Raw genomic sequence first — 144,179 nt, 5'->3', positions numbered from 1 at the left:
TCACAACCACCTAACGTTCGAATCTGCCACGTCACGCCCACGTCACTTTCGAATCTCCCACGTCACACCCAAGGCACGTTCGAATCTCCCACGTCACACCCACGTCACGTTCGAATCTCCCACGTCACGTTCGAATCTCCCACTTCACACTCACGTCACGTTCGAATATCCTACGTCACGCCCACGTCACGCGCACGTCACGTTCGAATCTCCCACGTCACGCGCACGTCACGTTCGAATCTCCCACGTCACACCCACCTCGCCTTCGAAGCACATATCGAACAACCATGCTCCTCCCTTGCAACAGCCTCACACTGCTAGTGCCAAGGAGTGAGGACAGCTGGTGTAGGCTTGCGGAGGGGAGGCAAGGGAGCCGGGCACTCGTGCTGGGGGCTGTCCTAGGCATGCGGAGGCAACCTCTGCCTTCCCAGTGCTCTTGCCTCTGAGCCCTGCTTGGTGGGGGAGCCTTGAAGCAGGGTGGCACACCCTCGCCAATTTCGAACCACCCAGGTCACGTTCGAATCTGCCACGCCACACCCAGGTCACGTTCGAATCTCCCACGTCACACCCACGTCACGTTCGAAACTCCCACGTCACACCCACGTCACGTTCGAATATTCACGTCACACCCACGTCACGTTCGAATCTCCCACGTCACACCCCCGTCACGTTCGAATCACACACGTCACACCCACGTTACGCCCACGTCACGGTCGAATCACCCACGTCACGCCCACGTCACGTTCCAAACACCCACGTAACACCCACGACACGTTCGAATCACCCATGTCACACCCACGTCACGTTCGAATCACCACGTCACACCCACGACATGTTCGAATCACCCACGTCACACCCACGTCACGTTCGAATCTCCCACGTCATACCCACGTCACACCCACGTCACGTTCCAAACACCCACGTCACGCGCACGTCACATTCGAATCTCCCACGTCACACCCACGTCACGTTCGAATCTCCCACGTCACGTTCTAAACTCCCACGTCACACCCACGTCACGTTCGAATCTGCCACGTCACACCCACGTCACGTTCGAAACTCCCACGTCACACCCACGTCACGTTCGAATCTCCCACGTCACACCCACGTCACGTTCGAAACTCCCACGTCACACCCACGTCACGTTCGAATCTCCCACGTCACACCCACGTCACGTTCGAATTACACACGTCACGCCCACGTCACTTTCGAATCTCCCACGTCACACCCACGTCACGTTCGAAACTCCCACGTCACACCCACGTCACGTTCGAATCTCCCACGTCACACCCACGTCACGTTCGAATTACCCACGTCACGCCCACGTCACATTCGAATCACCCACGTCACGCCCACGTCACGTTCGAATCTCCTACGTCACATCCACGTCACTTTCGAATCTCCCACGTCACACCCACGTCACGTTCGAATTACAAACGTCACACCCACTTCACGTTCGAATCTCCCACGTCACACCCACGTCACGTTCGAATTACACACCTCACGCCCACGTCACATTCGAATCTCCCACGTCACACCCACGTCACGTTCGAAAATCCCACGTCACACCCACGTCACGTTCGAATCTCCCACGTCACGCCCACGTCACATTCGAATCTCCCACGTCACACCCACGTCACGTTCGAATCTCCCACGTCACACCCACGTCACGTTCTAATCTCCCACGTCACGCCCACGTCACGTTCGAATCTCCCACGTCACACCCACGTCACGTTCGAATTTCCCACGTCACGCCCACGTCACATTCGAATCTCCCACGTCACACCCACGTCACGTTCGAATCTCCCACGTCACACCCAGGTCACGTTCGAAACTCCCACGTCACACCCACGTCACGTTCGAATCTCCCACGTCACACCCACGTCACGTTCGAATCTCCCACGTCACACCCAGGTCACGTTCGAAACTCCCACGTCACACCCACGTCACGTTCGAATCTCCCACGTCACGCCCACCTCACGTTCGAACCTCCCACGTCAAACCCACGTCACTTTCGAATCTCCCACGTCACGCCCACGTCACATTCGAATCTCCCACGTCACACCCACGTCACGTTCGAATCTCCCACGTCACGTTCGAATCACCCACGTCACGCCCACCTCACGTTCGAACCTCCCACGTCACACCCACGTCACTTTCGAATCTCCCACGTCACACCCACGTCACATTCGAAACTCCCACGTCACACCCACGTCACGTTCTAATCTCCCACGTCACGCCCACGTCACGTTCGAACCTCCCACGTCACGCTCACGTCACGTTCGAATCTCCGACTTCACACCCACGTCACGTTCGAATTACCCACGTCACGCCCACGTCACATTCGAATCTCCCACGTCACACCCACGTCACGTTCGAATCTCCCACGTCACGTTCGAATCACCCACGTCACGCCCACGTCACGTTCGAATCTCCCACGTCAAACCCACCTCAAGTTCGAAACACCCACGTCACACCCACGTCACGTTCGAAACTCCCACGTCACACCCACGTCACGTTCGAATCTCCCACGTCACACCCACGTCACGTTCGAATTACCCACGTCACGCCCACGTCACATTCGAATCTCCCACGTCACACCCACGTCACGTTCGAATCACCCCCGTCACACCCACCTCGCCTTCGAAGCACATATCGAGCAACCATGCTCCTCCCTTGCAACAGCCTCACACTGCTAGTGCCAAGGTGTGAGGACAGCTGGTGTAGGCTTGCGGAGGGGAGGCAAGGGAGCCGGGCACTCGTGCTGGGGGCTGTCCTAGGCATGCGGAGGCAACCTCTGCCTTCCCAGTGCTCTTCCTCTGAGCCCTGCTTGGTGGGGGAGCCTTGAAGCTGGGTGGCACACCCTCGCCAATTTCGAACCACCCAGGTCACGTTCGAATCTGCCACGTCACACCCACCTCACGTTCGAATCTCCCACGTCACACCCACGTCACGTTCGAATCACCCACGTCACGTCCACGTCACGTTCGAATCTCCTACGTCACACCCACGTCACGTTCGAATCACCCCCGTCACACCCACCTCGCCTTCGAAGCACATATCGAGCAACCATGCTCCTCCCTTGCAACAGCCTCACACTGCTAGTGCCAAGGTGTGAGGACAGCTGGTGTAGGCTTGCGGAGGGGAGGCAAGGGAGCCGGGCACTCGTGCTGGGGGCTGTCCTAGGCATGCGGAGGCAACCTCTGCATTCCCAGTGCTCTTGCCTCTGAGCCCTGCTTGGTGGGGGAGCCTTGAAGCAGGGTGGCACACCCTCGCCAATTTCGAACCACCCAGGTCACGTTCGAATCTCCCAGGTCACACCCACGTCACGTTCGAATCTCCCACGTCACACCCACGTCACGTTCGAATTACACACGTCACGCCCACGTCACATTCGAATCTCCCACGTCACACCCACGCCACGTTCGAATCTCCCACGTCACACCCACGTCACGTTCGAATTACACACGTCACACCCACGTCATGTTCGAATCTCCCACGTCACACCCACGTCACGTTCGAATTACACACGTCACGCCCACGTCACATTCGAATCTCCAACGTCACACCCACGTCACTTTCGAATCTGCCACGTCACACCCACGTCACGTTCGAATTACACACGTCACGCCCACGTCACATTCGAATCTCCCACGTCACACCCACGTCACGTTCGAATCTCCCACGTCACGCCCACGTCACATTCGAATCTCCCACGTCACACCCACGTCACGTTCGAATCTCCCACGTCACGTTCGAATCACCCACGTCACGCCAACGTCACGTTCGAATCTCCCACGTCACACCCACCTCACGTTCGAAACACCCACGTCACACCCACGCCACGTTCGAATCTCCCACGTCACACCCACGTCACGTTCGAATCTCCCACGTCACACCCACGTCACTTTCGAATCTCCCACGTCACACCCACGTCACGTTCGAATCTCCCACGTCACACCCACGTCACTTTCGAATCTCCCACGTCACACCCACCTCGCCTTCGAAGCACATATCGAACAACCATGCTCCTCCCTTGCAACAGCCTCACACTGCTAGTGCCAAGGTGTGAGGACAGCTGGTGTAGGCTTGCGGAGGGGAGGCAAGGGAGCCGGGCACTCGTGCTGGGGGCTGTCCTAGGCATGCGGAGGCAACCTCTGCCTTCCCAGTGCTCTTGCCTCTGAGCCCTGCTTGGTGGGGGAGCCTTGAAGCAGGGTGGCACACCCTCGCCAATTTCGAACCACCCAGGTCACGTTCGAATCTCCCAGGTCACACCCACGTCACGTTCGAATCTCCCACGTCACACCCACGTCACGTTCGAATTACACACGTCACGCCCAGGTCACGTTCGAATTACACACGTCACGCCCACGTCACATTCGAATCTCCCACGTCACACCCACCTCACGTTCGAAAATCCCACGTCACACCCACGTCAAGTTCTAATCTCCCACGTCACGCCCACGTCACGTTCGAATTACACACCTCACGCCCACATCACGTTCGAATTACACACGTCACGCCCACATCACATTCGAATCTCCCACGTCACACCCACGTCACGTTCGAATCTCCCAGGTCACGTTCGAATCACCCACGTCACGCCCACGTCACGTTCGAATCTCCCACGTCACACCCACGTCACGTTCGAATTACACACGTCACGCCCACGTCACATTCGAATTTCCCACGTCACACCCACGTCACGTTCGAAACTCCCACGTCACACCCACGTCACGTTCGAAACTCCCACGTCACACCCACGTCACGTTCTAATCTCCCACGTCACGCCCACGTCACGTTCGAACCTCCCACGTCACGCCCACGTCACATTCGAATCTCCCACGTCACACCCACGTCCCGTTCGAATCTCCCACGTCACGTTCGAATCACCCACGTCACGCCCACGTCACGTTCGAATCTCCCACGTCACACCCAGGTCACGTTCGAAACTCCCACGTCACACCCACGTCACGTTCGAAACTCCCACGTCACGCCCACGTCACGTTCGAACCTCCCACGTCACGCTCACGTCACGTTCGAATCTCCCACGTCACGTTCGAATCACCCACGTCACGTCCACGTCACGTTCGAATCTCCCACGTCACACCCACCTCACGTTCGAAACACCCACATCACACCCACGCCACGTTCGAAACTCCCACGTCACACCCACGTCACGTTCGAATCTCCCACGTCACACCCACGTCACGTTCGAATATCTTACGTCACGCCCACGTCACGCTCACGTCACGTTCGAATCTCCCACGTCACACCCACGTCACGTTGGAATATTCACGTCACACCCACGTCACGTTCGAATTTCCCACGTCACACAAACGTCACGTTCGAATCTCCCACGTCACAACCACGTCACGTTCGAATCTCCCACGTCACACCCAAGGCACGTTCGAATCTCCCGCGTCACACCCACGTCACGTTCGAATATTCACGTCACACCCACGTCACGTTCGAATCTCCCACGTCACGCGCACGTCACGTTCGAATCTCCCACGTCACACCCACGTCACGTTCGAATTACACACGTCACGCCCACGTCACGTTCGAATCACCCACGTCACGCCCACGTCACGTTCGAATCTCCCACGTCACACCCACGTCACGTTCGAATATTCACGTCACACCCACGTCACGTTCGAATTTCCCACGTCACACCCACGTCACGTTCGAATCTCCCACGTCACAACCACGTCACGTTCGAATCTCCCACGTCACACCCAAGGCACGTTCGAATCTCCCGCGTCACACCCACGTCACGTTCGAATATTCACGTCACACCCACGTCACGTTCGAATCTCCCACGTCACGCGCACGTCACGTTCGAATCTCCCACGTCACACCCACCTCGCCTTCGAAGCACATATCGAACAACCATGCTCCTCCCTTGCAACAGCCTCACACTGCTAGTGCCAAGGAGTGAGGACAGCTGCTGTAGGCTTGCGGAGGGGAGGCAAGGGAGCCGGGCACTCGTGCTGGGGGCTGTCCTAGGCATGCGGAGGCAACCTCTGCCTTCCCAGTGCTCTTGCCTCTGAGCCCTGCTTGGTGGGGGAGCCTTGAAGCAGGGTGGCACACCCACGCCAATTTCGAACCACCCAGGTCACGTTCGAATCTGCCACGCCACACCCAGGTCACGTTCGAATCTCCCACGTCACACCCAGGTCACGTTCGAAACTCCCACGTCACACCCACGTCACGTTCGAATATTCACGTCACACCCACGTCACGTTCGAATCTCCCACGTCACACCCCCGTCACGTTCGAATCACACACGTCACACCCACGTTACGCCTACGTCAAGGTCGAATCACCCACGTCACGCCCACGTCACGTTCCAAACACCCACGTAACACCCACGACACGTTCGAATCACCCATGTCACACCCACGTCACGTTCGAATATTCACGTCACACCCACGTCACGTTCGAATCTCCCACGTCACACCCCCGTCACGTTCGAATCACACACGTCACACCCACGTTACGCCCACGTCACGGTCGAATCACCCACGTCACGCCCACGTCACGTTCCAAACACCCACGTAACACCCACGACACGTTCGAATCACCCATGTCACACCCACGTCACGTTCGAATCACCACGTCACACCCACGACATGTTCGAATCACCCACGTCACACCCACGTCACGTTCGAAACTCCCACGTCACACCCACGTCACGTTCGAATATTCACGTCACACCCACGTCACGTTCGAATCTCCCACGTCACACCCCCGTCACGTTCGAATCACACACGTCACACCCACGTTACGCCCACGTCACGGTCGAATCACCCACGTCACGCCCACGTCACGTTCCAAACACCCACGTAACACCCACGACACGTTCGAATCACCCATGTCACACCCACGTCACGTTCGAATCACCACGTCACACCCACGACATGTTCGAATCACCCACGTCACACCCACGTCACGTTCGAATCTCCCACGTCATACCCACGTCACACCCACGTCACGTTCCAATCACCCACGTCACGCCCACGTCACATTCGAATCTCCCACGTCACACCCACGTCACGTTCGAATCTCCCACGTCACGTTGGAACCTCCCACGTCACACCCACGTCACGTTCGAATATCCTACGTCACGCCCACGTCACGCCCACGTCACGTTCGAATCTCCCACGTCACACCCACGTCACGTTCTAAGCACCCACGTCACACCCACGTCACGTTCGAATCTCCCACGTCACACCCACTTCACGTTCGAATCTCCCACGTCACAACCACCTCACGTTCGAATCTGCCACGTCACACCCAAGGCACGTTCGAATCTCCCACGTCACACCCACGTCACGTTCGAATATTCACGTCACACCCACGTCACGTTCGAATCTCCTACGTCACGCGCACGTCACGTTCGAATATCCTACGTCACGCCCACGTCACGTTCGAATCTCCTACGTCACAACCACCTCACGTTCGAATCTGCCACGTCACACCCACGTCACGTTCGAATCTCCCACGTCACGTTCGAATCACCCACGTCACGCCCACGTCACGTTCGAAACTCCCACGTCACGCCCACGTCACACCCACGCCACGTTCGAATTTCCCACGTCACACCCACGTCACGTTCGAATCTCCCACGTCACACCCACGTCACTTTCGAATCTCCCACGTCACACCCACCTCGCCTTCGAAGCACATATCGAACAACCATGCTCCTGCTTTGCAACAGCCTCACACTGCTAGTGCCAAGGTGTGAGGACAGCTGGTGTAGGCTTGCGGAGGGGAGGCAAGGGAGCCGGGCACTCGTGCTGGGGGCTGTCCTAGGCATGCGGAGGCAACCTCTGCCTTCCCAGTGCTCTTGCCTCTGAGCCCTGCTTGGTGGGGGAGCCTTGAAGCAGGGTGGCACACCCACGCCAACTTCGAACCACCCAGGTCAAGTTCGAATCTGCCACGTCACACCCAGGTCACGTTCGAATCTCCCACGTCACGCCCACGTCACGTTCGAATCTCCAACTTCACACCCACGTCACTTTCGAATCTCCCACGTCACACCCACGTCACACCCACGTCAAGTTCGAATCTCCCACGTCACGCCCACGTCACGTTCGAATATTCACGTCACACCCACGTCACGTTCGAATTTCCCACGTCACACCCACGTCACGTTCGAATCTCCCACGTCACACCCACGTCACGTTCGAATCACCCACGTCACGCCCACGTCACGTTCGAATCTCCCACGTCACACCCACCTCACGTTCGAATCACCCACGTCACACCCACGCCACATTCGAATCTCCCACGTCACACCCACGTCACACCCACGTCACGTTCGAATCACCCACGTCACAACCACCTCACGTTCGAATTGCCACGTCACACCCAAGGCACGTTCGAATCTCCCACGTCACACCCACGTCACGTTCGAATCTCCCACGTCACGCCCACGTCACGTTCGAATCTCCAACGTCACACCCACGTCACTTTCGAATCTCCCACGTCACACCCACGTCACACCCACGTCAAGTTCGAATCTCCCACGTCACGCCCACGTCACGTTCGAATCTCCCACGTCACACCCACGTCACGTTCGAATATTCACGTCACACCCACGTCACGTTCGAATTTCCCACGTCACACCCACGTCACGTTCGAATCTCCCACGTCACGCCCACGTCACGTTCGGATCTCCCACGTCACACCCACGTCACACCCACGTCACGTTCCAATCACCCAACTCACGCCCACGCCACATTCGAATCTCCCACGTCACACCCACGTCACGTTCGAATCACCCACGTCACGCCCACGTCACGTTCGAATCTCCCACGTCACACCCACGTCACTTTCGAATATTCTACATCACGCCCACGTCACGTTCGGATCTCCCACGTCACGCCCACGTCACGCCCACGTCACGCCCACGTCACGTTAGAATCTCCCACGTCACACCCACGTCACGTTCGAAACACACACGTCACACCCACGTCACGTTGGAATCACCCACGTCACAACCACGTCACGTTCGAATATCTTACGTCACGCCCACGTCACGCTCACGTCACGTTCGAATCTCCCACGTCACACCCACGTCACGTTCGAATATTCACGTCACACCCACGTCACGTTCGAATTTCCCACGTCACACCCACGTCACGTTCGAATCTCCCACGTCACAACCACGTCACGTTCGAATCTCCCACGTCACACCCAAGGCACGTTCGAATCTCCCGCGTCACACCCACGTCACGTTCGAATATTCACGTCACACCCACGTCACGTTCGAATCTCCCACGTCACGCGCACGTCACGTTCGAATCTCCCACGTCACACCCACCTCGCCTTCGAAGCACATATCGAACAACCATGCTCCTCCCTTGCAACAGCCTCACACTGCTAGTGCCAAGGAGTGAGGACAGCTGCTGTAGGCTTGCGGAGGGGAGGCAAGGGAGCCGGGCACTCGTGCTGGGGGCTGTCCTAGGCATGCGGAGGCAACCTCTGCCTTCCCAGTGCTCTTGCCTCTGAGCCCTGCTTGGTGGGGGAGCCTTGAAGCAGGGTGGCACACCCACGCCAATTTCGAACCACCCAGGTCACGTTCGAATCTGCCACGCCACACCCAGGTCACGTTCGAATCTCCCACGTCACACCCAGGTCACGTTCGAAACTCCCACGTCACACCCACGTCACGTTCGAATATTCACGTCACACCCACGTCACGTTCGAATCTCCCACGTCACACCCCCGTCACGTTCGAATCACACACGTCACACCCACGTTACGCCCACGTCACGGTCGAATCACCCACGTCACGCCCACGTCACGTTCCAAACACCCACGTAACACCCACGACACGTTCGAATCACCCATGTCACACCCACGTCACGTTCGAATCACCACGTCACACCCACGACATGTTCGAATCACCCACGTCACACCCACGTCACGTTCGAATCTCCCACGTCATACCCACGTCACACCCACGTCACGTTCCAATCACCCACGTCACGCCCACGTCACATTCGAATCTCCCACGTCACACCCACGTCACGTTCGAATCTCCCACGTCACGTTCGAACCTCCCACGTCACACCCACGTCACGTTCGAATTACACACGTCACGCCCACGTCACGCCCACGTCACGTTCGAATCTCCCACGTCACACCCACGTCACGTTCTAAGCACCCACGTCACACCCACGTCACGTTCGAATCTCCCACGTCACACCCACGTCACACCCACGTCACGTTCGAATCACCCACGTCACAACCACCTCACGTTCGAATCTGCCACGTCACACCCAAGGCACGTTCGAATCTCCCACGTCACACCCACGTCACGTTCGAATATTCACGTCACACCCACGTCACGTTCGAATCTCCTACGTCACGCGCACGTCACGTTCGAATATCCTACGTCACGCCCACGTCACGTTCGAATCTCCCACGTCACAACCACCTCACGTTCGAATCTGCCACGTCACACCCACGTCACGTTCGAATCTCCCACGTCACGTTCGAATCACCCACGTCACGCCCACGTCACGTTCGAAACTCCCACGTCACGCCCACGTCACACCCACGCCACGTTCGAATTTCCCACGTCACACCCACGTCACGTTCGAATCTCCCACGTCACACCCACGTCACGTTCGAATCTCCCACGTCACACCCACGTCACTTTCGAATATTCACGTCACACCCACGTCACGTTCGAATCTCCCACGTCACACCCCCGTCACGTTCGAATCACACACGTCACACCCACGTTACGCCCACGTCACGGTCGAATCACCCACGTCACGCCCACGTCACGTTCCAAACACCCACGTCACACCCACGACACGTTCGAATCACCCATGTCACACCCACGTCACGTTCGAATCACCACGTCACACCCACGACATGTTCGAATCACCCACGTCACACCCACGTCACGTTCGAATCTCCCACGTCATACCCACGTCACACCCACGTCACGTTCCAATCACCCACGTCACGCCCACGTCACATTCGAATCTCCCACGTCACACCCACGTCACGTTCGAATCTCCCACGTCACGTTCCAAACTCCCACGTCACACCCACGTCACGTTCGAATCTCCCACGTCACACCCACGTCACGTTCGAATTACACACGTCACGCCCACGTCACTTTCGAATCTCCCACGTCACACCCACGTCACGTTCGAAACTCCCACGTCACACCCACGTCACGTTCGAATCTCCCACGTCACACCCACGTCACGTTCGAATTACCCACGTCACGCCCACGTCACATTCGAATCACCCACGTCACGCCCACGTCACGTTCGAATCTCCCACGTAACGCCCACGTCACATTCGAATCACCCACGTCACGCCCACGTCACATTCGAATCTCCCACGTCACACCCACGTCACGTTCGAAAATCCCACGTCACACCCACGTCACGTTCGAATCTCCCACGTCACGACCACCTCACGTTCGAATCTCCCACGTCACACCCACGTCACGTTCGAATCTCCCACGTCACACCCACGTCACGTTCTAATCTCCCACGTCACGCCCACGTCACGTTCGAATCTCCCACGTCACACCCACGTCACGTTCGAATTACACACGTCACGCCCACGTCACATTCGAATCTCCCACGTCACACCCACGTACCGTTCGAATCTCCCACGTCACACCCAGGTCACGTTCGAAACTCCCACGTCACACCCACGTCACGTTCGAATCTCCCACGTCACACCCACGTCACATTCGAATCTCCCACGTCACACCCACGTCACGTTCTAATCTCCCACGTCACACCCAGGTCACGTTCGAAACTCCCACGTCACGTTCGAATCACCCACGTCACACCCACCTCGCCTTCGAAGCACATATCGAGCAACCATGCTCCTCCCTTGCAACAGCCTCACACTGCTAGTGCCAAGGTGTGAGGACAGCTGGTGTAGGCTTGCGGAGGGGAGGCAAGGGAGCCGGGCACTCGTGCTGGGGGCTGTCCTAGGCATGCGGAGGCAACCTCTGCCTTCCCAGTGCTCTTGCCTCTGAGCCCTGCTTGGTGGGGGAGCCTTGAAGCAGGGTAGCACACCCTCGCCAATTTCGAACCACCCAGGTCACGTTCGAATCTGCCACGTCACACCCACGTCACGTTCGAATCTCCCACGTCACACCCACGTCACGTTCGAATTACACACGTCACGCCCACGTCACATTCGAATCTCCCACGTCACACCCACGTCACGTTCGAATCTGCCACGTCACACCCACGTCACGTTCGAATCTCCCACGTCACACCCACGTCACGTTCGAATTACACACGTCACGCCCACGTCACATTCGAATCTCCCACGTCACACCCACCTCACGTTCGAAAATCCCACGTCACACCCACGTCAAGTTCTAATCTCCCACGTCACGCCCACGTCACGTTCGAATTACACACGTCACGCCCACATCACGTTCGAATTACACACGTCACGCCCACATCACATTCGAATCTCCCACGTCACACCCACGTCACGTTCGAATCTCCCAGGTCACGTTCGAATCACCCACGTCACGCCCACGTCACGTTCGAATCTCCCACGTCACACCCACGTCACGTTCGAATTACACACGTCACGCCCACGTCACATTCGAATTTCCCACGTCACACCCACGTCACGTTCGAAACTCCCACGTCACACCCACGTCACGTTCGAAACTCCCACGTCACACCCACGTCACGTTCTAATCTCCCACGTCACGCCCACGTCACGTTCGAACCTCCCACGTCACGCCCACGTCACATTCGAATCTCCCACGTCACACCCACGTCCCGTTCGAATCTCCCACGTCACGTTCGAATCACCCACGTCACGCCCACGTCACGTTCGAATCTCCCACGTCACACCCAGGTCACGTTCGAAACTCCCACGTCACACCCACGTCACGTTCGAAACTCCCACGTCACGCCCACGTCACGTTCGAACCTCCCACGTCACGCTCACGTCACGTTCGAATCTCCCACGTCACGTTCGAATCACCCACATCACGTCCACGTCACGTTCGAATCTCCTACGTCACACCCACGTCACACCCACGTCACGTTCGAATCTCCCACGTCACGCCCACGTCACGTTCGAAACTCCCAAGTCACACCCACGTCACGTTCGAATATTCACGTCACACCCACGTCACATTCGAAGCACCCACGTCACAACCACCTCACGTTCGAAACACCCACGTCACGCCCACGTCACATTCGAATCTCCCACGTCACACCCACGTCACACCCACGTCACGTTCGAATATTCACGTCACACCCACGTCACGTTCGAATTTCCCACGTCACAACCAGCTAACGTTCGAATCTGCCACTTCACGCCCACGTCACTTTCGAATCTCCCACGTCACACCCACGTCACGTTCGAATCTCCCACGTCACACCCACGTCACGTTCGAATCTCCCACGTCACGTTCGAATCTCCCACTTCACACTCACGTCACGTTCGAATATCCTACGTCACGCCCACGTCACACCCAGGTCACGTTCGAATCTCCCACGTCACACCCACGTCACTTTCGAATCTCCCACGTCACACCCACCTCGCCTTCGAAGCACATATCGAACAACCATGCTCCTCCCTTGCAACAGCCTCACAGTGCTAGTGCCAAGGTGTGAGGACAGCTGGTGTAGGCTTGCGGAGGGGAGGCAAGGGAGCCGGGCACTCGTGCTGGGGGCTGTCCTAGGCATGCGGAGGCAACCTCTGCCTTCCCAGTGCTCTTCCTCTGAGCCCTGCTTGGTGGGGGAGCCTTGAAGCTGGGTGGCACACCCTCGCCAATTTCGAACCACCCAGGTCACGTTGGAATCTCCCAGGTCACACCCACGTCACGTTCGAAACTCCCACGTCACACCCACGTCACGTTCTAATCTCCCACGTCACACCCACGTCACTTTCGAATCTCCCACGTCACACCCACGTCACATTCGAATCTCCCACGTCACACCCACGTCACATTCGAATTACCCACGTCACGCGCACGTCACATTCGAATCTCCCACGTCACACCCACGTCACGTTCGAATCTCCCACGTCACACCCACGTCACGTTCGAAACTCCCACGTCACACCCACGTCACGTTCGAATCTCCCACGTCACACCCATGTCACGTTCGAATCTCCCACGTCACGTTCGAATATCCTACGTCACGCCCAGGTCACGTTCGAAACACCCACGTCACACCCACGCCACGTTCGAATCTCCCACGTCACACCCACGTCACACCCACGTCACGTTCGAATATTCACGTCACACCCACGTCACGTTCGAATTTCCCACGTCACAACCACCTAACGTTCGAATCTGCCACGTCACGCCCACGTCACTTTCGAATCTCCCACGTCACACCCACGTCACGTTCGAATCTCCCACGTCACACCCACGTCACGTTCGAATCTCCCACGTCACGTTCGAATCTCCCACTTCACACTCACGTCACGTTCGAATATCCTACGTCACGCCCACGTCACGCGCACGTCACGTTCGAATCTCCCACGTCACACCCACGTCACTTTCGAATCTCCCACGTCACACCCACCTCGCCTTCGAAGCACATATCGAACAACCATGCTCCTGCTTTGCAACAGCCTCACACTGCTAGTGCCAAGGAGTGAGGACAGCTGGTGTAGGCTTGCGGAGGGGAGGCAAGGGAGCCGGGCACTCGTGCTGGGGGCTGTCCTAGGCATGCGGAGGCAACCTCTGCCTTCCCAGTGCTCTTGCCTCTGAGCCCTGCTTGGTGGGGGAGCCTTGAAGCAGGGTGGCACACCCACGCCAACTTCGAACCACCCAGGTCAAGTTCGAATCTGCCACGTCACACCCAGGTCACGTTCGAATCTCCCACGTCACGCCCACGTCACGTTCGAATCTCCAACTTCACACCCACGTCACTTTCGAATCTCCCACGTCACACCCACGTCACACCCACGTCAAGTTCGAATCTCCCACGTCACGCCCACGTCACGTTCGAATATTCACGTCACACCCACGTCACGTTCGAATTTCCCACGTCACACACACGTCACGTTCGAATCTCCCAGGTCACGTTCGAATCACCCACGTCACGCCCACGTCACGTTCGAATCTCCCACGTCACACCCACGTCACACCCACGTCACGTTCGAATCTCCCACGTCACGCCCACGTCACGTTCGAAACTCCCAAGTCACACCCACGTCACGTTCGAATATTCACGTCACACCCACGTCACATTCGAAGCACCCACGTCACAACCACCTCACGTTCGAAACACCCACGTCACACCCACGCCACGTTCGAATCTCCCACGTCACACCCACGTCACACCCACGTCACGTTCGAATATTCACGTCACACCCACGTCACGTTTGAATTTCCCACGTCACAACCAGCTAACGTTCGAATCTGCCACTTCACGCCCACGTCACTTTCGAATCTCCCACGTCACACCCACGTCACGTTCGAATCTCCCACGTCACACCCACGTCACGTTCGAATCTCCCACGTCACGTTCGAATCTCCCACTTCACACTCACGTCACGTTCGAATATCCTACGTCACGCCCACGTCACACCCAGGTCACGTTCGAATCTCCCACGTCACACCCACGTCACTTTCGAATCTCCCACGTCACACCCACCTCGCCTTCGAAGCACATATCGAACAACCATGCTCCTGCTTTGCAACAGCCTCACACTGCTAGTGCCAAGGTGTGAGGACAGCTGGTGTAGGCTTGCGGAGGGGAGGCAAGGGAGCCGGGCACTCGTGCTGGGGGCTGTCCTAGGCATGCGGAGGCAACCTCTGCCTTCCCAGTGCTCTTCCTCTGAGCCCTGCTTGGTGGGGGAGCCTTGAAGCTGGGTGGCACACCCTCGCCAATTTCGAACCACCCAGGTCACGTTCGAATCTCCCAGGTCACACCCACGTCACGTTCGAAACTCCCACGTCACACCCACGTCACGTTCTAATCTCCCACGTCACACCCACGTCACTTTCGAATCTCCCACGTCACACCCACGTCACATTCGAATCTCCCACGTCACACCCACGTCACATTCGAATTACCCACGTCACGCGCACGTCACATTCGAATCTCCCACGTCACACCCACGTCACGTTCGAATCTCCCACGTCACACCCACGTCACGTTCGAAACTCCCACGTCACACCCACGTCACGTTCGAATCTCCCACGTCACACCCATGTCACGTTCGAATCTCCCACGTCACGTTCGAATATCCTACGTCACGCCCAGGTCACGTTCGAAACACCCACGTCACACCCACGCCACGTTCGAATCTCCCACGTCACACCCACGTCACACCCACGTCACGTTCGAATATTCACGTCACACCCACGTCACGTTCGAATTTCCCACGTCACAACCACCTAACGTTCGAATCTGCCACGTCACGCCCACGTCACTTTCGAATCTCCCACGTCACACCCACGTCACGTTCGAATCTCCCACGTCACACCCACGTCACGTTCGAATCTCCCACGTCACGTTCGAATCTCCCACTTCACACTCACGTCACGTTCGAATATCCTACGTCACGCCCACGTCACGCGCACGTCACGTTCGAATCTCCCACGTCACACCCACGTCACTTTCGAATCTCCCACGTCACACCCACCTCGCCTTCGAAGCACATATCGAACAACCATGCTCCTGCTTTGCAACAGCCTCACACTGCTAGTGCCAAGGAGTGAGGACAGCTGGTGTAGGCTTGCGGAGGGGAGGCAAGGGAGCCGGGCACTCGTGCTGGGGGCTGTCCTAGGCATGCGGAGGCAACCTCTGCCTTCCCAGTGCTCTTGCCTCTGAGCCCTGCTTGGTGGGGGAGCCTTGAAGCAGGGTGGCACACCCACGCCAACTTCGAACCACCCAGGTCAAGTTCGAATCTGCCACGTCACACCCAGGTCACGTTCGAATCTCCCACGTCACGCCCACGTCACGTTCGAATCTCCAACTTCACACCCACGTCACTTTCGAATCTCCCACGTCACACCCACGTCACACCCACGTCAAGTTCGAATCTCCCACGTCACGCCCACGTCACGTTCGAATATTCACGTCACACCCACGTCACGTTCGAATTTCCCACGTCACACACACGTCACGTTCGAATCTCCCACGTCACACCCACGTCACGTTCGAATCACCCACGTCACGCCCACGTCACGTTCGAATCTCCCACGTCACACCCACCTCACGTTCGAATCACCCACGTCACACCCACGCCACGTTCGAATCTCCCACGTCACACCCACGTCACACCCACGTCACGTTCGAATCACCCACGTCACAACCACCTCACGTTCGAATTGCCACGTCACACCCAAGGCACGTTCGAATCTCCCACGTCACACCCACGTCACGTTCGAATCTCCCACGTCACGCCCACGTCACGTTCGAATCTCCAACGTCACACCCACGTCACTTTCGAATCTCCCACGTCACACCCACGTCACACCCACGTCAAGTTCGAATCTCCCACGTCACGCCCACGTCACGTTCGAATCTCCCACGTCACACCCACGTCACGTTCGAATATTCACGTCACACCCACGTCACGTTCGAATTTCCCACGTCACACCCACGTCACGTTCGAATCTCCCACGTCACGCCCACGTCACGTTCGGATCTCCCACGTCACACCCACGTCACACCCACGTCACGTTCGAATCACCCAACTCACGCCCACGCCACATTCGAATCTCCCACGTCACACCCACGTCACGTTCGAATCACCCACGTCACACCCACGTCACGTTCGAATCTCCCACGTCACACCCACGTCACTTTCGAATATTCTACATCACGCCCACGTCACGTTCGGATTTCCCACGTCACGCCCACGTCACGCCCACGTCACGCCCACGTCACGTTAGAATCTCCCACGTCACACCCACGTCACGTTCGAATATCTTACGTCACGCCCACGTCACACCCACGCCACGTTCGAATCTCCCACGTCACACCCACGTCACGTTGGAATATTCACGTCACACCCACGTCACGTTCGAATTTCCCACGTCACACCCACGTCACGTTCGAATCTCCCACGTCACAACCACGTCACGTTCGAATCTCCCACGTCACACCCAAGGCACGTTCGAATCTCCCGCGTCACACCCACGTCACGTTCGAATATTCACGTCACACCCACGTCACGTTCGAATCTCCCACGTCACGCGCACGTCACGTTCGAATCTCCCACGTCACACCCACCTCGCCTTCGAAGCACATATCGAACAACCATGCTCCTCCCTTGCAACAGCCTCACACTGCTAGTGCCAAGGAGTGAGGACAGCTGGTGTAGGCTTGCGGAGGGGAGGCAAGGGAGCCGGGCACTCGTGCTGGGGGCTGTCCTAGGCATGCGGAGGCAACCTCTGCCTTCCCAGTGCTCTTGCCTCTGAGCCCTGCTTGGTGGGGGAGCCTTGAAGCAGGGTGGCACACCCTCGCCAATTTCGAACCACCCAGGTCACGTTCGAATCTGCCACGCCACACCCAGGTCACGTTCGAATCTCCCACGTCACACCCACGTCACGTTCGAAACTCCCACGTCACACCCACGTCACGTTCGAATATTCACGTCACACCCACGTCACGTTCGAATCTCCCACGTCACACCCCCGTCACGTTCGAATCACACACGTCACACCCACGTTACGCCCACGTCACGGTCGAATCACCCACGTCACGCCCACGTCACGTTCCAAACACCCACGTAACACCCACGACACGTTCGAATCACCCATGTCACACCCACGTCACGTTCGAATCACCACGTCACACCCACGACATGTTCGAATCACCCACGTCACACCCACGTCACGTTCGAATCTCCCACGTCATACCCACGTCACACCCACGTCACGTTCCAAACACCCACGTCACGCGCACGTCACATTCGAATCTCCCACGTCACACCCACGTCACGTTCGAATCTCCCACGTCACGTTCTAAACTCCCACGTCACACCCACGTCACGTTCGAATCTGCCACGTCACACCCACGTCACGTTCGAAACTCCCACGTCACACCCACGTCACGTTCGAATCTCCCACGTCACACCCACGTCACGTTCGAAACTCCCACGTCACACCCACGTCACGTTCGAATCTCCCACGTCACACCCACGTCACGTTCGAATTACCCACGTCACGCCCACGTCACATTCGAATCACCCACGTCACGCCCACGTCACGTTCGAATCTCCTACGTCACATCCACGTCACTTTCGAATCTCCCACGTCACACCCACGTCACGTTCGAATTACAAACGTCACACCCACTTCACGTTCGAATCTCCCACGTCACACCCACGTCACGTTCGAATTACACACCTCACGCCCACGTCACATTCGAATCTCCCACGTCACACCCACGTCACGTTCGAAAATCCCACGTCACACCCACGTCACGTTCGAATCTCCCACGTCACGCCCACGTCACATTCGAATCGCCCACGTCACACCCACGTCACGTTCGAATCTCCCACGTCACACCCACGTCACGTTCTAATCTCCCACGTCACGCCCACGTCACGTTCGAATCTCCCACGTCACACCCACGTCACGTTCGAATTTCCCACGTCACGCCCACGTCACATTCGAATCTCCCACGTCACACCCACGTCACGTTCTAATCTCCCACGTCACACCCAGGTCACGTTCGAAACTCCCACGTCACACCCACGTCACGTTCGAATCTCCCACGTCACGCCCACGTCACGTTCGAATCTCCCACGTCACGCCCACCTCACGTTCGAACCTCCCACGTCAAACCCACGTCACTTTCGAATCTCCCACGTCACACCCACGTCACATTCGAAACTCCCACGTCACACCCACGTCACGTTCTAATCTCCCACGTCACGCCCACGTCACGTTCGAACCTCCCACGTCACGCTCACGTCACGTTCGAATCTCCGACTTCACACCCACGTCACGTTCGAATTACCCACGTCACGCCCACGTCACATTCGAATCTCCCACGTCACACCCACGTCACGTTCGAATCTCCCACGTCACGTTCGAATCACCCACGTCACGCCCACGTCACGTTCGAATCTCCCACGTCAAACCCACCTCACGTTCGAAACACCCACGTCACACCCACGTCACGTTCGAAACTCCCACGTCACACCCACGTCACGTTCGAATCTCCCACGTCACACCCACGTCACGTTCGAATTACCCACGTCACGCCCACGTCACATTCGAATCTCCCACGTCACACCCACGTCACGTTCGAATCTCCCACGTCACGTTCGAATCACCCACGTCACGTCCACGTCACGTTCGAATCTCCTACGTCACACCCACGTCACGTTCGAATCACCCCCGTCACACCCACCTCGCCTTCGAAGCACATATCGAGCAACCATGCTCCTCCCTTGCAACAGCCTCACACTGCTAGTGCCAAGGTGTGAGGACAGCTGGTGTAGGCTTGCGGAGGGGAGGCAAGGGAGCCGGGCACTCGTGCTGGGGGCTGTCCTAGGCATGCGGAGGCAACCTCTGCATTCCCAGTGCTCTTGCCTCTGAGCCCTGCTTGGTGGGGGAGCCTTGAAGCAGGGTGGCACACCCTCGCCAATTTCGAACCACCCAGGTCACGTTCGAATCTCCCAGGTCACACCCACGTCACGTTCGAATCTCCCACGTCACACCGACGTCACGTTCGAATTACACACGTCACGCCCACGTCACATTCGAATCTCCCACGTCACACCCACGCCACGTTCGAATCTCCCACGTCACACCCACGTCACGTTCGAATTACACACGTCACACCCACGTCATGTTCGAATCTCCCACGTCACACCCACGTCACGTTCGAATTACACACGTCACGCCCACGTCACATTCGAATCTCCAACGTCACACCCACGTCACTTTCGAATCTGCCACGTCACACCCACGTCACGTTCGAATTACACACGTCACGCCCACGTCACATTCGAATCTCCCACGTCACACCCACGTCACGTTCGAATCTCCCACGTCACGCCCACGTCACATTCGAATCTCCCACGTCACACCCACGTCACGTTCGAATCTCCCACGTCACGTTCGAATCACCCACGTCACGCCAACGTCACGTTCGAATCTCCCACGTCACACCCACCTCACGTTCGAAACACCCACGTCACACCCACGCCACGTTCGAATCTCCCACGTCACACCCACGTCACGTTCGAATCTCCCACGTCACACCCACGTCACTTTCGAATCTCCCACGTCACACCCACGTCACGTTCGAATCTCCCACGTCACACCCACGTCACTTTCGAATCTCCCACGTCACACCCACCTCGCCTTCGAAGCACATATCGAACAACCATGCTCCTCCCTTGCAACAGCCTCACACTGCTAGTGCCAAGGTGTGAGGACAGCTGGTGTAGGCTTGCGGAGGGGAGGCAAGGGAGCCGGGCACTCGTGCTGGGGGCTGTCCTAGGCATGCGGAGGCAACCTCTGCCTTCCCAGTGCTCTTGCCTCTGAGCCCTGCTTGGTGGGGGAGCCTTGAAGCAGGGTGGCACACCCTCGCCAATTTCGAACCACCCAGGTCACGTTCGAATCTCCCAGGTCACACCCACGTCACGTTCGAATCTCCCACGTCACACCCACGTCACGTTCGAATTACACACGTCACGCCCAGGTCACGTTCGAATTACACACGTCACGCCCACGTCACATTCGAATCTCCCACGTCACGCCCACCTCACGTTCGAAAATCCCACGTCACACCCACGTCAAGTTCTAATCTCCCACGTCACGCCCACGTCACGTTCGAATTACACACCTCACGCCCACATCACGTTCGAATTACACACGTCACGCCCACATCACATTCGAATCTCCCACGTCACGTTCGAATCACCCACGTCACGCCCACGTCACGTTCGAATCTCCCACGTCACACCCACGTCACGTTCGAATTACACACGTCACGCCCACGTCACATTCGAATTTCCCACGTCACACCCACGTCACGTTCGAAACTCCCACGTCACACCCACGTCACGTTCGAAACTCCCACGTCACACCCACGTCACGTTCTAATCTCCCACGTCACGCCCACGTCACGTTCGAACCTCCCACGTCACGCCCACGTCACATTCGAATCTCCCACGTCACACCCACGTCCCGTTCGAAACTCCCACGTCACGTTCGAATCACCCACGTCACGCCCACGTCACGTTCGAATCTCCCACGTCACACCCAGGTCACGTTCGAAACTCCCACGTCACACCCACGTCACGTTCGAAACTCCCACGTCACGCCCACGTCACGTTCGAACCTCCCACGTCACGCTCACGTCACGTTCGAATCTCCCACGTCACGTTCGAATCACCCACGTCACGTCCACGTCACGTTCGAATCTCCCACGTCACACCCACCTCACGTTCGAAACACCCACATCACACCCACGCCACGTTCGAAACTCCCACGTCACACCCACGTCACGTTCGAATCTCCCACGTCACACCCACGTCACGTTCGAATATCTTACGTCACGCCCACGTCACGCTCACGTCACGTTCGAATCTCCCACGTCACACCCACGTCACGTTGGAATATTCACGTCACACCCACGTCACGTTCGAATTTCCCACGTCACACAAACGTCACGTTCGAATCTCCCACGTCACAACCACGTCACGTTCGAATCTCCCACGTCACACCCAAGGCACGTTCGAATCTCCCGCGTCACACCCACGTCACGTTCGAATATTCACGTCACACCCACGTCACGTTCGAATCTCCCACGTCACGCGCACGTCACGTTCGAATCTCCCACGTCACACCCACGTCACGTTCGAATTACACACGTCACGCCCACGTCACGTTCGAATCTCCCACGTCACACCCAAGGCACGTTCGAATCTCCCGCGTCACACCCACGTCACGTTCGAATATTCACGTCACACCCACGTCACGTTCGAATCTCCCACGTCACGCGCACGTCACGTTCGAATCTCCCACGTCACACCCACCTCGCCTTCGAAGCACATATCGAACAACCATGCTCCTCCCTTGCAACAGCCTCACACTGCTAGTGCCAAGGAGTGAGGACAGCTGGTGTAGGCTTGCGGAGGGGAGGCAAGGGAGCCGGGCACTCGTGCTGGGGGCTGTCCTAGGCATGCGGAGGCAACCTCTGCCTTCCCAGTGCTCTTGCCTCTGAGCCCTGCTTGGTGGGGGAGCCTTGAAGCAGGGTGGCACACCCACGCCAATTTCGAACCACCCAGGTCACGTTCGAATCTGCCACGCCACACCCAGGTCACGTTCGAATCTCCCACGTCACACCCAGGTCACGTTCGAAACTCCCACGTCACACCCACGTCACGTTCGAATATTCACGTCACACCCACGTCACGTTCGAATCTCCCACGTCACACCCCCGTCACGTTCGAATCACACACGTCACACCCACGTTACGCCTACGTCAAGGTCGAATCACCCACGTCACGCCCACGTCACGTTCCAAACACCCACGTAACACCCACGACACGTTCGAATCACCCATGTCACACCCACGTCCCGTTCGAATATTCACGTCACACCCACGTCACGTTCGAATCTCCCACGTCACACCCCCGTCACGTTCGAATCACACACGTCACACCCACGTTACGCCCACGTCACGGTCGAATCACCCACGTCACGCCCACGTCACGTTCCAAACACCCACGTAACACCCACGACACGTTCGAATCACCCATGTCACACCCACGTCACGTTCGAATCACCACGTCACACCCACGACATGTTCGAATCACCCACGTCACACCCACGTCACGTTCGAAACTCCCACGTCACACCCACGTCACGTTCGAATATTCACGTCACACCCACGTCACGTTCGAATCTCCCACGTCACACCCCCGTCACGTTCGAATCACACACGTCACACCCACGTTACGCCCACGTCACGGTCGAATCACCCACGTCACGCCCACGTCACGTTCCAAACACCCACGTAACACCCACGACGCGTTCGAATCACCCATGTCACACCCACGTCACGTTCGAATCACCACGTCACACCCACGACATGTTCGAATCACCCACGTCACACCCACGTCACGTTCGAATCTCCCACGTCATACCCACGTCACACCCACGTCACGTTCCAATCACCCACGTCACGCCCACGTCACATTCGAATCTCCCACGTCACACCCACGTCACGTTCGAATCTCCCACGTCACGTTGGAACCTCCCACGTCACACCCACGTCACGTTCGAATATCCTACGTCACGCCCACGTCACGCCCACGTCACGTTCGAATCTCCCACGTCACACCCACGTCACGTTCTAAGCACCCACGTCACACCCACGTCACGTTCGAATCTCCCACGTCACACCCACTTCACGTTCGAATCTCCCACGTCACAACCACCTCACGTTCGAATCTGCCACGTCACACCCAAGGCACGTTCGAATCTCCCACGTCACACCCACGTCACGTTCGAATATTCACGTCACACCCACGTCACGTTCGAATCTCCTACGTCACGCGCACGTCACGTTCGAATATCCTACGTCACGCCCACGTCACGTTCGAATCTCCTACGTCACAACCACCTCACGTTCGAATCTGCCACGTCACGCTCACGTCACATTCGAATCTCCCACGTCACACCCACGTCACGTTCGAATCTCCCACGTCACGTTCGAATCACCCACGTCACGCCCACGTCACGTTCGAAACTCCCACGTCACGCCCACGTCACACCCACGCCACGTTCGAATTTCCCACGTCACACCCACGTCACGTTCGAATCTCCCACGTCACACCCACGTCACTTTCGAATCTCCCACGTCACACCCACCTCGCCTTCGAAGCACATATCGAACAACCATGCTCCTGCTTTGCAACAGCCTCACACTGCTAGTGCCAAGGTGTGAGGACAGCTGGTGTAGGCTTGCGGAGGGGAGGCAAGGGAGCCGGGCACTCGTGCTGGGGGCTGTCCTAGGCATGCGGAGGCAACCTCTGCCTTCCCAGTGCTCTTGCCTCTGAGCCCTGCTTGGTGGGGGAGCCTTGAAGCAGGGTGGCACACCCACGCCAACTTCGAACCACCCAGGTCAAGTTCGAATCTGCCACGTCACACCCAGGTCACGTTCGAATCTCCCACGTCACGCCCACGTCACGTTCGAATCTCCAACTTCACACCCACGTCACTTTCGAATCTCCCACGTCACACCCACGTCACACCCACGTCAAGTTCGAATCTCCCACGTCACGCCCACGTCACGTTCGAATATTCACGTCACACCCACGTCACGTTCGAATTTCCCACGTCACACCCACGTCACGTTCGAATCTCCCACGTCACACCCACGTCACGTTCGAATCACCCACGTCACGCCCACGTCACGTTCGAATCTCCCACGTCACACCCACCTCACGTTCGAATCACCCACGTCACACCCACGCCACGTTCGAATCTCCCACGTCACACCCACGTCACACCCACGTCACGTTCGAATCACCCACGTCACAACCACCTCACGTTCGAATTGCCACGTCACACCCAAGGCACGTTCGAATCTCCCACGTCACACCCACGTCACGTTCGAATCTCCCACGTCACGCCCACGTCACGTTCGAATCTCCAACGTCACACCCACGTCACTTTCGAATCTCCCACGTCACACCCACGTCACACCCACGTCAAGTTCGAATCTCCCACGTCACGCCCACGTCACGTTCGAATCTCCCACGTCACACCCACGTCACGTTCGAATATTCACGTCACACCCACGTCACGTTCGAATTTCCCACGTCACACCCACGTCACGTTCGAATCTCCCACGTCACGCCCACGTCACGTTCGGATCTCCCACGTCACACCCACGTCACACCCACGTCACGTTCCAATCACCCAACTCACGCCCACGCCACATTCGAATCTCCCACGTCACACCCACGTCACGTTCGAATCACCCACGTCACGCCCACGTCACGTTCGAATCTCCCACGTCACACCCACGTCACTTTCGAATATTCTACATCACGCCCACGTCACGTTCGGATCTCCCACGTCACGCCCACGTCACGCCCACGTCACGCCCACGTCACGTTAGAATCTCCCACGTCACACCCACGTCACGTTCGAAACACACACGTCACACCCACGTCACGTTCGAATCACCCACGTCACAACCACGTCACGTTCGAATATCTTACGTCACGCCCACGTCACGCCCACGTCACGTTCGAAACTCCCACGTCACACCCACGTCACGTTCGAATCACCCACGTCACGCCCACGTCACGTTCGAATCTCCCACGTCACACCCACGTCACGTTCGAATCTCCCACGTCACAACCACGTCACGTTCGAATCTCCCACGTCACACCCAAGGCACGTTCGAATCTCCCGCGTCACACCCACGTCACGTTCGAATATTCACGTCACACCCACGTCACGTTCGAATCTCCCACGTCACGCGCACGTCACGTTCGAATCTCCCACGTCACACCCACCTCGCCTTCGAAGCACATATCGAACAACCATGCTCCTCCCTTGCAACAGCCTCACACTGCTAGTGCCAAGGAGTGAGGACAGCTGCTGTAGGCTTGCGGAGGGGAGGCAAGGGAGCCGGGCACTCGTGCTGGGGGCTGTCCTAGGCATGCGGAGGCAACCTCTGCCTTCCCAGTGCTCTTGCCTCTGAGCCCTGCTTGGTGGGGGAGCCTTGAAGCAGGGTGGCACACCCACGCCAATTTCGAACCACCCAGGTCACGTTCGAATCTGCCACGCCACACCCAGGTCACGTTCGAATCTCCCACGTCACACCCAGGTCACGTTCGAAACTCCCACGTCACACCCACGTCACGTTCGAATATTCACGTCACACCCACGTCACGTTCGAATCTCCCACGTCACACCCCCGTCACGTTCGAATCACCCACGTCACACCCACGTTACGCCCACGTCACGGTCGAATCACCCACGTCACGCCCACGTCACGTTCCAAACACCCACGTAACACCCACGACACGTTCGAATCACCCATGTCACACCCACGTCACGTTCGAATCACCACGTCACACCCACGACATGTTCGAATCACCCACGTCACACCCACGTCACGTTCGAATCTCCCACGTCACACCCACGTCACGTTCGAATCTCCCAGGTCACGTTCGAATCACCCACGTCACGCCCACGTCACGTTCGAATCTCCCACGTCACGTTCCAATCACCCACGTCACGCCCACGTCACATTCGAATATCCTACGTCACGCCCACGTCACGCCCACGTCACGTTCGAATCTCCCACGTCACACCCACGTCACGTTCTAAGCACCCACGTCACACCCACGTCACGTTCGAATCTCCCACGTCACACCCACGTCACACCCACGTCACGTTCGAATCACCCACGTCACAACCACCTCACGTTCGAATCTGCCACGTCACACCCAAGGCACGTTCGAATCTCCCACGTCACACCCACGTCACGTTCGAATATTCACGTCACACCCACGTCACGTTCGAATCTCCTACGTCACGCGCACGTCACGTTCGAATATCCTACGTCACGCCCACGTCACGTTCGAATCTCCCACGTCACAACCACCTCACGTTCGAATCTGCCACGTCACACCCACGTCACGTTCGAATCTCCCACGTCACGTTCGAATCACCCACGTCACGCCCACGTCACGTTCGAAACTCCCACGTCACGCCCACGTCACACCCACGCCACGTTCGAATTTCCCACGTCACACCCACGTCACGTTAGAATCTCCCACGTCAAACCCACCTCACGTTCGAATTACCCATGTCACACCCACGTCACTTTCGAATATTCTACATCACGCCCACGTCACGTTCGGATCTCCCACGTCACGCCCACGTCACGCCCACGTCACGCCCACGTCACGTTCGAATCTCCCACGTCACACCCACGTCACGTTCGAAACACACACGTCACAACCACGTCACGTTCGAATATCTTACGTCACGCCCACGTCACGCTCACGTCACGTTCGAATCTCCCACGTCACAACCACGTCACGTTCGAATCTCCTACGTCACATCCACGTCACTTTCGAATCTCCCGCGTCACACCCACGTCACGTTCGAATTACAAACGTCACACCCACTTCACGTTCGAATCTCCCACGTCACACCCACGTCACGTTCGAATCTCCCACGTCACACCCACGTCACGTTCGAATTACACACGTCACGCCCACGTCACATTCGAATCTCCCACGTCACACCCACGTCACGTTCGAATCTCCCACGTCACACCCACGTCACGTTCGAATCTCCCACGTCACACCCACGTCACGTTCGAATTACACACGTCACGCCCACGTCACATTCGAATCTCCCACGTCACACCCACCTCACGTTCGAAAATCCCACGTCACACCCACGTCAAGTTCTAATCTCCCACGTCACGCCCACGTCACGTTCGAATTACACACCTCACGCCCACATCACGTTCGAATTACACACGTCACGCCCACATCACATTCGAATCTCCCACGTCACACCCACGTCACGTTCGAATCTCCCAGGTCACGTTCGAATCACCCACGTCACGCCCACGTCACGTTCGAATCTCCCACGTCACACCCACGTCACGTTCGAAACACCCACGTCACACCCACGTCACGTCCGAATTACCCACGTCACGCGCACGTCACATTCGAATCTCCCACGTCACACCCACGTCACGTTCGAATCTCCCACGTCACACCCACGTCACGTTCGAAACTCCCACGTCACACCCACGTCACGTTCGAATCTCCCACGTCACACCCATGTCACGTTCGAATCTCCCACGTCACGTTCGAATATCCTACGTCACGCCCAGGTCACGTTCGAATCACCCACGTCACACCCACGCCACGTTCGAATCTCCCACGTCACACACACGTCACACCCACGTCACGATCGAACCTCCCACGTCACGCCAAAGTCACGTTCGAATTTCCCACGTCACACACACGTCACTTTCGAATCTCCCACGTCACGCCCACGTCACGTTCGAAGCTCCCACGTCACACCCACGTCACGTTCTAATCTCCCACGTCACGCCCACGTCACGTTCGAACCTCCCACGTCACGCTCACGTCACGTTCGAATCTCCGACTTCACACCCACGTCACGTTCGAATTACCCACGTCACGCCCACGTCACATTCGAATCTCCCACGTCACACCCACGTCACGTTCGAATCTCCCACGTCACGTTCGAATCACCCACGTCACGCCCACGTCACGTTCGAATCTCCCACGTCAAACCCACCTCACGTTCGAAACACCCACGTCACACCCACGTCACGTTCGAAACTCCCACGTCACACCCACGTCACGTTCGAATCTCCCACGTCACACCCACGTCACGTTCGAATTACCCACGTCACGCCCACGTCACATTCGAATCTCCCACGTCACACCCACGTCACGTTCGAATCTCCCACGTCACGTTCGAATCACCCACGTCACGTCCACGTCACGTTCGAATCTCCTACGTCACACCCACGTCACGTTCGAATCACCCCCGTCACACCCACCTCGCCTTCGAAGCACATATCGAGCAACCATGCTCCTCCCTTGCAACAGCCTCACACTGCTAGTGCCAAGGTGTGAGGACAGCTGGTGTAGGCTTGCGGAGGGGAGGCAAGGGAGCCGGGCACTCGTGCTGGGGGCTGTCCTAGGCATGCGGAGGCAACCTCTGCATTCCCAGTGCTCTTGCCTCTGAGCCCTGCTTGGTGGGGGAGCCTTGAAGCAGGGTGGCACACCCTCGCCAATTTCGAACCACCCAGGTCACGTTCGAATCTCCCAGGTCACACCCACGTCACGTTCGAATCTCCCACGTCACACCGACGTCACGTTCGAATTACACACGTCACGCCCACGTCACATTCGAATCTCCCACGTCACACCCACGCCACGTTCGAATCTCCCACGTCACACCCACGTCACGTTCGAATTACACACGTCACACCCACGTCATGTTCGAATCTCCCACGTCACACCCACGTCACGTTCGAATTACACACGTCACGCCCACGTCACATTCGAATCTCCAACGTCACACCCACGTCACTTTCGAATCTGCCACGTCACACCCACGTCACGTTCGAATTACACACGTCACGCCCACGTCACATTCGAATCTCCCACGTCACACCCACGTCACGTTCGAATCTCCCACGTCACGCCCACGTCACATTCGAATCTCCCACGTCACACCCACGTCACGTTCGAATCTCCCACGTCACGTTCGAATCACCCACGTCACGCCAACGTCACGTTCGAATCTCCCACGTCACACCCACCTCACGTTCGAAACACCCACGTCACACCCACGCCACGTTCGAATCTCCCACGTCACACCCACGTCACGTTCGAATCTCCCACGTCACACCCACGTCACTTTCGAATCTCCCACGTCACATCCACGTCACGTTCGAATCTCCCACGTCACACCCACGTCACTTTCGAATCTCCCACGTCACACCCACCTCGCCTTCGAAGCACATATCGAACAACCATGCTCCTCCCTTGCAACAGCCTCACACTGCTAGTGCCAAGGTGTGAGGACAGCTGGTGTAGGCTTGCGGAGGGGAGGCAAGGGAGCCGGGCACTCGTGCTGGGGGCTGTCCTAGGCATGCGGAGGCAACCTCTGCCTTCCCAGTGCTCTTGCCTCTGAGCCCTGCTTGGTGGGGGAGCCTTGAAGCAGGGTGGCACACCCTCGCCAATTTCGAACCACCCAGGTCACGTTCGAATCTCCCAGGTCACACCCACGTCACGTTCGAATCTCCCACGTCACACCCACGTCACGTTCGAATTACACACGTCACGCCCAGGTCACGTTCGAATTACACACGTCACGCCCACGTCACATTCGAATCTCCCACGTCACGCCCACCTCACGTTCGAAAATCCCACGTCACACCCACGTCAAGTTCTAATCTCCCACGTCACGCCCACGTCACGTTCGAATTACACACCTCACGCCCACATCACGTTCGAATTACACACGTCACGCCCACATCACATTCGAATCTCCCACGTCACACCCACGTCACGTTCGAATCTCCCAGGTCACGTTCGAATCACCCACGTCACGCCCACGTCACGTTCGAATCTCCCACGTCACACCCACGTCACGTTCGAATTACACACGTCACGCCCACGTCACATTCGAATTTCCCACGTCACACCCACGTCACGTTCGAAACTCCCACGTCACACCCACGTCACGTTCGAAACTCCCACGTCACACCCACGTCACGTTCTAATCTCCCACGTCACGCCCACGTCACGTTCGAACCTCCCACGTCACGCCCACGTCACATTCGAATCTCCCACGTCACACCCACGTCCCGTTCGAAACTCCCACGTCACGTTCGAATCACCCACGTCACGCCCACGTCACGTTCGAATCTCCCACGTCACACCCAGGTCACGTTCGAAACTCCCACGTCACACCCACGTCACGTTCGAAACTCCCACGTCACGCCCACGTCACGTTCGAACCTCCCACGTCACGCTCACGTCACGTTCGAATCTCCCACGTCACGTTCGAATCACCCACGTCACGTCCACGTCACGTTCGAATCTCCCACGTCACACCCACCTCACGTTCGAAACACCCACATCACACCCACGCCACGTTCGAAACTCCCACGTCACACCCACGTCACGTTCGAATCTCCCACGTCACACCCACGTCACGTTCGAATATCTTACGTCACGCCCACGTCACGCTCACGTCACGTTCGAATCTCCCACGTCACACCCACGTCACGTTGGAATATTCACGTCACACCCACGTCACGTTCGAATTTCCCACGTCACACAAACGTCACGTTCGAATCTCCCACGTCACAACCACGTCACGTTCGAATCTCCCACGTCACACCCAAGGCACGTTCGAATCTCCCGCGTCACACCCACGTCACGTTCGAATATTCACGTCACACCCACGTCACGTTCGAATCTCCCACGTCACGCGCACGTCACGTTCGAATCTCCCACGTCACACCCACGTCACGTTCGAATTACACACGTCACGCCCACGTCACGTTCGAATCTCCCACGTCACACCCAAGGCACGTTCGAATCTCCCGCGTCACACCCACGTCACGTTCGAATATTCACGTCACACCCACGTCACGTTCGAATCTCCCACGTCACGCGCACGTCACGTTCGAATCTCCCACGTCACACCCACCTCGCCTTCGAAGCACATATCGAACAACCATGCTCCTCCCTTGCAACAGCCTCACACTGCTAGTGCCAAGGAGTGAGGACAGCTGGTGTAGGCTTGCGGAGGGGAGGCAAGGGAGCCGGGCACTCGTGCTGGGGGCTGTCCTAGGCATGCGGAGGCAACCTCTGCCTTCCCAGTGCTCTTGCCTCTGAGCCCTGCTTGGTGGGGGAGCCTTGAAGCAGGGTGGCACACCCACGCCAATTTCGAACCACCCAGGTCACGTTCGAATCTGCCACGCCACACCCAGGTCACGTTCGAATCTCCCACGTCACACCCAGGTCACGTTCGAAACTCCCACGTCACACCCACGTCACGTTCGAATATTCACGTCACACCCACGTCACGTTCGAATCTCCCACGTCACACCCCCGTCACGTTCGAATCACACACGTCACACCCACGTTACGCCTACGTCAAGGTCGAATCACCCACGTCACGCCCACGTCACGTTCCAAACACCCACGTAACACCCACGACACGTTCGAATCACCCATGTCACACCCACGTCCCGTTCGAATATTCACGTCACACCCACGTCACGTTCGAATCTCCCACGTCACACCCCCGTCACGTTCGAATCACACACGTCACACCCACGTTACGCCCACGTCACGGTCGAATCACCCACGTCACGCCCACGTCACGTTCCAAACACCCACGTAACACCCACGACACGTTCGAATCACCCATGTCACACCCACGTCACGTTCGAATCACCACGTCACACCCACGACATGTTCGAATCACCCACGTCACACCCACGTCACGTTCGAAACTCCCACGTCACACCCACGTCACGTTCGAATATTCACGTCACACCCACGTCACGTTCGAATCTCCCACGTCACACCCCCGTCACGTTCGAATCACACACGTCACACCCACGTTACGCCCACGTCACGGTCGAATCACCCACGTCACGCCCACGTCACGTTCCAAACACCCACGTAACACCCACGACGCGTTCGAATCACCCATGTCACACCCACGTCACGTTCGAATCACCACGTCACACCCACGACATGTTCGAATCACCCACGTCACACCCACGTCACGTTCGAATCTCCCACGTCATACCCACGTCACACCCACGTCACGTTCCAATCACCCACGTCACGCCCACGTCACATTCGAATCTCCCACGTCACACCCACGTCACGTTCGAATCTCCCACGTCACGTTGGAACCTCCCACGTCACACCCACGTCACGTTCGAATATCCTACGTCACGCCCACGTCACGCCCACGTCACGTTCGAATCTCCCACGTCACACCCACGTCACGTTCTAAGCACCCACGTCACACCCACGTCACGTTCGAATCTCCCACGTCACACCCACTTCACGTTCGAATCTCCCACGTCACAACCACCTCACGTTCGAATCTGCCACGTCACACCCAAGGCACGTTCGAATCTCCCACGTCACACCCACGTCACGTTCGAATCTCCCACGTCACGTTCGAATCACCCACGTCACGCCCACGTCACGTTCGAATCTCCTACGTCACAACCACCTCACGTTCGAATCTGCCACGTCACGCTCACGTCACATTCGAATCTCCCACGTCACACCCACGTCACGTTCGAATCTCCCACGTCACGTTCGAATCACCCACGTCACGCCCACGTCACGTTCGAAACTCCCACGTCACGCCCACGTCACACCCACGCCACGTTCGAATTTCCCACGTCACACCCACGTCACGTTCGAATCTCCCACGTCACACCCACGTCACTTTCGAATCTCCCACGTCACACCCACCTCGCCTTCGAAGCACATATCGAACAACCATGCTCCTGCTTTGCAACAGCCTCACACTGCTAGTGCCAAGGTGTGAGGACAGCTGGTGTAGGCTTGCGGAGGGGAGGCAAGGGAGCCGGGCACTCGTGCTGGGGGCTGTCCTAGGCATGCGGAGGCAACCTCTGCCTTCCCAGTGCTCTTGCCTCTGAGCCCTGCTTGGTGGGGGAGCCTTGAAGCAGGGTGGCACACCCACGCCAACTTCGAACCACCCAGGTCAAGTTCGAATCTGCCACGTCACACCCAGGTCACGTTCGAATCTCCCACGTCACGCCCACGTCACGTTCGAATCTCCAACTTCACACCCACGTCACTTTCGAATCTCCCACGTCACACCCACGTCACACCCACGTCAAGTTCGAATCTCCCACGTCACGCCCACGTCACGTTCGAATATTCACGTCACACCCACGTCACGTTCGAATTTCCCACGTCACACCCACGTCACGTTCGAATCTCCCACGTCACACCCACGTCACGTTCGAATCACCCACGTCACGCCCACGTCACGTTCGAATCTCCCACGTCACACCCACCTCACGTTCGAATCACCCACGTCACACCCACGCCACGTTCGAATCTCCCACGTCACACCCACGTCACACCCACGTCACGTTCGAATCACCCACGTCACAACCACCTCACGTTCGAATTGCCACGTCACACCCAAGGCACGTTCGAATCTCCCACGTCACACCCACGTCACGTTCGAATCTCCCACGTCACGCCCACGTCACGTTCGAATCTCCAACGTCACACCCACGTCACTTTCGAATCTCCCACGTCACACCCACGTCACACCCACGTCAAGTTCGAATCTCCCACGTCACGCCCACGTCACGTTCGAATCTCCCACGTCACACCCACGTCACGTTCGAATATTCACGTCACACCCACGTCACGTTCGAATTTCCCACGTCACACCCACGTCACGTTCGAATCTCCCACGTCACGCCCACGTCACGTTCGGATCTCCCACGTCACACCCACGTCACACCCACGTCACGTTCCAATCACCCAACTCACGCCCACGCCACATTCGAATCTCCCACGTCACACCCACGTCACGTTCGAATCACCCACGTCACGCCCACGTCACGTTCGAATCTCCCACGTCACACCCACGTCACTTTCGAATATTCTACATCACGCCCACGTCACGTTCGGATCTCCCACGTCACGCCCACGTCACGCCCACGTCACGCCCACGTCACGTTAGAATCTCCCACGTCACACCCACGTCACGTTCGAAACACACACGTCACACCCACGTCACGTTCGAATCACCCACGTCACAACCACGTCACGTTCGAATATCTTACGTCACGCCCACGTCACGCTCACGTCACGTTCGAATCTCCCACGTCACACCCACGTCACGTTCGAATATTCACGTCACACCCACGTCACGTTCGAATTTCCCACGTCACACCCACGTCACGTTCGAATCTCCCACGTCACAACCACGTCACGTTCGAATCTCCCACGTCACACCCAAGGCACGTTCGAATCTCCCGCGTCACACCCACGTCACGTTCGAATATTCACGTCACACCCACGTCACGTTCGAATCTCCCACGTCACGCGCACGTCACGTTCGAATCTCCCACGTCACACCCACCTCGCCTTCGAAGCACATATCGAACAACCATGCTCCTCCCTTGCAACAGCCTCACACTGCTAGTGCCAAGGAGTGAGGACAGCTGCTGTAGGCTTGCGGAGGGGAGGCAAGGGAGCCGGGCACTCGTGCTGGGGGCTGTCCTAGGCATGCGGAGGCAACCTCTGCCTTCCCAGTGCTCTTGCCTCTGAGCCCTGCTTGGTGGGGGAGCCTTGAAGCAGGGTGGCACACCCACGCCAATTTCGAACCACCCAGGTCACGTTCGAATCTGCCACGCCACACCCAGGTCACGTTCGAATCTCCCACGTCACACCCAGGTCACGTTCGAAACTCCCACGTCACACCCACGTCACGTTCGAATATTCACGTCACACCCACGTCACGTTCGAATCTCCCACGTCACACCCCCGTCACGTTCGAATCACCCACGTCACACCCACGTTACGCCCACGTCACGGTCGAATCACCCACGTCACGCCCACGTCACGTTCCAAACACCCACGTAACACCCACGACACGTTCGAATCACCCATGTCACACCCACGTCACGTTCGAATCACCACGTCACACCCACGACATGTTCGAATCACCCACGTCACACCCACGTCACGTTCGAATCTCCCACGTCACACCCACGTCACGTTCGAATCTCCCAGGTCACGTTCGAATCACCCACGTCACGCCCACGTCACGTTCGAATCTCCCACGTCACGTTCCAATCACCCACGTCACGCCCACGTCACGTTCGAATTACACACGTCACGCCCACGTCACGCCCACGTCACGTTCGAATCTCCCACGTCACACCCACGTCACGTTCTAAGCACCCACGTCACACCCACGTCACGTTCGAATCTCCCACGTCACACCCACGTCACACCCACGTCACGTTCGAATCACCCACGTCACAACCACCTCACGTTCGAATCTGCCACGTCACACCCAAGGCACGTTCGAATCTCCCACGTCACACCCACGTCACGTTCGAATATTCACGTCACACCCACGTCACGTTCGAATCTCCTACGTCACGCGCACGTCACGTTCGAATATCCTACGTCACGCCCACGTCACGTTCGAATCTCCCACGTCACAACCACCTCACGTTCGAATCTGCCACGTCACACCCACGTCACGTTCGAATCTCCCACGTCACGTTCGAATCACCCACGTCACGCCCACGTCACGTTCGAAACTCCCACGTCACGCCCACGTCACACCCACGCCACGTTCGAATTTCCCACGTCACACCCACGTCACGTTAGAATCTCCCACGTCAAACCCACCTCACGTTCGAATTACCCATGTCACACCCACGTCACTTTCGAATATTCTACATCACGCCCACGTCACGTTCGGATCTCCCACGTCACGCCCACGTCACGCCCACGTCACGCCCACGTCACGTTCGAATCTCCCACGTCACACCCACGTCACGTTCGAAACACACACGTCACAACCACGTCACGTTCGAATATCTTACGTCACGCCCACGTCACGCTCACGTCACGTTCGAATCTCCCACGTCACAACCACGTCACGTTCGAATCTCCTACGTCACATCCACGTCACTTTCGAATCTCCCGCGTCACACCCACGTCACGTTCGAATTACAAACGTCACACCCACTTCACGTTCGAATCTCCCACGTCACACCCACGTCACGTTCGAATCTCCCACGTCACACCCACGTCACGTTCGAATTACACACGTCACGCCCACGTCACATTCGAATCTCCCACGTCACACCCACGTCACGTTCGAATCTCCCACGTCACACCCACGTCACGTTCGAATCTCCCACGTCACACCCACGTCACGTTCGAATTACACACGTCACGCCCACGTCACATTCGAATCTCCCACGTCACACCCACCTCACGTTCGAAAATCCCACGTCACACCCACGTCAAGTTCTAATCTCCCACGTCACGCCCACGTCACGTTCGAATTACACACCTCACGCCCACATCACGTTCGAATTACACACGTCACGCCCACATCACATTCGAATCTCCCACGTCACACCCACGTCACGTTCGAATCTCCCAGGTCACGTTCGAATCACCCACGTCACGCCCACGTCACGTTCGAATCTCCCACGTCACACCCACGTCACGTTCGAAACACCCACGTCACACCCACGTCACGTCCGAATTACCCACGTCACGCGCACGTCACATTCGAATCTCCCACGTCACACCCACGTCACGTTCGAATCTCCCACGTCACACCCACGTCACGTTCGAAACTCCCACGTCACACCCACGTCACGTTCGAATCTCCCACGTCACACCCATGTCACGTTCGAATCTCCCACGTCACGTTCGAATATCCTACGTCACGCCCAGGTCACGTTCGAATCACCCACGTCACACCCACGCCACGTTCGAATCTCCCACGTCACACACACGTCACACCCACGTCACGATCGAACCTCCCACGTCACGCCAAAGTCACGTTCGAATTTCCCACGTCACACACACGTCACTTTCGAATCTCCCACGTCACGCCCACGTCACGTTCGAAGCTCCCACGTCACACCCACGTCACGTTCGAATCACCCACGTCACACCCACGTCACGTTCGAATCTCCCACGTCACACCCACGTCACGTTCGAATTTCCCACGTCACACCCACGTCACGTTCGAATCACCCACGTCACACTCACGTCACGTTTGAATCTCCCACGTCACACCCACGTCACGTTCGAATCTCCCACGTCACGCCCACGTCACATTCGAATCTCCCACGTCACACCCACGTCACGTTCGAATCACCCACGTCACGCCCACGTCACGTTCGAATCTCCCACGTCACGCCCACGTCACACCCACGCCACGTTCGAATTTCCCACGTCACACCCACGTCACGTTCGAATCACTCACGTCACACCCACGTCACGTTCGAAACACCCACGTCACACCCACGTCACTTTCGAATCTCCGACGTCACACCCACGTCACGTTCGAATCTCCCACGTCACACCCAGGTCACGTTCGAAACTCCCACGTCACACCCACGTCACGTTCGAATCTCCCACGTCACACCCATGTCACGTTCGAATCTCCCACGTCACGTTCGAATATCCTACGTCACGCCCAGGTCACGTTCGAAACACCCACGTCACACCCACGCCACGTTCGAATCTCCCACGTCACAACCACCTAACGTTCGAATCTGCCACGTCACGCCCACGTCACTTTCGAATCTCCCACGTCACACCCACGTCACGTTCGAATCTCCCACGTCACACCCACGTCACGTTCGAATCTCCCACGTCACGTTCCAATCTCCCACTTCACACTCACGTCACGTTCGAATATCCTACGTCACGCCCACGTCACGCGAACGTCACGTTCGAATCTCCCACGTCACACCCACGTCACTTTCGAATCTCCCACGTCACACCCACCTCGCCTTCGAAGCACATATCGAACAACCATGCTCCTGCTTTGCAACAGCCTCACACTGCTAGTGCCAAGGAGTGAGGACAGCTGGTGTAGGCTTGCGGAGGGGAGGCAAGGGAGCCGGGCACTCGTGCTGGGGGCTGTCCTAGGCATGCGGAGGCAACCTCTGCCTTCCCAGTGCTCTTGCCTCTGAGCCCTGCTTGGTGGGGGAGCCTTGAAGCAGGGTGGCACACCCACGCCAACTTCGAACCACCCAGATCAAGTTCGAATCTGCCACGTCACACCCAGGTCACGTTCGAATCTCCCACGTCACGCCCACGTCACGTTCGAATCTCCAACTTCACACCCACGTCACTTTCGAATCTCCCACGTCACACCCACGTCACACCCACGTCAAGTTCGAATCTCCCACGTCACGCCCACGTCACGTTCGAATATTCACGTCACACCCACGTCACGTTCGAATTTCCCACGTCACACCCACGTCACGTTCGAATCTCCCACGTCACACCCACGTCACGTTCGAATCACCCACGTCACGCCCACGTCACGTTCGAATCTCCCACGTCACACCCACCTCACGTTCGAATCACCCACGTCACACCCACGCCACGTTCGAATCTCCCACGTCACACCCACGTCACACCCACGTCACGTTCGAATCACCCACGTCACAACCACCTCACGTTCGAATTGCCACGTCACACCCAAGGCACGTTCGAATCTCCCACGTCACACCCACGTCACGTTCGAATCTCCCACGTCACGCCCACGTCACGTTCGAATCTCCAACGTCACACCCACGTCACTTTCGAATCTCCCACGTCACACCCACGTCACACCCACGTCAAGTTCGAATCTCCCACGTCACGCCCACGTCACGTTCGAATCTCCCACGTCACACCCACGTCACGTTCGAATATTCACGTCACACCCACGTCACGTTCGAATTTCCCACGTCACACCCACGTCACGTTCGAATCTCCCACGTCACGCCCACGTCACGTTCGGATCTCCCACGTCACACCCACGTCACACCCACGTCACGTTCGAATCACCCAACTCACGCCCACGCCACATTCGAATCTCCCACGTCACACCGACGTCACGTTCGAATCACCCACGTCACACCCACGTCACGTTCGAATCTCCCACGTCACACCCACGTCACTTTCGAATATTCTACATCACGCCCACGTCACGTTCGGATCTCCCACGTCACGCCCACGTCACGCCCACGTCACGCCCACGTCACGTTAGAATCTCCCACGTCACACCCACGTCACGTTCGAATATCTTACGTCACGCCCACGTCACACCCACGCCACGTTCGAATCTCCCACGTCACACCCACGTCACGTTGGAATATTCACGTCACACCCACGTCACGTTCGAATTTCCCACGTCACACCCACGTCACGTTCGAATCTCCCACGTCACAACCACGTCACGTTCGAATCTCCCACGTCACACCCAAGGCACGTTCGAATCTCCCGCGTCACACCCACGTCACGTTCGAATATTCACGTCACACCCACGTCACGTTCGAATCTCCCACGTCACGCGCACGTCACGTTCGAATCTCCCACGTCACACCCACCTCGCCTTCGAAGCACATATCGAACAACCATGCTCCTCCCTTGCAACAGCCTCACACTGCTAGTGCCAAGGAGTGAGGACAGCTGGTGTAGGCTTGCGGAGGGGAGGCAAGGGAGCCGGGCACTCGTGCTGGGGGCTGTCCTAGGCATGCGGAGGCAACCTCTGCCTTCCCAGTGCTCTTGCCTCTGAGCCCTGCTTGGTGGGGGAGCCTTGAAGCAGGGTGGCACACCCTCGCCAATTTCGAACCACCCAGGTCACGTTCGAATCTGCCACGCCACACCCAGGTCACGTTCGAATCTCCCACGTCACACCCACGTCACGTTCGAAACTCCCACGTCACACCCACGTCACGTTCGAATATTCACGTCACACCCACGTCACGTTCGAATCTCCCACGTCACACCCCCGTCACGTTCGAATCACACACGTCACACCCACGTTACGCCCACGTCACGGTCGAATCACCCACGTCACGCCCACGTCACGTTCCAAACACCCACGTAACACCCACGACACGTTCGAATCACCCATGTCACACCCACGTCACGTTCGAATCACCACGTCACACCCACGACATGTTCGAATCACCCACGTCACACCCACGTCACGTTCGAATCTCCCATGTCATACCCACGTCACACCCACGTCACGTTCCAATCACCCACGTCACGCGCACGTCACATTCGAATCTCCCACGTCACACCCACGTCACGTTCGAATCTCCCACGTCACGTTCTAAACTCCCACGTCACACCCACGTCACGTTCGAATCTGCCACGTCACACCCACGTCACGTTCGAAACTCCCACGTCACACCCACGTCACGTTCGAATCTCCCACGTCACACCCACGTCACGTTCGAAACTCCCACGTCACACCCACGTCACGTTCGAATCTCCCACGTCACACCCACGTCACGTTCGAATTACACACGTCACGCCCACGTCACTTTCGAATCTCCCACGTCACACCCACGTCACGTTCGAATCTCCCACGTCACACCCACGTCACGTTCGAATTACCCACGTCACACCCACGTCACGTTCGAATTACACACCTCACGCCCACGTCACATTCGAATCTCCCACGTCACACCCACTTCACACCCAGGTCACGTTCGAATCTCCCACGTCACAGCCACGTCACGTTCGAATCTCCCACGTCACACCCACGTCACGTTCGAATTACACACCTCACGCCCACGTCACATTCGAATCTCCCACGTCACACCCACGTCACGTTCGAATCTCCCACGTCACGTTCGAATCACCCACGTCACGCCCACGTCACGTTCGAATCTCCCACGTCAAACCCACCTCGCGTTCGAAACACCCACGTCACACCCACGTCACGTTCGAAACTCCCACGTCACACCCACGTCACGTTCGAATCTCCCACGTCACGTTCGAATCACCCACGTCACACCCACCTCAAGTTCGAAACACCCACGTCACACCCACGCCACGTTCGAAACTCCCACGTCACACCCACGTCACGTTCGAATCTCCCACGTCACACCCACGTCACGTTCGAATCTCCCACGTCACACCCACGTCACGTTCGAATTTCCCACGTCACGCCCACGTCACATTCGAATCTCCCACGTCACACCCACGTACCGTTCGAAACTCCCACGTCACACCCACGTCACGTTCGAATCTGCCACGTCACACCCACGTCACGTTCGAAACTCCCACGTCACACCCACGTCACGTTCGAATCTCCCACGTCACGTTCGAATCACCCACGTCACACCCACCTCAAGTTCGAAACACCCACGTCACACCCACGCCACGTTCGAAACTCCCACGTCACACCCACGTCACGTTCGAATCTCCCACGTCACACCCACGTCACGTTCGAATCTCCCACGTCACACCCACGTCACGTTCGAATTTCCCACGTCACGCCCACGTCACATTCGAATCTCCCACGTCACACCCACGTACCGTTCGAAACTCCCACGTCACACCCACGTCACGTTCGAATCTGCCACGTCACACCCAGGTCACGTTCGAAACTCCCACGTCACACCCACGTCACGTTCGAATCTCCCACGTCACACCCACGTCACATTCGAATCTCCCACGTCACACCCACGTCACGTTCTAATCTCCCACGTCACACCCAGGTCACGTTCGAAACTCCCACGTCACACCCACGTCACGTTCGAATCTCCCACGTCACGCCCACCTCACGTTCGAACCTCCCACGTCAAACCCACGTCACTTTCGAATCTCCCACGTCACGCCCACGTCACATTCGAATCTCCCACGTCACACCCACGTCACGTTCGAATCTCCCACGTCACGTTCGAATCACCCACGTCACGCCCACGTCACGTTCGAATCTCCCACGTCACGCCCACCTCACGTTCGAACCTCCCACGTCAAACCCACGTCACTTTCGAATCTCCCACGTCACACCCACGTCACATTCGAAACTCCCACGTCACACCCACGTCACGTTCTAATCTCCCACGTCACGCCCACGTCACGTTCGAATCTCCCACGTCACGCTCACGTCACGTTCGAATCTCCCACGTCACACCCACCTCACGTTCGAATCTCCCACGTCACACCCACGTCACGTTCGAATATCCTATGTCACGCCCACGTCACGTTCGAAACTCCCACGTCACACCCACGTCACACCCACGTCACGTTCGAATCTCCCACGTCACACCCACGTCACGTTCTAATCTCCCACGTCACACCCAGGTCACGTTCGAAACTCCCACGTCACACCCACGTCACGTTCGAATATTCACGTCACACCCACGTCACGTTCGAATCTCCCACGTCACACCCCCGTCACGTTCGAATCACCCACGTCACACCCACGTTACGCCCACGTCACGGTCGAATCACCCACGTCACGCCCACGTCACGTTCCAAACACCCACGTCACACCCACGACACGTTCGAATCACCCATGTCACACCCACGTCACGTTCGAATCACCACGTCACACCCACGACATGTTCGAATCACCCACGTCACACCCACGTCACGTTCGAATCTCCCACGTCATACCCACGTCACACCCACGTCACGTTCCAATCACCCACGTCACGCCCACGTCACATTCGAATCTCCCACGTCACACCCACGTCACGTTCGAATCTCCCACGTCACGTTCCAAACTCCCACGTCACACCCACGTCACGTTCGAATCTCCCACGTCACACCCACGTCACGTTCGAATTACACACGTCACGCCCACGTCACGTTCGAATCTCCCACGTCACACCCACGTCACGTTCGAAACTCCCACGTCACACCCACGTCACGTTCGAATCTCCCACGTCACACCCACGTCACGTTCGAATTACCCACGTCACGCCCACGTCACATTCGAATCACCCACGTCACGCCCACGTCACGTTCGAATCTCCCACGTCACGCCCACGTCACATTCGAATCACCCACGTCACGCCCACGTCACATTCGAATCTCCCACGTCACACCCACGTCACGTTCGAAAATCCCACGTCACACCCACGTCACGTTCGAATCTCCCACGTCACGCCCACGTCACATTCGAATCTCCCACGTCACACCCACGTCACGTTCGAATCTCCCACGTCACACCCACGTCACGTTCTAATCTCCCACGTCACGCCCACGTCACGTTCGAATCTCCCACGTCACACCCACGTCACGTTCGAATTACACACGTCACGCCCACGTCACATTCGAATCTCCCACGTCACACCCACGTACCGTTCGAAACTCCCACGTCACACCCACGTCACGTTCGAATCTCCCACGTCACACCCAGGTCACGTTCGAAACTCCCACGTCACACCCACGTCACGTTCGAATCTCCCACGTCACACCCACGTCACATTCGAATCTCCCACGTCACACCCACGTCACGTTCTAATCTCCCACGTCACACCCAGGTCACGTTCGAAACTCCCACGTCACACCCACGTCACGTTCGAATCACCCACGTCACGCCCACGTCACATTCGAATCTCCCACGTCACACCCACGTCACGTTCGAAAATCCCACGTCACACCCAGGTCACGTTCGAAACTCCCACGTCACACCCACGTCACGTTCGAAACTCCCACGTCACGCCCACGTCACGTTCGAACCTCCCACGTCACGCTCACGTCACGTTCGAATCTCCCACGTCACGTTCGAATCACCCACGTCACGTCCACGTCACGTTCGAATCTCCCACGTCACACCCACCTCACGTTCGAAACACCCACATCACACCCACGCCACGTTCGAAACTCCCACGTCACACCAACGTCACGTTCGAATCTCCCACGTCACACCCACGTCACGTTCGAATATCTTACGTCACGCCCACGTCACGCTCACGTCACGTTCGAATCTCCCACGTCACACCCACGTCACGTTGGAATATTCACGTCACACCCACGTCACGTTCGAATTTCCCACGTCACACCCACGTCACGTTCGAATCTCCCACGTCACAACCACGTCACGTTCGAATCTCCCACGTCACACCCAAGGCACGTTCGAATCTCCCGCGTCACACCCACGTCACGTTCGAATATTCACGTCACACCCACGTCACGTTCGAATCTCCCACGTCACGCGCACGTCACGTTCGAATCTCCCACGTCACACCCACGTCACGTTCGAATTACACACGTCACGCCCACGTCACGTTCGAATCTCCCACGTCACACCCACGTCACGTTCGAATCTCCCACGTCACGCGCACGTCACGTTCGAATCTCCCACGTCACACCCACCTCGCCTTCGAAGCACATATCGAACAACCATGCTCCTCCCTTGCAACAGCCTCACACTGCTAGTGCCAAGGAGTGAGGACAGCTGCTGTAGGCTTGCGGAGGGGAGGCAAGGGAGCCGGGCACTCGTGCTGGGGGCTGTCCTAGGCATGCGGAGGCAACCTCTGCCTTCCCAGTGCTCTTGCCTCTGAGCCCTGCTTGGTGGGGGAGCCTTGAAGCAGGGTGGCACACCCACGCCAATTTCGAACCACCCAGGTCACGTTCGAATCTGCCACGCCACACCCAGGTCACGTTCGAATCTCCCACGTCACACCCACGTCACGTTCGAAACTCCCACGTCACACCCACGTCACGTTCGAATATTCACGTCACACCCACGTCACGTTCGAATCTCCCACGTCACACCCCCGTCACGTTCGAATCACACACGTCACACCCACGTTACGCCCACGTCACGGTCGAATCACCCACGTCACGCCCACGTCTCGTTCCAAACACCCACGTCACACCCACGTCACGTTCGAATCTCCCACGTCACGCTCACGTCACGTTCGAATCTCCCACGTCACACCCACGTCACGTTGGAATATTCACGTCACACCCACGTCACGTTCGAATTTCCCACGTCACACAAACGTCACGTTCGAATCTCCCACGTCACAAACACGTCACGTTCGAATCTCCCACGTCACACCCAAGGCACGTTCGAATCTCCCGCGTCACACCCACGTCACGTTCGAATATTCACGTCACACCCACGTCACGTTCGAATCTCCCACGTCACGCGCACGTCACGTTCGAATCTCCCACGTCACACCCACGTCACGTTCGAATTACACACGTCACGCCCACGTCACGTTCGAATCTCCCACGTCACACCCACGTCACGTTCGAATCACCAACGTCACACCCACGTTACGCCCACGTCACGGTCGAATCACCCACGTCACGCCCACGTCACGTTCCAAACACCCACGTCACACCCACGACACGTTCGAATCACCCATGTCACACCCACGTCACGTTCGAATCACCACGTCACACCCACGACATGTTCGAATCACCCACGTCACACCCACGTCACGTTCGAATCTCCCACGTCATACCCACGTCACACCCACGTCACGTTCCAATCACCCACGTCACGCCCACGTCACATTCGAATCTCCCACGTCACACCCACGTCACGTTCGAATCTCCCACGTCACGTTCCAAACTCCCACGTCACACCCACGTCACGTTCGAATCTCCCACGTCACACCCACGTCACGTTCGAATCTCCCACGTCACGTTCCAAACTCCCACGTCACGCCCACGTCACGTTCGAATCTCCCACGTCACGCCCACGTCACATTCGAATCACCCACGTCACGCCCACGTCACATTCGAATCTCCCACGTCACACCCACGTCACGTTCGAATCTCCCACGTCACACCCACGTCACGTTCGATTCTCCCACGTCACACCCACGTCACGTTCTAATCTCCCACGTCACACCCAGGTCACGTTCGAAACTCCCACGTCACACCCACGTCACGTTCGAATCACCCACGTCACGCCCACGTCACATTCGAATCTCCCACGTCACACCCACGTCACGTTCGAAAATCCCACGTCACACCCAGGTCACGTTCGAAACTCCCACGTCACACCCACGTCACGTTCGAAACTCCCACGTCACGCCCACGTCACGTTCGAACCTCCCACGTCACGCTCACGTCACGTTCGAATCTCCCACGTCACGTTCGAATCACCCACGTCACGCCCACGTCACGTTCGAATCACCCACGTCACACCCACGTCACGTTCGAATTACCCACGTCACGCCCACGTCACATTCGAATCTCCCACGTCACACCCACGTCACGTTCGAATCTCCCACGTCACGTTCGAATCACCCACGTCACACCCACCTCGCCTTCGAAGCACATATCGAGCAACCATGCTCCTCCCTTGCAACAGCCTCACACTGCTAGTGCCAAGGTGTGAGGACAGCTGGTGTAGGCTTGCGGAGGGGAGGCAAGGGAGCCGGGCACTCGTGCTGGGGGCTGTCCTAGGCATGCGGAGGCAACCTCTGCCTTCCCAGTGCTCTTCCTCTGAGCCCTGCTTGGTGGGGGAGCCTTGAAGCTGGGTGGCACACCCTCGCCAATTTCGAACCACCCAGGTCACGTTCGAATCTGCCACGTCACACCCACGTCACGTTCGAATCTCCCACGTCACACCCACGTCACGTTCGAATTACACACGTCACGCCCACGTCACATTCGAATCTCCCACGTCACACCCACGTCACGTTCGAATCTGCCACGTCACACCCACGTCACGTTCGAATCTCCCACGTCACACCCACGTCACGTTCGAATTACACACGTCACGCCCACGTCACATTCGAATCTCCCACGTCACACCCACCTCACGTTCGAAAATCCCACGTCACACCCACGTCAAGTTCTAATCTCCCACGTCACGCCCACGTCACGTTCGAATTACACACGTCACGCCCACATCACGTTCGAATTACACACGTCACGCCCACATCACATTCGAATCTCCCACGTCACACCCACGTCACGTTCGAATCTCCCAGGTCACGTTCGAATCACCCACGTCACGCCCACGTCACGTTCGAATCTCCCACGTCACACCCACGTCACGTTCGAATCTCCCACGTCACACCCACGTCACGTTCGAATTACACACGTCACGCCCACGTCACATTCGAATTTCCCACGTCACACCCACGTCACGTTCGAAACTCCCACGTCACACCCACGTCACGTTCGAAACTCCCACGTCACACCCACGTCACGTTCTAATCTCCCACGTCACGCCCACGTCACGTTCGAACCTCCCACGTCACGCCCACGTCACATTCGAATCTCCCACGTCACACCCACGTCACGTTCGAATCTCCCACGTCACGTTCGAATCACCCACGTCACGCCCACGTCACGTTCGAATCTCCCACGTCACACCCAGGTCACGTTCGAAACTCCCACGTCACACCCACGTCACGTTCGAAACTCCCACGTCACGCCCACGTCACGTTCGAACCTCCCACGTCACGCTCACGTCACGTTCGAATCTCCCACGTCACGTTCGAATATTCACGTCACACCCACGTCACATTCGAAGCACCCACGTCACAACCACCTCACGTTCGAAACACCCACGTCACACCCACGCCACGTTCGAATCTCCCACGTCACACCCACGTCACACCCACGTCACGTTCGAATATTCACGTCACACCCACGTCACGTTCGAATTTCCCACGTCACAACCAGCTAACGTTCGAATCTGCCACGTCACGCCCACGTCACTTTCGAATCTCCCACGTCACACCCACGTCACGTTCGAATCTCCCACGTCACACCCACGTCACGTTCGAATCTCCCACGTCACGTTCGAATCTCCCACTTCACACTCACGTCACGTTCGAATATCCTACGTCACGCCCACGTCACGCGCACGTCACGTTCGAATCTCCCACGTCACACCCACGTCACTTTCGAATCTCCCACGTCACACCCACCTCGCCTTCGAAGCACATATCGAACAACCATGCTCCTCCCTTGCAACAGCCTCACACTGCTAGTGCCAAGGTGTGAGGACAGCTGGTGTAGGCTTGCGGAGGGGAGGCAAGGGAGCCGGGCACTCGTGCTGGGGGCTGTCCTAGGCATGCGGAGGCAACCTCTGCCTTCCCAGTGCTCTTCCTCTGAGCCCTGCTTGGTGGGGGAGCCTTGAAGCTGGGTGGCACACCCTCGCCAATTTCGAACCACCCAGGTCACGTTCGAATCTCCCAGGTCACAGCCACGTCACGTTCGAAACTCCCACGTCACACCCACGTCACGTTCTAATCTCCCACGTCACACCCACGTCACTTTCGAATCTCCCACGTCACACCCACGTCACATTCGAATCTCCCACGTCACACCCACGTCACATTCGAATTACCACGTCACGCGCACGTCACATTCGAATCTCCCACGTCACACCCACGTCACGTTCGAATCTCCCACGTCACACCCACGTCACGTTCGAAACTCCCACGTCACACCCACGTCACGTTCGAATCTCCCACGTCACACCCATGTCACGTTCGAATCTCCCACGTCACGTTCGAATATCCTACGTCACGCCCAGGTCACGTTCGAAACACCCACGTCACACCCACGCCACGTTCGAATCTCCCACGTCACACCCACGTCACACCCACGTCACGTTCGAATATTCACGTCACACCCACGTCACGTTCGAATTTCCCACGTCACAACCACCTAACGTTCGAATCTGCCACGTCACGCCCACGTCACTTTCGAATCTCCCACGTCACACCCACGTCACGTTCGAATCTCCCACGTCACACCCACGTCACGTTCGAATCTCCCACGTCACGCGCACGTCACGTTCGAATCTCACACGTCACACCCACGTCACGTTCGAATATCCTACGTCACGCCCACGTCACGCGCACGTCACGTTCGAATCTCCCACGTCACACCCACGTCACTTTCGAATCTCCCACGTCACACCCACCTCGCCTTCGAAGCACATATCGAACAACCATGCTCCTGCTTTGCAACAGCCTCACACTGCTAGTGCCAAGGAGTGAGGACAGCTGGTGTAGGCTTGCGGAGGGGAGGCAAGGGAGCCGGGCACTCGTGCTGGGGGCTGTCCTAGGCATGCGGAGGCAACCTCTGCCTTCCCAGTGCTCTTGCCTCTGAGCCCTGCTTGGTGGGGGAGCCTTGAAGCAGGGTGGCACACCCACGCCAACTTCGAACCACCCAGGTCAAGTTCGAATCTGCCACGTCACACCCAGGTCACGTTCGAATCTCCCACGTCACGCCCACGTCACGTTCGAATCTCCAACTTCACACCCACTTCACTTTCGAATCTCCCACGTCACACCCACGTCACACCCACGTCAAGTTCGAATCTCCCACGTCACACCCACGCCACGTTCGAATATTCACGTCACACCCACGTCACGTTCGAATTTCCCACGTCACACCCACGTCACGTTCGAATCTCCCACGTCACACCCACCTCACGTTCGAATCAACCACGTCACGCCCACGTCATGTCCGAATCACCCACGTCACACCCACGTCACACCCACGTCACGTTCGAATCACCCACGTCACAACCACCTCACGTTCGAATTGCCACGTCACACCCAAGGCACGTTCGAATCTCCCACGTCACACCCACGTCACGTTCGAATCTCCCACGTCACGCCCACGTCACGTTCGAATCTCCCACGTCACGTTCGAATCTCCCACGTCACACCCACGTCACGTTCGAATCTCCCACGTCACACCCACGTCACGTTCGAATCTCCCACGTCACACCCACGTCACGTTCGAATCTCCCACGTCACGCCCACGTCATGTCCGAATCACCCACGACACACCCACGTCACGTCCGAATCACCCACGACACACCCACGTCACGTTCGAAACTCCCACGTCACGCCCACGTCACGTTCGAATTACACACGTTACGCCCACGTCACATTGGAATCTCCCACGTCACACCCACGTCACGTTCGAATTACCCACGTCACACCCACGTCACGTTCGAATCTCCCACGTCACGCCCACGTCACGTTCGAATTACACACCTCACGCCCACATCACGTTCGAATTACACACGTCACGCCCACATCACATTCGAATCTCCCACGTCACACCCACGTCACGTTCGAATCTCCCAGGTCACGTTCGAATCACCCACGTCACGCCCACGTCACGTTCGAATCTCCCACGTCACACCCACGTCACGTTCGAATTACACACGTCACGCCCACGTCACATTCGAATTTCCCACGTCACACCCACGTCACGTTCGAAACTCCCACGTCACACCCACGTCACGTTCGAAACTCCCACGTCACACCCACGTCACGTTCTAATCTCCCACGTCACGCCCACGTCACGTTCGAATTACACACGTCACGCCCACGTCACATTCGAATCTCCCACGTCACACCCACGTCCCGTTCGAATCTCCCACGTCACGTTCGAAAACCCACGTCACGCCCACGTCACGTTCGAATCTCCCACGTCACACCCAGGTCACGTTCGAAACTCCCACGTCACGCCCACGTCACGTTCGAACCTCCCACGTCACGCTCAAGTCACGTTCGAATCTCCCACGTCACGTTCGAATCACCCACGTCACGTCCACGTCACGTTCGAATCTCCCACGTCACACCCACCTCACGTTCGAAACACCCACATCACACCCACGCCACGTTCGAAACTCCCACGTCACACCCACGTCACGTTCGAATCTCCCACGTCACACCCACGTCACGTTCGAATATCTTACGTCACGCCCACGTCACGCTCACGTCACGTTCGAATCTCCCACGTCACACCCACGTCACGTTGGAATATTCACGTCACACCCACGTCACGTTCGAATTTCCCACGTCACACCCACGTCACGTTCGAATCTCCCACGTCACAACCACGTCACGTTCGAATCTCCCACGTCACACCCAAGGCACGTTCGAATCTCCCGCGTCACACCCACGTCACGTTCGAATATTCACGTCACACCCACGTCACGTTCGAATCTCCCACGTCACGCGCACGTCACGTTCGAATCTCCCACGTCACACCCACGTCACGTTCGAATTACACACGTCACGCCCACGTCACGTTCGAATCTCCCACGTCACACCCACGTCACGTTCGAATCTCCCACGTCACGCGCACGTCACGTTCGAATCTCCCACGTCACACCCACCTCGCCTTCGAAGCACATATCGAACAACCATGCTCCTCCCTTGCAACAGCCTCACACTGCTAGTGCCAAGGAGTGAGGACAGCTGGTGTAGGCTTGCGGAGGGGAGGCAAGGGAGCCGGGCACTCGTGCTGGGGGCTGTCCTAGGCATGCGGAGGCAACCTCTGCCTTCCCAGTGCTCTTGCCTCTGAGCCCTGCTTGGTGGGGGAGCCTTGAAGCAGGGTGGCACACCCACGCCAATTTCGAACCACCCAGGTCACGTTCGAATCTGCCACGCCACACCCAGGTCACGTTCGAATCTCCCACGTCACACCCAGGTCACGTTCGAAACTCCCACGTCACACCCACGTCACGTTCGAATATTCACGTCACACCCACGTCACGTTCGAATCTCCCACGTCACACCCCCGTCACGTTCGAATCACCCACGTCACACCCACGTTACGCCCACGTCACGGTCGAATCACCCACGTCACGCCCACGTCACGTTCCAAACACCCACGTCACACCCACGACACGTTCGAATCACCCATGTCACACCCACGTCACGTTCGAATCACCACGTCACACCCACGACATGTTCGAATCACCCACGTCACACCCACGTCACGTTCGAATCTCCCACGTCATACCCACGTCACACCCACGTCACGTTCCAATCACACACGTCACGCCCACGTCACATTCGAATCTCCCACGTCACACCCACGTCACGTTCGAATCTCCCACGTCACGTTCCAAACTCCCACGTCACACCCACGTCACGTTCGAATCTCCCACGTCACACCCACGTCACGTTCGAATTACACACGTCACGCCCACGTCACTTTCGAATCTCCCACGTCACACCCACGTCACGTTCGAAACTCCCACGTCACACCCACGTCACGTTCGAATCTCCCACGTCACACCCACGTCACGTTCGAATTACCCACGTCACGCCCACGTCACATTCGAATCACCCACGTCACGCCCACGTCACGTTCGAATCTCCCACGTCACGCCCACGTCACATTCGAATCACCCACGTCACGCCCACGTCACATTCGAATCTCCCACGTCACACCCACGTCACGTTCGAAAATCCCACGTCACACCCACGTCACGTTCGAATCTCCCACGTCACGCCCACGTCACATTCGAATCTCCCACGTCACACCCACGTCACGTTCGAATCTCCCACGTCACACCCACGCCACGTTCTAATCTCCCACGTCACGCCCACGTCACGTTCGAATCTCCCACGTCACGTTCTAAACTCCCACGTCACACCCACGTCACGTTCGAATCTGCCACGTCACACCCACGTCACGTTCGAAACTCCCACGTCACACCCACGTCACGTTCGAATCTCCCACGTCACACCCACGTCACGTTCGAAACTCCCACGTCACACCCACGTCACGTTCGAATCTCCCACGTCACACCCACGTCACGTTCGAATTACACACGTCACGCCCACGTCACTTTCGAATCTCCCACGTCACACCCACGTCACGTTCGAAACTCCCACGTCACACCCACGTCACGTTCGAATCTCCCACGTCACACCCACGTCACGTTCGAATTACCCACGTCACGCCCACGTCACATTCGAATCACCCACGTCACGCCCACGTCACGTTCGAATCTCCTACGTCACATCCACGTCACTTTCGAATCTCCCACGTCACACCCACGTCACGTTCGAATTACAAACGTCACACCCACTTCACGTTCGAATCTCCCACGTCACACCCACGTCACGTTCGAATTACACACCTCACGCCCACGTCACATTCGAATCTCCCACGTCACACCCACGTCACGTTCGAAAATCCCACGTCACACCCACGTCACGTTCGAATCTCCCACGTCACGCGCACGTCACATTCGAATCTCCCACGTCACACCCACGTCACGTTCGAATCTCCCACGTCACACCCACGTCACGTTCTAATCTCCCACGTCACGCCCACGTCACGTTCGAATCTCCCACGTCACACCCACGTCACGTTCGAATTTCCCACGTCACGCCCACGTCACATTCGAATCTCCCACGTCACACCCACGTACCGTTCGAAATTCCCACGTCACACCCACGTCACGTTCGAATCTGCCACGTCACACCCAGGTCACGTTCGAAACTCCCACGTCACACCCACGTCACGTTCGAATCTCCCACGTCACACCCACGTCACATTCGAATCTCCCACGTCACACCCACGTCACGTTCTAATCTCCCACGTCACACCCAGGTCACGTTCGAAACTCCCACGTCACACCCACGTCACGTTCGAATCTCCCACGTCACGCCCACCTCACGTTCGAACCTCCCACGTCAAACCCACGTCACTTTCGAATCTCCCACGTCACGCCCACGTCACATTCGAATCTCCCACGTCACACCCACGTCACGTTCGAATCTCCCACGTCACGTTCGAATCACCCACGTCACGCCCACGTCACGTTCGAATCTCCCACGTCACGCCCACCTCACGTTCGAACCTCCCACGTCAAACCCACGTCACTTTCGAATCTCCCACGTCACACCCACGTCACATTCGAAACTCCCACGTCACACCCACGTCACGTTCTAATCTCCCACGTCACGCCCACGTCACGTTCGAACCTCCCACGTCACGCTCACGTCACGTTCGAATCTCCGACTTCACACCCACGTCACGTTCGAATTACCCACGTCACGCCCACGTCACATTCGAATCTCCCACGTCACACCCACGTCACGTTCGAATCTCCCACGTCACACCCACGTCACGTTCGAATCTCCCAGGTCACGTTCGAATCACCCACGTCACGCCCACGTCACGTTCGAATCTCCCACGTCACACCCACGTCACGTTCGAATCTCCCACGTCACACCCACGTCACGTTCGAATTACACACGTCACGCCCACGTCACATTCGAATTTGCCACGTCACACCCACGTCACGTTCGAAACTCCCACGTCACACCCACGTCACGTTCGAAACTCCCACGTCACACCCACGTCACGTTCTAATCTCCCACGTCACGCCCACGTCACGTTCGAACCTCCCACGTCACGCCCACGTCACATTCGAATCTCCCACGTCACACCCACGTCACGTTCGAATCTCCCACGTCACGTTCGAATCACCCACGTCACGCCCACGTCACGTTCGAATCTCCCACGTCACACCCACGTCACGTTCGAATCTCCCACGTCACACCCACGTCACTTTCGAATCTCCCACGTCACACCAACGTCACGTTCGAATCTCCCACGTCACACCCACGTCACTTTCGAATCTCCCACGTCACACCCACCTCGCCTTCGAAGCACATATCGAACAACCATGCTCCTGCCTTGCAACAGCCTCACACTGCTAGTGCCAAGGTGTGAGGACAGCTGGTGTAGGCTTGCGGAGGGGAGGCAAGGGAGCCGGGCACTCGTGCTGGGGGCTGTCCTAGGCATGCGGAGGCAACCTCTGCCTTCCCAGTGCTCTTGCCTCTGAGCCCTGCTTGGTGGGGGAGCCTTGAAGCAGGGTGGCACACCCTCGCCAATTTCGAACCACCCAGGTCACGTTCGAATCTCCCAGGTCACACCCACGTCACGTTCGAATCTCCCACGTCACACCCACGTCACGTTCGAATTACACACGTCACGCCCAGGTCACGTTCGAATTACACACGTCACGCCCACGTCACATTCGAATCTCCCACGTCACACCCACCTCACGTTCGAAAATCCCACGTCACACCCACGTCAAGTTCTAATCTCCCACGTCACGCCCACGTCACGTTCGAATTACACACCTCACGCCCACATCACGTTCGAATTACACACGTCACGCCCACATCACATTCGAATCTCCCACGTCACACCCACATCACGTTCGAATCTCCCAGGTCACGTTCGAATCACCCACGTCACGCCCACGTCACGTTCGAATCTCCCACGTCACACCCACGTCACGTTCGAATTACACACGTCACGCCCACGTCACATTCGAATTTCCCACGTCACACCCACGTCACGTTCGAAACTCCCACGTCACACCCACGTCACGTTCGAAACTCCCACGTCACACCCACGTCACGTTCTAATCTCCCACGTCACGCCCACGTCACGTTCGAATTACACACGTCACGCCCACGTCACATTCGAATCTCCCACGTCACACCCACGTCCCGTTCGAATCTCCCACGGCACGTTCGAAAACCCACGTCACGCCCACGTCACGTTCGAATCTCCCACGTCACACCCACGTCACGTTCGAATCACCCACGTCACACCCACGTTACGCCCACGTCACGGTCGAATCACCCACGTCACGCCCACGTCACGTTCCAAACACCCACGTCACACCCACGACACGTTCGAATCACCCATGTCACACCCACGTCACGTTCGAATCACCACGTCACACCCACGACATGTTCGAATCACCCACGTCACACCCACGTCACGTTCGAATCTCCCACGTCATACCCACTTCACACCCACGTCACGTTCCAATCACCCACGTCACGCCCACGTCACATTCGAATCTCCCACGTCACACCCACGTCACGTTCGAATCTCCCACGTCACGTTCCAAACTCCCACGTCACACCCACGTCACGTTCGAATCTCCCACGTCACACCCACGTCACGTTCGAATTACACACGTCACGCCCACGTCACTTTCGAATCTCCCACGTCACACCCACGTCACGTTCGAAACTCCCACGTCACACCCACGTCACGTTCGAATCTCCCACGTCACACCCACGTCACGTTCGAATTACCCACGTCACGCCCACGTCACGTTCGAAACTCCCACGTCACACCCACGTCACGTTCGAATCACCCACGTCACGCCCACGTCACATTCGAATCTCCCACGTCACACCCACGTCACGTTCGAAAATCCCACGTCACACCCAGGTCACGTTCGAAACTCCCACGTCACACCCACGTCACGTTCGAAACTCCCACGTCACGCCCACGTCACGTTCGAACCTCCCACGTCACGCTCACGTCACGTTCGAATCTCCCTCGTCACGTTCGAATCACCCACGTCACGCCCACGTCACGTTCGAATCTCCCACGTCACACCCACGTCACGTTCGAATTACCCACGTCACGCCCACGTCACATTCGAATCTCCCACGTCACACCCACGTCACGTTCGAATCTCCCACGTCACGTTCGAATCACCCACGTCACACCCACCTCGCCTTCGAAGCACATATCGAACAACCATGCTCCTGCTTTGCAACAGCCTCACACTGCTAGTGCCAAGGTGTGAGGACAGCTGGTGTAGGCTTGCGGAGGGGAGGCAAGGGAGCCGGGCACTCGTGCTGGGGGCTGTCCTAGGCATGCGGAGGCAACCTCTGCCTTCCCAGTGCTCTTCCTCTGAGCCCTGCTTGGTGGGGGAGCCTTGAAGCTGGGTGGCACACCCTCGCCAATTTCGAACCACCCAGGTCACGTTCGAATCTGCCACGTCACACCCACGTCACGTTCGAATCTCCCACGTCACACCCACGTCACGTTCGAATTACACACGTCACGCCCACGTCACATTCGAATCTCCCACGTCACACCCACGTCACGTTCGAATCTGCCACGTCACACCCACGTCACGTTCGAATCTCCCACGTCACACCCACGTCACGTTCGAATCTCCCACGTCACACCCACGTCACGTTCGAAAATCCCACGTCACACCCACGTCAAGTTCTAATCTCCCACGTCACGCCCACGTCACGTTCGAATTACACACGTCACGCCCACATCACGTTCGAATTACACACGTCACGCCCACATCACATTCGAATCTCCCACGTCACACCCACGTCACGTTCGAATCTCCCAGGTCACGTTCGAATCACCCACGTCACGCCCACGTCACGTTCGAATCTCCCACGTCACACCCACGTCACGTTCGAATCTCCCACGTCACACCCACGTCACGTTCGAATTACACACGTCACGCCCACGTCACATTCGAATTTCCCACGTCACACCCACGTCACGTTCGAAACTCCCACGTCACACCCACGTCACGTTCGAAACTCCCACGTCACACCCACGTCACGTTCTAATCTCCCACGTCACGCCCACGTCACGTTCGAACCTCCCACGTCACGCCCACGTCACATTCGAATCTCCCACGTCACACCCACGTCACGTTCGAATCTCCCACGTCACGTTCGAATCACCCACGTCACGCCCACGTCACGTTCGAATCTCCCACGTCACACCCACGTCACGTTCGAAACTCCCACGTCACGCCCACGTCACGTTCGAACCTCCCACGTCACGCTCACGTCACGTTCGAATCTCCCACGTCACGTTCGAATATTCACGTCACACCCACGTCACATTCGAAGCACCCACGTCACAACCACCTCACGTTCGAAACACCCACGTCACACCCACGCCACGTTCGAATCTCCCACGTCACACCCACGTCACACCCACGTCACGTTCGAATATTCACGTCACACCCACGTCACGTTCGAATTTCCCACGTCACAACCAGCTAACGTTCGAATCTGCCACGTCACGCCCACGTCACTTTCGAATCTCCCACGTCACACCCACGTCACGTTCGAATCTCCCACGTCACACCCACGTCACGTTCGAATCTCCCACGTCACGCGCACGTCACGTTCGAATCTCACACGTCACACCCACGTCACGTTCGAATATCCTACGTCACGCCCACGTCACGCGCACGTCACGTTCGAATCTCCCACGTCACACCCACGTCACTTTCGAATCTCCCACGTCACACCCACCTCGCCTTCGAAGCACATATCGAACAACCATGCTCCTGCTTTGCAACAGCCTCACACTGCTAGTGCCAAGGAGTGAGGACAGCTGGTGTAGGCTTGCGGAGGGGAGGCAAGGGAGCCGGGCACTCGTGCTGGGGGCTGTCCTAGGCATGCGGAGGCAACCTCTGCCTTCCCAGTGCTCTTGCCTCTGAGCCCTGCTTGGTGGGGGAGCCTTGAAGCAGGGTGGCACACCCACGCCAACTTCGAACCACCCAGGTCAAGTTCGAATCTGCCACGTCACACCCAGGTCACGTTCGAATCTCCCACGTCACGCCCACGTCACGTTCGAATCTCCAACTTCACACCCACTTCACTTTCGAATCTCCCACGTCACACCCACGTCACACCCACGTCAAGTTCGAATCTCCCACGTCACACCCACGCCACGTTCGAATATTCACGTCACACCCACGTCACGTTCGAATTTCCCACGTCACACCCACGTCACGTTCGAATCTCCCACGTCACACCAACGTCACGTTCGAATCACCCACGTCACGCCCACGTCACGTTCGAATCTCCCACGTCACACCCACCTCACGTTCGAATCACCCACGTCACACCCACGCCACGTTCGAATCTCCCACGTCACACCCACGTCACACCCACGTCACGTTCGAATCACCCACGTCACAACCACCTCACGTTCGAATTGCCACGTCACACCCAAGGCACGTTCGAATCTCCCACGTCACACCCACGTCACGTTCGAATCTCCCACGTCACGCCCACGTCACGTTCGAATCTCCCACGTCACGTTCGAATCTCCCACGTCACACCCACGTCACGTTCGAATCTCCCACGTCACACCCACGTCACGTTCGAATCTCCCACGTCACGCCCACGTCATGTCCGAATCACCCACGACACACCCACGTCACGTCCGAATCACCCACGACACACCCACGTCACGTTCGAAACTCCCACGTCACGCCCACGTCACGTTCGAATTACACACGTTACGCCCACGTCACATTGGAATCTCCCACGTCACACCCACGTCACGTTCGAATTACCCACGTCACACCCACGTCACGTTCGAATCTCCCACGTCACGCCCACGTCACGTTCGAATTACACACCTCACGCCCACATCACGTTCGAATTACACACGTCACGCCCACATCACATTCGAATCTCCCACGTCACGCCCACGTCACGTTCGAATCTCCCACGTCACACCCACGTCACGTTCGAATTACACACGTCACGCCCACGTCACATTCGAATTTCCCACGTCACACCCACGTCACGTTCGAAACTCCCACGTCACACCCACGTCACGTTCGAAACTCCCACGTCACACCCACGTCACGTTCTAATCTCCCACGTCACGCCCACGTCACGTTCGAATTACACACGTCACGCCCACGTCACATTCGAATCTCCCACGTCACACCCACGTCCCGTTCGAATCTCCCACGTCACGTTCGAAAACCCACGTCACGCCCACGTCACGTTCGAATCTCCCACGTCACACCCAGGTCACGTTCGAAACTCCCACGTCACGCCCACGTCACGTTCGAACCTCCCACGTCACGCTCAAGTCACGTTCGAATCTCCCACGTCACGTTCGAATCACCCACGTCACGTCCACGTCACGTTCGAATCTCCCACGTCACACCCACCTCACGTTCGAAACACCCACATCACACCCACGCCACGTTCGAAACTCCCACGTCACACCCACGTCACGTTCGAATCTCCCACGTCACACCCACGTCACGTTCGAATATCTTACGTCACGCCCACGTCACGCTCACGTCACGTTCGAATCTCCCACGTCACACCCACGTCACGTTGGAATATTCACGTCACACCCACGTCACGTTCGAATTTCCCACGTCACACCCACGTCACGTTCGAATCTCCCACGTCACAACCACGTCACGTTCGAATCTCCCACGTCACACCCAAGGCACGTTCGAATCTCCCGCGTCACACCCACGTCACGTTCGAATATTCACGTCACACCCACGTCACGTTCGAATCTCCCACGTCACGCGCACGTCACGTTCGAATCTCCCACGTCACACCCACGTCACGTTCGAATTACACACGTCACGCCCACGTCACGTTCGAATCTCCCACGTCACACCCACGTCACGTTCGAATCTCCCACGTCACGCGCACGTCACGTTCGAATCTCCCACGTCACACCCACCTCGCCTTCGAAGCACATATCGAACAACCATGCTCCTCCCTTGCAACAGCCTCACACTGCTAGTGCCAAGGAGTGAGGACAGCTGGTGTAGGCTTGCGGAGGGGAGGCAAGGGAGCCGGGCACTCGTGCTGGGGGCTGTCCTAGGCATGCGGAGGCAACCTCTGCCTTCCCAGTGCTCTTGCCTCTGAGCCCTGCTTGGTGGGGGAGCCTTGAAGCAGGGTGGCACACCCATGCCAATTTCGAACCACCCAGGTCACGTTCGAATCTGCCACGCCACACCCAGGTCACGTTCGAATCTCCCACGTCACACCCAGGTCACGTTCGAAACTCCCACGTCACACCCACGTCACGTTCGAATATTCACGTCACACCCACGTCACGTTCGAATCTCCCACGTCACACCCCCGTCACGTTCGAATCACCCACGTCACACCCACGTTACGCCCACGTCACGGTCGAATCACCCACGTCACGCCCACGTCACGTTCCAAACACCCACGTCACACCCACGACGCGTTCGAATCACCCATGTCACACCCACGTCACGTTCGAATCACCACGTCACACCCACGACATGTTCGAATCACCCACGTCACACCCACGTCACGTTCGAATCTCCCACGTCATACCCACGTCACACCCACGTCACGTTCCAATCACACACGTCACGCCCACGTCACATTCGAATCTCCCACGTCACACCCACGTCACGTTCGAATCTCCCACGTCACGTTCCAAACTCCCACGTCACACCCACGTCACGTTCGAATCTCCCACGTCACACCCACGTCACGTTCGAATTACACACGTCACGCCCACGTCACTTTCGAATCTCCCACGTCACACCCACGTCACGTTCGAAACTCCCACGTCACACCCACGTCACGTTCGAATCTCCCACGTCACACCCACGTCACGTTCGAATTACCCACGTCACGCCCACGTCACATTCGAATCACCCACGTCACGCCCACGTCACGTTCGAATCTCCCACGTCACGCCCACGTCACATTCGAATCACCCACGTCACGCCCACGTCACATTCGAATCTCCCACGTCACACCCACGTCACGTTCGAAAATCCCACGTCACACCCACGTCACGTTCGAATCTCCCACGTCACGCCCACGTCACATTCGAATCTCCCACGTCACACCCACGTCACGTTCGAATCTCCCACGTCACACCCACGTCACGTTCTAATCTCCCACGTCACGCCCACGTCACGTTCGAATCTCCCACGTCACGTTCTAAACTCCCACGTCACACCCACGTCACGTTCGAATCTGCCACGTCACACCCACGTCACGTTCGAAAATCCCACGTCACACCCACGTCACGTTCGAATCTCCCACGTCACACCCACGTCACGTTCGAAACTCCCACGTCACACCCACGTCACGTTCGAATCTCCCACGTCACACCCACGTCACGTTCGAATTACACACGTCACGCCCACGTCACTTTCGAATCTCCCACGTCACACCCACGTCACGTTCGAAACTCCCACGTCACACCCACGTCACGTTCGAATCTCCCACGTCACACCCACGTCACGTTCGAATTACACACGTCACGCCCACGTCACATTCGAATCACCCACGTCACGCCCACGTCACGTTCGAATCTCCTACGTCACATCCACGTCACTTTCGAATCTCCCACGTCACACCCACGTCACGTTCGAATTACAAACGTCACACCCACTTCACGTTCGAATCTCCCACGTCACACCCACGTCAAGTTCGAATTACACACCTCACGCCCACGTCACATTCGAATCTCCCACGTCACACCCACGTCACGTTCGAAAATCCCACGTCACACCCACGTCACGTTCGAATCTCCCACGTCACGCGCACGTCACATTCGAATCTCCCACGTCACACCCACGTCACGTTCGAATCTCCCACGTCACACCCACGTCACGTTCTAATCTCCCACGTCACGCCCACGTCACGTTCGAATCTCCCACGTCACACCCACGTCACGTTCGAATTTCCCACGTCACGCCCACGTCACATTCGAATCTCCCACGTCACACCCACGTCACGTTCGAAATTCCCACGTCACACCCACGTCACGTTCGAATCTGCCACGTCACACCCAGGTCACGTTCGAAACTCCCACGTCACACCCACGTCACGTTCGAATCTCCCACGTCACACCCACGTCACATTCGAATCTCCCACGTCACACCCACGTCACGTTCTAATCTCCCACGTCACACCCAGGTCACGTTCGAAACTCCCACGTCACACCCACGTCACGTTCGAATCTCCCACGTCACGCCCACCTCACGTTCGAACCTCCCACGTCAAACCCACGTCACTTTCGAATCTCCCACGTCACGCCCACGTCACATTCGAATCTCCCACGTCACACCCACGTCACGTTCGAATCTCCCACGTCACGTTCGAATCACCCACGTCACGCCCACGTCACGTTCGAATCTCCCACGTCACGCCCACCTCACGTTCGAACCTCCCACGTCAAACCCACGTCACTTTCGAATCTCCCACGTCACACCCACGTCACATTCGAAACTCCCACGTCACACCCACGTCACGTTCTAATCTCCCACGTCACGCCCACGTCACGTTCGAACCTCCCACGTCACGCTCACGTCACGTTCGAATCTCCGACTTCACACCCACGTCACGTTCGAATTACCCACGTCACGCCCACGTCACATTCGAATCTCCCACGTCACACCCACGTCACGTTCGAATCTCCCACGTCACGTTCGAATCACCCACGTCACGCCCACGTCACGTTCGAATCTCCCACGTCAAACCCACCTCACGTTCGAAACACCCACGTCACACCCACGTCACGTTCGAAACTCCCACGTCACACCCACGTCACGTTCGAATCTCCCACGTCACACCCACGTCACGTTCGAATTACCCACGTCACGCCCACGTCACATTCGAATCTCCCACGTCACACCCACGTCACGTTCGAATCTCCCACGTCACGTTCGAATCACCCACGTCACGTCCACGTCACGTTCGAATCTCCTACGTCACACCCACGTCACGTTCGAATCACCCCCGTCACACCCACCTCGCCTTCGAAGCACATATCGAGCAACCATGCTCCTCCCTTGCAACAGCCTCACACTGCTAGTGCCAAGGTGTGAGGACAGCTGGTGTAGGCTTGCGGAGGGGAGGCAAGGGAGCCGGGCACTCGTGCTGGGGGCTGTCCTAGGCATGCGGAGGCAACCTCTGCCTTCCCAGTGCTCTTCCTCTGAGCCCTGCTTGGTGGGGGAGCCTTGAAGCAGGGTGGCACACCCTCGCCAATTTCGAACCACCCAGGTCACGTTCGAATCTGCCACGTCACACCCACGTCACGTTCGAATCTCCCACGTCACACCCACGTCACGTTCGAATTACACACGTCACGCCCACGTCACATTCGAATCTCCCACGTCACACCCACGTCACTTTCGAATCTGCCACGTCACACCCACGTCACGTTCGAATCTCCCACGTCACACCCACGTCACGTTCGAATTACACACGTCACGCCCACGTCACATTCGAATCTCCCACGTCACACCCACGTCACGTTCGAATCTCCCACGTCACGCCCAGGTCACATTCGAATCTCCCACGTCACAACCACGTCACGTTCGAATCTCCCACGTCACGTTCGAATCACCCACGTCACGCCCACGTCACGTTCGAATCTCCCACGTCACACCCACCTCACGTTCGAAACACCCACGTCACACCCACGCCACGTTCGAATCTCCCACGTCACACCCACGTCAAGTTCGAATCTCCCACGTCACACCCACGTCACGTTCGAATCTCCCACGTCACACCCACGTCACGTTCGAATCTCCCACGTCACACCCACGTCACTTTCGAATCTCCCACGTCACACCCACCTCGCCTTCGAAGCACATATCGAACAACCATGCTCCTCCCTTGCAACAGCCTCACACTGCTAGTGCCAAGGTGTGAGGACAGCTGGTGTAGGCTTGCGGAGGGGAGGCAAGGGAGCCGGGCACTCGTGCTGGGGGCTGTCCTAGGCATGCGGAGGCAACCTCTGCCTTCCCAGTGCTCTTGCCTCTGAGCCCTGCTTGGTGGGGGAGCCTTGAAGCAGGGTGGCACACCCTCGCCAATTTCGAACCACCCAGGTCACGTTCGAATCTCCCAGGTCACACCCACGTCACGTTCGAATCTCCCACGTCACACCCACGTCACGTTCGAATTACACACGTCACGCCCAGGTCACGTTCGAATTACACACGTCACGCCCACGTCACATTCGAATCTCCCACGTCACACCCACCTCACGTTCGAAAATCCCACGTCACACCCACGTCAAGTTCTAATCTCCCACGTCACGCCCACGTCACGTTCGAATTACACACCTCACGCCCACATCACGTTCGAATTACACACGTCACGCCCACATCACATTCGAATCTCCCACGTCACACCCACGTCACGTTCGAATCTCCCAGGTCACGTTCGAATCACCCACGTCACGCCCACGTCACGTTCGAATCTCCCACGTCACACCCACCTCACGTTCGAATTACACACGTCACGCCCACGTCACATTCGAATTTCCCACGTCACACCCACGTCACGTTCGAAACTCCCACGTCACACCCACGTCACGTTCGAATCTCCCACGTCACACCCACGTCACGTTCTAATCTCCCACGTCACGCCCACGTCACGTTCGAATTACACACGTCACGCCCACGTCACATTCGAATCTCCCACGTCACACCCACGTCACGTTCGAATCTCCCACGTCACGTTCGAAAACCCACGTCACGCCCACATCACGTTCGAATCTCCCACGTCACACCCAGGTCACGTTCGAAACTCCCACGTCACGCCCACGTCACGTTCGAACCTCCCACGTCACGCTCAAGTCACGTTCGAATCTCCCACGTCACGTTCGAATCACCCACGTCACGTCCACGTCACGTTCGAATCTCCCACGTCACACCCACGTCACGTTCGAATTACCCACGTCACACCCACGTCACGTTCTAATCTCCCACGTCACGCCCACGTCACGTTCGAATCTCCCACGTCACACCCACGTCACGTTCGAATTACACACGTCACGCCCACGTCACATTCGAATCTCCCACGTCACACCCACGTCACGTTCGAATTACCCACGTCACGCCCACGTCACATTCGAATCTCCCACGTCACACCCACGTCACGTTCGAATCTCCCACGTCGCGTTCGAATCACCCACGTCACGCCCACGTCACGTTCGAATCTCCCACGTCACACCCACCTCACGTTCGAAACACCCACGTCACACCCACGCCACGTTCGAATCTCCCACGTCACACCCACGTCACGTTCGAATCTCCCACGTCACGTTCGAATCACCCACGTCACGCCCACGTCACTTTCGAATCTCCCACGTCACACCCACCTCGCCTTCGAAGCACATATCGAACAACCATGCTCCTCCCTTGCAACAGCCTCACAGTGCTAGTGCCAAGGTGTGAGGACAGCTGGTGTAGGCTTGCGGAGGGGAGGCAAGGGAGCCGGGCACTCGTGCTGGGGGCTGTCCTAGGCATGCGGAGGCAACCTCTGCCTTCCCAGTGCTCTTCCTCTGAGCCCTGCTTGGTGGGGGAGCCTTGAAGCTGGGTGGCACACCCTCGCCAATTTCGAACCACCCAGGTCACGTTCGAATCTCCCAGGTCACACCCACGTCACGTTCGAAACTCCCACGTCACACTCACGTCACGTTCTAATCTCCCACGTCACGCCCACGTCACGTTCGAACCTCCCACGTCACGCTCACGTCACGTTCGAATCTCCCACGTCACACCCACGTCACGTTCGAATCTCCCACGTCACGTTCGAATCACCCACGTCACGCCCACGTCACGTTCGAATCTCCCACGTCACACCCACCTCAAGTTCGAAACACCCACGTCACACCCACGCCACGTTCGAAACTCCCACGTCACACCCACGTCACGTTCGAATCTCCCACGTCACACCCAGGTCACGTTCTAATCTCCCACGTCACACCCACGTCACGTTCGAATTACCCACGTCACGCCCACGTCACATTCGAATCTCCCACGTCACGCCCACTTCACATTCGAATCTCCCACGTCACACCCACGTCACGTTCGAATCTCCCACGTCACGTTCGAATCACCCACGTCACACCCACGTCACGTTCGAATATCCCACGTCACACCCACCTCAAGTTCGAAACACCCACGTCACACCCACGCCACGTTCGAAACTCCCACGTCACACCCACGTCACGTTCGAATCTCCCACGTCACACCCACGTCACGTTCGAATCTCCCACGTCACACCCACGTCACGTTCGAAACTCCCACGTCACACCCACGTCACGTTCGAATCTCCCACGTCACACCCACGTCACATTCGAATATCCCACGTCACACCCACGTCACGTTCGAATCTCCCACGTCACACCCACGTCACGTTCGAAACTCCCACGTCACGTTCGAATCACCCACGTAACGCTCACGTCACGTTCGAATCTCCCACGTCACGCCCACGTCACGTTCGAATCTCCCACGTCACGTTCGAAACACCCACGTCACACCCACGCCACGTTCGAAACTCCCACGTCACACCCACGTCACGTTCGAATCTCCCACGTCACGCCCACGTCACGTTCGAATCTCCCACGTCACACCCACGTCACGTTCGAATCTCCCACGTCACGCCCACGTCACATTCGAATCTCCCACGTCACACCCACGTCACGTTCGAATCTCCCACGTCACGTTCGAATCACCCACGTCACGTCCACGTCACGTTCGAATCTCCTACGTCACACCCACGCCACGTTCGAATCTCCCACGTCACACCCACGTCACGTTCGAATTACACACGTTACGCCCACGTCACATTGGAATCTCCCACGTCACACCCACGTCACGTTCGAAACTCCCACGTCACACCCACGTCACGTTCGAATCTCCCACGTCACACCCACGTCACGTTCGAATTACACACGTCACGCCCACGTCACATTCGAATCTCCCACGTCACACCCACGTCACGTTCGAATCTCCCACGTCACACCCACGTCACATTCGAATCTCCCACGTCACACCCACGTCACGTTCTAATCTCCCACGTCACACCCACGTCACGTTCGAAACTCCCACGTCACACCCACGTCACGTTCGAATCTCCCACGTCACGCCCACCTCACGTTCGAACCTCCCACGTCAAACCCACGTCACTTTCGAATCTCCCACGTCACACCCACGTCACATTCGAAACTCCCACGTCACACCCACGTCACGTTCTAATCTCCCACGACACGCCCACGTCACGTTCGAACCTGCCACGTCACGCTCACGTCACGTTCGAATCTCCCACGTCACACCCACGTCACGTTCGAATTACCCACGTCACTCCCACGTCACATTCGAATCTCCCACGTCACACCCACGTCACGTTCGAATCTCCCACGTCACGTTCGAATCACCCACGTCACGCCCACGTCACGTTCGAATCTCCCACGTCACACCCACCTCACGTTCGAAACACCCACGTCACACCCACGCCACGTTCGAAACTCCCACGTCACACCCATGGCACGTTCGAATCTCCCACGTCACACCCACGTCACGTTCGAACCTCCGACGTCACGCTCACGTCACGTTCGAATCTCCCACGTCACACCCACGTCACATTCGAATATCCCACGTCACACCCACGTCACGTTCGAATCTCCCACGTCACACCCACGTCACGTTCGAATTACACACGTCACGCCCACGTCACATTCGAATCTCCCACGTCACGCCCACTTCACATTCGAATCTCCCACGTCACACCCACGTCACGTTCGAATCTCCCACGTTACGCTCGAATCACCCACGTCACGTCCACGTCACGTTCGAATCTCCTACGTCACACCCACGTCACGTTCGAATCTCCCACGTCACAGCCACGTCACGTTCGAATTACACACGTCACGCCCACGTCACATTCGAATCTCCCACGTCACGCCCACGTCACGTTCGAAACTCCCACGTCACACCCACCTCAAGTTCGAAACACCCACGTCACACCCACGCCACGTTCGAAACTCCCACGTCACACCCACGTCACGTTCGAATCTCCCACGTCACACCCAGGTCACGTTCTAATCTCCCACGTCACACCCACGTCACGTTCGAATTACCCACGTCACGCCCACGTCACATTCGAATCTCCCACGTCACGCCCACTTCACATTCGAATCTCCCACGTCACACCCACGTCACGTTCGAATCTCCCACGTCACGTTCGAATCACCCACGTCACGTCCACGTCACGTTCGAATCTCCTACGTCACACCCACGTCACGTTCGAATCTCCCACGTCACACCCACGTCACGTTCGAATTACACACGTCACGCCCACGTCACATTCGAATCTCCCACGTCACACCCACGTCACGTTCGAATCTGCCACGTCACACCCAGGTCACGTTCGAATCTCCCACGTCACACCCACGTCACGTTCGAAACTCCCACGTCACACCCACGTCACGTTCGAATCTCCCACGTCACACCCACGTCACTTTCGAGTCTCCCACGTCACGTTCGAATCACCCACGTCACACCGACCTCGCCTTCGAAGCACATATCGAACAACCATGCTCCTCCCTTGCAACAGCCTCACACTGCTAGTGCCAAGGTGTGAGGACAGCTGGTGTAGGCTTGCGGAGGGGAGGCAAGGGAGCCGGGCACTCGTGCTGGGGGCTGTCCTAGGCATGCGGAGGCAACCTCTGCCTTCCCAGTGCTCTTGCCACTGAGCCCTGCTTGGTGGGGGAGCCTTGAAGCAGGGTGGCACACCCTCGCCAATTTCGAACCACCCAGGTCACGTTCGAACCTCCCACGTCACACCCACGTCACGTTCGAATCTCCCAGGTCACACCCACCTCACGTTCGAATTACACACGTCACGCCCACGTCACGTTCGAATCTCCCACGTCACACCCACCTCACGTTCGAAACACCCACGTCACACCCACGCCACGTTCGAAACTCCCACGTCACACCCACGTCACGTTCGAATCTCCCACGTCACACCCACGTCACGTTCGAAACTCCCACGTCACACCCACGTCACGTTCGAATTACCCACGTCACGCCCACGTCACATTCGAATCTCCCACGTCACACCCACGTCAAGTTCGAATTACACACGTCACACCCAGGTCACGTTCGAATCTCCCACGTCACACCCACGTCACGTTCGAAACTCCCACGTCACACCCACGTCACGTTCGAATCTCCCACGTCACACCCACGTCACGTTCGAATCTCCCACGTCACGTTCGAATTACCCACGTCACGCCCACGTCAAGTTCGAAACTCCCACGTCACACCCACGTCACGTTCGAATCTCCCACGTCACGCCCACGTTACGTTCGAACCTCCCACGTCACGCCCACTTCACATTCGAATCTCCCACGTCACACCCACGTCACGTTCGAATCTCCCACGTCACGTTCGAATCACCCACGTCACGTCCACGTCACGTTCGAATCTCCTACGTCACACCCACGTCACGTTCGAATCTCCCACGTCACACCCACGTCACGTTCGAATTACACACGTCACGCCCACGTCACATTCGAATCTCCCACGTCACACCCACGTCACGTTCGAATCTGCCACGTCACACCCAGGTCACGTTCGAATCTCCCACGTCACACCCACGTCACGTTCGAAACTCCCACGTCACACCCACGTCACGTTCGAATCTCCCACGTCACACCCACGTCACTTTCGAGTCTCCCACGTCACGTTCGAATCACCCACGTCACACCGACCTCGCCTTCGAAGCACATATCGAACAACCATGCTCCTCCCTTGCAACAGCCTCACACTGCTAGTGCCAAGGTGTGAGGACAGCTGGTGTAGGCTTGCGGAGGGGAGGCAAGGGAGCCGGGCACTCGTGCTGGGGGCTGTCCTAGGCATGCGGAGGCAACCTCTGCCTTCCCAGTGCTCTTGCCACTGAGCCCTGCTTGGTGGGGGAGCCTTGAAGCAGGGTGGCACACCCTCGCCAATTTCGAACCACCCAGGTCACGTTCGAACCTCCCACGTCACACCCACGTCACGTTCGAATCTCCCAGGTCACACCCACCTCACGTTCGAATTACACACGTCACGCCCACGTCACGTTCGAATCTCCCACGTCACACCCACCTCACGTTCGAAACACCCACGTCACACCCACGCCACGTTCGAAACTCCCACGTCACACCCACGTCACGTTCGAATCTCCCACGTCACACCCACGTCACGTTCGAAACTCCCACGTCACACCCACGTCACGTTCGAATTACCCACGTCACGCCCACGTCACATTCGAATCTCCCACGTCACACCCACGTCAAGTTCGAATTACACACGTCACACCCAGGTCACGTTCGAATCTCCCACGTCACACCCACGTCACGTTCGAAACTCCCACGTCACACCCACGTCACGTTCGAATCTCCCACGTCACACCCACGTCACGTTCGAATTACACACGTCACGCCCACTTCACATTCGAATCTCCCACGTCACACCCACGTCACGTTCGAATCTCCCACGTAACACCCACGTCACGTTCGAATCTCCCACGTCACGCCCACGTCACGTTCGAATCTCCCACGTCACGTTCGAATCACCCACGTCACATCCACGTCACGTTCGAAACACCAACGTCACGTTCGAATCTCCCACGTCACACCCACGTCACATTCGAATTTCCCACGTCACACCCACGTCACGTTCGAAACTCCCACGTCACACCCACGTCACGTTCGAATCTGCCACGTCACACCCACGTCACGTTCGAATTACCCACGTCACGCCCACGTCACGTTCGAATCTCCCACGTCACGCCCACGTCACGTTCGAATCTCCCACGTCACACCCACGTCACGTTCGAATTACACACGTCACGCCCACGTCACATTCGAATTTCCCACGTCACACCCACGTCACGTTCGAAACACCCACGTCACACCCACGCCACGTTCGAAACTCCCACGTCACACCCACGTCACGTTCGAATCTCCCACGTCACACCCACGTCACGTTCGAAACTCCCACGTCACACCCACGTCACGTTCGAATTACCCACGTCACGCCCACGTCACATTCGAATCTCCCACGTCACACCCACGTCAAGTTCGAATTACACACGTCACACCCAGGTCACGTTCGAATCTCCCACGTCACACCCACGTCACGTTCGAAACTCCCACGTCACACCCACGTCACGTTCGAATCTCCCACGTCACACCCACGTCACGTTCGAATTACACACGTCACGCCCACTTCACATTCGAATCTCCCACGTCACACCCACGTCACGTTCGAATCTCCCACGTAACACCCACGTCACGTTCGAATCTCCCACGTCACGCCCACGTCACGTTCGAATCTCCCACGTCACGTTCGAATCACCCACGTCACATCCACGTCACGTTCGAAACACCAACGTCACGTTCGAATCTCCCACGTCACACCCACGTCACATTCGAATTTCCCACGTCACACCCACGTCACGTTCGAAACTCCCACGTCACACCCACGTCACGTTCGAATCTGCCACGTCACACCCACGTCACGTTCGAATTACCCACGTCACGCCCACGTCACGTTCGAATCTCCCACGTCACGCCCACGTCACGTTCGAATCTCCCACGTCACACCCACGTCACGTTCGAATTACACACGTCACGCCCACGTCACATTCGAATCTCCCACGTCACACCCACGTCACGTTCGAAACTCCCACGTCACACCCACGTCACGTTCTAATCTCCCACGTCACACCCAGGTCACGTTCGAAACTCCCACGTCACACCCACGTCATGTTCGAATCTCCCACGTCACGTTCGAATCACCCACGTCACGCCCACGTCACGTTCGAATCTCCCACGTCACACCCACCTCACGTTCGAAACACCCACGTCTCACCCACGCCACGTTCGAATCTCCCACGTCACACCCACGTCACGTTCGAATCTCCCACGTCACGTTCGAATTACCCACGTCACGCCCACGTCACATTCGAATCTCCCACGTCACACCCACGTCACGTTCGAATCTCCCACGTCACGTTCGAATCACCCACGTCACGCCCACGTCACGTTCGAATCTCCCACGTCACACCCACCTCACGTTCGAAACACCCACGTCACACCCACGCCACGTTCGAATCTCCCACGTCACACCCACGTCACGTTCGAATCTCCCACGTCACGTTCGAACCACCCACGTCACGCCCACGTCACTTTCGAATCTCCCACGTCACACCCACCTCGCCTTCGAAGCACATATCGAACAACCATGCTCCTGCCTTGCAACAGCCTCACACTGCTAGTGCCAAGGTGTGAGGACAGCTGGTGTAGGCTTGCGGAGGGGAGGCAAGGGAGCCGGGCACTCGTGCTGGGGGCTGTCCTAGGCATGCGGAGGCAACCTCTGCCTTCCCAGTGCTCTTCCTCTGAGCCCTGCTTGGTGGGGGAGCCTTGAAGCTGGGTGGCACACCCTCGCCAATTTCGAACCACCCAGGTCACGTTCGAATCTCCCAGGTCACACCCACGTCACGTTCGAAACTCCCACGTCACACCCACGTCACGTTCTAATCTCCCACGTCACGCCCACGTCACGTTCGAACCTCCCACGTCACGCTCACGTCACGTTCGAATCTCCCACGTCACACCCACGTCACGTTCGAATCTCCCACGTCACGTTCGAATCACCCACGTCACGCCCACGTCACGTTCGAATCTCCCACGTCACACCCACCTCACGTTCGAAACACCCACGTCACACCCACGCCACGTTCGAAACTCCCACGTCACACCCACGTCACGTTCGAATCTCCCACGTCACACCCAGGTCACGTTCTAATCTTCCACGTCACACCCACGTCACGTTCGAATTACCCACGTCACGCCCACGTCACATTCGAATCTCCCACGTCACACCCACGTCACGTTCGAATCTCCCAGGTCACGTTCGAATCACCCACGTCACGTCCACGTCACGTTCGAATCTCCCACGTCACACCCACGTCACGTTCGAATTACACACGTCACGCCCACGTCACATTCGAATCTCCCACGTCACACCCACCTCACGTTCGAAACTCCCACGTCACACCCACGTCACGTTCGAATCTCCCACGTCACACCCACGTCACGTTCGAAACTCCCACGTCACACCCACGTCACGTTCTAATCTCCCACGTCACGCCCACGTCACGTTCGAACCTCCCACGTCACGCTCACGTCACGTTCGAATCTCCCACGTCACACCCACGTCACGTTCGAATCTCCCACGTCACGTTCGAATCACCCACGTCACGCCCACGTCACGTTCGAATCTCCCACGTCACACCCACCTCACGTTGCGAAACAACCACGTCACACACACGCCACGTTCGAAACTCCCACGTCACACCCACGTCACGTTCGAATCTCCCACGTCACACCCACGTCACGTTCGAATCTCCCACGTCACACCCACGTCACGTTCGAATCTCCCACGTCACACCCACGTCACGCCCACGTCACGTTCGAATCTCCCACGTCACACCCACCTCACGTTCGAAACACCCACATCACACCCACGCCACGTTCGAAACTCCCACGTCACACCCACGTCACGTTCGAATCTCCCACGTCACACCCACGTCACGTTCGAATCTCCCACGTCACACCCAGGTCACGTTCGAATCTCCCACGTCACACCCACGTCACGTTCGAAACTCCCACGTCACACCCACGTCACGTTCGAATCTCCCACGTCACACCCACGTCACGTTCGAATCTCCCACGTCACACCCACGTCACATTCGAATATCCCACGTCACACCCACGTCACGTTCGAATCTCCCACGTCACACCCACGTCACGTTCGAATTACACACGTCACGCCCACGTCACATTCGAATCTCCCACGTCACGCCCACTTCACATTCGAATCTCCCACGTCACACCCACGTCACGTTCGAATCTCCCACGTTACGCTCGAATCACCCACGTCACGTCCACGTCACGTTCGAATCTCCTACGTCACACCCACGTCACGTTCGAATCTCCCACGTCACAGCCACGTCACGTTCGAATTACACACGTCACGCCCACGTCACATTCGAATCTCCCACGTCACGCCCACGTCACGTTCGAAACTCCCACGTCACACCCACCTCACGTTCGAATCTCCCACGTCACACCCACGTCACGTTCGAATCTCCCACGTCACGCCCACGTCACGTTCGAATCTCCCACGTCACACCCACGTCACGTTCGAATTACACACGTCACGCCCACGTCACATTCGAATCTCCCACGTCACACCCACGTCACGTTCGAAACTCCCACGTCACACCCACGTCACGTTCGAATCTGCCACGTCACACCCAGGTCACGTTCGAAACTCCCACGTCACACCCACGTCACGTTCGAATTACCCACGTCACGCCCACGTCACATTCGAATCTCCCACGTCACACCCACGTCACGTTCGAATCTCCCACGTCACACCCACGTCACGTTCGAATCCCCCACGTCACGTTCGAATCTCCCACGTCACACCCACCTCACGTTCGAAAATCCCACGTCACACCCACGTCACGTTCTAATCTCACACGTCACGCCCACGTCACGTTCGAACCTCCCACGTCACGCCCACGTCACATTCGAATCTCCCACGTCACACCCACGTCACGTTCGAATCTCCCACGTCACGTTCGAATCACCCACGTCACGTCCACGTCACGTTCGAATCTCCTACGTCACACCCACGTCACGTTCGAATCACCCCCGTCACACCCACCTCGCCTTCGAAGCACATATCGAGCAACCATGCTCCTCCCTTGCAACAGCCTCACAGTGCTAGTGCCAAGGTGTGAGGACAGCTGGTGTAGGCTTGCGGAGGGGAGGCAAGGGAGCCGGGCACTCGTGCTGGGGGCTGTCCTAGGCATGCGGAGGCAACCTCTGCCTTCCCAGTGCTCTTCCTCTGAGCCCTGCTTGGTGGGGGAGCCTTGAAGCAGGGTGGCACACCCTCGCCAATTTCGAACCACCCAGGTCACGTTCGAATCTGTCACGTCACACCCACGTCACGTTCGAATCTCCCACGTCACACCCACGTCACGTTCGAATTACACACGTCACGCCCACGTCACATTCGAATCTCCCACGTCACACCCACGTCACGTTCGAATCTCCCAGGTCACGTTCGAATCACCCACGTCACACCCACGTCACGTTCGAATCTCCCAAGTAACACCCACGTCACGTTCGAATCTCCCAGGTCACGTTCGAACCTCCCACGTCACGCTCACGTCACGTTCGAATCTCCCACGTCACACCCACGTCACGTTCGAATCTCCCAGGTCACGTTCGAATCACCCACGTCACGCCCACGTCACGTTCGAATCTCCCACGTCACACCCACGTCACGTTCGAATCTCCCACGTCACACCCACCTCACGTTCGAAAATCCCACGTCAAACCCACGTCACGTTCTAATCTCACACGTCACGCCCACGTCACGTTCGAACCTCCCACGTCACGCTCACGTCACGTTCGAATCTCCCACGTCACACCCACGTCACGTTCGAATCTCCCACGTCACGTTCGAATCACCCACGTCACGTCCACGTCACGTTCGAATCTCCTACGTCACACCCACGTCACGTTCGAATTACACACGTTACGCCCACGTCACATTGGAATCTCCCACGTCACACCCACGTCACGTTCGAAACTCCCACGTCACACCCACGTCACGTTCGAATATCCCACGTCACACCCACGTCACGTTCGAATTACACACGTCACGCCCACGTCACATTCGAATCTCCCACGTCACACCCACCTCAAGTTCGAAACACCCACGTCACACCCACGTCACGTTCGAATCTCCTACGTCACACCCACGTCACGTTCGAATTTCCCACGTCACGCCCACGTCACATTCGAATCTCCCACGTCACACCCACGTCACGTTCGAATCTCCCACGTCACACCCACGTCACGTTCGAATTACCCACGTCACGCCCACGTCACGTTCGAATCTCCCACGTCACACCCACCTCACGTTCGAAACACCCACGTCACACCCACGCCACGTTCGAAACTCCCACGTCACACCCACGTCACGTTCGAATCTCCCACGTCACACCCACGTCACGTTCGAATTACCCACGTCACGCCCACGTCACGTTCGAATCTCCCAGGTCACGTTCGAATCACCCACGTCACGCCCACGTCACGTTCGAATCTCCCACGTCACACCCACGTCACGTTCGAATCTCCCACGTCACACCCACCTCACGTTCGAAAATCCCACGTGAAACCCACGTCACGTTCTAATCTCACACGTCACGCCCACGTCACGTTCGAACCTCCCACGTCACGCTCACGTCACGTTCGAATCTCCCACGTCACAACCACGTCACGTTCGAATCTCCCACGTCACGTTCGAATCTCCCACGTCACGCCCACGTCACGTTCGAACCTCCCACGTCACGCCCACTTCACATTCGAATCTCCCACGTCACACCCACGTCACGTTCGAATCTCCCACGTCACGTTCGAATCACCCACGTCACGTCCACGTCACGTTCGAATCTCCTACGTCACACCCACGTCACGTTCGAATCTCCCACGTCACACCCACGTCACGTTCGAATTACACACGTCACGCCCACGTCACATTCGAATCTCCCACGTCACACCCACGTCACGTTCGAATCTGCCACGTCACACCCAGGTCACGTTCGAATCTCAAACGTCACACCCACGTCACGTTCGAAACTCCCACGTCACACCCACGTCACGTTCGAATCTCCCACGTCACACCCACGTCACGTTCGAATCTCCCACGTCACACCCACGTCACATTCGAATATCCCACGTCACACCCACGTCACGTTCGAATCTCCCACGTCACACCCACGTCACGTTCGAAACTCCCACGTCACGTTCGAATCACCCACGTAACGCTCACGTCACGTTCGAATCTCCCACGTCACGCCCACGTCACGTTCGAATCTCCCACGTCACACCCACGTCACGTTCGAAACTCCCACGTCACACCCACGTCACGTTCGAATTACCCACGTCACACCCACGTCACATTCGAATCTCCCACGTCACGCCCACGTCACGTTCGAACCTCCCACGTCACGCCCACTTCACATTCGAATCTCCCACGTCACACCCACGTCACGTTCGAATCTCCCACGTCACGTTCGAATCACCCACGTCACGTCCACGTCACGTTCGAATCTCCTACGTCACACCCACGTCACGTTCGAATCTCCCACGTCACACCCACGTCACGTTCGAATTACACACGTCACGCCCACGTCACATTCGAATCTCCCACGTCACACCCACGTCACGTTCGAATCTGCCACGTCACACCCAGGTCACGTTCGAATCTCAAACGTCACACCCACGTCACGTTCGAAACTCCCACGTCACACCCACGTCACGTTCGAATCTCCCACGTCACACCCACGTCACATTCGAATATCCCACGTCACACCCACGTCACGTTCGAATCTCCCACGTCACACCCACGTCACGTTCGAAACTCCCACGTCACGTTCGAATCACCCACGTAACGCTCACGTCACGTTCGAATCTCCCACGTCACGCCCACGTCACGTTCGAATCTCCCACGTCACACCCACGTCACGTTCGAAACTCCCACGTCACACCCACGTCACGTTCGAATTACCCACGTCACGCCCACGTCACATTCGAATCTCCCACGTCACACCCACGTCACGTTCGAATTACACACGTCACACCCAGGTCACTTTCGAATCTCCCACGTCACACCCACGTCACGTTCGAAACTCCCACGTCACACCCACGTCACGTTCGAATCTCCCACGTCACACCCACGTCACGTTCTAATCTCCCACGTCACGCCCACGTCACGTTCGAATCTCCCACGTCACACCCACGTCACGTTCGAATTACACACGTCACGCCCACGTCACATTCGAATCTCCCACGTCACACCCACGTCACGTTCGAAACTCCCACGTCACACCCACGTCACGTTCTAATCTCCCACGTCACACCCAGGTCACGTTCGAACCTCCGACGTCACACCCACGTCACGTTCGAATTACCCACGTCACGCCCACGTCACATTCGAATCTCCCACGTCACACCCACGTCACGTTCGAATCTCCCACGTCACGTTCGAATCACCCACGTCACGCCCACGTCACGTTCGAATCTCCCACGTCACACCCACCTCACGTTCGAAACACCCACGTCACACCCACGCCACGTTCGAATCTCCCACGTCACACCCACGTCACGTTCGAATCTCCCACGTCACGTTCGAATCACCCACGTCACGCCCACGTCACTTTCGAATCTCCCACGTCACACCCACCTCGCCTTCGAAGCACATATCGAACAACCATGCTCCTCCCTTGCAACAGCCTCACACTGCTAGTGCCAAGGTGTGAGGACAGCTGGTGTAGGCTTGCGGAGGGGAGGCAAGGGAGCCGGGCACTCGTGCTGGGGGCTGTCCTAGGCATGCGGAGGCAACCTCTGCCTTCCCAGTGCTCTTCCTCTGAGCCCTGCTTGGTGGGGGAGCCTTGAAGCTGGGTGGCACACCCTCGCCAATTTCGAACCACCCAGGTCACGTTCGAATCTCCCAGGTCACACCCACGTCACGTTCGAAACTCCCACGTCACACCCACGTCACGTTCTAATCTCCCACGTCACGCCCACGTCACGTTCGAACCTCCCACGTCACGCTCACGTCACGTTCGAATCTCCAACGTCACACCCACGTCACTTTCGAATCTCCCACGTCACGTTCGAATCACCCACGTCACGCCCACGTCACGTTCGAATCTCCCACGTCACACCCACCTCAAGTTCGAAACACCCACGTCACACCCACGCCACGTTCGAAACTCCCACGTCACACCCACGTCACGTTCGAATCTCCCACGTCACACCCAGGTCACGTTCTAATCTCCCACGTCACACCCACGTCACGTTCGAATTACCCACGTCACGCCCACGTCACATTCGAATCTCCCACGTCACGCCCACTTCACATTCGAATCTCCCACGTCACACCCACGTCACGTTCGAATCTCCCACGTCACGTTCGAATCACCCACGTCACGTCCACGTCACGTTCGAATCTCATACGTCACACCCACGTCACGTTCGAATCTCCCACGTCACACCCACGTCACGTTCGAATTACACACGTCACGCCCACGTCACATTCGAATCTCCCACGTCACACCCACGTCACGTTCGAATCTGCCACGTCACACCCACGTCACGTTCGAATCTCCCACGTCACACCCACTTCACACCGATGTCACGTTCGAATACCCCACGTCACACCCCCGTCACGTTCGAATCTCCCACGTCACACCCACGTCACGTTCGAAACTCCCACGTCACACCCACGTCACGTTCGAATCTCCCACGTCACGCCCACGTCACGTTCTAATCTCCCACGTCACGCCCACGTCACGTTCGAACCTCCCACGTCACGCCCACGTCACATTCGAATCTCCCACGTCACACCCACGTCACGTTCGAATCTCCCACGTCACGTTCGAATCACCCACGTCACGCCCACGTCACGTTCGAATCTCCCACGTCACACCCACCTCACGTTCGAAACACCCACGTCACACCCACGTCACGTTCGAATCTCCACGTCACACCCACGTCACGTTCGAATCTCCCACGTCACACCCACGTCACGTTCGAATTACCCACGTCACGCCCACGTCACGTTCGAATCTCCCACGTCACACCCAGGTCACGTTCGAAACTCCCACGTCACACCCACGTCACGTTCGAAACTCCCACGTCACGCCCACGTCACGTTCGAACCTCCCACGTCACGCTCACGTCACGTTCGAATCTCCCACGTCACGTTCGAATCACCCACGTCACGTCCACGTCACGTTCGAATCTCCCACGTCACACCCACGTCACGTTCGAATCTCCCACGTCACACCCACGTCACGTTCGAAACTCCCACGTCACACCCACGTCACGTTCTAATCTCCCACGTCACACCCAGGTCACGTTCGAACCTCCGACGTCACACCCACGTCACGTTCGAATTACCCACGTCACGCCCACGTCACATTCGAATCTCCCACGTCACACCCACGTCACGTTCGAATCTCCCACGTCACGTTCGAATCACCCACGTCACGCCCACGTCACGTTCGAATCTCCCACGTCACACCCACCTCACGTTCGAAACACCCACGTCACACCCACGCCACGTTCGAATCTCCCACGTCACACCCACGTCACGTTGGAATATTCACGTCACACCCACGTCACGTTCGAATTTCCCACGTCACACCCACGTCACGTTCGAATCTCCCACGACACGTTCGAATCACCCACGTCACGTCCACGTCACGTTCGAATCTCCTACGTCACACCCACGTCACGTTCGAATTACACACGTTACGCCCACGTCACATTGGAATCTCCCACGTCACACCCACGTCACGTTCGAAACTCCCACGTCACACCCACGTCACGTTCGAATATCCCACGTCACACCCACGTCACGTTCGAATTACACACGTCACGCCCACGTCACATTCGAATCTCCCACGTCACACCCACCTCAAGTTCGAAACACCCACGTCACACCCACGTCACGTTCGAATCTCCCACGTCACACCCACGTCACGTTCGAATTTCCCACGTCACGCCCACGTCACATTCGAATCTCCCACGTCACACCCACGTCACGTTCGAATCTCCCACGTCACACCCACGTCACGTTCGAATTACCCACGTCACGCCCACGTCACGTTCGAATCTCCACGTCACACCCACCTCACGTTCGAAACACCCACGTCACACCCACGCCACGTTCGAAACTCCCACGTCACACCCACGTCACGTTCGAATCTCCCACGTCACACCCACGTCACGTTCGAATTACCCACGTCACGCCCACGTCACATTCGAATCTCCCACGTCACACCCACGTCACGTTCGAATCTCCCACGTCACGTTCGAATCACCCACGTCACGTCCACGTCACGTTCGAATCTCCTACGTCACACCCACGTCACGTTCGAATCTCCCACGTCACACCCACGTCACGTTCGAATTACACACGTCACGCCCACGTCACATTCGAATCTCCCACGTCACACCCACGTCACGTTCGAATCTCCCAGGTCACGTTCGAATCACCCACGTCACGCCCACGTCACGTTCGAATCTCCCACGTCACACCCACGTCACGTTCGAATCTCCCACGTCACACCCACCTCACGTTCGAAAATCCCACGTGAAACCCACGTCACGTTCTAATCTCACACGTCACGCCCACGTCACGTTCGAACCTCCCACGTCACGCTCACGTCACGTTCGAATCTCCCACGTCACAACCACGTCACGTTCGAATCTCCCACGTCACGTTCGAATTACCCACGTCACGCCCACGTCACGTTCGAATCTCCCACGTCACGCCCACGTCACGTTCGAACCTCCCACGTCACGCCCACTTCACATTCGAATCTCCCACGTCACACCCACGTCACGTTCGAATCTCCCACGTCACGTTCGAATCACCCACGTCACGTCCACGTCACGTTCGAATCTCCTACGTCACACCCACGTCACGTTCGAATCTCCCACGTCACACCCACGTCACGTTCGAATTACACACGTCACGCCCACGTCACATTCGAATCTCCCACGTCACACCCACGTCACGTTCGAATCTGCCACGTCACACCCAGGTCACGTTCGAATCTCAAACGTCACACCCACGTCACGTTCGAAACTCCCACGTCACACCCACGTCACGTTCGAATCTCCCACGTCACACCCACGTCACGTTCGAATCTCCCACGTCACACCCACGTCACATTCGAATATCCCACGTCACACCCACGTCACGTTCGAATCTCCCACGTCACACCCACGTCACGTTCGAAACTCCCACGTCACGTTCGAATCACCCACGTAACGCTCACGTCACGTTCGAATCTCCCACGTCACGCCCACGTCACGTTCGAATCTCCCACGTCACACCCACGTCACGTTCGAAACTCCCACGTCACACCCACGTCACGTTCGAATTACCCACGTCACGCCCACGTCACATTCGAATCTCCCACGTCACACCCACGTCACGTTCGAATTACACACGTCACACCCAGGTCACTTTCGAATCTCCCACGTCACACCCACGTCACGTTCGAAACTCCCACGTCACACCCACGTCACGTTCGAATCTCCCACGTCACACCCACGTCACGTTCTAATCTCCCACGTCACGCCCACGTCACGTTCGAATCTCCCACGTCACACCCACGTCACGTTCGAATTACACACGTCACGCCCACGTCACATTCGAATCTCCCACGTCACACCCACGTCACGTTCGAAACTCCCACGTCACACCCACGTCACGTTCTAATCTCCCACGTCACACCCAGGTCACGTTCGAACCTCCGACGTCACACCCACGTCACGTTCGAATTACCCACGTCACGCCCACGTCACATTCGAATCTCCCACGTCACACCCACGTCACGTTCGAATCTCCCACGTCACGTTCGAATCACCCACGTCACGCCCACGTCACGTTCGAATCTCCCACGTCACACCCACCTCACGTTCGAAACACCCACGTCACACCCACGCCACGTTCGAATCTCCCACGTCACACCCACGTCACGTTCGAATCTCCCACGTCACGTTCGAATCACCCACGTCACGCCCACGTCACTTTCGAATCTCCCACGTCACACCCACCTCGCCTTCGAAGCACATATCGAACAACCATGCTCCTCCCTTGCAACAGCCTCACACTGCTAGTGCCAAGGTGTGAGGACAGCTGGTGTAGGCTTGCGGAGGGGAGGCAAGGGAGCCGGGCACTCGTGCTGGGGGCTGTCCTAGGCATGCGGAGGCAACCTCTGCCTTCCCAGTGCTCTTCCTCTGAGCCCTGCTTGGTGGGGGAGCCTTGAAGCTGGGTGGCACACCCTCGCCAATTTCGAACCACCCAGGTCACGTTCGAATCTCCCAGGTCACACCCACGTCACGTTCGAAACTCCCACGTCACACCCACGTCACGTTCTAATCTCCCACGTCACGCCCACGTCACGTTCGAACCTCCCACGTCACGTTCGAATCACCCACGTCACGCCCACGTCACGTTCGAATCTCCCACGTCACACCCACCTCAAGTTCGAAACACCCACGTCACACCCACGCCACGTTCGAAACTCCCACGTAACACCCACGTCACGTTCGAATCTCCCACGTCACGCCCACGTCACGTTCGAATCTCCCACGTCACACCCACGTCACGTTCGAAACTCCCACGTCACACCCACGTCACGTTCGAATATCCCACGTCACACCCACGTCACGTTCGAATCTCCCACGTCACACCCACGTCACGTTCGAAACTCCCACGTCACGTTCGAATCACCCACGTAACGCTCACGTCACGTTCGAATCTCCCACGTCACGCCCACGTCACGTTCGAATCTCCCACGTCACGTTCGAAACACCCACGTCACACCCACGCCACGTTCGAAACTCCCACGTCACACCCACGTCACGTTCGAATCTCCCACGTCACGCCCACGTCACGTTCGAATCTCCCACGTCACACCCACGTCACGTTCGAATCTCCCACGTCACGCCCACGTCACATTCGAATCTCCCACGTCACACCCACGTCACGTTCGAATCTCCCACGTCACGTTCGAATCACCCACGTCACGTCCACGTCACGTTCGAATCTCCTACGTCACACCCACGCCACGTTCGAATCTCCCACGTCACACCCACGTCACGTTCGAATTACACACGTTACGCCCACGTCACATTGGAATCTCCCACGTCACACCCACGTCACGTTCGAAACTCCCACGTCACACCCACGTCACGTTCGAATCTCCCACGTCACACCCACGTCACGTTCGAATTACACACGTCACGCCCACGTCACATTCGAATCTCCCACGTCACACCCACGTCACGTTCGAATCTCCCACGTCACACCCACGTCACATTCGAATCTCCCACGTCACACCCACGTCACGTTCTAATCTCCCACGTCACACCCACGTCACGTTCGAAACTCCCACGTCACACCCACGTCACGTTCGAATTACCCACGTCACGCCCACGTCAATTCGAATCTCCCACGTCACACCCACGTCACGTTCGAATATCCCACGTCACGTTCGAATCACCCACGTCACGCCCACGTCACGTTCGAATCTCCCACGTCACGCCCACCTCACGTTCGAACCTCCCACGTCAAACCCACGTCACTTTCGAATCTCCCACGTCACACCCACGTCACATTCGAAACTCCCACGTCACACCCACGTCACGTTCTAATCTCCCACGACACGCCCACGTCACGTTCGAACCTGCCACGTCACGCTCACGTCACGTTCGAATCTCCCACGTCACACCCACGTCACGTTCGAATTACCCACGTCACTCCCACGTCACATTCGAATCTCCCACGTCACACCCACGTCACGTTCGAATCTCCCACGTCACGTTCGAATCACCCACGTCACGCCCACGTCACGTTCGAATCTCCCACGTCACACCCACCTCACGTTCGAAACACCCACGTCACACCCACGCCACTTTCGAAACTCCCACGTCACACCCATGTCACGTTCGAATCTCCCACGTCACACCCACGTCACGTTCGAACCTCCGACGTCACGCTCACGTCACGTTCGAATCTCCCACGTCACACCCACGTCACGTTCGAATCTCCCACGTCACGTTCGAATCACCCACGTCACGCCCACGTCACGTTCGAATCTCCCACGTCACACCCACGTCACGTTCGAATTACCCACGTCACGCCCACGTCACATTCGAATCTCCCACGTCACACCCACGTCACGTTCGAATTACACACGTCACGCCCACGTCACATTCGAATCTCCCACGTCACACCCACGTCACGTTCGAATCTCCCACGTCACGTTCGAATCACCCACGTCACGTCCACGTCACGTTCGAATCTCCTACGTCACACCCACGTCACGTTCGAATCACCCCCGTCACACCCACCTCGCCTTCGAAGCACATATCGAGCAACCATGCTCCTCCCTTGCAACAGCCTCACACTGCTAGTGCCAAGGAGTGAGGACAGCTGGTGTAGGCTTGCGGAGGGGAGGCAAGGGAGCCGGGCACTCGTGCTGGGGGCTGTCCTAGGCATGCGGAGGCAACCTCTGCCTTCCCAGTGCTCTTCCTCTGAGCCCTGCTTGGTGGGGGAGCCTTGAAGCAGGGTGGCACACCCTCGCCAATTTCGAACCACCCAGGTCACGTTCGAATCTGTCACGTCACACCCACGTCACGTTCGAATCTCCCACGTCACACCCACGTCACGTTCGAATTACACACGTCACGCCCACGTCACATTCGAATCTCCCACGTCACACCCACGTCACGTTCGAATCTCCCACGTCACGTTCGAATCACCCACGTCACGTCCACGTCACGTTCGAATCTCCTACGTCACACCCACGTCACGTTCGAATCTCCCACGTCACACCCACGTCACGTTCGAATTACACACGTCACGCCCACGTCACATTCGAATCTCCCACGTCACACCCACGTCACGTTCGAATCTGCCACGTCACACCCAGGTCACGTTCGAATCTCCCACGTCACACCCACGTCACGTTCGAAACTCCCACGTCACACCCACGTCACGTTCGAATCTCCCACGTCACACCCACGTCACGTTCGAATCTCCCACGTCACACCCACGTCACATTCGAATATCCCACGTCACACCCACGTCACGTTCGAATCTCCCACGTCACACCCACGTCACGTTCGAATCTCCCACGTCACACCCAGGTCACGTTCGAATCTCCCACGTCACACCCACGTCACGTTCGAAACTCCCACGTCACACCCACGTCACGTTCGAATCTCCCACGTCACACCCACGTCACGTTCGAATCTCCCACGTCACACCCACGTCACATTCGAATATCCCACGTCACACCCACGTCACGTTCGAATCTCCCACGTCACACCCACGTCACGTTCGAATTACACACGTCACGCCCACGTCACATTCGAATCTCCCACGTCACGCCCACTTCACATTCGAATCTCCCACGTCACACCCACGTCACGTTCGAATCTCCCACGTTACGCTCGAATCACCCACGTCACGTCCACGTCACGTTCGAATCTCCTACGTCACACCCACGTCACGTTCGAATCTCCCACGTCACAGCCACGTCACGTTCGAATTACACACGTCACGCCCACGTCACATTCGAATCTCCCACGTCACGCCCACGTCACGTTCGAAACTCCCACGTCACACCCACCTCACGTTCGAATCTCCCACGTCACACCCACGTCACGTTCGAATCTCCCACGTCACGCCCACGTCACGTTCGAATCTCCCACGTCACACCCACGTCACGTTCGAATTACACACGTCACGCCCACGTCACATTCGAATCTCCCACGTCACACCCACGTCACGTTCGAAACTCCCACGTCACACCCACGTCACGTTCGAATCTGCCACGTCACACCCAGGTCACGTTCGAAACTCCCACGTCACACCCACGTCACGTTCGAATTACCCACGTCACGCCCACGTCACATTCGAATCTCCCACGTCACACCCACGTCACGTTCGAATCTCCCACGTCACACCCACGTCACGTTCGAATCCCCCACGTCACGTTCGAATCTCCCACGTCACACCCACCTCACGTTCGAAAATCCCACGTCACACCCACGTCACGTTCTAATCTCACACGTCACGCCCACGTCACGTTCGAACCTCCCACGTCACGCCCACGTCACATTCGAATCTCCCACGTCACACCCACGTCACGTTCGAATCTCCCACGTCACGTTCGAATCACCCACGTCACGTCCACGTCACGTTCGAATCTCCTACGTCACACCCACGTCACGTTCGAATCACCCCCGTCACACCCACCTCGCCTTCGAAGCACATATCGAGCAACCATGCTCCTCCCTTGCAACAGCCTCACAGTGCTAGTGCCAAGGTGTGAGGACAGCTGGTGTAGGCTTGCGGAGGGGAGGCAAGGGAGCCGGGCACTCGTGCTGGGGGCTGTCCTAGGCATGCGGAGGCAACCTCTGCCTTCCCAGTGCTCTTCCTCTGAGCCCTGCTTGGTGGGGGAGCCTTGAAGCAGGGTGGCACACCCTCGCCAATTTCGAACCACCCAGGTCACGTTCGAATCTGTCACGTCACACCCACGTCACGTTCGAATCTCCCACGTCACACCCACGTCACGTTCGAATTACACACGTCACGCCCACGTCACATTCGAATCTCCCACGTCACACCCACGTCACGTTCGAATCTCCCAGGTCACGTTCGAATCACCCACGTCACACCCACGTCACGTTCGAATCTCCCAAGTAACACCCACGTCACGTTCGAATCTCCCAGGTCACGTTCGAACCTCCCACGTCACGCTCACGTCACGTTCGAATCTCCCACGTCACACCCACGTCACGTTCGAATCTCCCAGGTCACGTTCGAATCACCCACGTCACGCCCACGTCACGTTCGAATCTCCCACGTCACACCCACGTCACGTTCGAATCTCCCACGTCACACCCACCTCACGTTCGAAAATCCCACGTCAAACCCACGTCACGTTCTAATCTCACACGTCACGCCCACGTCACGTTCGAACCTCCCACGTCACGCTCACGTCACGTTCGAATCTCCCACGTCACACCCACGTCACGTTCGAATCTCCCACGTCACGTTCGAATCACCCACGTCACGTCCACGTCACGTTCGAATCTCCTACGTCACACCCACGTCACGTTCGAATTACACACGTTACGCCCACGTCACATTGGAATCTCCCACGTCACACCCACGTCACGTTCGAAACTCCCACGTCACACCCACGTCACGTTCGAATATCCCACGTCACACCCACGTCACGTTCGAATTACACACGTCACGCCCACGTCACATTCGAATCTCCCACGTCACACCCACCTCAAGTTCGAAACACCCACGTCACACCCACGTCACGTTCGAATCTCCTACGTCACACCCACGTCACGTTCGAATTTCCCACGTCACGCCCACGTCACATTCGAATCTCCCACGTCACACCCACGTCACGTTCGAATCTCCCACGTCACACCCACGTCACGTTCGAATTACCCACGTCACGCCCACGTCACGTTCGAATCTCCCACGTCACACCCACCTCACGTTCGAAACACCCACGTCACACCCACGCCACGTTCGAAACTCCCACGTCACACCCACGTCACGTTCGAATCTCCCACGTCACACCCACGTCACGTTCGAATTACCCACGTCACGCCCACGTCACGTTCGAATCTCCCAGGTCACGTTCGAATCACCCACGTCACGCCCACGTCACGTTCGAATCTCCCACGTCACACCCACGTCACGTTCGAATCTCCCACGTCACACCCACCTCACGTTCGAAAATCCCACGTGAAACCCACGTCACGTTCTAATCTCACACGTCACGCCCACGTCACGTTCGAACCTCCCACGTCACGCTCACGTCACGTTCGAATCTCCCACGTCACAACCACGTCACGTTCGAATCTCCCACGTCACGTTCGAATCTCCCACGTCACGCCCACGTCACGTTCGAACCTCCCACGTCACGCCCACTTCACATTCGAATCTCCCACGTCACACCCACGTCACGTTCGAATCTCCCACGTCACGTTCGAATCACCCACGTCACGTCCACGTCACGTTCGAATCTCCTACGTCACACCCACGTCACGTTCGAATCTCCCACGTCACACCCACGTCACGTTCGAATTACACACGTCACGCCCACGTCACATTCGAATCTCCCACGTCACACCCACGTCACGTTCGAATCTGCCACGTCACACCCAGGTCACGTTCGAATCTCAAACGTCACACCCACGTCACGTTCGAAACTCCCACGTCACACCCACGTCACGTTCGAATCTCCCACGTCACACCCACGTCACGTTCGAATCTCCCACGTCACACCCACGTCACATTCGAATATCCCACGTCACACCCACGTCACGTTCGAATCTCCCACGTCACACCCACGTCACGTTCGAAACTCCCACGTCACGTTCGAATCACCCACGTAACGCTCACGTCACGTTCGAATCTCCCACGTCACGCCCACGTCACGTTCGAATCTCCCACGTCACACCCACGTCACGTTCGAAACTCCCACGTCACACCCACGTCACGTTCGAATTACCCACGTCACACCCACGTCACATTCGAATCTCCCACGTCACGCCCACGTCACGTTCGAACCTCCCACGTCACGCCCACTTCACATTCGAATCTCCCACGTCACACCCACGTCACGTTCGAATCTCCCACGTCACGTTCGAATCACCCACGTCACGTCCACGTCACGTTCGAATCTCCTACGTCACACCCACGTCACGTTCGAATCTCCCACGTCACACCCACGTCACGTTCGAATTACACACGTCACGCCCACGTCACATTCGAATCTCCCACGTCACACCCACGTCACGTTCGAATCTGCCACGTCACACCCAGGTCACGTTCGAATCTCAAACGTCACACCCACGTCACGTTCGAAACTCCCACGTCACACCCACGTCACGTTCGAATCTCCCACGTCACACCCACGTCACATTCGAATATCCCACGTCACACCCACGTCACGTTCGAATCTCCCACGTCACACCCACGTCACGTTCGAAACTCCCACGTCACGTTCGAATCACCCACGTAACGCTCACGTCACGTTCGAATCTCCCACGTCACGCCCACGTCACGTTCGAATCTCCCACGTCACACCCACGTCACGTTCGAAACTCCCACGTCACACCCACGTCACGTTCGAATTACCCACGTCACGCCCACGTCACATTCGAATCTCCCACGTCACACCCACGTCACGTTCGAATTACACACGTCACACCCAGGTCACTTTCGAATCTCCCACGTCACACCCACGTCACGTTCGAAACTCCCACGTCACACCCACGTCACGTTCGAATCTCCCACGTCACACCCACGTCACGTTCTAATCTCCCACGTCACGCCCACGTCACGTTCGAATCTCCCACGTCACACCCACGTCACGTTCGAATTACACACGTCACGCCCACGTCACATTCGAATCTCCCACGTCACACCCACGTCACGTTCGAAACTCCCACGTCACACCCACGTCACGTTCTAATCTCCCACGTCACACCCAGGTCACGTTCGAACCTCCGACGTCACACCCACGTCACGTTCGAATTACCCACGTCACGCCCACGTCACATTCGAATCTCCCACGTCACACCCACGTCACGTTCGAATCTCCCACGTCACGTTCGAATCACCCACGTCACGCCCACGTCACGTTCGAATCTCCCACGTCACACCCACCTCACGTTCGAAACACCCACGTCACACCCACGCCACGTTCGAATCTCCCACGTCACACCCACGTCACGTTCGAATCTCCCACGTCACGTTCGAATCACCCACGTCACGCCCACGTCACTTTCGAATCTCCCACGTCACACCCACCTCGCCTTCGAAGCACATATCGAACAACCATGCTCCTCCCTTGCAACAGCCTCACACTGCTAGTGCCAAGGTGTGAGGACAGCTGGTGTAGGCTTGCGGAGGGGAGGCAAGGGAGCCGGGCACTCGTGCTGGGGGCTGTCCTAGGCATGCGGAGGCAACCTCTGCCTTCCCAGTGCTCTTCCTCTGAGCCCTGCTTGGTGGGGGAGCCTTGAAGCTGGGTGGCACACCCTCGCCAATTTCGAACCACCCAGGTCACGTTCGAATCTCCCAGGTCACACCCACGTCACGTTCGAAACTCCCACGTCACACCCACGTCACGTTCTAATCTCCCACGTCACGCCCACGTCACGTTCGAACCTCCCACGTCACGCTCACGTCACGTTCGAATCTCCAACGTCACACCCACGTCACTTTCGAATCTCCCACGTCACGTTCGAATCACCCACGTCACGCCCACGTCACGTTCGAATCTCCCACGTCACACCCACCTCAAGTTCGAAACACCCACGTCACACCCACGCCACGTTCGAAACTCCCACGTCACACCCACGTCACGTTCGAATCTCCCACGTCACACCCAGGTCACGTTCTAATCTCCCACGTCACACCCACGTCACGTTCGAATTACCCACGTCACGCCCACGTCACATTCGAATCTCCCACGTCACGCCCACTTCACATTCGAATCTCCCACGTCACACCCACGTCACGTTCGAATCTCCCACGTCACGTTCGAATCACCCACGTCACGTCCACGTCACGTTCGAATCTCATACGTCACACCCACGTCACGTTCGAATCTCCCACGTCACACCCACGTCACGTTCGAATTACACACGTCACGCCCACGTCACATTCGAATCTCCCACGTCACACCCACGTCACGTTCGAATCTGCCACGTCACACCCACGTCACGTTCGAATCTCCCACGTCACACCCACTTCACACCGATGTCACGTTCGAATACCCCACGTCACACCCCCGTCACGTTCGAATCTCCCACGTCACACCCACGTCACGTTCGAAACTCCCACGTCACACCCACGTCACGTTCGAATCTCCCACGTCACGCCCACGTCACGTTCTAATCTCCCACGTCACGCCCACGTCACGTTCGAACCTCCCACGTCACGCCCACGTCACATTCGAATCTCCCACGTCACACCCACGTCACGTTCGAATCTCCCACGTCACGTTCGAATCACCCACGTCACGCCCACGTCACGTTCGAATCTCCCACGTCACACCCACCTCACGTTCGAAACACCCACGTCACACCCACGTCACGTTCGAATCTCCACGTCACACCCACGTCACGTTCGAATCTCCCACGTCACACCCACGTCACGTTCGAATTACCCACGTCACGCCCACGTCACGTTCGAATCTCCCACGTCACACCCAGGTCACGTTCGAAACTCCCACGTCACACCCACGTCACGTTCGAAACTCCCACGTCACGCCCACGTCACGTTCGAACCTCCCACGTCACGCTCACGTCACGTTCGAATCTCCCACGTCACGTTCGAATCACCCACGTCACGTCCACGTCACGTTCGAATCTCCCACGTCACACCCACGTCACGTTCGAATCTCCCACGTCACACCCACGTCACGTTCGAAACTCCCACGTCACACCCACGTCACGTTCTAATCTCCCACGTCACACCCAGGTCACGTTCGAACCTCCGACGTCACACCCACGTCACGTTCGAATTACCCACGTCACGCCCACGTCACATTCGAATCTCCCACGTCACACCCACGTCACGTTCGAATCTCCCACGTCACGTTCGAATCACCCACGTCACGCCCACGTCACGTTCGAATCTCCCACGTCACACCCACCTCACGTTCGAAACACCCACGTCACACCCACGCCACGTTCGAATCTCCCACGTCACACCCACGTCACGTTGGAATATTCACGTCACACCCACGTCACGTTCGAATTTCCCACGTCACACCCACGTCACGTTCGAATCTCCCACGACACGTTCGAATCACCCACGTCACGTCCACGTCACGTTCGAATCTCCTACGTCACACCCACGTCACGTTCGAATTACACACGTTACGCCCACGTCACATTGGAATCTCCCACGTCACACCCACGTCACGTTCGAAACTCCCACGTCACACCCACGTCACGTTCGAATATCCCACGTCACACCCACGTCACGTTCGAATTACACACGTCACGCCCACGTCACATTCGAATCTCCCACGTCACACCCACCTCAAGTTCGAAACACCCACGTCACACCCACGTCACGTTCGAATCTCCCACGTCACACCCACGTCACGTTCGAATTTCCCACGTCACGCCCACGTCACATTCGAATCTCCCACGTCACACCCACGTCACGTTCGAATCTCCCACGTCACACCCACGTCACGTTCGAATTACCCACGTCACGCCCACGTCACGTTCGAATCTCCACGTCACACCCACCTCACGTTCGAAACACCCACGTCACACCCACGCCACGTTCGAAACTCCCACGTCACACCCACGTCACGTTCGAATCTCCCACGTCACACCCACGTCACGTTCGAATTACCCACGTCACGCCCACGTCACATTCGAATCTCCCACGTCACACCCACGTCACGTTCGAATCTCCCACGTCACGTTCGAATCACCCACGTCACGTCCACGTCACGTTCGAATCTCCTACGTCACACCCACGTCACGTTCGAATCTCCCACGTCACACCCACGTCACGTTCGAATTACACACGTCACGCCCACGTCACATTCGAATCTCCCACGTCACACCCACGTCACGTTCGAATCTCCCAGGTCACGTTCGAATCACCCACGTCACGCCCACGTCACGTTCGAATCTCCCACGTCACACCCACGTCACGTTCGAATCTCCCACGTCACACCCACCTCACGTTCGAAAATCCCACGTGAAACCCACGTCACGTTCTAATCTCACACGTCACGCCCACGTCACGTTCGAACCTCCCACGTCACGCTCACGTCACGTTCGAATCTCCCACGTCACAACCACGTCACGTTCGAATCTCCCACGTCACGTTCGAATTACCCACGTCACGCCCACGTCACGTTCGAATCTCCCACGTCACGCCCACGTCACGTTCGAACCTCCCACGTCACGCCCACTTCACATTCGAATCTCCCACGTCACACCCACGTCACGTTCGAATCTCCCACGTCACGTTCGAATCACCCACGTCACGTCCACGTCACGTTCGAATCTCCTACGTCACACCCACGTCACGTTCGAATCTCCCACGTCACACCCACGTCACGTTCGAATTACACACGTCACGCCCACGTCACATTCGAATCTCCCACGTCACACCCACGTCACGTTCGAATCTGCCACGTCACACCCAGGTCACGTTCGAATCTCAAACGTCACACCCACGTCACGTTCGAAACTCCCACGTCACACCCACGTCACGTTCGAATCTCCCACGTCACACCCACGTCACGTTCGAATCTCCCACGTCACACCCACGTCACATTCGAATATCCCACGTCACACCCACGTCACGTTCGAATCTCCCACGTCACACCCACGTCACGTTCGAAACTCCCACGTCACGTTCGAATCACCCACGTAACGCTCACGTCACGTTCGAATCTCCCACGTCACGCCCACGTCACGTTCGAATCTCCCACGTCACACCCACGTCACGTTCGAAACTCCCACGTCACACCCACGTCACGTTCGAATTACCCACGTCACGCCCACGTCACATTCGAATCTCCCACGTCACACCCACGTCACGTTCGAATTACACACGTCACACCCAGGTCACTTTCGAATCTCCCACGTCACACCCACGTCACGTTCGAAACTCCCACGTCACACCCACGTCACGTTCGAATCTCCCACGTCACACCCACGTCACGTTCTAATCTCCCACGTCACGCCCACGTCACGTTCGAATCTCCCACGTCACACCCACGTCACGTTCGAATTACACACGTCACGCCCACGTCACATTCGAATCTCCCACGTCACACCCACGTCACGTTCGAAACTCCCACGTCACACCCACGTCACGTTCTAATCTCCCACGTCACACCCAGGTCACGTTCGAACCTCCGACGTCACACCCACGTCACGTTCGAATTACCCACGTCACGCCCACGTCACATTCGAATCTCCCACGTCACACCCACGTCACGTTCGAATCTCCCACGTCACGTTCGAATCACCCACGTCACGCCCACGTCACGTTCGAATCTCCCACGTCACACCCACCTCACGTTCGAAACACCCACGTCACACCCACGCCACGTTCGAATCTCCCACGTCACACCCACGTCACGTTCGAATCTCCCACGTCACGTTCGAATCACCCACGTCACGCCCACGTCACTTTCGAATCTCCCACGTCACACCCACCTCGCCTTCGAAGCACATATCGAACAACCATGCTCCTCCCTTGCAACAGCCTCACACTGCTAGTGCCAAGGTGTGAGGACAGCTGGTGTAGGCTTGCGGAGGGGAGGCAAGGGAGCCGGGCACTCGTGCTGGGGGCTGTCCTAGGCATGCGGAGGCAACCTCTGCCTTCCCAGTGCTCTTCCTCTGAGCCCTGCTTGGTGGGGGAGCCTTGAAGCTGGGTGGCACACCCTCGCCAATTTCGAACCACCCAGGTCACGTTCGAATCTCCCAGGTCACACCCACGTCACGTTCGAAACTCCCACGTCACACCCACGTCACGTTCTAATCTCCCACGTCACGCCCACGTCACGTTCGAACCTCCCACGTCACGTTCGAATCACCCACGTCACGCCCACGTCACGTTCGAATCTCCCACGTCACACCCACCTCAAGTTCGAAACACCCACGTCACACCCACGCCACGTTCGAAACTCCCACGTAACACCCACGTCACGTTCGAATCTCCCACGTCACGCCCACGTCACGTTCGAATCTCCCACGTCACACCCACGTCACGTTCGAAACTCCCACGTCACACCCACGTCACGTTCGAATATCCCACGTCACACCCACGTCACGTTCGAATCTCCCACGTCACACCCACGTCACGTTCGAAACTCCCACGTCACGTTCGAATCACCCACGTAACGCTCACGTCACGTTCGAATCTCCCACGTCACGCCCACGTCACGTTCGAATCTCCCACGTCACGTTCGAAACACCCACGTCACACCCACGCCACGTTCGAAACTCCCACGTCACACCCACGTCACGTTCGAATCTCCCACGTCACGCCCACGTCACGTTCGAATCTCCCACGTCACACCCACGTCACGTTCGAATCTCCCACGTCACGCCCACGTCACATTCGAATCTCCCACGTCACACCCACGTCACGTTCGAATCTCCCACGTCACGTTCGAATCACCCACGTCACGTCCACGTCACGTTCGAATCTCCTACGTCACACCCACGCCACGTTCGAATCTCCCACGTCACACCCACGTCACGTTCGAATTACACACGTTACGCCCACGTCACATTGGAATCTCCCACGTCACACCCACGTCACGTTCGAAACTCCCACGTCACACCCACGTCACGTTCGAATCTCCCACGTCACACCCACGTCACGTTCGAATTACACACGTCACGCCCACGTCACATTCGAATCTCCCACGTCACACCCACGTCACGTTCGAATCTCCCACGTCACACCCACGTCACATTCGAATCTCCCACGTCACACCCACGTCACGTTCTAATCTCCCACGTCACACCCACGTCACGTTCGAAACTCCCACGTCACACCCACGTCACGTTCGAATTACCCACGTCACGCCCACGTCAATTCGAATCTCCCACGTCACACCCACGTCACGTTCGAATATCCCACGTCACGTTCGAATCACCCACGTCACGCCCACGTCACGTTCGAATCTCCCACGTCACGCCCACCTCACGTTCGAACCTCCCACGTCAAACCCACGTCACTTTCGAATCTCCCACGTCACACCCACGTCACATTCGAAACTCCCACGTCACACCCACGTCACGTTCTAATCTCCCACGACACGCCCACGTCACGTTCGAACCTGCCACGTCACGCTCACGTCACGTTCGAATCTCCCACGTCACACCCACGTCACGTTCGAATTACCCACGTCACTCCCACGTCACATTCGAATCTCCCACGTCACACCCACGTCACGTTCGAATCTCCCACGTCACGTTCGAATCACCCACGTCACGCCCACGTCACGTTCGAATCTCCCACGTCACACCCACCTCACGTTCGAAACACCCACGTCACACCCACGCCACTTTCGAAACTCCCACGTCACACCCATGTCACGTTCGAATCTCCCACGTCACACCCACGTCACGTTCGAACCTCCGACGTCACGCTCACGTCACGTTCGAATCTCCCACGTCACACCCACGTCACGTTCGAATCTCCCACGTCACGTTCGAATCACCCACGTCACGCCCACGTCACGTTCGAATCTCCCACGTCACACCCACGTCACGTTCGAATTACCCACGTCACGCCCACGTCACATTCGAATCTCCCACGTCACACCCACGTCACGTTCGAATTACACACGTCACGCCCACGTCACATTCGAATCTCCCACGTCACACCCACGTCACGTTCGAATCTCCCACGTCACGTTCGAATCACCCACGTCACGTCCACGTCACGTTCGAATCTCCTACGTCACACCCACGTCACGTTCGAATCACCCCCGTCACACCCACCTCGCCTTCGAAGCACATATCGAGCAACCATGCTCCTCCCTTGCAACAGCCTCACACTGCTAGTGCCAAGGAGTGAGGACAGCTGGTGTAGGCTTGCGGAGGGGAGGCAAGGGAGCCGGGCACTCGTGCTGGGGGCTGTCCTAGGCATGCGGAGGCAACCTCTGCCTTCCCAGTGCTCTTCCTCTGAGCCCTGCTTGGTGGGGGAGCCTTGAAGCAGGGTGGCACACCCTCGCCAATTTCGAACCACCCAGGTCACGTTCGAATCTGTCACGTCACACCCACGTCACGTTCGAATCTCCCACGTCACACCCACGTCACGTTCGAATTACACACGTCACGCCCACGTCACATTCGAATCTCCCACGTCACACCCACGTCACGTTCGAATCTCCCACGTCACGTTCGAATCACCCACGTCACGTCCACGTCACGTTCGAATCTCCTACGTCACACCCACGTCACGTTCGAATCTCCCACGTCACACCCACGTCACGTTCGAATTACACACGTCACGCCCACGTCACATTCGAATCTCCCACGTCACACCCACGTCACGTTCGAATCTGCCACGTCACACCCAGGTCACGTTCGAATCTCCCACGTCACACCCACGTCACGTTCGAAACTCCCACGTCACACCCACGTCACGTTCGAATCTCCCACGTCACACCCACGTCACGTTCGAATCTCCCACGTCACACCCACGTCACATTCGAATATCCCACGTCACACCCACGTCACGTTCGAATCTCCCACGTCACACCCACGTCACGTTCGAAACTCCCACGTCACGTTCGAATCACCCACGTAACGCTCACGTCACGTTCGAATCTCCCACGTCACACCCACGTCACGTTCGAAACTCCCACGTCACACCCACGTCACGTTCGAATTACCCACGTCACGCCCACGTCACATTCGAATCTCCCACGTCACACCCACGTCACGTTCGAATTACACACGTCACACCCAGGTCACTTTCGAATCTCCCACGTCACACCCACGTCACGTTCGAAACTCCCACGTCACACCCACGTCACGTTCGAATCTCCCACGTCACACCCACGTCACGTTCTAATCTCCCACGTCACGCCCACGTCACGTTCGAATCTCCCACGTCACACCCACGTCACGTTCGAATTACACACGTCACGCCCACGTCACATTCGAATCTCCCACGTCACACCCACGTCACGTTCGAAACTCCCACGTCACACCCACGTCACGTTCTAATCTCCCACGTCACACCCAGGTCACGTTCGAAACTCCCACGTCACACCCACGTCACGTTCGAATTACCCACGTCACGCCCACGTCACATTCGAATCTCCCACGTCACACCCACGTCACGTTCGAATCTCCCACGTCACGTTCGAATCACCCACGTCACGCCCACGTCACGTTCGAATCTCCCACGTCACACCCACCTCACGTTCGAAACACCCACGTCACACCCACGCCACGTTCGAATCTCCCACGTCACACCCACGTCACGTTCGAATCTCCCACGTCACGTTCGAATCACCCACGTCACGCCCACGTCACTTTCGAATCTCCCACGTCACGCCCACCTCGCCTTCGAAGCACATATCGAACAACCATGCTCCTCCCTTGCAACAGCCTCACACTGCTAGTGCCAAGGAGTGAGGACAGCTGCTGTAGGCTTGCGGAGGGGAGGCAAGGGAGCCGGGCACTCGTGCTGGGGGCTGTCCTAGGCATGCGGAGGCAACCTCTGCCTTCCCAGTGCTCTTCCTCTGAGCCCTGCTTGGTGGGGGAGCCTTGAAGCTGGGTGGCACACCCTCGCCAATTTCGAACCACCCAGGTCACGTTCGAATCTCCCAGGTCACACCCACGTCACGTTCGAAACTCCCACGTCACACCCACGTCACGTTCTAATCTCCCACGTCACGCCCACGTCACGTTCGAACCTCCCACGTCACGCTCACGTCACGTTCGAATCTCCCACGTCACACCCACGTCACGTTCGAATCTCCCACGTCACGTTCGAATCACCCACGTCACGCCCACGTCACGTTCGAATCTCCCACGTCACACCCACCTCAAGTTCGAAACACCCACGTCACACCCACGCCACGTTCGAAACTCCAACGTCACACCCACGTCACGTTCGAATCTCCCACGTCACACCCAGGTCACGTTCTAATCTCCCACGTCACACCCACGTCACGTGCGAATTACCCACGTCACGCCCACGTCACATTCGAATCTCCCACGTCACGCCCACTTCACATTCGAATCTCCCACGTCACACCCACGTCACGTTCGAATCTCCCACGTCACGTTCGAATCACCCACGTCACACCCACGTCACGTTCGAATCTCCTACGTCACACCCACGTCACGTTCGAATCTCCCACGTCACACCCACGTCACGTTCGAATTACACACGTCACGCCCACGTCACATTCGAATCTCCCACGTCACACCCACGTCACGTTCGAATCTGCCACGTCACACCCAGGTCACGTTCGAATCTCCCACGTCACACCCACGTCACGTTCGAAACTCCCACGTCACACCCACGTCACGTTCGAATCTCCCACGTCACACCCACGTCACGTTCGAATCTCCCACGTCACGTTCGAATTACCCACGTCACGCCCACGTCAAGTTCGAAACTCCCACGTCACACCCACGTCACGTTCGAATCTCCCACGTCACGCCCACGTTACGTTCGAACCTCCCACGTCACGCCCACTTCACATTCGAATCTCCCACGTCACACCCACGTCACGTTCGAATCTCCCACGTCACACCCACGTCACGTTCGAATTACACACGTCACGCCCACGTCACATTCGAATCTCCCACGTCACACCCACGTCACGTTCGAATCTGCCACGTCACACCCAGGTCACGTTCGAATCTCCCACGTCACACCCACGTCACGTTCGAAACTCCCACGTCACACCCACGTCACGTTCGAATCTCCCACGTCACACCCACGTCACGTTCGAATCTCCCACGTCACACCCACGTCACGTTCTAATCTCCCACGTCACACCCACGTCACGTTCGAATTACACACGTCACGCCCACGTCACATTCGAATCTCCCACGTCACACCCACGTCACGTTCGAATCTCCCACGTCACACCCACGTCACGTTCGAATCTCCCACGTCACGCCCACGTCACGTTCGAACCTCCCACGTCACGCTCACGTCACGTTCGAATCTCCCAGGTCACGCCCACGTCACGTTCGAATCTCCCACGTCACGTTCGAATTACACGTCACGCCCACGTCACGTTCGTATCTCCCACGTCACACCCACGTCACGTTCGAAACTCCCACGTCACGTTCGAATCACCCACGTAACGCTCACGTCACGTTCGAATCTCCCACGTCACGCCCACGTCACGTTCGAATCTCCCACGTCACACCCACGTCACGTTCGAAACTCCCACGTCACACCCACGTCACGTTCGAATTACCCACGTCACACCCACGTCACATTCGAATCTCCCACGTCACGCCCACGTCACGTTCGAACCTCCCACGTCACGCCCACTTCACATTCGAATCTCCCACGTCACACCCACGTCACGTTCGAATCTCCCACGTCACGTTCGAATCACCCACGTCACGTCCACGTCACGTTCGAATCTCCTACGTCACACCCACGTCACGTTCGAATCTCCCACGTCACACCCACGTCACGTTCGAATTACACACGTCACGCCCACGTCACATTCGAATCTCCCACGTCACACCCACGTCACGTTCGAATCTGCCACGTCACACCCAGGTCACGTTCGAATCTCAAACGTCACACCCACGTCACGTTCGAAACTCCCACGTCACACCCACGTCACGTTCGAATCTCCCACGTCACACCCACGTCACATTCGAATATCCCACGTCACACCCACGTCACGTTCGAATCTCCCACGTCACACCCACGTCACGTTCGAAACTCCCACGTCACGTTCGAATCACCCACGTAACGCTCACGTCACGTTCGAATCTCCCACGTCACGCCCACGTCACGTTCGAATCTCCCACGTCACACCCACGTCACGTTCGAAACTCCCACGTCACACCCACGTCACGTTCGAATTACCCACGTCACGCCCACGTCACATTCGAATCTCCCACGTCACACCCACGTCACGTTCGAATTACACACGTCACACCCAGGTCACTTTCGAATCTCCCACGTCACACCCACGTCACGTTCGAAACTCCCACGTCACACCCACGTCACGTTCGAATCTCCCACGTCACACCCACGTCACGTTCTAATCTCCCACGTCACGCCCACGTCACGTTCGAATCTCCCACGTCACACCCACGTCACGTTCGAATTACACACGTCACGCCCACGTCACATTCGAATCTCCCACGTCACACCCACGTCACGTTCGAAACTCCCACGTCACACCCACGTCACGTTCTAATCTCCCACGTCACACCCAGGTCACGTTCGAACCTCCGACGTCACACCCACGTCACGTTCGAATTACCCACGTCACGCCCACGTCACATTCGAATCTCCCACGTCACACCCACGTCACGTTCGAATCTCCCACGTCACGTTCGAATCACCCACGTCACGCCCACGTCACGTTCGAATCTCCCACGTCACACCCACCTCACGTTCGAAACACCCACGTCACACCCACGCCACGTTCGAATCTCCCACGTCACACCCACGTCACGTTCGAATCTCCCACGTCACGTTCGAATCACCCACGTCACGCCCACGTCACTTTCGAATCTCCCACGTCACACCCACCTCGCCTTCGAAGCACATATCGAACAACCATGCTCCTCCCTTGCAACAGCCTCACACTGCTAGTGCCAAGGTGTGAGGACAGCTGGTGTAGGCTTGCGGAGGGGAGGCAAGGGAGCCGGGCACTCGTGCTGGGGGCTGTCCTAGGCATGCGGAGGCAACCTCTGCCTTCCCAGTGCTCTTCCTCTGAGCCCTGCTTGGTGGGGGAGCCTTGAAGCTGGGTGGCACACCCTCGCCAATTTCGAACCACCCAGGTCACGTTCGAATCTCCCAGGTCACACCCACGTCACGTTCGAAACTCCCACGTCACACCCACGTCACGTTCTAATCTCCCACGTCACGCCCACGTCACGTTCGAACCTCCCACGTCACGCTCACGTCACGTTCGAATCTCCAACGTCACACCCACGTCACTTTCGAATCTCCCACGTCACGTTCGAATCACCCACGTCACGCCCACGTCACGTTCGAATCTCCCACGTCACACCCACCTCAAGTTCGAAACACCCACGTCACACCCACGCCACGTTCGAAACTCCCACGTCACACCCACGTCACGTTCGAATCTCCCACGTCACACCCAGGTCACGTTCTAATCTCCCACGTCACACCCACGTCACGTTCGAATTACCCACGTCACGCCCACGTCACATTCGAATCTCCCACGTCACGCCCACTTCACATTCGAATCTCCCACGTCACACCCACGTCACGTTCGAATCTCCCACGTCACGTTCGAATCACCCACGTCACGTCCACGTCACGTTCGAATCTCATACGTCACACCCACGTCACGTTCGAATCTCCCACGTCACACCCACGTCACGTTCGAATTACACACGTCACGCCCACGTCACATTCGAATCTCCCACGTCACACCCACGTCACGTTCGAATCTGCCACGTCACACCCACGTCACGTTCGAATCTCCCACGTCACACCCACTTCACACCGATGTCACGTTCGAATACCCCACGTCACACCCCCGTCACGTTCGAATCTCCCACGTCACACCCACGTCACGTTCGAAACTCCCACGTCACACCCACGTCACGTTCGAATCTCCCACGTCACGCCCACGTCACGTTCTAATCTCCCACGTCACGCCCACGTCACGTTCGAACCTCCCACGTCACGCCCACGTCACATTCGAATCTCCCACGTCACACCCACGTCACGTTCGAATCTCCCACGTCACGTTCGAATCACCCACGTCACGCCCACGTCACGTTCGAATCTCCCACGTCACACCCACCTCACGTTCGAAACACCCACGTCACACCCACGTCACGTTCGAATCTCCACGTCACACCCACGTCACGTTCGAATCTCCCACGTCACACCCACGTCACGTTCGAATTACCCACGTCACGCCCACGTCACGTTCGAATCTCCCACGTCACACCCAGGTCACGTTCGAAACTCCCACGTCACACCCACGTCACGTTCGAAACTCCCACGTCACGCCCACGTCACGTTCGAACCTCCCACGTCACGCTCACGTCACGTTCGAATCTCCCACGTCACGTTCGAATCACCCACGTCACGTCCACGTCACGTTCGAATCTCCCACGTCACACCCACGTCACGTTCGAATCTCCCACGTCACACCCACGTCACGTTCGAAACTCCCACGTCACACCCACGTCACGTTCTAATCTCCCACGTCACACCCAGGTCACGTTCGAACCTCCGACGTCACACCCACGTCACGTTCGAATTACCCACGTCACGCCCACGTCACATTCGAATCTCCCACGTCACACCCACGTCACGTTCGAATCTCCCACGTCACGTTCGAATCACCCACGTCACGCCCACGTCACGTTCGAATCTCCCACGTCACACCCACCTCACGTTCGAAACACCCACGTCACACCCACGCCACGTTCGAATCTCCCACGTCACACCCACGTCACGTTCGAATCTCCCACGACACGTTCGAATCACCCACGTCACGTCCACGTCACGTTCGAATCTCCTACGTCACACCCACGTCACGTTCGAATTACACACGTTACGCCCACGTCACATTGGAATCTCCCACGTCACACCCACGTCACGTTCGAAACTCCCACGTCACACCCACGTCACGTTCGAATATCCCACGTCACACCCACGTCACGTTCGAATTACACACGTCACGCCCACGTCACATTCGAATCTCCCACGTCACACCCACCTCAAGTTCGAAACACCCACGTCACACCCACGTCACGTTCGAATCTCCCACGTCACACCCACGTCACGTTCGAATTTCCCACGTCACGCCCACGTCACATTCGAATCTCCCACGTCACACCCACGTCACGTTCGAATCTCCCACGTCACACCCACGTCACGTTCGAATTACCCACGTCACGCCCACGTCACGTTCGAATCTCCACGTCACACCCACCTCACGTTCGAAACACCCACGTCACACCCACGCCACGTTCGAAACTCCCACGTCACACCCACGTCACGTTCGAATCTCCCACGTCACACCCACGTCACGTTCGAATTACCCACGTCACGCCCACGTCACATTCGAATCTCCCACGTCACACCCACGTCACGTTCGAATCTCCCACGTCACGTTCGAATCACCCACGTCACGTCCACGTCACGTTCGAATCTCCTACGTCACACCCACGTCACGTTCGAATCTCCCACGTCACACCCACGTCACGTTCGAATTACACACGTCACGCCCACGTCACATTCGAATCTCCCACGTCACACCCACGTCACGTTCGAATCTCCCAGGTCACGTTCGAATCACCCACGTCACGCCCACGTCACGTTCGAATCTCCCACGTCACACCCACGTCACGTTCGAATCTCCCACGTCACACCCACCTCACGTTCGAAAATCCCACGTGAAACCCACGTCACGTTCTAATCTCACACGTCACGCCCACGTCACGTTCGAACCTCCCACGTCACGCTCACGTCACGTTCGAATCTCCCACGTCACAACCACGTCACGTTCGAATCTCCCACGTCACGTTCGAATTACCCACGTCACGCCCACGTCACGTTCGAATCTCCCACGTCACGCCCACGTCACGTTCGAACCTCCCACGTCACGCCCACTTCACATTCGAATCTCCCACGTCACACCCACGTCACGTTCGAATCTCCCACGTCACGTTCGAATCACCCACGTCACGTCCACGTCACGTTCGAATCTCCTACGTCACACCCACGTCACGTTCGAATCTCCCACGTCACACCCACGTCACGTTCGAATTACACACGTCACGCCCACGTCACATTCGAATCTCCCACGTCACACCCACGTCACGTTCGAATCTGCCACGTCACACCCAGGTCACGTTCGAATCTCAAACGTCACACCCACGTCACGTTCGAAACTCCCACGTCACACCCACGTCACGTTCGAATCTCCCACGTCACACCCACGTCACGTTCGAATCTCCCACGTCACACCCACGTCACATTCGAATATCCCACGTCACACCCACGTCACGTTCGAATCTCCCACGTCACACCCACGTCACGTTCGAAACTCCCACGTCACGTTCGAATCACCCACGTAACGCTCACGTCACGTTCGAATCTCCCACGTCACGCCCACGTCACGTTCGAATCTCCCACGTCACACCCACGTCACGTTCGAAACTCCCACGTCACACCCACGTCACGTTCGAATTACCCACGTCACGCCCACGTCACATTCGAATCTCCCACGTCACACCCACGTCACGTTCGAATTACACACGTCACACCCAGGTCACTTTCGAATCTCCCACGTCACACCCACGTCACGTTCGAAACTCCCACGTCACACCCACGTCACGTTCGAATCTCCCACGTCACACCCACGTCACGTTCTAATCTCCCACGTCACGCCCACGTCACGTTCGAATCTCCCACGTCACACCCACGTCACGTTCGAATTACACACGTCACGCCCACGTCACATTCGAATCTCCCACGTCACACCCACGTCACGTTCGAAACTCCCACGTCACACCCACGTCACGTTCTAATCTCCCACGTCACACCCAGGTCACGTTCGAACCTCCGACGTCACACCCACGTCACGTTCGAATTACCCACGTCACGCCCACGTCACATTCGAATCTCCCACGTCACACCCACGTCACGTTCGAATCTCCCACGTCACGTTCGAATCACCCACGTCACGCCCACGTCACGTTCGAATCTCCCACGTCACACCCACCTCACGTTCGAAACACCCACGTCACACCCACGCCACGTTCGAATCTCCCACGTCACACCCACGTCACGTTCGAATCTCCCACGTCACGTTCGAATCACCCACGTCACGCCCACGTCACTTTCGAATCTCCCACGTCACACCCACCTCGCCTTCGAAGCACATATCGAACAACCATGCTCCTCCCTTGCAACAGCCTCACACTGCTAGTGCCAAGGTGTGAGGACAGCTGGTGTAGGCTTGCGGAGGGGAGGCAAGGGAGCCGGGCACTCGTGCTGGGGGCTGTCCTAGGCATGCGGAGGCAACCTCTGCCTTCCCAGTGCTCTTCCTCTGAGCCCTGCTTGGTGGGGGAGCCTTGAAGCTGGGTGGCACACCCTCGCCAATTTCGAACCACCCAGGTCACGTTCGAATCTCCCAGGTCACACCCACGTCACGTTCGAAACTCCCACGTCACACCCACGTCACGTTCTAATCTCCCACGTCACGCCCACGTCACGTTCGAACCTCCCACGTCACGTTCGAATCACCCACGTCACGCCCACGTCACGTTCGAATCTCCCACGTCACACCCACCTCAAGTTCGAAACACCCACGTCACACCCACGCCACGTTCGAAACTCCCACGTAACACCCACGTCACGTTCGAATCTCCCACGTCACGCCCACGTCACGTTCGAATCTCCCACGTCACACCCACGTCACGTTCGAAACTCCCACGTCACACCCACGTCACGTTCGAATATCCCACGTCACACCCACGTCACGTTCGAATCTCCCACGTCACACCCACGTCACGTTCGAAACTCCCACGTCACGTTCGAATCACCCACGTAACGCTCACGTCACGTTCGAATCTCCCACGTCACGCCCACGTCACGTTCGAATCTCCCACGTCACGTTCGAAACACCCACGTCACACCCACGCCACGTTCGAAACTCCCACGTCACACCCACGTCACGTTCGAATCTCCCACGTCACGCCCACGTCACGTTCGAATCTCCCACGTCACACCCACGTCACGTTCGAATCTCCCACGTCACGCCCACGTCACATTCGAATCTCCCACGTCACACCCACGTCACGTTCGAATCTCCCACGTCACGTTCGAATCACCCACGTCACGTCCACGTCACGTTCGAATCTCCTACGTCACACCCACGCCACGTTCGAATCTCCCACGTCACACCCACGTCACGTTCGAATTACACACGTTACGCCCACGTCACATTGGAATCTCCCACGTCACACCCACGTCACGTTCGAAACTCCCACGTCACACCCACGTCACGTTCGAATCTCCCACGTCACACCCACGTCACGTTCGAATTACACACGTCACGCCCACGTCACATTCGAATCTCCCACGTCACACCCACGTCACGTTCGAATCTCCCACGTCACACCCACGTCACATTCGAATCTCCCACGTCACACCCACGTCACGTTCTAATCTCCCACGTCACACCCACGTCACGTTCGAAACTCCCACGTCACACCCACGTCACGTTCGAATTACCCACGTCACGCCCACGTCAATTCGAATCTCCCACGTCACACCCACGTCACGTTCGAATATCCCACGTCACGTTCGAATCACCCACGTCACGCCCACGTCACGTTCGAATCTCCCACGTCACGCCCACCTCACGTTCGAACCTCCCACGTCAAACCCACGTCACTTTCGAATCTCCCACGTCACACCCACGTCACATTCGAAACTCCCACGTCACACCCACGTCACGTTCTAATCTCCCACGACACGCCCACGTCACGTTCGAACCTGCCACGTCACGCTCACGTCACGTTCGAATCTCCCACGTCACACCCACGTCACGTTCGAATTACCCACGTCACTCCCACGTCACATTCGAATCTCCCACGTCACACCCACGTCACGTTCGAATCTCCCACGTCACGTTCGAATCACCCACGTCACGCCCACGTCACGTTCGAATCTCCCACGTCACACCCACCTCACGTTCGAAACACCCACGTCACACCCACGCCACTTTCGAAACTCCCACGTCACACCCATGTCACGTTCGAATCTCCCACGTCACACCCACGTCACGTTCGAACCTCCGACGTCACGCTCACGTCACGTTCGAATCTCCCACGTCACACCCACGTCACGTTCGAATCTCCCACGTCACGTTCGAATCACCCACGTCACGCCCACGTCACGTTCGAATCTCCCACGTCACACCCACGTCACGTTCGAATTACCCACGTCACGCCCACGTCACATTCGAATCTCCCACGTCACACCCACGTCACGTTCGAATTACACACGTCACGCCCACGTCACATTCGAATCTCCCACGTCACACCCACGTCACGTTCGAATCTCCCACGTCACGTTCGAATCACCCACGTCACGTCCACGTCACGTTCGAATCTCCTACGTCACACCCACGTCACGTTCGAATCACCCCCGTCACACCCACCTCGCCTTCGAAGCACATATCGAGCAACCATGCTCCTCCCTTGCAACAGCCTCACACTGCTAGTGCCAAGGAGTGAGGACAGCTGGTGTAGGCTTGCGGAGGGGAGGCAAGGGAGCCGGGCACTCGTGCTGGGGGCTGTCCTAGGCATGCGGAGGCAACCTCTGCCTTCCCAGTGCTCTTCCTCTGAGCCCTGCTTGGTGGGGGAGCCTTGAAGCAGGGTGGCACACCCTCGCCAATTTCGAACCACCCAGGTCACGTTCGAATCTGTCACGTCACACCCACGTCACGTTCGAATCTCCCACGTCACACCCACGTCACGTTCGAATTACACACGTCACGCCCACGTCACATTCGAATCTCCCACGTCACACCCACGTCACGTTCGAATCTCCCACGTCACGTTCGAATCACCCACGTCACGTCCACGTCACGTTCGAATCTCCTACGTCACACCCACGTCACGTTCGAATCTCCCACGTCACACCCACGTCACGTTCGAATTACACACGTCACGCCCACGTCACATTCGAATCTCCCACGTCACACCCACGTCACGTTCGAATCTGCCACGTCACACCCAGGTCACGTTCGAATCTCCCACGTCACACCCACGTCACGTTCGAAACTCCCACGTCACACCCACGTCACGTTCGAATCTCCCACGTCACACCCACGTCACGTTCGAATCTCCCACGTCACACCCACGTCACATTCGAATATCCCACGTCACACCCACGTCACGTTCGAATCTCCCACGTCACACCCACGTCACGTTCGAAACTCCCACGTCACGTTCGAATCACCCACGTAACGCTCACGTCACGTTCGAATCTCCCACGTCACACCCACGTCACGTTCGAAACTCCCACGTCACACCCACGTCACGTTCGAATTACCCACGTCACGCCCACGTCACATTCGAATCTCCCACGTCACACCCACGTCACGTTCGAATTACACACGTCACACCCAGGTCACTTTCGAATCTCCCACGTCACACCCACGTCACGTTCGAAACTCCCACGTCACACCCACGTCACGTTCGAATCTCCCACGTCACACCCACGTCACGTTCTAATCTCCCACGTCACGCCCACGTCACGTTCGAATCTCCCACGTCACACCCACGTCACGTTCGAATTACACACGTCACGCCCACGTCACATTCGAATCTCCCACGTCACACCCACGTCACGTTCGAAACTCCCACGTCACACCCACGTCACGTTCTAATCTCCCACGTCACACCCAGGTCACGTTCGAAACTCCCACGTCACACCCACGTCACGTTCGAATTACCCACGTCACGCCCACGTCACATTCGAATCTCCCACGTCACACCCACGTCACGTTCGAATCTCCCACGTCACGTTCGAATCACCCACGTCACGCCCACGTCACGTTCGAATCTCCCACGTCACACCCACCTCACGTTCGAAACACCCACGTCACACCCACGCCACGTTCGAATCTCCCACGTCACACCCACGTCACGTTCGAATCTCCCACGTCACGTTCGAATCACCCACGTCACGCCCACGTCACTTTCGAATCTCCCACGTCACGCCCACCTCGCCTTCGAAGCACATATCGAACAACCATGCTCCTCCCTTGCAACAGCCTCACACTGCTAGTGCCAAGGAGTGAGGACAGCTGCTGTAGGCTTGCGGAGGGGAGGCAAGGGAGCCGGGCACTCGTGCTGGGGGCTGTCCTAGGCATGCGGAGGCAACCTCTGCCTTCCCAGTGCTCTTCCTCTGAGCCCTGCTTGGTGGGGGAGCCTTGAAGCTGGGTGGCACACCCTCGCCAATTTCGAACCACCCAGGTCACGTTCGAATCTCCCAGGTCACACCCACGTCACGTTCGAAACTCCCACGTCACACCCACGTCACGTTCTAATCTCCCACGTCACGCCCACGTCACGTTCGAACCTCCCACGTCACGCTCACGTCACGTTCGAATCTCCCACGTCACACCCACGTCACGTTCGAATCTCCCACGTCACGTTCGAATCACCCACGTCACGCCCACGTCACGTTCGAATCTCCCACGTCACACCCACCTCAAGTTCGAAACACCCACGTCACACCCACGCCACGTTCGAAACTCCAACGTCACACCCACGTCACGTTCGAATCTCCCACGTCACACCCAGGTCACGTTCTAATCTCCCACGTCACACCCACGTCACGTGCGAATTACCCACGTCACGCCCACGTCACATTCGAATCTCCCACGTCACGCCCACTTCACATTCGAATCTCCCACGTCACACCCACGTCACGTTCGAATCTCCCACGTCACGTTCGAATCACCCACGTCACACCCACGTCACGTTCGAATCTCCTACGTCACACCCACGTCACGTTCGAATCTCCCACGTCACACCCACGTCACGTTCGAATTACACACGTCACGCCCACGTCACATTCGAATCTCCCACGTCACACCCACGTCACGTTCGAATCTGCCACGTCACACCCAGGTCACGTTCGAATCTCCCACGTCACACCCACGTCACGTTCGAAACTCCCACGTCACACCCACGTCACGTTCGAATCTCCCACGTCACACCCACGTCACGTTCGAATCTCCCACGTCACGTTCGAATTACCCACGTCACGCCCACGTCAAGTTCGAAACTCCCACGTCACACCCACGTCACGTTCGAATCTCCCACGTCACGCCCACGTTACGTTCGAACCTCCCACGTCACGCCCACTTCACATTCGAATCTCCCACGTCACACCCACGTCACGTTCGAATCTCCCACGTCACACCCACGTCACGTTCGAATTACACACGTCACGCCCACGTCACATTCGAATCTCCCACGTCACACCCACGTCACGTTCGAATCTGCCACGTCACACCCAGGTCACGTTCGAATCTCCCACGTCACACCCACGTCACGTTCGAAACTCCCACGTCACACCCACGTCACGTTCGAATCTCCCACGTCACACCCACGTCACGTTCGAATCTCCCACGTCACACCCACGTCACGTTCTAATCTCCCACGTCACACCCACGTCACGTTCGAATTACACACGTCACGCCCACGTCACATTCGAATCTCCCACGTCACACCCACGTCACGTTCGAATCTCCCACGTCACACCCACGTCACGTTCGAATCTCCCACGTCACGCCCACGTCACGTTCGAACCTCCCACGTCACGCTCACGTCACGTTCGAATCTCCCAGGTCACGCCCACGTCACGTTCGAATCTCCCACGTCACGTTCGAATTACACGTCACGCCCACGTCACGTTCGTATCTCCCACGTCACACCCACGTCACGTTCGAAACTCCCACGTCACGTTCGAATCACCCACGTAACGCTCACGTCACGTTCGAATCTCCCACGTCACGCCCACGTCACGTTCGAATCTCCCACGTCACGTTCGAAACACCCACGTCACACCCACCTCACGTTCGAAACACCCACGTCACACCCACGCCACGTTCGAATCTCCCACGTCACACCCACGTCACGTTCGAATCTCCCACGTCACACCCACGTCACTTTCGAATCTCCCACGTCACACCCACGTCACGTTCGAATCTCCCACGTCACACCCACGTCACTTTCGAATCTCCCACGTCACACCCACCTCGCCTTCGAAGCACATATCGAACAACCATGCTCCTCCCTTGCAACAGCCTCACACTGCTAGTGCCAAGGAGTGAGGACAGCTGGTGTAGGCTTGCGGAGGGGAGGCAAGGGAGCCGGGCACTCGTGCTGGGGGCTGTCCTAGGCATGCGGAGGCAACCTCTGCCTTCCCAGTGCTCTTCCTCTGAGCCCTGCTTGGTGGGGGAGCCTTGAAGCAGGGTGGCACACCCTCGCCAATTTCGAACCACCCAGGTCACGTTCGAATCTGTCACGTCACACCCACGTCACGTTCGAATCTCCCACGTCACACCCACGTCACGTTCGAATTACACACGTCACGCCCACGTCACATTCGAATCTCCCACGTCACACCCACGTCACGTTCGAATCTCCCACGTCACGTTCGAATCACCCACGTCACGTCCACGTCACGTTCGAATCTCCTACGTCACACCCACGTCACGTTCGAATCTCCCACGTCACACCCACGTCACGTTCGAATTACACACGTCACGCCCACGTCACGTTCGAATCTCCCACGTCACACCCACGTCACGTTCGAATCTCCCACGTCACACCCACGTCACGTTCGAAACTCCCACGTCACACCCACGTCACGTTCGAATCTCCCACGTCACACCCACGTCACGTTCGGATCTCCCACGTCACACCCACGTCACATTCGAATATCCCACGTCACACCCACGTCACGTTCGAATCTCCCACGTCACACCCACGTCACGTTCGAAACTCCCACGTCACGTTCGAATCACCCACGTAACGCTCACGTCACGTTCGAATCTCCCACGTCACGCCCACGTCACTTTCGAATCTCCCACGTCACGTTCGAAACACCCACGTCACACCCACGCCACGTTCGAAACTCCCACGTCACACCCACGTCACGTTCGAATCTCCCACGTCACGCCCACGTCACGTTCGAATCTCCCACGTCACACCCACGTCACGTTCGAATCTCCCACGTCACGCCCACGTCACATTCGAATCTCCCACGTCACACCCACGTCACCTTCGAATCTCCCACGTCACGTTCGAATCACCCACGTCACGTCCACGTCACGTTCGAATCTCCTACGTCACACCCACGCCACGTTCGAATCTCCCACGTCACACCCACGTCACGTTCGAATTACACACGTTACGCCCACGTCACATTGGAATCTCCCACGTCACACCCACGTCACGTTCGAAACTCCCACGTCACACCCACGTCACGTTCGAATCTCCCACGTCACACCCACGTCACGTTCGAATTACACACGTCACGCCCACGTCACATTCGAATCTCCCACGTCACACCCACGTCACGTTCGAATCTCCCACGTCACACCCACGTCACATTCGAATCTCCCACGTCACACCCACGTCACGTTCTAATCTCCCACGTCACACCCACGTCACGTTCGAAACTCCCACGTCACACCCACGTCACGTTCGAATTACCCACGTCACGCCCACGTCAATTCGAATCTCCCACGTCACACCCACGTCACGTTCGAATCTCCCACGTCACGTTCGAATCACCCACGTCACGCCCACGTCACGTTCGAATCTCCCACGTCACGCCCACCTCACGTTCGAACCTCCCACGTCAAACCCACGTCACTTTCGAATCTCCCACGTCACACCCACGTCACATTCGAAACTCCCACGTCACACCCACGTCACGTTCTAATCTCCCACGACACGCCCACGTCACGTTCGAACCTGCCACGTCACGCTCACGTCACGTTCGAATCTCCCACGTCACACCCACGTCACGTTCGAATTACCCACGTCACTCCCACGTCACATTCGAATCTCCCACGTCACACCCACGTCACGTTCGAATCTCCCACGTCACGTTCGAATCACCCACGTCACGCCCACGTCACGTTCGAATCTCCCACGTCACACCCACCTCACGTTCGAAACACCCACGTCACACCCACGCCACGTTCGAAACTCCCACGTCACACCCATGTCACGTTCGAATCTCCCACGTCACACCCACGTCACGTTCGAACCTCCGACGTCACGCTCACGTCACGTTCGAATCTCCCACGTCACACCCACGTCACGTTCGAATCTCCCACGTCACGTTCGAATCACCCACGTCACGCCCACGTCACGTTCGAATCTCCCACGTCACACCCACGTCACGTTCGAATTACCCACGTCACGCCCACGTCACATTCGAATCTCCCACGTCACACCCACGTCACGTTCGAATTACACACGTCACGCCCACGTCACATTCGAATCTCCCACGTCACACCCACGTCACGTTCGAATCTCCCACGTCACGTTCGAATCACCCACGTCACGTCCACGTCACGTTCGAATCTCCTACGTCACACCCACGTCACGTTCGAATCACCCCCGTCACACCCACCTCGCCTTCGAAGCACATATCGAGCAACCATGCTCCTCCCTTGCAACAGCCTCACACTGCTAGTGCCAAGGAGTGAGGACAGCTGGTGTAGGCTTGCGGAGGGGAGGCAAGGGAGCCGGGCACTCGTGCTGGGGGCTGTCCTAGGCATGCGGAGGCAACCTCTGCCTTCCCAGTGCTCTTCCTCTGAGCCCTGCTTGGTGGGGGAGCCTTGAAGCAGGGTGGCACACCCTCGCCAATTTCGAACCACCCAGGTCACGTTCGAATCTGTCACGTCACACCCACGTCACGTTCGAATCTCCCACGTCACACCCACGTCACGTTCGAATTACACACGTCACGCCCACGTCACATTCGAATCTCCCACGTCACACCCACGTCACGTTCGAATCTCCCACGTCACGTTCGAATCACCCACGTCACGTCCACGTCACGTTCGAATCTCCTACGTCACACCCACGTCACGTTCGAATCTCCCACGTCACACCCACGTCACGTTCGAATTACACACGTCACGCCCACGTCACATTCGAATCTCCCACGTCACACCCACGTCACGTTCGAATCTGCCACGTCACACCCAGGTCACGTTCGAATCTCCCACGTCACACCCACGTCACGTTCGAAACTCCCACGTCACACCCACGTCACGTTCGAATCTCCCACGTCACACCCACGTCACGTTCGAATCTCCCACGTCACACCCACGTCACATTCGAATATCCCACGTCACACCCACGTCACGTTCGAATCTCCCACGTCACACCCACGTCACGTTCGAAACTCCCACGTCACGTTCGAATCACCCACGTAACGCTCACGTCACGTTCGAATCTCCCACGTCACACCCACGTCACGTTCGAAACTCCCACGTCACACCCACGTCACGTTCGAATTACCCACGTCACGCCCACGTCACATTCGAATCTCCCACGTCACACCCACGTCACGTTCGAATTACACACGTCACACCCAGGTCACTTTCGAATCTCCCACGTCACACCCACGTCACGTTCGAAACTCCCACGTCACACCCACGTCACGTTCGAATCTCCCACGTCACACCCACGTCACGTTCTAATCTCCCACGTCACGCCCACGTCACGTTCGAATCTCCCACGTCACACCCACGTCACGTTCGAATTACACACGTCACGCCCACGTCACATTCGAATCTCCCACGTCACACCCACGTCACGTTCGAAACTCCCACGTCACACCCACGTCACGTTCTAATCTCCCACGTCACACCCAGGTCACGTTCGAAACTCCCACGTCACACCCACGTCACGTTCGAATTACCCACGTCACGCCCACGTCACATTCGAATCTCCCACGTCACACCCACGTCACGTTCGAATCTCCCACGTCACGTTCGAATCACCCACGTCACGCCCACGTCACGTTCGAATCTCCCACGTCACACCCACCTCACGTTCGAAACACCCACGTCACACCCACGCCACGTTCGAATCTCCCACGTCACACCCACGTCACGTTCGAATCTCCCACGTCACGTTCGAATCACCCACGTCACGCCCACGTCACTTTCGAATCTCCCACGTCACACCCACCTCGCCTTCGAAGCACATATCGAACAACCATGCTCCTCCCTTGCAACAGCCTCACAGTGCTAGTGCCAAGGTGTGAGGACAGCTGGTGTAGGCTTGCGGAGGGGAGGCAAGGGAGCCGGGCACTCGTGCTGGGGGCTGTCCTAGGCATGCGGAGGCAACCTCTGCCTTCCCAGTGCTCTTCCTCTGAGCCCTGCTTGGTGGGGGAGCCTTGAAGCTGGGTGGCACACCCTCGCCAATTTCGAACCACCCAGGTCACGTTCGAATCTCCCAGGTCACACCCACGTCACGTTCGAAACTCCCACGTCACACCCACGTCACGTTCTAATCTCCCACGTCACGCCCACGTCACGTTCGAACCTCCCACGTCACGCTCACGTCACGTTCGAATCTCCCACGTCACACCCACGTCACGTTCGAATCTCCCACGTCACGTTCGAATCACCCACGTCACGCCCACGTCACGTTCGAATCTCCCACGTCACACCCACCTCAAGTTCGAAACACCCACGTCACACCCACGCCACGTTCGAAACTCCCACGTCACACCCACGTCACGTTCGAATCTCCCACGTCACACCCAGGTCACGTTCTAATCTCCCACGTCACACCCACGTCACGTGCGAATTACCCACGTCACGCCCACGTCACATTCGAATCTCCCACGTCACGCCCACTTCACATTCGAATCTCCCACGTCACACCCACGTCACGTTCGAATCTCCCACGTCACGTTCGAATCACCCACGTCACACCCACGTCACGTTCGAATCTCCTACGTCACACCCACGTCACGTTCGAATCTCCCACGTCACACCCACGTCACGTTCGAATTACACACGTCACGCCCACGTCACATTCGAATCTCCCACGTCACACCCACGTCACGTTCGAATCTGCCACGTCACACCCAGGTCACGTTCGAATCTCCCACGTCACACCCACGTCACGTTCGAAACTCCCACGTCACACCCACGTCACGTTCGAATCTCCCACGTCACACCCACGTCACGTTCGAATCTCCCACGTCACGTTCGAATTACCCACGTCACGCCCACGTCAAGTTCGAAACTCCCACGTCACACCCACGTCACGTTCGAATCTCCCACGTCACGCCCACGTTACGTTCGAACCTCCCACGTCACGCCCACTTCACATTCGAATCTCCCACGTCACACCCACGTCACGTTCGAATCTCCCACGTCACACCCACGTCACGTTCGAATTACACACGTCACGCCCACGTCACATTCGAATCTCCCACGTCACACCCACGTCACGTTCGAATCTGCCACGTCACACCCAGGTCACGTTCGAATCTCCCACGTCACGTTCGAATCACCCACGTCACGCCCACGTCACGTTCGAATCTCCCACGTCACACCCACGTCACGTTCGAATTACCCACGTCACGCCCACGTCACATTCGAATCTCCCACGTCACACCCACGTCACGTTCGAATTACACACGTCACGCCCACGTCACATTCGAATCTCCCACGTCACACCCACGTCACGTTCGAATCTCCCACGTCACGTTCGAATCACCCACGTCACGTCCACGTCACGTTCGAATCTCCTACGTCACACCCACGTCACGTTCGAATCACCCCCGTCACACCCACCTCGCCTTCGAAGCACATATCGAGCAACCATGCTCCTCCCTTGCAACAGCCTCACACTGCTAGTGCCAAGGAGTGAGGACAGCTGGTGTAGGCTTGCGGAGGGGAGGCAAGGGAGCCGGGCACTCGTGCTGGGGGCTGTCCTAGGCATGCGGAGGCAACCTCTGCCTTCCCAGTGCTCTTCCTCTGAGCCCTGCTTGGTGGGGGAGCCTTGAAGCAGGGTGGCACACCCTCGCCAATTTCGAACCACCCAGGTCACGTTCGAATCTGTCACGTCACACCCACGTCACGTTCGAATCTCCCACGTCACACCCACGTCACGTTCGAATTACACACGTCACGCCCACGTCACATTCGAATCTCCCACGTCACACCCACGTCACGTTCGAATCTCCCACGTCACGTTCGAATCACCCACGTCACGTCCACGTCACGTTCGAATCTCCTACGTCACACCCACGTCACGTTCGAATCTCCCACGTCACACCCACGTCACGTTCGAATTACACACGTCACGCCCACGTCACATTCGAATCTCCCACGTCACACCCACGTCACGTTCGAATCTGCCACGTCACACCCAGGTCACGTTCGAATCTCCCACGTCACACCCACGTCACGTTCGAAACTCCCACGTCACACCCACGTCACGTTCGAATCTCCCACGTCACACCCACGTCACGTTCGAATCTCCCACGTCACACCCACGTCACATTCGAATATCCCACGTCACACCCACGTCACGTTCGAATCTCCCACGTCACACCCACGTCACGTTCGAAACTCCCACGTCACGTTCGAATCACCCACGTAACGCTCACGTCACGTTCGAATCTCCCACGTCACACCCACGTCACGTTCGAAACTCCCACGTCACACCCACGTCACGTTCGAATTACCCACGTCACGCCCACGTCACATTCGAATCTCCCACGTCACACCCACGTCACGTTCGAATTACACACGTCACACCCAGGTCACTTTCGAATCTCCCACGTCACACCCACGTCACGTTCGAAACTCCCACGTCACACCCACGTCACGTTCGAATCTCCCACGTCACACCCACGTCACGTTCTAATCTCCCACGTCACGCCCACGTCACGTTCGAATCTCCCACGTCACACCCACGTCACGTTCGAATTACACACGTCACGCCCACGTCACATTCGAATCTCCCACGTCACACCCACGTCACGTTCGAAACTCCCACGTCACACCCACGTCACGTTCTAATCTCCCACGTCACACCCAGGTCACGTTCGAAACTCCCACGTCACACCCACGTCACGTTCGAATTACCCACGTCACGCCCACGTCACATTCGAATCTCCCACGTCACACCCACGTCACGTTCGAATCTCCCACGTCACGTTCGAATCACCCACGTCACGCCCACGTCACGTTCGAATCTCCCACGTCACACCCACCTCACGTTCGAAACACCCACGTCACACCCACGCCACGTTCGAATCTCCCACGTCACACCCACGTCACGTTCGAATCTCCCACGTCACGTTCGAATCACCCACGTCACGCCCACGTCACTTTCGAATCTCCCACGTCACACCCACCTCGCCTTCGAAGCACATATCGAACAACCATGCTCCTCCCTTGCAACAGCCTCACAGTGCTAGTGCCAAGGTGTGAGGACAGCTGGTGTAGGCTTGCGGAGGGGAGGCAAGGGAGCCGGGCACTCGTGCTGGGGGCTGTCCTAGGCATGCGGAGGCAACCTCTGCCTTCCCAGTGCTCTTCCTCTGAGCCCTGCTTGGTGGGGGAGCCTTGAAGCTGGGTGGCACACCCTCGCCAATTTCGAACCACCCAGGTCACGTTCGAATCTCCCAGGTCACACCCACGTCACGTTCGAAACTCCCACGTCACACCCACGTCACGTTCTAATCTCCCACGTCACGCCCACGTCACGTTCGAACCTCCCACGTCACGCTCACGTCACGTTCGAATCTCCCACGTCACACCCACGTCACGTTCGAATCTCCCACGTCACGTTCGAATCACCCACGTCACGCCCACGTCACGTTCGAATCTCCCACGTCACACCCACCTCAAGTTCGAAACACCCACGTCACACCCACGCCACGTTCGAAACTCCCACGTCACACCCACGTCACGTTCGAATCTCCCACGTCACACCCAGGTCACGTTCTAATCTCCCACGTCACACCCACGTCACGTGCGAATTACCCACGTCACGCCCACGTCACATTCGAATCTCCCACGTCACGCCCACTTCACATTCGAATCTCCCACGTCACACCCACGTCACGTTCGAATCTCCCACGTCACGTTCGAATCACCCACGTCACACCCACGTCACGTTCGAATCTCCCACGTCACACCCACGTCACGTTCGAAACTCCCACGTCACACCCACGTCACGTTCGAATCTCCCACGTCACACCCACGTCACGTTCGAATCTCCCACGTCACACCCACGTCACATTCGAATATCCCACGTCACACCCACGTCACGTTCGAATCTCCCACGTCACGCCCACGTCACATTCGAATCTCCCACGTCACACCCACGTCACGTTCGAATCTGCCACGTCACACCCAGGTCACGTTCGAATCTCCCACGTCACACCCACGTCACGTTCGAAACTCCCACGTCACACCCACGTCACGTTCGAATCTCCCACGTCACACCCACGTCACGTTCGAATCTCCCACGTCACACCCACGTCACATTCGAATATCCCACGTCACACCCACGTCACGTTCGAATCTCCCACGTCACACCCACGTCACGTTCGAAACTCCCACGTCACGTTCGAATCACCCACGTAACGCTCACGTCACGTTCGAATCTCCCACGTCACACCCACGTCACGTTCGAAACTCCCACGTCACACCCACGTCACGTTCGAATTACCCACGTCACGCCCACGTCACATTCGAATCTCCCACGTCACACCCACGTCACGTTCGAATTACACACGTCACACCCAGGTCACTTTCGAATCTCCCACGTCACACCCACGTCACGTTCGAAACTCCCACGTCACACCCACGTCACGTTCGAATCTCCCACGTCACACCCACGTCACGTTCTAATCTCCCACGTCACGCCCACGTCACGTTCGAATCTCCCACGTCACACCCACGTCACGTTCGAATTACACACGTCACGCCCACGTCACATTCGAATCTCCCACGTCACACCCACGTCACGTTCGAAACTCCCACGTCACACCCACGTCACGTTCTAATCTCCCACGTCACACCCAGGTCACGTTCGAAACTCCCACGTCACACCCACGTCACGTTCGAATTACCCACGTCACGCCCACGTCACATTCGAATCTCCCACGTCACACCCACGTCACGTTCGAATCTCCCACGTCACGTTCGAATCACCCACGTCACGCCCACGTCACGTTCGAATCTCCCACGTCACACCCACCTCACGTTCGAAACACCCACGTCACACCCACGCCACGTTCGAATCTCCCACGTCACACCCACGTCACGTTCGAATCTCCCACGTCACGTTCGAATCACCCACGTCACGCCCACGTCACTTTCGAATCTCCCACGTCACACCCACCTCGCCTTCGAAGCACATATCGAACAACCATGCTCCTCCCTTGCAACAGCCTCACAGTGCTAGTGCCAAGGTGTGAGGACAGCTGGTGTAGGCTTGCGGAGGGGAGGCAAGGGAGCCGGGCACTCGTGCTGGGGGCTGTCCTAGGCATGCGGAGGCAACCTCTGCCTTCCCAGTGCTCTTCCTCTGAGCCCTGCTTGGTGGGGGAGCCTTGAAGCTGGGTGGCACACCCTCGCCAATTTCGAACCACCCAGGTCACGTTCGAATCTCCCAGGTCACACCCACGTCACGTTCGAAACTCCCACGTCACACCCACGTCACGTTCTAATCTCCCACGTCACGCCCACGTCACGTTCGAACCTCCCACGTCACGCTCACGTCACGTTCGAATCTCCCACGTCACACCCACGTCACGTTCGAATCTCCCACGTCACGTTCGAATCACCCACGTCACGCCCACGTCACGTTCGAATCTCCCACGTCACACCCACGTCACGTTCGAATCTGCCACGTCACACCCAGGTCACGTTCGAATCTCCCACGTCACACCCACGTCACGTTCGAAACTCCCACGTCACACCCACGTCACGTTCGAATCTCCCACGTCACACCCACGTCACGTTCGAATCTCCCACGTCACACCCACGTCACATTCGAATATCCCACGTCACACCCACGTCACGTTCGAATCTCCCACGTCACACCCACGTCACGTTCGAAACTCCCACGTCACGTTCGAATCACCCACGTAACGCTCACGTCACGTTCGAATCTCCCACGTCACACCCACGTCACGTTCGAAACTCCCACGTCACACCCACGTCACGTTCGAATTACCCACGTCACGCCCACGTCACATTCGAATCTCCCACGTCACACCCACGTCACGTTCGAATTACACACGTCACACCCAGGTCACTTTCGAATCTCCCACGTCACACCCACGTCACGTTCGAAACTCCCACGTCACACCCACGTCACGTTCGAATCTCCCACGTCACACCCACGTCACGTTCTAATCTCCCACGTCACGCCCACGTCACGTTCGAATCTCCCACGTCACACCCACGTCACGTTCGAATTACACACGTCACGCCCACGTCACATTCGAATCTCCCACGTCACACCCACGTCACGTTCGAAACTCCCACGTCACACCCACGTCACGTTCTAATCTCCCACGTCACACCCAGGTCACGTTCGAAACTCCCACGTCACACCCACGTCACGTTCGAATTACCCACGTCACGCCCACGTCACATTCGAATCTCCCACGTCACACCCACGTCACGTTCGAATCTCCCACGTCACGTTCGAATCACCCACGTCACGCCCACGTCACGTTCGAATCTCCCACGTCACACCCACCTCACGTTCGAAACACCCACGTCACACCCACGCCACGTTCGAATCTCCCACGTCACACCCACGTCACGTTCGAATCTCCCACGTCACGTTCGAATCACCCACGTCACGCCCACGTCACTTTCGAATCTCCCACGTCACACCCACCTCGCCTTCGAAGCACATATCGAACAACCATGCTCCTCCCTTGCAACAGCCTCACAGTGCTAGTGCCAAGGTGTGAGGACAGCTGGTGTAGGCTTGCGGAGGGGAGGCAAGGGAGCCGGGCACTCGTGCTGGGGGCTGTCCTAGGCATGCGGAGGCAACCTCTGCCTTCCCAGTGCTCTTCCTCTGAGCCCTGCTTGGTGGGGGAGCCTTGAAGCTGGGTGGCACACCCTCGCCAATTTCGAACCACCCAGGTCACGTTCGAATCTCCCAGGTCACACCCACGTCACGTTCGAAACTCCCACGTCACACCCACGTCACGTTCTAATCTCCCACGTCACGCCCACGTCACGTTCGAACCTCCCACGTCACGCTCACGTCACGTTCGAATCTCCCACGTCACACCCACGTCACGTTCGAATCTCCCACGTCACGTTCGAATCACCCACGTCACGCCCACGTCACGTTCGAATCTCCCACGTCACACCCACCTCAAGTTCGAAACACCCACGTCACACCCACGCCACGTTCGAAACTCCCACGTCACACCCACGTCACGTTCGAATCTCCCACGTCACACCCAGGTCACGTTCTAATCTCCCACGTCACACCCACGTCACGTGCGAATTACCCACGTCACGCCCACGTCACATTCGAATCTCCCACGTCACGCCCACTTCACATTCGAATCTCCCACGTCACACCCACGTCACGTTCGAATCTCCCACGTCACGTTCGAATCACCCACGTCACACCCACGTCACGTTCGAATCTCCTACGTCACACCCACGTCACGTTCGAATCTCCCACGTCACACCCACGTCACGTTCGAATTACACACGTCACGCCCACGTCACATTCGAATCTCCCACGTCACACCCACGTCACGTTCGAATCTGCCACGTCACACCCAGGTCACGTTCGAATCTCCCACGTCACACCCACGTCACGTTCGAAACTCCCACGTCACACCCACGTCACGTTCGAATCTCCCACGTCACACCCACGTCACGTTCGAATCTCCCACGTCACGTTCGAATTACCCACGTCACGCCCACGTCAAGTTCGAAACTCCCACGTCACACCCACGTCACGTTCGAATCTCCCACGTCACGCCCACGTTACGTTCGAACCTCCCACGTCACGCCCACTTCACATTCGAATCTCCCACGTCACACCCACGTCACGTTCGAATCTCCCACGTCACACCCACGTCACGTTCGAATTACACACGTCACGCCCACGTCACATTCGAATCTCCCACGTCACACCCACGTCACGTTCGAATCTGCCACGTCACACCCAGGTCACGTTCGAATCTCCCACGTCACGTTCGAATCACCCACGTCACGCCCACGTCACGTTCGAATCTCCCACGTCACACCCACGTCACGTTCGAATTACCCACGTCACGCCCACGTCACATTCGAATCTCCCACGTCACACCCACGTCACGTTCGAATTACACACGTCACGCCCACGTCACATTCGAATCTCCCACGTCACACCCACGTCACGTTCGAATCTCCCACGTCACGTTCGAATCACCCACGTCACGTCCACGTCACGTTCGAATCTCCTACGTCACACCCACGTCACGTTCGAATCACCCCCGTCACACCCACCTCGCCTTCGAAGCACATATCGAGCAACCATGCTCCTCCCTTGCAACAGCCTCACACTGCTAGTGCCAAGGAGTGAGGACAGCTGGTGTAGGCTTGCGGAGGGGAGGCAAGGGAGCCGGGCACTCGTGCTGGGGGCTGTCCTAGGCATGCGGAGGCAACCTCTGCCTTCCCAGTGCTCTTCCTCTGAGCCCTGCTTGGTGGGGGAGCCTTGAAGCAGGGTGGCACACCCTCGCCAATTTCGAACCACCCAGGTCACGTTCGAATCTGTCACGTCACACCCACGTCACGTTCGAATCTCCCACGTCACACCCACGTCACGTTCGAATTACACACGTCACGCCCACGTCACATTCGAATCTCCCACGTCACACCCACGTCACGTTCGAATCTCCCACGTCACGTTCGAATCACCCACGTCACGTCCACGTCACGTTCGAATCTCCCACGTCACGCCCACGTCACGTTCGAATCTCCCACGTCACACCCACGTCACGTTCGAATTACACACGTCACGCCCACGTCACATTCGAATCTCCCACGTCACACCCACGTCACGTTCGAATCTGCCACGTCACACCCAGGTCACGTTCGAATCTCCCACGTCACACCCACGTCACGTTCGAAACTCCCACGTCACACCCACGTCACGTTCGAATCTCCCACGTCACACCCACGTCACGTTCGAATCTCCCACGTCACACCCACGTCACATTCGAATATCCCACGTCACACCCACGTCACGTTCGAATCTCCCAGGTCACGCCCACGTCACGTTCGAAACTCCCACGTCACGTTCGAATCACCCACGTAACGCTCACGTCACGTTCGAATCTCCCACGTCACACCCACGTCACGTTCGAAACTCCCACGTCACACCCACGTCACGTTCGAATTACCCACGTCACGCCCACGTCACATTCGAATCTCCCACGTCACACCCACGTCACGTTCGAATTACACACGTCACACCCAGGTCACTTTCGAATCTCCCACGTCACACCCACGTCACGTTCGAAACTCCCACGTCACACCCACGTCACGTTCGAATCTCCCACGTCACACCCACGTCACTTTCGAATCTCCCACGTCACACCCACCTCGCCTTCGAAGCACATATCGAACAACCATGCTCCTCCCTTGCAACAGCCTCACAGTGCTAGTGCCAAGGTGTGAGGACAGCTGGTGTAGGCTTGCGGAGGGGAGGCAAGGGAGCCGGGCACTCGTGCTGGGGGCTGTCCTAGGCATGCGGAGGCAACCTCTGCCTTCCCAGTGCTCTTCCTCTGAGCCCTGCTTGGTGGGGGAGCCTTGAAGCTGGGTGGCACACCCTCGCCAATTTCGAACCACCCAGGTCACGTTCGAATCTCCCAGGTCACACCCACGTCACGTTCGAAACTCCCACGTCACACCCACGTCACGTTCTAATCTCCCACGTCACGCCCACGTCACGTTCGAACCTCCCACGTCACGCTCACGTCACGTTCGAATCTCCCACGTCACACCCACGTCACGTTCGAATCTCCCACGTCACGTTCGAATCACCCACGTCACGCCCACGTCACGTTCGAATCTCCCACGTCACACCCACCTCAAGTTCGAAACACCCACGTCACACCCACGCCACGTTCGAAACTCCCACGTCACACCCACGTCACGTTCGAATCTCCCACGTCACACCCAGGTCACGTTCTAATCTCCCACGTCACACCCACGTCACGTTCGAATCTCCCACGTCACACCCACCTCAAGTTCGAAACACCCACGTCACGCCCACGTCACATTCGAATCTCCCACGTCACGCCCACTTCACATTCGAATCTCCCACGTCACACCCACGTCACGTTCGAATCTCCCACGTCACGTTCGAATCACCCACGTCACACCCACGTCACGTTCGAATCTCCTACGTCACACCCACGTCACGTTCGAATCTCCCACGTCACACCCACGTCACGTTCGAATTACACACGTCACGCCCACGTCACATTCGAATCTCCCACGTCACACCCACGTCACGTTCGAATCTGCCACGTCACACCCAGGTCACGTTCGAATCTCCCACGTCACACCCACGTCACGTTCGAAACTCCCACGTCACACCCACGTCACGTTCGAATCTCCCACGTCACACCCACGTCACGTTCGAATCTCCCACGTCACGTTCGAATTACCCACGTCACGCCCACGTCAAGTTCGAAACTCCCACGTCACACCCACGTCACGTTCGAATCTCCCACGTCACGCCCACGTTACGTTCGAACCTCCCACGTCACGCCCACTTCACATTCGAATCTCCCACGTCACACCCACGTCACGTTCGAATCTCCCACGTCACACCCACGTCACGTTCGAATTACACACGTCACGCCCACGTCACATTCGAATCTCCCACGTCACACCCACGTCACGTTCGAATCTGCCACGTCACACCCAGGTCACGTTCGAATCTCCCACGTCACACCCACGTCACGTTCGAAACTCCCACGTCACACCCACGTCACGTTCGAATCTCCCACGTCACACCCACGTCACGTTCGAATCTCCCACGTCACACCCACGTCACATTCGAATATCCCACGTCACACCCACGTCACGTTCAAATCTCCCACGTCACACCCACGTCACGTTCGAAACTCCCACGTCACGTTCGAATCACCCACGTAACGCTCACGTCACGTTCGAATCTCCCACGTCACGCCCACGTCACGTTCGAATCTCCCACGTCACGTTCGAAACACCCACGTCACACCCACCTCACGTTCGAAACACCCACGTCACACCCACGCCACGTTCGAATCTCCCACGTCACACCCACGTCACGTTCGAATCTCCCACGTCACACCCACGTCACTTTCGAATCTCCCACGTCACACCCACGTCACGTTCGAATCTCCCACGTCACACCCACGTCACTTTCGAATCTCCCACGTCACACCCACCTCGCCTTCGAAGCACATATCGAACAACCATGCTCCTCCCTTGCAACAGCCTCACACTGCTAGTGCCAAGGAGTGAGGACAGCTGGTGTAGGCTTGCGGAGGGGAGGCAAGGGAGCCGGGCACTCGTGGTGGGGGCTGTCCTAGGCATGCGGAGGCAACCTCTGCCTTCCCAGTGCTCTTCCTCTGAGCCCTGCTTGGTGGGGGAGCCTTGAAGCAGGGTGGCACACCCTCGCCAATTTCGAACCACCCAGGTCACGTTCGAATCTGTCACGTCACACCCACGTCACGTTCGAATCTCCCACGTCACACCCACGTCACGTTCGAATTACACACGTCACGCCCACGTCACATTCGAATCTCCCACGTCACACCCACGTCACGTTCGAATCTCCCACGTCACGTTCGAATCACCCACGTCACGTCCACGTCACGTTCGAATCTCCTACGTCACACCCACGTCACGTTCGAATCTCCCACGTCACACCCACGTCACGTTCGAATTACACACGTCACGCCCACGTCACATTCGAATCTCCCACGTCACACCCACGTCACGTTCGAATCTGCCACGTCACACCCAGGTCACGTTCGAATCTCCCACGTCACACCCACGTCACGTTCGAAACTCCCACGTCACACCCACGTCACGTTCGAATCTCCCACGTCACACCCACGTCACGTTCGAATCTCCCACGTCACACCCACGTCACATTCGAATATCCCACGTCACACCCACGTCACGTTCGAATCTCCCACGTCACACCCACGTCACGTTCGAAACTCCCACGTCACGTTCGAATCACCCACGTCCCGCCCACGTCACGTTCGAATCTCCCACGTCACACCCACGTCACGTTCGAAACTCCCACGTCACACCCACGTCACGTTCGAATTACCCACGTCACGCCCACGTCACATTCGAATCTCCCACGTCACACCCACGTCACGTTCGAATTACACACGTCACACCCAGGTCACTTTCGAATCTCCCACGTCACACCCACGTCACGTTCGAAACTCCCACGTCACACCCACGTCACGTTCGAATCTCCCACGTCACACCCACGTCACGTTCTAATCTCCCACGTCACGCCCACGTCACGTTCGAATCTCCCACGTCACACCCACGTCACGTTCGAATTACACACGTCACGCCCACGTCACATTCGAATCTCCCACGTCACACCCACGTCACGTTCGAAACTCCCACGTCACACCCACGTCACGTTCTAATCTCCCACGTCACACACAGGTCACGTTCGAAACTCCCACGTCACACCCACGTCACGTTCGAATTACCCACGTCACGCCCACGTCACATTCGAATCTCCCACGTCACACCCACGTCACGTTCGAATCTCCCACGTCACGTTCGAATCACCCACGTCACGCCCACGTCACGTTCGAATCTCCCACGTCACACCCACCTCACGTTCGAAACACCCACGTCACACCCACGCCACGTTCGAATCTCCCACGTCACACCCACGTCACGTTCGAATCTCCCACGTCACGTTCGAATCACCCACGTCACGCCCACGTCACTTTCGAATCTCCCACGTCACACCCACCTCGCCTTCGAAGCACATATCGAACAACCATGCTCCTCCCTTGCAACAGCCTCACAGTGCTAGTGCCAAGGTGTGAGGACAGCTGGTGTAGGCTTGCGGAGGGGAGGCAAGGGAGCCGGGCACTCGTGCTGGGGGCTGTCCTAGGCATGCGGAGGCAACCTCTGCCTTCCCAGTGCTCTTCCTCTGAGCCCTGCTTGGTGGGGGAGCCTTGAAGCTGGGTGGCACACCCTCGCCAATTTCGAACCACCCAGGTCACGTTCGAATCTCCCAGGTCACACCCACGTCACGTTCGAAACTCCCACGTCACACCCACGTCACGTTCTAATCTCCCACGTCACGCCCACGTCACGTTCGAACCTCCCACGTCACGCTCACGTCACGTTCGAATCTCCCACGTCACACCCACGTCACGTTCGAATCTCCCACGTCACGTTCGAATCACCCACGTCACGCCCACGTCACGTTCGAATCTCCCACGTCACACCCACCTCAAGTTCGAAACACCCACGTCACACCCACGCCACGTTCGAAACTCCCACGTCACACCCACGTCACGTTCGAATCTCCCACGTCACACCCAGGTCACGTTCTAATCTCCCACGTCACACCCACGTCACGTTCGAATTACCCACGTCACGCCCACGTCACATTCGAATCTCCCACGTCACGCCCACTTCACATTCGAATCTCCCACGTCACACCCACGTCACGTTCGAATCTCCCACGTCACGTTCGAATCACCCACGTCACACCCACGTCACGTTCGAATCTCCTACGTCACACCCACGTCACGTTCGAATCTCCCACGTCACACCCACGTCACGTTCGAATTACACACGTCACGCCCACGTCACATTCGAATCTCCCACGTCACACCCACGTCACGTTCGAATCTGCCACGTCACACCCAGGTCACGTTCGAATCTCCCACGTCACACCCACGTCACGTTCGAAACTCCCACGTCACACCCACGTCACGTTCGAATCTCCCACGTCACACCCACGTCACGTTCGAATCTCCCACGTCACACCCACGTCACATTCGAATATCCCACGTCACACCCACGTCACGTTCAAATCTCCCACGTCACACCCACGTCACGTTCGAAACTCCCACGTCACGTTCGAATCACCCACGTAACGCTCACGTCACGTTCGAATCTCCCACGTCACGCCCACGTCACGTTCGAATCTCCCACGTCACGTTCGAAACACCCACGTCACACCCACCTCACGTTCGAAACACCCACGTCACACCCACGCCACGTTCGAATCTCCCACGTCACACCCACGTCACGTTCGAATCTCCCACGTCACACCCACGTCACTTTCGAATCTCCCACGTCACACCCACCTCGCCTTCGAAGCACATATCGAACAACCATGCTCCTCCCTTGCAACAGCCTCACACTGCTAGTGCCAAGGTGTGAGGACAGCTGGTGTAGGCTTGCGGAGGGGAGGCAAGGGAGCCGGGCACTCGTGGTGGGGGCTGTCCTAGGCATGCGGAGGCAACCTCTGCCTTCCCAGTGCTCTTGCCTCTGAGCCCTGCTTGGTGGGGGAGCCTTGAAGCAGGGTGGCACACCCTCGCCAATTTCGAACCACCCAGGTCACGTTCGAATCTCCCAGGTCACACCCACGTCACGTTCGAATTACACACGTCACGCCCACGTCACATTCGAATCTCCCACGTCACACCCACGTCACGTTCGGATTTCCCACGTCACACCCACGTCACGTTCGAATCTCCCACGTCACGCGCACGTCACATTCGAATCTCCCACGTCACACCCACGTCACGTTCGAATCTCCCACGTCACACCCACGTCACGTTCGAATTACCCACGTCACGCCCACGTCACATTCGAATCTCCCACGTCACACCCACGTCACGTTCGAATCTCCCACGTCACACCCACGTCACGTTCGAAACTCCCACGTCACACCCACGTCACGTTCGAATCTCCCACGTCACACCCACGTCACGTTCGAATCTCCCACGTCACGTTCGAATTACCCACGTCACGCCCACGTCAAGTTCGAAACTCCCACGTCACACCCACGTCACGTTCGAAACTCCCACGTCACGTTCGAATCACCCACGTAACGCTCACGTCACGTTCGAATCTCCCACGTCACGCCCACGTCACGTTCGAATCTCCCACGTCACGTTCGAAACACCCTCGTCACACCCACGCCACGTTCGAAACTCCCACGTCACACCCACGTCACGTTCGAATCTCCCACGTCACGCCCACGTCACGTTCGAATCTCCCACGTCACACCCACGTCACGTTCGAATCTCCCACGTCACACCCACGTCACGTTCGAATTACACACGTCACGCCCACGTCACATTCGAATCTCCCACGTCACACCCACGTCACGTTCGAATCACCCACGTCACGCCCACGTCACATTCGAATCTCCCACGTCACACCCACGTCACGTTCGAATCTCCCACGTCACACCCACGTCACGTTCGAAACTCCCACGTCACACCCACGTCACGTTCGAATTACCCACGTCACGCCCACGTCAATTCGAATCTCCCACGTCACACCCACGTCACGTTCGAATCTCCCACGTCACGTTCGAATCACCCACGTCACGCCCACGTCACCTTCGAATCTCCCACGTCACACCCACGTCACGTTCTAATCTCCCACGTCACACCCACGTCACGTTCTAATCTCCCACGACACGCCCACGTCACGTTCGAATCTCCCACGTCACGCTCACGTCACGTTCGAATCTCCCACGTCACACCCACGTCACGTTCGAATTACCCACGTCACTCCCACGTCACATTCGAATCTCCCACGTCACACCCACGTCACGTTCGAATCTCCCACGTCACGTTCGAATCACCCACGTCAGGCCCACGTCACGTTCGAATCTCCCACGTCACACCCACCTCACGTTCGAAACACCCACGTCACACCCACGCCACGTTCGAATCTCCCACGTCACACCCACGTCACGTTCGAACCTCCGACGTCACGCTCACGTCACGTTCGAATCTCCCACGTCACACCCACGTCACGTTCGAATCTCCCACGTCACGTTCGAATCACCCACGTCACGCCCACGTCACGTTCGAATCTCCCACGTCAAACCCACCTCACGTTCGAAACACCCACGTCACACCCACGTCAGGTTCGAAACTCCCACGTCACACCCACGTCACGTTCGAATCTCCCACGTCACACCCACGTCACGTTCGAATTACCCACGTCACGCCCACGTCACATTCGAATCTCCCACGTCACACCCACGTCACGTTCGAATCTCCCACGTCACGTTCGAATCACCCACGTCACGTCCACGTCACGTTCGAATCTCCTACGTCACACCCACGTCACGTTCGAATCACCCCCGTCACACCCACCTCGCCTTCGAAGCACATATCGAGCAACCATGCTCCTCCCTTGCAACAGCCTCACACTGCTAGTGCCAAGGTGTGAGGACAGCTGGTGTAGGCTTGCGGAGGGGAGGCAAGGGAGCCGGGCACTCGTGCTGGGGGCTGTCCTAGGCATGCGGAGGCAACCTCTGCCTTCCCAGTGCTCTTCCTCTGAGCCCTGCTTGGTGGGGGAGCCTTGAAGCAGGGTGGCACACCCTCGCCAATTTCGAACCACCCACGTCACGTTCGAATCTGCCACGCCACACCCAGGTCACGTTCGAATCTCCCACGTCACACCCACCTCGCCTTCGAAGCACATATCGAACAACCATGCTCCTCCCTTGCAACAGCCTCACACTGCTAGTGCCAAGGTGTGAGGACAGCTGGTGTAGGCTTGCGGAGGGGAGGCAAGGGAGCCGGGCACTCGTGCTGGGGGCTGTCCTAGGCATGCGGAGGCAACCTCTGCCTTCCCAGTGCTCTTGCCTCTGAGCCCTGCTTGGTGGGGGAGCCTTGAAGCAGGGTGGCACACCCTCGCCAATTTCGAACCACCCAGGTCACGTTCGAATCTCCCAGGTCACACCCACGTCACGTTCGAATCTCCCACGTCACACCCACGTCACGTTCGAATTACACACGTCACGCCCAGGTCACGTTCGAATTACACACGTCACGCCCACATCACATTCGAATCTCCCACGTCACACCCACGTCACGTTCGAATTACACACGTCACGTTCGAATCTCCCACGTCACATCCACGTCACGTTCGAATTACACACCTCACGCCCACGTCACATTCGAATCTCCCACGTCACACCCACGTCACGTTCTAATCTCCCACGTCACACCCACGTCACGTTCGAATTACACACGTTACGCCCACGTCACATTGGAATCTCCCACGTCACACCCACGTCACGTTCGAAACTCCCACGTCACACCCACGTCACGTTCGAATCTCCCACGTCACACCCACGTCACGTTCGAATTACACACGTCACGCCCACATCACGTTCGAATTACACACGTCACACCCACATCACATTCGAATCTCCCACGTCACACCCACGTCACGTTCGAATCTCCCACGTCACGTTCGAATCACCCACGTCACGTCCACGTCACGTTCGAATCTCCTACGTCACACCCACGTCACGTTCGAATCTCCCACGTCACACCCACGTCACGTTCGAATTACACACGTCACGCCCACGTCACATTCGAATCTCCCACGTCACACCCACGTCACGTTCGAATCTGCCACGTCACACCCAGGTCACGTTCGAATCTCCCACGTCACACCCACGTCACGTTCGAAACTCCCACGTCACACCCACGTCACGTTCGAATCTCCCACGTCACACCCACGTCACGTTCGAATCTCCCACGTCACGTTCGAATTACCCACGTCACGCCCACGTCAAGTTCGAAACTCCCACGTCACACCCACGTCACGTTCGAATCTCCCACGTCACGCCCACGTTACGTTCGAACCTCCCACGTCACGCCCACTTCACATTCGAATCTCCCACGTCACACCCACGTCACGTTCGAATCTCCCACGTCACACCCACGTCACGTTCGAATTACACACGTCACGCCCACGTCACATTCGAATCTCCCACGTCACACCCACGTCACGTTCGAATCTGCCACGTCACACCCAGGTCACGTTCGAATCTCCCACGTCACACCCACGTCACGTTCGAAACTCCCACGTCACACCCACGTCACGTTCGAATCTCCCACGTCACACCCACGTCACGTTCGAATCTCCCACGTCACGTTCGAATTACCCACGTCACGCCCACGTCAAGTTCGAAACTCCCACGTCACACCCACGTCACGTTCGAATCTCCCACGTCACGCCCACGTTACGTTCGAACCTCCCACGTCACGCCCACTTCACATTCGAATCTCCCACGTCACACCCACGTCACGTTCGAATCTCCCACGTCACGTTCGAATCACCCACGTCACGTCCACGTCACGTTCGAATCTCCTACGTCACACCCACGTCACGTTCGAATCTCCCACGTCACACCCACGTCACGTTCGAATTACACACGTCACGCCCACGTCACATTCGAATCTCCCACGTCACGTCCACGTCACGTTCGAATCTCCCACGTCACACCCACGTCACGTTCGAATCACCCACGTCACACCCACGTCACGTTCGAATTACACACGTCACGCCCACGTCACGTTCGAATCTCCCACGTCACACCCACGTCACGTTCGAATCTCCCACGTCACACCCACGTCACATTCGAATATCCCACGTCACACCCACGTCACGTTCGAATCTCCCACGTCACACCCACGTCACGTTCGAAACTCCCACGTCACGTTCGAATCACCCACGTAACGCTCACGTCACGTTCGAATCTCCCACGTCACGCCCACGTCACGTTCGTATCTCCCACGTCACGTTCGAAACACCCACGTCACACCCACGCCACGTTCGAAACTCCCACGTCACACCCACGTCACTTTCGAATCTCCCACGTCACGCCCACGTCACGTTCGAATCTCCCACGTCACACCCACGTCACGTTCGAATCTCCCACGTCACGCCCACGTCACATTCGAATCTCCCACGTCACACCCACGTCACGTTCGAATCTCCCACGTCACGTTCGAATCACCCACGTCACGTCCACGTCACGTTCGAATCTCCTACGTCACACCCACCTCACGTTCGAAACACCCACGTCACACCCACGCCACGTTCGAATCTCCCTCGTCACACCCACGTCACATTGGAATCTCCCACGTCACACCCACGTCACGTTCGAAACTCCCACGTCACACCCACGTCACGTTCGAATTACACACGTCACGCCCACGTCACGTTCGAATCTCCCACGTCACACCCACGTCACGTTCGAATCTCCCACGTCACACCCACGTCACATTCGAATATCCCACGTCACACCCACGTCACGTTCGAATCTCCCACGTCACACCCACGTCACGTTCTAATCTCCCACGTCACACCCACGTCACGTACGAAACTCCCACGTCACACCCACGTCACGTTCGAATTACCCACGTCACGCCCACGTCAATTCGAATCTCCCACGTCACACCCACGTCACGTTCGAATCTCCCACTTCACGTTCGAATCACCCACGTCACGCCCACGTCACGTTCGAAACTCCCACGTCACACCCACGTCACATTCGAATCTCCCACGTCACACCCACGTCACATTCGAAACTCCCACGTCACACCCACGTCACGTTCTAATCTCCCACGTCACGCCCACGTCACGTTCGAACCTCCCACGTCACGCTCACGTCACGTTCGAATCTCCCACGTCACACCCACGTCACGTTCGAATTACCCACGTCACTCCCACGTCACATTCGAATCTCCCACGTCACACCCACGTCACGTTCGAATCTCCCACGTCACGTTCGAATCACCCACGTCACACCCACGTCACGTTCGAATCTCCCACGTCACACCCACCTCACGTTCGAAACACCCACGTCACACCCACGCCACGTTCGAAACTCCCACGTCACACCCATGTCACGTTCGAATCTCCCACGTCACACCCACGTCACGTTCGAACCTCCGACGTCACGCTCACGTCACGTTCGAATCTCCCACGTCACACCCACGTCACGTTCGAATCTCCCACGTCACACCCACCTCACGTTCGAAACACCCACGTCACACCCACGTCAGGTTCGAAACTCCCACGTCACACCCACGTCACGTTCGAATCTCCCACGTCACACCCACGTCACGTTCGAATCTCCCACGTCACGCCCACGTCACATTCGAATCTCCCACGTCACACCCACGTCACGTTCGAATCTCCCACGTCACGTTCGAATCACCCACGTCACGCCCACGTCACGTTCGAATCACCCACGTCACGCCCACGTCACGTTCGAATCTCCCACGTCACACCCACGTCACGTTCGAATCTCCCACGTCACGCGCACGTCACATTCGAATCTCCCACGTCACACCCACGTCACGTTCGAATCTCCCACGTCACACCCACGTCACTTTCGAATCTCCCACGTCACACCCACCTCGCCTTCGAAGCACATATCGAACAACCATGCTCCTCCCTTGCAACAGCCTCACACTGCTAGTGCCAAGGTGTGAGGACAGCTGGTGTAGGCTTGCGGAGGGGAGGCAAGGGAGCCGGGCACTCGTGCTGGGGGCTGTCCTAGGCATGCGGAGGCAACCTCTGCCTTCCCAGTGCTCTTGCCTCTGAGCCCTGCTTGGTGGGGGAGCCTTGAAGCAGGGTGGCACACCCTCGCCAATTTCGAACCACCCAGGTCACGTTCGAATCTCCCAGGTCACACCCACGTCACGTTCGAATCTCCCACGTCACACCCACGTCACGTTCGAATTACACACGTCACGCCCAGGTCACGTTCGAATTACACACGTCACGCCCACATCACATTCGAATCTCCCACGTCACACCCACGTCACGTTCGAAACTCCCACGTCACGTTCGAATCACCCACGTCACGCCCACGTCACATTCGAATCTCCCACGTCACACCCACGTCACGTTCGGATTTCCCACGTCACACCCACGTCACGTTCGAATCTCCCACGTCACACCCACGTCACGTTCGAATCTCCCACGTCACGCGCACGTCACATTCGAATCTCCCACGTCACACCCACGTCACGTTCGAATCTCCCACGTCACACCCACGTCACGTTCGAATTAACCACGTCACGCCCACGTCACATTCGAATCTCCCACGTCACACCCACGTCACGTTCGAATCTCCCACGTCACACCCACGTCACGTTCTAATCTCCCACTTCACACCCACGTCACGTTCGAATCTCCCACGTCACACCCACGTCACGTTCGAATTACACACGTCACGCCCACGTCACATTCGAATCTCCCACGTCACACCCACGTCACGTTCGAATCTCCCACGTAACACCCACGTCACGTTCGAATCTCCCACGTCACACCCACGTCACGTTCGAATTACCCACGTCACGCCCACGTCACGTTCGAATCTCCCACGTCACGCTCACGTCACGTTCGAATCTCCCACGTCACACCCACGTCACGTTCGAATCTCCCAGGTCACGTTCGAATCACCCACGTCACGCCCACGTCACGTTCGAATCTCCCACGTCACACCCACGTCACGTTCGAATCTCCCACGTCACACCCACCTCACGTTCGAATCTCCCACGTCAAACCCACGTCACGTTCTAATCTCACACGTCACGCCCACGTCACGTTCGAACCTCCCACGTCACGCTCACGTCACGTTCGAATCTCCCACGTCACACCCACGTCACGTTCGAATCTCCCACGTCACGTTCGAATTACCCACGTCACGCCCACGTCACGTTCGAATCTCCCACGTCACGCCCACGTCACGTTCGAACCTCCCACGTCACGCCCACTTCACATTCGAATCTCCCACGTCACACCCACGTCACGTTCGAATCTCCCACGTCACGTTCGAATCACCCACGTCACGTCCACGTCACGTTCGAATCTCCTACGTCACACCCACGTCACGTTCGAATCTCCCACGTCACACCCACGTCACGTTCGAATTACACACGTCACGCCCACGTCACATTCGAATCTCCCACGTCACACCCACGTCACGTTCGAATCTGCCACGTCACACCCAGGTCACGTTCGAATCTCCCACGTCACACCCACGTCACGTTCGAAACTCCCACGTCACACCCACGTCACGTTCGAATCTCCCACGTCACACCCACGTCACGTTCGAATCTCCCACGTCACACCCACGTCACATTCGAATATCCCACGTCACACCCACGTCACGTTCGAATCTCCCACGTCACACCCACGTCACGTTCGAAACTCCCACGTCACGTTCGAATCACCCACGTAACGCTCACGTCACGTTCGAATCTCCCACGTCACGCCCACGTCACGTTCGAATCTCCCACGTCACACCCACGTCACGTTCGAAACTCCCACGTCACACCCACGTCACGTTCGAATTACCCACGTCACGCCCACGTCACATTCGAATCTCCCACGTCACACCCACGTCACGTTCGAATTACACACGTCACACCCAGGTCACTTTCGAATCTCCCACGTCACACCCACGTCACGTTCGAAACTCCCACGTCACACCCACGTCACGTTCGAATCTCCCACGTCACACCCACGTCACGTTCTAATCTCCCACGTCACGCCCACGTCACGTTCGAATCTCCCACGTCACACCCACGTCACGTTCGAATTACACACGTCACGCCCACGTCACATTCGAATCTCCCACGTCACACCCACGTCACGTTCGAAACTCCCACGTCACACCCACGTCACGTTCTAATCTCCCACGTCACACCCAGGTCACGTTCGAAACTCCCACGTCACACCCACGTCACGTTCGAATTACCCACGTCACGCCCACGTCACATTCGAATCTCCCACGTCACACCCACGTCACGTTCGAATCTCCCACGTCACGTTCGAATCACCCACGTCACGCCCACGTCACGTTCGAATCTCCCACGTCACACCCACCTCACGTTCGAAACACCCACGTCACACCCACGCCACGTTCGAATCTCCCACGTCACACCCACGTCACGTTCGAATCTCCCACGTCACGTTCGAATCACCCACGTCACACCCACGTCACTTTCGAATCTCCCACGTCACACCCACCTCGCCTTCGAAGCACATATCGAACAACCATGCTCCTCCCTTGCAACAGCCTCACAGTGCTAGTGCCAAGGTGTGAGGACAGCTGGTGTAGGCTTGCGGAGGGGAGGCAAGGGAGCCGGGCACTCGTGCTGGGGGCTGTCCTAGGCATGCGGAGGCAACCTCTGCCTTCCCAGTGCTCTTCCTCTGAGCCCTGCTTGGTGGGGGAGCCTTGAAGCTGGGTGGCACACCCTCGCCAATTTCGAACCACCCAGGTCACGTTCGAATCTCCCAGGTCACACCCACGTCACGTTCGAAACTCCCACGTCACACCCACGTCACGTTCTAATCTCCCACGTCACGCCCACGTCACGTTCGAACCTCCCACGTCACGCTCACGTCACGTTCGAATCTCCCACGTCACACCCACGTCACGTTCGAATCTCCCACGTCACGTTCGAATCACCCACGTCACGCCCACGTCACGTTCGAATCTCCCACGTCACACCCACCTCAAGTTCGAAACACCCACGTCACACCCACGCCACGTTCGAAACTCCCACGTCACACCCACGTCACGTTCGAATCTCCCACGTCACACCCAGGTCACGTTCTAATCTCCCACGTCACACCCACGTCACGTTCGAATTACCCACGTCACGCCCACGTCAAGTTCGAAACTCCCACGTCACACCCACGTCACGTTCGAATCTCCCACGTCACGCCCACGTTACGTTCGAACCTCCCACGTCACGCCCACTTCACATTCGAATCTCCCACGTCACACCCACGTCACGTTCGAATCTCCCACGTCACGTTCGAATCACCCACGTCACGTCCACGTCACGTTCGAATCTCCTACGTCACACCCACGTCACGTTCGAATCTCCCACGTCACACCCACGTCACGTTCGAATTACACACGTCACGCCCACGTCACATTCGAATCTCCCACGTCACACCCACGTCACGTTCGAATCTGCCACGTCACACCCAGGTCACGTTCGAATCTCCCACGTCACACCCACGTCACGTTCGAAACTCCCACGTCACACCCACGTCACGTTCGAATCTCCCACGTCACACCCACGTCACGTTCGAAACTCCCACGTCACGTTCGAATCACCCACGTAACGCTCACGTCACGTTCGAATCTCCCACGTCACGCCCACGTCACGTTCGAATCTCCCACGTCACGTTCGAAACACCCACGTCACACCCACGCCACGTTCGAAACTCCCACGTCACACCCACGTCACGTTCGAATCTCCCACGTCACGCCCACGTCACGTTCGAATCTCCCACGTCACACCCACGTCACGTTCGAATCTCCCACGTCACGCCCACGTCACATTCGAATCTCCCACGTCACACCCACGTCACGTTCGAATCTCCCACGTCACGTTCGAATCACCCACGTCACGTCCACGTCACGTTCGAATCTCCTACGTCACACCCACGTCACGTTCGAATTACACACGTTACGCCCACGTCACATTGGAATCTCCCACGTCACACCCACGTCACGTTCGAAACTCCCACGTCACACCCACGTCACGTTCGAATCTCCCACGTCACACCCACGTCACGTTCGAATTACACACGTCACGCCCACGTCACATTCGAATCTCCCACGTCACACCCACCTCAAGTTCGAAACACCCACGTCACACCCACGTCACGTTCGAATCTCCCACGTCACACCCACCTCACGTTCGAAACACCCACGTCACACCCACGCCACGTTCGAATCTCCCACGTCACGTTCGAATCACCCACGTCACGCCCACGTCACTTTCGAATCTCCCACGTCACACCCACCTCGCCTTCGAAGCACATATCGAACAACCATGCTCCTCCCTTGCAACAGCCTCACACTGCTAGTGCCAAGGTGTGAGGACAGCTGGTGTAGGCTTGCGGAGGGGAGGCAAGGGAGCCGGGCACTCGTGCTGGGGGCTGTCCTAGGCATGCGGAGGCAACCTCTGCCTTCCCAGTGCTCTTCCTCTGAGCCCTGCTTGGTGGGGGAGCCTTGAAGCTGGGTGGCACACCCTCGCCAATTTCGAACCACCCAGGTCACGTTCGAATCTCCCAGGTCACACCCACGTCACGTTCGAAACTCCCACGTCACACCCACGTCACGTTCTAATCTCCCACGTCACGCCCACGTCACGTTCGAACCTCCCACGTCACGCTCACGTCACGTTCGAATCTCCCACGTCACACCCACGTCACGTTCGAATCTCCCACGTCACGTTCGAATCACCCACGTCACGTCCACGTCACGTTCGAATCTCCTACGTCACACCCACGTCACGTTCGAATCTCCCACGTCACACCCACGTCACGTTCGAATTACACACGTCACGCCCACGTCACATTCGAATCTCCCACGTCACACCCACGTCACGTTCGAATCTGCCACGTCACACCCAGGTCACGTTCGAATCTCCCACGTCACGCCCACGTCACGTTCGAACCTCCCACGTCACGCTCACGTCACGTTCGAATCTCCCACGTCACACCCACGTCACGTTCGAATCTCCCACGTCACGTTCGAATTACCCACGTCACGCCCACGTCACGTTCGAATCTCCCACGTCACACCCACCTCAAGTTCGAAACACCCACGTCACACCCACGCCACGTTCGAACCTCCCACGTCACGCCCACTTCACATTCGAATCTCCCACGTCACACCCACGTCACGTTCGAATCTCCCACGTCACGTTCGAATCACCCACGTCACGTCCACGTCACGTTCGAATCTCCTACGTCACACCCACGTCACGTTCGAATCTCCCACGTCACACCCACGTCACGTTCGAATCTCCCACGTCACGTTCGAAACACCCACGTCACACCCACGCCACGTTCGAAACTCCCACGTCACACCCACGTCACGTTCGAATCTCCCACGTCACGCCCACGTCACGTTCGAATCTCCCACGTCACACCCACGTCACGTTCGAATCTCCCACGTCACGCCCACGTCACATTCGAATCTCCCACGTCACACCCACGTCACGTTCGAATCTCCCACGTCACGTTCGAATCACCCACGTCACGTCCACGTCACGTTCGAATCTCCTACGTCACACCCACGCCACGTTCGAATCTCCCACGTCACACCCACGTCACGTTCGAATTACACACGTTACGCCCACGTCACATTGGAATCTCCCACGTCACACCCACGTCACGTTCGAAACTCCCACGTCACACCCACGTCACGTTCGAATCTCCCACGTCACACCCACGTCACGTTCGAATTACACACGTCACGCCCACGTCACATTCGAATCTCCCACGTCACACCCACGTCACGTTCGAATCTCCCACGTCACACCCACGTCACATTCGAATCTCCCACGTCACACCCACGTCACGTTCTAATCTCCCACGTCACACCCACGTCACGTTCGAAACTCCCACGGCACACCCACGTCACGTTCGAATTACCCACGTCACGCCCACGTCAATTCGAATCTCCCACGTCACACCCACGTCACGTTCGAATCTCCCACGTCACGTTCGAATCACCCACGTCACGCCCACGTCACGTTCGAATCTCCCACGTCACGCCCACCTCACGTTCGAACCTCCCACGTCAAACCCACGTCACTTTCGAATCTCCCACGTCACACCCACGTCACGTTCTAATCTCCCACGACACGCCCACGTCACGTTCGAACCTGCCACGTCACGCTCACGTCACGTTCGAATCTCCCACGTCACACCCACGTCACGTTCGAATTACCCACGTCACTCCCACGTCACATTCGAATCTCCCACGTCACACCCACGTCACGTTCGAATCTCCCACGTCACGTTCGAATCACCCACGTCACGCCCACGTCACTTTCGAATCTCCCACGT

The sequence above is a fragment of the Apteryx mantelli genome, chromosome 8, assembly GCF_036417845.1.
Source record: "Apteryx mantelli isolate bAptMan1 chromosome 8, bAptMan1.hap1, whole genome shotgun sequence".
In the NCBI taxonomy this organism is placed as follows: domain Eukaryota; kingdom Metazoa; phylum Chordata; class Aves; order Apterygiformes; family Apterygidae; genus Apteryx; species Apteryx mantelli.
This window is presented reverse-complemented; position numbering follows the sequence as displayed.